This window comes from Aquila chrysaetos, chromosome 9, assembly GCF_900496995.4.
Source record: "Aquila chrysaetos chrysaetos chromosome 9, bAquChr1.4, whole genome shotgun sequence".
NCBI classification, from domain to species: domain Eukaryota; kingdom Metazoa; phylum Chordata; class Aves; order Accipitriformes; family Accipitridae; genus Aquila; species Aquila chrysaetos.
The window spans coordinates 44,302,662-44,446,840 of NC_044012.1; the positions used below are offsets into that span (position 1 = coordinate 44,302,662).

At 44.4% G+C, this 144,179-nt stretch overlaps 1 long non-coding RNA gene across 1 annotated transcript; it reads left to right on the top strand.

Annotated features, from left to right (window-relative positions):
- The first annotated feature begins 26,510 nt into the window (after window positions 1–26,510).
- Window positions 26,511–88,742, top strand: LOC115346603. Its single transcript, XR_003925178.1, has 6 exons — window positions 26,511–26,789; window positions 28,379–28,531; window positions 45,526–45,663; window positions 78,079–78,421; window positions 80,797–80,894; window positions 82,794–88,742. It is a non-coding gene; the product is annotated as an uncharacterized LOC115346603 (long non-coding RNA).
- Window positions 88,743–144,179: the final 55,437 nt, after the last annotated feature.

The following is a 144,179-nucleotide window of genomic DNA, read 5'->3' on the forward strand; positions in this document are numbered from 1 at the left end:
GCTCCATGATCATGAGTGTGCTAAGATAGCAAGGGATGGAGTTAAGCACAGAAGGCTGTTATGTGATGCTGATACTCCTGTGAGTCAGGCACAGAGAAGAGCAGATGGAGCAATGGCTCCCTATTCAGAATGCATCTGATTTGATTACCTTGGTCCTTACGTGGACAGAAAATAATTTCAAGACAATTACAGAAAGCATTTGCATCTTCTGAGTCTCAGGCTGAGAGAAATCTGATCAGTCAGTGTTTATGGGAGCCAGTTTTGGGATGCCCAGCACTGGATCAGGGATGGTGGGGGCATATGAGTTTTGCACTTTGTTCTCCCTAAATCTTGCCCCTCTTTTTGTGAACAAGTTGTAGTCATCATAGCTGGGGCCATCAGAGTCATGAGGAGAAGTATCAGTGAAATAGAGCTTCTCTGCCAGGGCTGCTGGGGGATGCAGGGTTCAGCAGCAAGTCACTTCTACCTGCTCAAGCTAATTCAGCATTGTCCCTTCAAAATGTGATCTTGTCGCTGAGCTGAGCTGTCTGAAGTCTGCTCTGCCAGATGAACATCTGTGCTCAGATCTACTATTAACAATCATGAAACTGTGGCCTCGGTAAAATTAAGGGCACTCTTGTCTCGGCTCATGAAAAAGTCAATAAGAAATAAGTCAGTGATGACAGAGTTGCAGAGTGCAGATCTCAACACGCCAACAGCAGGGCTCAGTCCAAGAGCCACTCCATACAGGAGGGTGGAAAGCAGTGCTTCCCTCTGAGTCAAATGTGCCTACCCTGAGATCTGGTCCTGCCCCAGTTCTGCACTGGTACTGGTTCTCAGGCTACATTTGACCCTATCTCACGCACCTCATACACCTGGGGGTGAAAATGTGTCCCAGAGCACCTCCATCTGATAAAGACAAAGTTGGGAAGAGAGGAGATGTTTGGTCTGTCTCTACCATTTTATGGGAAAAGCCAGAGCCAGGCGTTATTACCAAAACACCGCCCATACACTATAACTGTAGGATGAGAGAGCATTAAGCCACTGATCTGCAGCATATGGATGTTGTTGAAAAGACCAGAGAAAGCAGTATTTTTTTTCTTTTACCTAGGTATTGTTTTGTCATCAGGAGGTGAACCCCCAAAGAAAGCTCTCCCTCACTAGGCCTGTGCCATGGGGCAAGAGTCCTCCCAGGCATACCCCACACTCCTGGTCCCCCCCTGAGCCTGTCTGGGCTATTCAATGCACCACAGCTCCCTCCCTGCCTGTGCACTTGAGTTTTCTCCCCTCCAGTGAGGTCGTGGCCTGGACTCATTGCTGGGCATCAGACTGTGGGGGGGACTGTAGTGGATACACACCCCTGAGTATAGATTCAACCTTAACTGCTTGTCAGTGATCTCCCACCCATCACTACTCTCACCCTCACACTAGCTGTGAATGATCAGCTGTGCCACACATTTGTGTTCATGCAGACAAGGGCCAAGTTATGGGCAAAGCAAGGCTTGTCCTTGTTCTGGTATTTGCCAAGCAGACTGTCTACACAATGCCTCTTCTCTGAGAAGCTGTAAGAGATAGAAAAGCATAGGCAAGGAGAGCAGACAGTGCTTGGGAGCAGCCAAGACCACCTGCCTTTTTCTGTGTCTGCCCCACATCCTTCCCCTCTCTGCCTTCAGCCCTTTTCCAGCACTCAGGGAGTCAGAGAGTCTGCCTGCAAATGCCAGAGCGGACAGTTCAAAACCCCTTCTTTTTGCTGGGCTGGGGCTGCATGGTGGACTCCAGGCTTGATCTGGGCCATAAGTCAATTTTGCCCACATAGCATATTTAAGCACCTACTAGCCAGCTGTGTAAGAAGGAGAATCGCACCACAGCTGGAGCCAGACATGAGACCTATGATGCCCACCCACTCCCTGCATATCTCCTTCATGCACATGTGGTCCAAGCTGGAGCAGCCAGAACTGGAGAAATCATGCAACCCACCTGAACTCTAACATACCCGGACAAAATTAGACTGAAGCAGAGTCAAATTCATTCTGAACACAGCTCTTACATACATGGACTCCAGTAGAAACTGAGAAGACCTGACATATCCCACAGCTCATATGGACATATTGCTCACCGGTCTCCAGGTAAAGCATTCAAATAAATGCCTTTAGGAAAATAAGTCTAGCAAAGGTACTGCAAGTTAGATTTGGTACTTGAGGGACTTTGCGGGCTGCAGATAGCTGCTCTGTTGAGATGTGCAGGGCATTAGAAGGCAATTTGCACAGCAGCCATCCTGCAACCCAGATCTGCACTGTGCTGTTCAAACTGCCCCTCAAGGAATGTCTTATCCTCTCACTTTCTTGTCCCTGTTACCAGAGATGTGGCTCCTACATGGCTCTTCCACTAGCCACAGGGACTGAAGGATGATCTGTGATCTCCCTGTCCTCAGAAAAATGCAAATGCAGAATTGATGTTTGCGGAGTCAGTGGGGAGCAGGTGCCGGGCAGAGTCAGAAATCTCCTTCAACTTCCAGCTCTCACAGGCTCTCACTCAGCTCAGCCTGTTTTTCCTTACAGCTTGCCAGTCATCTTCTCTCTTTGTTAAAGAATAAGCTGTGAAGCTTTAAATTTTGTTCATAGATGACAGAACGTGCATCCATACGATTTGGTTGAAAAGACTTTTACATGGAAACCAGTAGAAGCTGGTGCCACAGACAGGCTGGTATTCTCTCCAGCATCATTTCAAAAGCAAATTGAGCCTACATACACCTGGGTGGGAGCCTACATATGCCTTGGTGCTCGAGCAGCATTTGCAGACCAGGAAAAGAAAGCAGCTGGCAGTCAGAGTGGAAATGCTTGTTCACATTTCTTGGCAGTTTTTCCTGAAGGTCCAGTTTAGGGACATAAATGGAGCAATTGCAGTTGTTAAAATCATCAGCACACAGGAATTCTGACCCTGCAAGTGTTCTCATTGCTATGTTGGGATTGGGACCTGCCACACTACAAGGGAGCTGGATTTACAGTAAATCACCTCCCTGGCAGCCAGTGAGTGAGGAATGTCCAACCTCTCACCAGGAATACTCCGTGATCCACCCCATGATGTGCTCACTGATCCCAGGCTGTTGCTTTCTGTGCCCCCTCACTGACTCTCATCTCCCTGAACGTTTCTGCTTGTCCTGTTGTCCAGCCCTGCTAGTATTGATGACACACAAGTGACAAAATAAAACAGAAATTATTAATTTCAAGCTCTGCTGGTAGTAAGGAAAAGAAAATCAATGCTTGGCAAATGGAATAAGGAGAAACTGGAAGAAAAGAAATGCTCTCTCCTAGCTTCAGTAGCTTGTCTGTGACAAAGGCAGAGGACTGTAAAATCAGGCCTTGACAGTGTTGCTGTTTCAGCCGCTGTACGTTAAAGCTGGCTTTTTGCATATTAATAGAAAAATAAGCTACCTGTTTGTTTAAACAGTCTTGTTGACATTCACTACAGGAATGGGAGAGCATTGGGCTGCATGCAGCGGGGAGAGGAGCGTGCTGCTCCAGCACGACTTGCACCTCTTTTTGTTTGGAGCCAGGTGTAAAAGCCCTGCAGGTGCACGACAGCAGACCCGGGGCCAGCGGGGCTTTTTGCTTGTGTGCTCCCTTGGGTGTGCACCAAAGAGGCCTCCAGCTAATCTCCAGGGAGACTGACCACCTCCAGCCCACAGGCAGGAGGAGCGAGTGCTGCACAGCAAAACTAAGGGGGAAGAGAAAGCACCCGGAATACAAAGTGCTCCAATTAAAGCCAGGACTCAGTCGTGTACTGCAATATTTGTAGGAGCTCATCAAATTTACAAGCACCAACTGCCTAAGAGGGTGCTGGGAGTTAGACACAGAGGTTCAGAGTCAAATTTCAAGAGCACAGCTCCTATCTGGAGACCCAAATAAGGGGCAGATGTTTGAAAGGGCTTTGGTCTTGTAGCTGTCATTGTAGCAGCGTAACAGGATTTTTTAAAAGGCTAAGGGTCCAGGGCTACAGAGGGCACAAAGAGTGATCAAGGGCTGCAGAAACTCTCCCTGAAAGGGGCTGGAAAAGATTAGGAACTACTCATATGGTGAGCAGATGAATAACAAAGGGTGTTTTAACTGCCTGTAAAAGAGACAGGTACAGATAAGTCCTCTCTGCCTCGTGACATAGGCAGAAGCATATTTTTCAATTGAACTGAGAGATGGCAAATCCAGAATTGATGAAATGACATTTTCTTTTGCACAGTGAGATGGGATTCAGCTCCACCAGCTAGAGACATCTAAAACACAGATATCTGCACCTGAACTGGCTATTTGAGGCTTCTCTTTAAGACAGTAGGGGGAAATAGGCACTTTCAGGGAGCAATTCATCTGACCAAATATCCATTTGCAGAAGAGGTATCTCACACCTCATGCTCTGCTGACTGTATCGACTAGATCTCCACTGATAATAAGACCAACTAGGAAGACCAGCACAGATTAGACACCTGCCTAGTCAGAGAGTTTTTTCTTGGAATATTAAACTGTGGAACTCATTTCCACAGGAGGTTATGGAAGGCAAAAGATAAACTGCGTTCAAAACCAAGACTGGAATAAGTATAAAAAACAAGAATAGCCACAGTTATCGCAGATGGTGTTAAGAGCATTTTGGAACAGATATAAAACTGCTTGCTTCAAGGCTTAAATCCATTTTAAACTCTTAGGATTAGGATTAAGATCTTCACATGGGTCATTTTATTTCATATCTACCTGCTGGGTGATCAGAGGTAGGCTACTGAGCTGGATGGACCATGAATCTACTTTAGACTGTCAATTTTTACCTGCACACAGTCTCCCAAGATTTCTTGAAAATCTAGTAGCTTGTACTGAATTGTAAGTAGTGTGAAATTGGAAGTTTAATGGAATAGTCCAGATTAGAATAGAGTACAGCAGGATAGAGTAGAATAGGACAGAATAGAACTAGAAAATCAAAACAAATGCATGTGTAAAGAAAAAAAAAAGCATATCCAAAAGGAAGCTTTGAATATAAGCCCTGAGTGCATGGCATGGCAAATGTTCAGGCAGGTAGGTTGTTGACTCTCTTGGTCTCACAGTTGTTTTCGGCAAACAAGCAGAGTTACTGTGGGATCAAATTATAGGCTAGACTGTGCAACCTGTCTGCAGGCCAGTGAGCAGTTTTATGAATAGTCCTAATGGACTCAGCATAACTAGTTAGCATGAAATACACTCCACAGCACATCAATCTGAGTCAGAGGACTGCTGCTTTTGAGACAAGAGAAGATGCAGAACAGAAAAGAGGGTGGTATTGAGACAAGAGCTGCCATTACTATGGCAGATTCAGCGGGAACTGGGGTAAGCTACTGTGAAGTTCAGAGCTTATGAACAAACTGGCTTGGTTTTATGAGCTATAACTGTGGTGACTTGTTTAAAAAAAAAAAAAGAGAGAGGAGCACCCCTGTGATGAGGACAGCAACAGCCAATTTCACAGTATGCACCAGGTGCTACTGCCTGCTAAAGAAGTCGAAAGATCAGCTAAAATGGTGGGTACAGAACAGAGCAAGCTCTGGCCACTGGATGATGCTGAGGAACAGCTAAAGACATATCACTTAATCACTAATTCAAAACTGCACCATTACAAATGGTAATGACATTACCAAATGGACATACCAAATGTGTTGCACTCACTCTGAGCAGATCAGATATGAACTTCGGCCTAGCAGCTCTATGCTATGGTTACCCCAAACCAGTCTGATTTTGTCCAGTAGTTGGTTCTTGCTGTGAAAAGTTTATTCCTCTATAACAACTCGCCTGTGACCAGTTCTTCTGTTCTTCACTCGATAGTGGGTTTTGGTATAACCTAGGAATACTTAATCTGAGAACGTCTCCATCTGAAAAAGCACTATGCAAAAAGCTTTATACAAATCTTCTAGCATTACTCCACTCCTCCTAGTTCCTCTGTATACGCTTTCTGCTTGTTCTTCTGGTTAGGAGCCATATTTTTACTTTGTGTTTGTATATCACCTATAGGAACAGTTTTGGCCCACGCCATAGGCTCCCAGTACTACCGAAGGTCTATGGACTGAATTAATTGTCCATGTTTAAAAGCATTCTGTCAGTATTCTCGAGTGAGGGTGTTTGTGGACAGGTTTTGCTGTAGCTATTCTTATCTTCTTAAACATGCATGGAATTAACACAGAGAGAACAAGCGACAGAGACATTGGCTACAGCCCAAGGAGATGAGGTTGCAGTCCTCCATCATTCAGCAAGTCAGGTGGCTGGCCAGAGCCCAAGGTAAGATAAGAGAGACTGGAAATAAGAGGTGGCCCATCAGGGCAGTAAGTGTTATCTTGCAATGTAGCACCAGAGACACATACAGAAGGTAGATAGGAAAGTATTGCTGCAAAGACTGCAGGAATATGCTGGGCTGTTTGCAGCAGCTGAGCTGCTCATCACAGCAGTGTAGAGCAGGACATAGCAAAAAGCAGACTGCTGTGAATTCCCATTGTCCAAATGCTACTTGTGTGCGGGTGGAAGATGGGTAGCGTATTCCACCTATATTAACACCAAAGAGGCGGGTACCCAGAAGCACTCAATGACACTTTCAGACAGGCTTTTGCTACCAATACATCTCCACTCATGAAGTGTAAGTCTTATAAGTGAAATTAGACTTGGCTGCATGAGTTATAGCAGTCATAAAGTATGGACCAGGCATGTGGAATCTTGTGCCTAAACTGTAGCAATTACACATATAATCAGAAAAGCACGATACAAGGACAGCTCAGGACACAAGACATAAATAAGAGAGCTGTGGCAGGCACTGCTTTTGGGTTATTTGATACAGGGCTTGGAGGATGAACCTCCATGGTTCAAGCCAGAACACAGTGAGGACATTTGTGGGGTTCTATACCACTGATCAGCAGAAAATCCAAATGCTACAAAAAATAAACTTCTTATAAAAGTAAGAATGCATAGCCAGCCTTAGCCTGATCCCTGGGGGTTAGAGATAAGTGAACACAGATGTAAAGACAATAGAAATAACCCAAAAGTCTAAGGTCTGACTAAGATTTTTAAATGAGGTAGTGTCTAAAAATATGATATGGTAGAAAGTTCAGGTGCCATCTGTTTTTACTGGCTACGAAAAACTTTATCCTGCAGCAGTAATCAGGATAATGATAGATCATGTAGTACTACAAGTAAAAGAAATACACAGTTGGATATAAGTAGAAAAACATGGCAGTAAGTCATTGTAATGCATGTCTTGAAATGCAGTGTAACTGGGCTTGCCAGCCTGACCAGGTCCTACCAGCTGAGGAATAATGCTCGGAACACCAGGATGTATTTAAGGGAAAAGCTAGAAGCACTGAGCACTTCTTCCACTTCAGAGAAGTGTTTTAATAACAGGGAGTGGAGTTAGCTGAAGAAGGGAATGCGGGAGAATGAATAGGTGTGTAGCAGAGATCCAGCAATGAAGGCTTGGCCACATCCAGAATTGGGGAGCAAGTCTATGACAGCAAATTCTACCTTGTAGGTAGCCGCTGTTAGTCTCCTCTAGGCACAAAGATTGCCACGCAGCCATCTGCCTGTCGTAGGGATGCTGTCTGCCACTTTACCTTGGGCTGCATCTCAAGGAACGCAAGTACACAGCTTCCAAATGTGACTATGGTAATAGCTGGGCCCTAAGCTTTGCCTGTGAAGTACTAGAAAAAAGAAAGAGACTTCACTCCTGGAAGTCTCTTTCCACAGGGCAGGCCAGCTTTTAGTTTCTCCAGTAGTTACTGCATTCATTATTAATATACTTTGCATACTTTAAAGGCCTCTATGCACAGGACTGACAAGCAGTAGGGCTTCTCCTGGCTGTTAACAGCCATCTGGGCTGTCTCGTTTCTGTGCCAGTATGTTCTGTTTTGAAGACCAACATCGGTCTCCAAAGCAACCTGGTGCATGGTATGGAAGATGCCTATGGTGCCTAGGCTGGATCTGTTCTGCTCTAGCTTTTCTTGACAGCAGCTCTTGTAAGATGCTAATATGTTGCATTACACATGCACCTTCCTGACAACTAATAGCTTAATACCCAGTACAATGTCTACCTTACAGAGCAATAGAGGAACAGCTGTTCTGCCTTTGTGCAGGGAGCTGAATATCGCTTTAATGCATTCATATTTAGCTTAGGGTCCCCAGAGGGCTGCCAATTTATCTCTGCTCCTAGGCTTCCTATTTGGTGCTGATATTGTGTGTCAGAGAGCAGAAGGGAAGGATTTGCTGCACCTTATCTCCATTCAGATGATAGTGACGCTCCCTGATAACTTGCTAATCCACCGAGATAAGAACACTGCAAGCAGATTTTGCAGCCTTTAGGATGAAATGTGTGCAGGGATTTACGTTATTCTTGCAAATGCTAAAATCATACATTTTGCTGTGTGAGCCACAAACTTTATGTCACTATGCCAATTAGCTCCCAGGATCAGGCTTATTTCAAACAGCATTAACCAGATGAGCAGACAATGTATTGTAATAAAGAGAAAAATAAGATCAGATGAACAAGACTTTTAATGCAACATTTCTTATAGCACTGCACACCATTACGAGAGAAACAGAAGATATGTTTTGTTGTTTTTTTATTTTTCCTAATAGACTTGTTATTTTGGTTGGAATTTGGTGGTGGTGGTGATGAGTATGAAGAGGAGAACAAAGAGAGGCTGGCCCTGGAAAAACCTCCAGCTTCTTGCGGAATAAGCGTCTGTCACAGATGTTGCACATGAATAATCCCTGAGAAGCGATAGCTCTGGACATAAGGATTTCATCCTCAAAAGGCTTTCAGGGCTGCAGTAGTTATCAGGGCTGAACAATACCTGGGTAGAAAGAGCCAAAGCTGGGCCTTGGGCATAATGTCCCCTCTGCCCCTACATCCAGGCATCCTCTGGCTCATTGATGCTTTGCGTCACATCCTCGAAGGGGGTCTTACACCTTATCTGTTACAGCCATACCTACTCTTCGGGTTACTTTTATGCAGTTGGGTTTTTTTTTATTTGTTTGTTTGTGGTTTTTTGTTTGGTTTGGGTTGGGTTTTTTTTAATGCTAGTTCCTTGGTTGTAGTGGCCTAGGCTGTCTTTACTGACTTGGACTTTCACTGTGCTACAGTTCCATATTTTAGTTCCCATGAATTGTCCATTCACCAAGACACTTCATTTCCTTGCCTGACAAACACACCTCAGAGCTGCCTCTTTCCCACCTGAAACAGCACTGGAAGGTTCTTGATGCAGCTAAACCCACTCAGCACCTGTAGAGAGTTTCAGGGTTTGGGCTGGGATGAAGAACAACTATGTTAACTCTGCTTTCTCCTTACAGTCCTCTAGGTGACTTTATAGCACCTGTAATATGGTTTAAAAGTAACACAAGAAGGTTAAATATGTCAAAGGCCTTACTAACCTAGACTTGCAGGCAGACACAGCATTGCAGGCTGCTGTACCCAAAGGGAAAAGTCCAACAAAGTCAATGACGGAGCAACAAAGTGCTTTGAGAAGCCAGGCAGCAGGTCTTCATGGTAGCAGCTCCCCTAAAGAGTTACTCTGAAATCCAGTGCTGGTGTAGCTGTGCTCCCAGTTAAGTTGTCAGAGCCCAGAAACATCATCTTCCTCCAAAGGAAGTTTCTCTGTTTTGTATCTAAAAGAAGGGGCAGAACCTTTCAAAATGTTCTCAAAATCCCTCTGTGTTTTTCATTCACTGAAAAATTGCTGGCTTTATTCCATTTTGCATTCTAGAAACTCTGCCCGGGGATGTTTGAAAAGGTGGCTTCTAGCAAAGATCCCCGTGTAATCAGAAACACCGTGATCAGCTGGCTGAAATAGAAAGGGAGAGACAAATTGCATTAAAAGCAGAGTCCAATAAGAGGATAGAGAGCTTTGAGAATTAGTTATTTGACTCTTTTTGACCTAAATCTCTAGTTTAATAAAGCAAAGTCCTTCCACATGGTGCTCATTAAAGTCCTTGAACAGAAGGTTTTTGCAGCCTGAGCAGGGGCTCAGCAGAGGACATGGCTTACTAAGTCTAGCAGCCAGCAAAAAGAAGGGTGGTTGAACCACAGCCTAATCCTGCCCACCTTATTTTGCACACACACAGCCCGGACACACTGCTCAGCACAGTGTAACGATCGTTCAGTTGCTGTCACCTTCACACGCATAGGGGAACAGGTAAAAGTGGAGACCTGGCTGAGACCAGGCATTCATTTTCCAGAGAGGATGAAGCAGGGCAGGACTTCTGGATCATTGTAGGTGCATAACAAAAAGGAAGGGGCTACTGAGGTGGAGGGTTTGAGTGTAACACCCTCCTGCAGCCTGCCTTACCCTCCTCTTGGGGAGCCAGTCCTTGTTTGCAATTGTCTAAATGATGGCAAGACAATTGCCTTCATGCAATTGCCTGAATGTGGACACCCATGCTAGGAATCTGTGTAGGAGTAAAGAATTGCAGGTTCCCACCAACCAGTGCCGATGGATGCGACAGGCTGGCTGCCCAGGCTTTGCACAGCCACTCCCTGCACAAGCAGCTCCTCCATGGAGCCAGAGACAAGGACTGTGGGGAAGGGAGGGCTGCAATGAGCCCAGAATTGCAGCTGAGACAAGGTGAGAGAGATGGACATAAAGCCAGTGGGGATGTCTGGCATCACAGATTTGATGCTACCAGCTGTAGTGGAAGGAGACCCTGCCAGAGGCTTGTGGCTTTCAGCCTCCTAGGACCATATGTCCTCAAACTGGGGTCTCTGCTGCATTTCTCTCCTTGGCAGAGAGAGAGTTCACCTGAGTACCCTCTGCCTGAGTGAAAAAAAGACCAGCTTCCCTGGAAATGAAGAGACTCTTCACTGCTGCGAGCTAATCCAAATCCTCTCAGGCAGGCCCTTGCAGCAGGGAAGATTTCTGTGCTCCAGGATCTTTGGGATCTGCGTCCCTGTTCATCCCCGATGTGGGCTGACAGTGATAAAGCATATGTGCTGTTTGCAAAAGCCTGGGCATGCTCCTCCTCCAGTGCTTTGCTGAAGCTCTCCGACTGCAGGGCTGGGTTTATCTATCAGAGTTTTTATTTTCCTTTCCCACCACTCAACTCTGGAGTCCTGGTTCACTGAAACAGACTGCAGTGATTTCAGAGGGATCAGACTTTCATGAGCACTCTGAATATCAAGATGAATCTGCATTCCCAGCAATGAGGAACCTGTGGATGCCAATTTAAAGAGAGGGTCTAATTCCAGCCAGCCATGTGCTAGTTAATGCATCTACGCCACCGTTATGCACTGCAGCACACTGAACTTGAGCCATGGAAATGCAGTGCCATAATGGGACTGGATTCTTCCATGAATTGTCCCTCCACCCCCGTCCCAAACCCCCAAAGTGTGGGAGTCTCCAGGAAAAGTGTAGACTGGACAATTATACCCTATTTAGCAACTTGAAGCAAAACAAATAATTCCTAGTGAGTACAGAACAGCACACAGCTTGGAAGTGAGACCACAGGGACCCAGAAATCCCTACCATAGGTCTCCCTACTTCCCAGCTCTACCACTTTCTTCAACATTTCTATCCAACCTGTGGCAAAGTCAATCCCCTGCCAATGACAGTGCTTGTGTGATTTCTGACCCAGTTTCCAACACCCAGCAAATTCTCAGACACTTTCAAACCTGATGATAGAAATAACTCTATTTTCCTGATTTCTTCAGGAAACAGCTGCAAAGTCCCCATGAGCTAACCTCTGACTTGCACACCGAAGCATTAGCTTGGCTGCTCCAGGCTTTGAGGGGTTCTGGCAGCTTTAATTTACTCTGTGTTCAGGGTGAGGGGAGGGCTAGCTTTAGCCTTATAAATAAAGAGAAAATCCAGACTCTGTTGAATTAAAGGCTAAGCACCAGCTTCTATAATCACTCTGTATAGTCCCTGGGATCTTCCCTCATTTAGAGAGTGATTTTTCACTTTAACTTACTGCACAAGCCTGCTTTCAATTAATCCTCCTCTGCCCAAGTCCTTTCGGCATATGGCCTGAGAGGTTCTTGGCATGGAGCGGGTAACTCTGAGACCTCCTAATCCAACATTTGCCAGCTGATAAGTCCCTATGCTCTTTTGAGCGGCCCAGTAATAACTTTAATCACCCCAAACTGTTCCCGCTTCCTTGCGTGATGCTTTGCTCCTTCCAGCACGGAAGGCTGATTTAATGCCTGATGCTGCTGTGGGAGGCAGGATTTGGAGCTGGCTGCGAGAGGACAGCTGGAGGACTGCACTATCACTGGCCAGGACATTGGAGCACAAGTTCCCCGGGGGAAGGAAAGTGCCTAGTGTGTAGTACTGCCCTGCTGAGTGAGCAGACCAAAACAGCCCACTGGCTATTTGCAGGATGCAAAGCGGTAGCTGTGCTTAATAGTAAACAGCAGAACACCTCAGGTTACATCTGCCTGTGGAGCCCAGGATGGGTATGATGAAGTCCAAAAATATGGGATGTCATTCTGGGCTTCAGCTCATCAGTGCAATATGGCCCAGATTCAGGATTCCCAAGCCATAACATGTTCAAAAAGAGCCTATGATTTGGGGCCTGAAGAATTATGGGCATCACAGTGTCAGCATCCAGCCTGAAGGAACATGTAATACTGCAGATTCAGAGCTCTGCCTCCCAGAATATGCTGGTTAGAGGCTTTCATCCTCAGGAGTGGCACAGAGATTTCTTCAACATGGCAGCACCACAGGCTTCAGTGGAGAATCTGGTTTTGCAAAATAGTTAAAGTTGGACTTTCCTTGGGTAGTGTGAGCCTCTTTCTGTCTTGTGCTATGTAGAGAATTCAACTGAAGGGTTATATGCTCCCTTCTGGTTTTTTAAGTACCAGCATTGCACTTCTCCAGGCTACCTTGTCTTGTTTGCTTGTTTACAAGGTGCAGCTGAAATTTCCCCTAGCTATTAAACAGGGGAATTCACTCTCCTCTTCTGTTTGCTCAGTAGCCGAGTCCTCTCAGGAAGCAGAAGAATAGAAAAGATTTATCCAGGGTACATGAATGATCATGGCAAAGAGCCATTCCAGGGAGGCACTATCCCTTGGATGGGAGGAAAATAAAGCATACATGGGTATGAAAGTCTATGAGGCCTGGAGGAGCTGACAAAGAACAGCAGGCATCATCTTCAGAGCAGGGAGTGGGACACAGTGCTAGTGACCATGTGTTAAGGTCGGGATGAGCAGAGCATTTTGCAGCATGCCTGTTTTCTGAGTGCAGCATAGAGAAAGGGTTGGAAGATCCTGACATTTTCCAGCTTCTGCTTTTTATGAGAATTTCATTTAAATGCTATAAAATCACATGCACCACTTAGGATCCATCCAGGAGGGTTTGGAAGACAAAAGAAGATTATCTTCCTTGGATACCATTTGAAATGCATCCTGCTCAGTGAGGAAGCTGCCATTTCCAGTGAATATATAAACCCAGTCAATCTCTTTGTAAAAGAGATAGACATGTCGTTATCTTACCTGACATTTTACAGAATCACAGAATACTACACTGTGAACCTCCTACAAGGACTGTGGACACTCCCACTCTGATGTGCTAGTACTAACTGGACTCATCTGCTTCAGTTTCTGAAATGACTTAAACCATAGCCCAATAGCGGTATGTAACTAAATCGCCTCCTTCACTGGTTTCCAGTTCTGCTGTCTCTTGCTAGCAGTGTGTCCCAGGGGCCTGGTGAAAGAGGGATTGATTGGGCTTATTTTGTAAAAATGAAAAGCAGGCTTCTTTAGCCCCACAAGTTACAGTGAATTTTCAAGGAGGTTCCAACTCGCTGTATTGGAAACCTCTTTGTCTCCCTGCCTGGCAGGTCAGATTAATAATGCAGCTTCTTATTACTTAATGTCAGGGATGCTGCCTCAGCAGTGCATAGCCTACCAGGTGCTGGGAAGTCACATGCCTGGAGGGGAAATGCTGGAGTGGACACAGATAGCCTTACTGAAGTCCTGTCTCCAACAGCTCAATTAGATTAAACAAGTAAATCAAAAGGCTGCAGGAGATCGATGCCCCTGACAGATGAAGGCCTTTCAGGAGAAGTGGCACTTGTTCTGAACACGATCCATCATTGCTGCTGGGAAGGGACCCCAGAGGTGCCATGGGAGCTGTCTGCCCTCCTGCGCAGAGGCAGAGCTCTGTGCTACCATGAGCCAGTCCAGCAAAGGGCAGCAGGTTTTGCACGTACAGCACAGAGCGGTGAGGATGAATCACAGCTAAGGGCCTGACTCTGGCTCTTCTGACACACCTGATTCCCTGAGGCTTCTTTCCCCAGTGCTTAGTTATGGCCAGAGGAGGGTCTTTGCTGTTACGGCCAGCCTTGCTTTTTTCAACGTAGCACACTTCCCTGGCTGCAACAGGCCATTCATGTCACAAGAGTGATAGGGAGGATGAAAAATAAGGAAGTGGGGCTCATATGGCTTCAATCAAGGGCTGAGTGGTGGCAACCACATTGGGATTGAGGCTGTGTTCTGGGGCCCTCTGCCCTGCCCTGCCCTGCCCTGAGGCTGCTGCCCAGCAGGGAGATTCATATGTCCTGCATGGAAGCAAATGAGCAACTGCTGCCTTGTCCAAAGGCCTCACACTGGCAGATCCTCCACCTCTGTGCGAGCAGGATCCACCACCTTAGGTGGTTTGTCTCTGCTGGCAAGGTCTGGGTGAGGAAGTGCTGCTACGAGTCCAGGCAGATGGGCCAGGAAGGAGGGCTGGGGTGGCACAGGGAAGGAGAGCTGCAAGGCAGGCTCCTACACCAAACCAGGCTGGGAGGAATGAGGTGTCCAAGGGGACAGATGCTGTCAGCTCTCGGACAGAATGAGAACGTCCCCCATTTTCGAGGCAGCTTCTGGTGGGCCTGCAGCGAAACCTCTTTCCAAATTGAAGACATGGTCATATTTTCTGGCTCCTAGGGCTGTTCTTCAGTCTGATAATGTTTCCAGCTGATAATACAGTCCAGCTCAGCTCTCACCTTCTAAAAGAAAGTATTTCCCTGCATGACCATTCTTCTTGCCCTTGGATAATCACACAAAAGGGCTGCAGTGCAGTAGGAACTGGAAGAGGTATTGGCTAAGGGTGGGGGTCAGACTGTGATCTGCTAGATTCCAACGCTTATGGAAAAAAAAAGCCAGTGATTCACTGTGCTCTCAACATCCATCTTTCTGTATGTCTCCCCAGCCCCACTAAGCTGCTCCTCTGATTCTTTTGGATCCACCGTGGGTGTCAACTAATTCAGTTACTGTTGGTGTCTGGAAGGATGCAAAGAAGGAAGGAAGGTGCAGGTGCAACCTGTATGTTGAGTAAAAACAGTTACTTTGTGCAGGAGCCTTTGGAACGGTTATACAGTACAATTCCATGAACAGTGCGAGGCTTGCCAGATTTTCCTGAAGGTAATTTTAAAAGCTCCAAAGATACTATTCTAAAATGTGATTGATTTGTTGGTTGGGTTATCCCTTGAGGATGTTCAGTGGAAGAGAGGTAAGAAGCTTGATGTTGAAAAATTTAGTGTGTCTGTGTGATAGGAACCCATGTCAACCAGACCTTTCAGCTGGATCTGTCTGAACTATCTCCTTCAAGCAAGCATGCCCCAAACACCAAAAGGCTTGTAAACTTGAGAGCAAAGAAAAAAAAACCCTCAAAGTGGAACAATGAGCATTTTTAAACCAGAGAACTCCAGTGAGACAGAACAGAAGTGAAAGTACTTTTAACAAATCTCCGTCCTCCCCTCTGTTTTCTTTCTTTCAGGCTTGCTCTCACTCCAGAAACCTTTTAAGTTTCCTGGATGCAAACAAACTCCACGTAGCATTGTCTGGTCCCAGGAAAAGTCTTTTGCTTTCCATCATATCTGAGGCTGTGTGCCTGCTGCCTGTTCTCAGGGCTTCTTTTGCCTGGATGGACCAGCTGATCTTTCTTTTTATTCTGTTAAACTGCCCAAACCCTTCTGAACACGTTATTTTCCAACACTGAAAACAACCTGTGGTGAATTCCACAGACAATTTACAGACTGCATGGAGACATTCTTTCTTTCTGCTAGTTTTGAGCCTGCCATCTGATGGAGGATACTTCTTGGAAGAAATGACAAACTACTGTCACCTCTCTTCCAAGCTGGAGATTCATGGTCTATTCACCTCTTTATTACACAGATGTTATTTCATACCTTTCATCACCTCCGCTGCCCTCTTCTGTGCTTTCTTGCCAGTTTTGTAACAGTCTTGCTGAGATGGGGAAATCAGGATTGCAGACAATATTCAAGAAATGAATACACCATGGATTTATACAGTAGCATGAGGTTGTTCTCTGTACTGTTCCATTTGTTTCTGACTATTTCTTAGCAGGATTTCCTTCCTTTTGATTATCAACAGGGGAAAATCCCTATCTTTAATCCACCTCTCACTGGATTCTTCTCCTGAAGCATTCTTCAGTGACTGTCACCAGGAGGAAGCCCTACCCTGGGAGTCTTGCTCTTCTTCTCTGCTCAGGGCAATGCAATAATTAGCCAAGGGTATTGTATCCATTTATTTATTAGTGCCATGTTGACTTGAGAAAGATTCGTATGATGATTTATATGATATATGTCTAAAATACTAAGGGTAATCAAACACAAGGCTGTTGAATATCTGTGATACTAAACTGCCTTCTCTTCTGGCTTATTTCCCAACCTTCCTGTCCTACTGTATTCCCTGCAGAGACCCACATGAGTTAACAATATAAGGAATCTTTACAATTATCATAGTGTAATTATCTGTAGCAAAGATACATTTTGAGATGGAGGAGAGATGACTAGTTAGTGCCACAAATCTATAGTAATTAGAATTAAATTCTGAGAGTATTGGATTCCCCTCAGTGGCCAGCTCATTGATCTCCTCCCTGTGTAATTTTAAGTATTTTTTATTGTTAACTTTCTTTTGTAAGGTTGTTTTTTTTTTAAATTTCACTTACTTAGAAAATTTAATCACCTCCCTACACTGAAGAGTGTTTATGGGCCTAAACCACTGCAACTAGCAGTTCAAAACCTGCATTTTCTGTTAAGGCTTTTTCCTCTCTTTACTGGCCATCTAGGACCAATTTAAACAACTCATGATCACAAGCATTTTTCATGAACTTAAAGAAGTTACTAGATTTTGTGCTAATTTTCTGTACTGTAGGAATGGATTGAGTGCTCACATGGTATAAACTGGTTTTCATCGAGCCTTGCCTATTAACACTGTCTGATGACTTGTCCAATCTGTCATACACCGGAGTCTGTTCTGACCTTTTGCTGTTGTCTGACAATGAACAGATAGGGATCTGAATCCACATGATTCATATCCACATATCTGAATTTGGGAGAATATGGATCCAGACATCAGTTTTTAAATAATGAATTGCTTGTGCTGAGGATGTAGATCCAAGAAACTGGATAATGTAGTCATTGGTTAGAATCCAGAAGCAGCCTGGAAATGCAGTCTGTTGTGAACACTGTATGTACTCTTTGAGAAAGGGACCAATACTTCAAAGATTCTTTTTCTTTCTGTTAGAATAAATCTCAATAATGCACTTCCAGCTGCAGTAAAGAAGCAGTATTTTAAACTAAAGTAAGGCATCCCCTGGAACATTTAGATTCTTTTGGGTAGATTATCTTGATGAATTTACTTGTGGGTTCATGCATCTCAATAGCACCCACAGAAAGCATCAGACTTTGTGAAATTGCATTAAATTAGCAGTTAAGTGTTTGGAGGCTTAGTTTCTTAATATTGTTTAGCCAACCATATCATGCAGATTGTGAAAAGTGCTTTAATCTGCAACATACAGGACTTCCCGAGGGATTAGCAGCAGCCCTGATATGTTAATATTGCAAAAATGGATGATCCAATTAAGCTCTGCTAAACCATGGCAGAATGTAAGGTCCATATGTTGGCTTATCCTTATGGTTTGTGTATTAGTCTGAAATTGCTAGGCAGCCTGTGCTGTTCACTGGATTGTGAGGCTTCATCACGGCTGGTAGAAAGAGAAAAACCTCTTTGCCTTACTGATGGTGGTTTTTTTTGTCCCCTTGCAGTGTATTGTCACTCACAGGGCAGTATTCCAAAAAAAGAAGCATCTTCCATCGATACTGTGACCAACTCATTTTTTTTGCTGCAGCCCAGTGAAGCAAAAGGTTTCTCTCTATGCTTCTGAGTCCAAACACTATCCCTAAAGAGCAGGTAAGTACGGAGAATTATTTTCACCAGCAGGTAGAAAAGGTCCTTGATAACCTCACTACAAAGTATCACAGACCTATATATATCTGTACTCTCACCTGAGCTTAGTGCAAAGGACTGACCTGCTAGCAGACAGGGAATATGGCTGATACAACAGCCCATGTCTGCGATGGGTCCTTACGGAATTACTGAACTGGCTTGTATTTATGTCTCCACTCAGGCCCATGGCAAATTTGGTTCTGCGAGCTCTTCAATAACAAATTTGTTTTTTCAGTGTGCTACTTGCACTGCCTTGTCATCTCTGCATAGGGCAGACTCTGCTAAAAAACATTTTGCAAATGAGTTCCCTGCCCACCCTAAACAGTGTTTATGTGTTGCTTACATAGGAGATGTCACTCCTGGGCTCCAGCAGCAACCTCTTCTTGAATAACTGCTGCTCTGGGTTGAGGTGGGAAAAGCAGAGTCCTTCAGGCTTCTCCCAGGGCAACCCTGTTCTCTGCTATAAGCCATGCCCTGCTGTCTACCTTTGCAGACTCTGTTGTTGAGATTTTCTGCTGGATGACTGCTCACAGCAGCTCCTCCAATTTGATAGTTATTCTGAACAGAGACCAGGAGCTGACAGAAGCCACAAAGGATTTCCTGCAGGAGATCTTTTCCTAGTCAAGAGTCACTAGACAAGTCCATGAGCATCTTTATCAAAGTCCGTTCTGTCTTCAGTGGAAGTTGGACCAGACATGTCCAAAGAACCCTTCCAGCCTGCATCAGTCTCTAAGTCTAAGACCAGGACTTGTAGAGGCCACCTTGTCCCTTCCTCCCTTGGAGCTGTATTCCTGGCACTGCTGGCTGACAATGGCCATCCATTTTGCGAGGTCATCAAATCAGACGAAGGTTTGCCACTGCTGTTTGTGATGCTGGGTCAGGCAAACACAGAAAAACTTCAAGTTATGATGTCTAAATGATGCTCTGCTTTTGCCTGATGCATGCAGCATACCAGCAGTCACAAGTGTGCTATCCATCTGCCTGTGGAAAGATAAGGTTTTCTTGTTTAACATTCCAGGACTCCTCCACACTGGTCTGTCTTGTCCCACTGAGACTGTGCTGCTGTTACTTTGTGATATTTTTGTTCTTTTTTTAAGGACATCTCTATTACTCTCAAATTGTAAATTAGGAACAGAAGATAGTAGTTACATCCATTGTTACTAATTTCCTGTGGTACAGAGAATAACATATCACACCTGGTGCAGAGAAATAGCTCAGGTTTTTCCCTCTTGCAGGTATAGAGATATACGCTGACATTTTTGGGGGTACTTCTAAAGGCTTCTCATTTTTTCAGTTCTCTTTTGATTGTACTACAGTATCTTTCCCCTTGTATTCCTAGTTGTTATTATCCCTTATTGATTATTTCTTTTGGGGAAACTGGGGCAGTATTAGCATACTTTAGCTATCTAATTATCTCTAAAAAACTTTGCCCTCAGGTTTGTTCAACTGGCTTGAATACAATTTTATTGCTTTGCCAGTTAGGATTAAGAAAAGACACTTCTCTTACTTCTTTCTTGCCCTTGGAATTCCCAGCTAAGTGTAAAGTTCATACAGGAAGTCAGGATATTATCTTCTTTCCTAATAGTTTAAGTCATTTTGCATTTACAGGGGTTCAGAAGTTCACTAAGTAAGATGATGCCTCTCTGCTTATTATGAAAGCCTCTAGTTAGATAAAGATATTGGAAAAAAATGTAAAGTATTATAGATACCCTCCTCCCTTATCAGTTTTTTAATGTTCATGTGCTTAAATTAAAATTCTAAAATACATATACATTTTAATTGTAAGCTCTTTGCTAATGGGGCAGCTTATCCCAAGAGCTGGAATGATGTCCTGAGGGCATTTAAAAATGGCAACTAGTGAGGAATGGGGCCATTTTCTTAATACACAGACGTTAATCATTTACACTCAGTACTGCAGAACAGGGTAGCAAACATTACTGGATTTCAAGTGCAATTGTGTCTTTGTCCTCCTGGGAGGTAAGACATTTCAACGGATGAACAGGATCTCCCAGCAGTAAGGGCTGCATTCCTTGGCCTTGATATGATATTTGTGAATCTCTCCTTTTACTTTCTTTGCTTTTCTGACAAGTGCTCAAAATAAAACATTTCATTTGGGACTGTATGAAATATTTCATGCTGAATGGAACAACGTTTTTTGGTTTAGCAAGAAAAATAATATTCCAGTATGATCCAAGCAAAGCCTTTTTTCCACTTGATTTTTCAATTTTGCTGTCAAACTGAAAAATCAGCTATTCCCCCAGACCAATAACAGGGAGCTCTGTTCTCCTGTACAGAACAGCAGTGTCCTGATGCTGAACAGAAGAGTATTTCCTGGCAGCATCATTTGTTGTAAGTCTTAAAAGATACTCTGATCACAAAGAAGAAAGTGGAGCAGAGACTCCAGCCTTTCCTCACCAGTAGCGCAGCTGAGCAATTTCAAGAGGCAGCAGCAGGAGGCCAGCTCCTTTCCCCGCCTCAGGATCTTCACAACATCCTGAAGAAAAGTAATTTTATTCCTGTTTTTAGCTCATATGCTTTTAAAACAAATGACTTTCCCCTTCAGCAACCCTGGAGAAGGTGTTTTCAACATGAAAAGGGGAAAGGAGCATTCACCGAACCACTGTGGGTGTCATGTGGACCATCTGAGAGGTCTGGTCCCATCTAGCAGAGACTCCTAGGAAGAAAAAAAGACTAGTGACAAAGGAAACCTTTCTTCAGCTCAGAAGCATCTGGGGGTCTGGTTCCCAGGCCCTTTGGTGCAAGAGAAAGCATCTGGCCCTGGTTATTAGTAGTTACTTTGGCAAACCCCATAGTGAGCAGCTGAGATCCTGCTGTCTCTGTGTTACTCTTTGCCCTGCACTTGAAGGTACGGTGGTACTGCAATGCCAGCTGTGGTGTGCAAAACTGTAGACTTCATCTAACAGGTGAGAAAAGAACTCCAGCATAGATACAGCCAGCCACTCCAGCAAAAATATCCTGGAAGAGTTAACTTTGTTTTGGGGAAACTGCAAGTGGAGAAAATCAATTCCATTTTGTGCACCTGTTTCAAATTCTGGTTTTGCTGTGTTTCAAAACACAAAAAAAGCAAGCAAATTAAAAACCTAACAGAAACTAAAATTTTCCCCAAGACATAATGGTGAGAACCATTCTGCAGTGGGCTGGGCAGCAGGCTGACAGGGACCAGTGGAGCCAGAAATCCTTGGTGTTCCTGCCCACTGCAGCACCCTGGATGAGCCTGGGAGGCTGCTCTCCCATGACTTCCAGGCACCCATTCTCCTACCAGCCTGCAGAAAAGGAGTTTGGATGCCTTGGTATTCCAGCAGCCTACTGAGAAGCAGAAGAGAAACAAGGAGATGCTCTGAAACCTGTGGGAGTCCCACTGGTGTTTCCTCTAATTGGAATAATTTGCAGGGAATATTTTAACTCCACCAAATTTACAAATTCTGATGAAAAAAATTTGGCTGGTTGGCCTGTTTCCAGTTCATCTTAGGTCTCAGCTGTATTCCCATAAGTATTATCTGGCTGTTCTAAACGGTGTCTTTACTTGTCTGGTTGCCTGAGGTAGGTGTTCCTACATAGACTAGATTACACACCTCTTCACATCTACCTCAGGCAAGACTCTACCAACAGATTTTTTACGACAAGGTTTTGGAGAAAGAAGAAATATATATTCCTTCCTACTAGAAGAATCTAAAGGACACTGGTTATGCTTTTCTCTTGTCTCTGACCTCTCTGAAGAAATATATATGTACTGGGTCCTAGGACAGAAGCATGGGCAAGCTGCTATAACATTATACATCTCCTCGTAGGACTCGCAGTATCTTTAAGCTAACCAAATGCCAGATGACTTCAGTGAGGATGATTGATTGACTATGAACAGCTCACCATGGACTCCCTTTAAAGTGAGCGGAGAGGGATCAGTACCTACATGGAACAACTCATCGAGTCTTACAGGTGCTAACATCAGGATGAAGTGACTAGTTCTCAGGCTCCACTGATGTGTTTTTTCAGCTCAGATTTAGATGTCTCCACTGAAGCCTTCATCACTCAGATGAAGCCCCCAAATTTTCTCTCTGACCTTTGAGTCTGTTCATGAGCCCTTGTGACTACCTCCCTTTCTTTTACGCCTTTTGCAGAAGTGTTATATTCTATACAGTCTTGTACTTCTCTTTTCTTCTAAAAGAGCTAACGTTATGCTAAGACTGCTACAGGATGTTAAGTGATAACAAGCCACTGGAGAGAGAGTGAATGACTGATGAGCAAGCAAAGCTCTGTAGGTTTCTAGAAATAATGATAGAAGAACCAGGAGCAGGGCTTTAAAAGACGGGAGCTCATCCAACAATGTGGAGCTACAGATTTAGAACAAGAAATGCAAAACCTGGAAAAAAAGCTGAAAGTCCTTTTAGGAGCATTGATGGGATTATTTACCCATAAAAAAGTTTTGCTAAAATATTAGCCAAAGAGGTCTTTTAGAAGTTATCTCCTACAGATAAACTGTAGACACAAGATGCTAATAAGGTTCAGAGGAAAGCAAAAGCAAGCCTGAGAAACTCGACAGAGAGGTATTAACTGAGCATAGAGTAATTCAGTACCCTGTGATAAGGATGAAACATGAAGAGCCAGACTGGCATGAAAGTATGATCTAATTTGTAACTGTTGTGACCACTATTAGAAGAGTCACAACAACTCTGTGCTGGTTTAAGGGATGTGGGTCTGTGTCTGCCTCTTGTCATGGCCACATATCTCTGTCAGTGTTTTGCCATGGGCACGTGTGCTTTAACACCCTTTCAGAGTAATCATGTTAAGCCATGCCTCAGACAAGATACTTGCCTGAGTCAGGCTGCCAGACTAAGCATTTATGCACGTATCTACTGCCTCCTTTTAAAGGCACTGAAACAATATGAACTTTTTAAATAAACAAGCCAATGAAGCTTGAAGGTAATGAAGCACCACTAACCCTGAAGAAAAACTGGGGTGACCTGGAAATCAGCAGTTTTAGTGGAAGGCAGTGCCTTTATAACCAAATCTGGAGCTTACTTGACTCTAGAAAATCACAGTTTACACAAGCTCTGTGTTCCTCTACAACACAAAACCCACTGAAAATCAGAACAGAAGGGATTTGGGCGGTCATTCGATCCGTCTCCGTGACAAAGGCAGGAGCAACCTGTGTGACTCCCATTGTTGTTACCCATCCTGCTCTGAAAATTCCACGGAGATAAAGGAGGCACACATTCCCTGGGAAAATCTCCTTCATTTCTTTACTAGCTTGCCTGCTAGAGAGCTCTCCAATGTTTAACCACACTGCTCTGTGCTGCACTTCAAGCCCACATTGAACAAGGACAAAAATATTCCTTCCCTTTCTTTAACTGTCCTTTGTACATCTGAAGGCAACTATCATGTCTGCTCTCAGTTATCTGTTCTCAAGACTAAAGGGACCCCAGTTCCTCCAGCCTTTGACTAAATCATAGAAAAACATCAAATTTAGGTAAGGTTGATCAGGGCACTTCTCACACAGTGAGAAACACATATTTCCAGACCTCCAGCCTTCTCGTTCTTGCTTCTGCACTGTTCCCAATAATTCCACACTGTTCTTGGAACAATGCTCCTAACAGCAGTGCTCAGAACAGAGACTACTGCTGCAGCTGAGGTCTTACAGGAAGCAAGTGGACCACAGCATGTATTGCATGTGTCTTATAAATTATATTTGTCCTTCTGTAGAGCTCAGGCATGCTACAGGGTGCCTATCTTGGTGATGAGGTTACAACATTAGTCCCTGCCTTCCAGTTCTTTTGCTTCTGTATCTGCCTCCAGCCACTCATTCCCATTTTTTTAGCAATTGTTTTTTTCCTTAACTTTTTAAGTGTGCATATGTCCTTCCTGATAGCCATACTGTTATTCCCCGTTTCTCCAATTTGTCAAGAACATTTTGAATTTTAAGCCTTTCTACCAAAATGTTTCTAGCCCTTTTCATCTTATGTGCAAACATAATAATCACACATTTCATTCCATTATTTAAGCTAGTAATAAAAATATTGACTACTATCAGACCCAGGGCAGCTGCCCACAAAATCTCATCTGCATCATTGTTCCAGACTAATAGTGAACTGTTGATAACTGCCCCGAGTGCAGCTTTTAAACTTCTTAGCAGAGCTTTCATCTAGCCTGTGTTTGCTCAACTTTCTGATGAGAATGTCACATAAGCCTGTAACAGAAGTCTTCCCAAAATCAAGATATATGACCTTTACCACTTCTCCCTTCTCTGCAGAGCCTGTTACTCTGTCATAGATGGAAATTGCATTAGTTTGACATAATTTGTTCCTTACAAATCTGTTGGCTGTTGTTATCTCCTTGTCATCTTCTGGGTTTTCAAAAATTGCATGCTTTTGTATTTGGACTTGCATTTCTCTAGGACCAGATAACTCTACAATTCTCTGGTTCATCTTTCTTCCTTGTTTAAAAACAGGTACTGCGTCTGCCATTTTTCATCCTTCTGAAAACTGCCCCATCTTACTTTCAAAGAAAACCACAAAACTATATTGAGATTATAGACCTCTGAGAACTGGCTGAAGCAGAGTGAATTTTGTTAGGCCGGGATTATTTGAAAGCATTTATGAAAAATCTAATGCCTCTGTTAGATAATTAACTTTACTGTAAGTGATCACAATTAATCCTTTTGCTAACAGGAGCTTTCTCTCCCTATTGCCTAGTAAACTGGTGCTTTCCAAGGTCCAACTCTTATTTCTGAAGTGCTTGCAATATGTCTCCTGACTCCTTATCTCCCTTACTAGTAGCATTTCATTTGGGTCTTGATCTCTCTGGTTTTGTCTGTGGTAATCTGTTCTGTTCTGTGACATTCTCCTCAGCAATATGACCTACTTTTCACCTTTTTTTCTTGGTTTTGCTGCTACTGATTTAGCCAAGCTGGTCATTCCTAGTTCTTCTCTGGCATTTCTTCTTAGGGATAAATTGAACTTACACCCTTGCTATCAGTTGACTTAAGAAGCTATTAGTCCTCCTGAACTTCCTATTCTGTTCAGCTGCTTTTATTATGAACACTAATCAGCTCTCTGAGGTTCTTGAAGTCTGTTTCCTTAAAACTCAGAGTCTTTAGTTTGCTTTCTTCCTTCCTTGCATTTCTAACAATCATTAACTACTGTCATTTCTTGATCACACTTTTAGCCAAGTTCTCTCCCGCTTTCCTTATTAGCGAGGATCAAACGCTACCACAGTGTTCTTCTAGTGGCTTTTTCTACATCTCTACGCATTTATTTCTTTCACATTACAAGAACCTCTGGAAAATTTATACCTTGCTGCATACTGTTCCCAGGAATTAGCAGGGTATTTTAAGACCCCTGAAATCACCAGCTTCAGTGCTTTGGGGGTTTCTATGTGGTGCCTGCAGTGTGGAGGGGCACAGAACTTTGTACCCCTGATCTTCTGATAGGAGAGTATATAGGTGTAATGTAAGGTATCACAAAGGTGTCACACTTGCTTTTGCACTTATCATTACTGGAGGCTTTTAGTCTTCCTGTGCTTTTCTACCTTCTGGGCTTCCTATACAGCCTTGTGGCAGCACTAACTCTTTTTCCCATCTGTGTGACTTTCAAAGCAAGTGACTTTCCAAAATTAAATCGTATTTTTGTGCATGACTTCAGATTCCAAATTTGTTCTGTTTACTCCCTGTACCTTTGGAACCAACATAAAGCATCTAAGATGTTTATCTGGTTGACACTGCCTCCTGCTTGCTCCATTTCGGACCTTTGCCCAGGTTTCCATCATTTATGCTTATCTGTGGAATTCTTACAGGTTACCTCGATTTTAGATTAAAGCTTCTCATTAGCAAGCTGCTAATTGAAGATGCACTTTCTCCTCTCTGTGAAGTGCTCTTGCTTTCTTTCCCAGAGACCAAAACCGCCCCCTCGCCCCTCTGGCGGGATCTGCCTGTTCACCTCAGGGACAGAGATTGCACCTGACCCTTGCAGGCACAGCCCACCGGATCAGCACCAGAGGATTCACCTGCGGACAGCAGAACAGGGAGCACGGGAGTTACACAAAGGGTTCCCGGGAGGGCTAGCTCGCCAGGAAGCCGCAGGCCAGCCCCCAACGAGCCGCAGCTGAGGCTCGCCTCACCCGCCGCCATGACACCCTCTTCACCCGCAGCGTGCCCCACCCAACAGCCCAGAACCTTCCCCCGCAGGCACAGCATCAGCCAATCAGCTGCCGCCAATCAGAGCTGCGCATGCGCTACCCAATCCCAGCGCTGCTCTCAGGAGGAGGCGGAGGCCCGGGGAGGCTGTGGCGGGAAGGTCGGTCTTGCTGTCTCGCCGCTGGCCGGGGCGGCAGCGAGCTGGGGGCGGGGGGAGCCGATTCCAGCCCCTGCCTGGCGTTTCCCGGATCCCTCCGATTCCCGTGGGTCGGTAAGGGGATAGGAAAACCCTGATGCTTCCCAGCCAGCGTCGTCTCGAAGAGCACGGTCTCCCGCTGCCGTCGTGGCTGCCTGCGGTGGGACGTGCTGAGGGATGAAAGCCCGCCTGGGCGTCTCATACCAAGGCGGGACCTGAGTGAATTTGCCGCTGCTGGGAGCCGCCCGAGACGCCGACCAGGTACTTGCCGAAGCCGGTTTGCCTCTTCAGGGTGGGAGGTGTCTCCTCCAGGATCCGCCCGGGAATCCCCTCAGGTACCTGCTGTGCTGAAAGCGGCACCAGTCTGAGGTAGCAGCTGGCAGTCCTTCTCTGTAGAGACCCCAGACATCATGCTTCCTTCAGGAGGAAGCTCCAGCTGCATTTAGCCACCTGGGACTCCCCCCTGGCAGAAACCAAAAGCGGTTTGCCTCTGGTGGGAAGAAGTCCCTGTGCCAGGTGGTTGTCTGGGTCTCCTCCAGGCTAGCAGCACAAATCGACTTGCCTCATCTGGGGGGGAGCTGGCATCCCAGTTGTACACCAGGAACTCCTCAGAGGTAGTTCCACAAGTTGTTTTGCATCCTCGGGGATGAAGTGTTCACCCTCTGCGTCTGCAAAGTACTTACACCAGTTCGCAGCCTGGTTTCTCACTGTAGAGATGTAGACTCCAATGAAGAGTCACTGCCCAGGGTTTTTTTGCTTCTGATTGCAGGTAGCTGACTAGGGTGCTTAGGAGCCAGCTGCCTGAGCTGTTTTTTTGTTGGCATAAAGGTAGCTCCATTTCTGAGGGGCTGTCCAGAACGCTGCCAAAGGGACCCCCAAGTAGATTTGTGTCTGCATGAAATTCCTCCTATGAAGCTGCTGAGGGTTTCTCCCAGGTAGAAACTCAGCATAGCTTTCCTCCCCTGGAGCGTAGATCCCATTGCAGGAAACAGCCCACTTGACCTCCCAGGCAGTTGCCAGAGTTTTTTAGATGGAACTGCATTCCCAGGTAGGAGCCTGAGACTCCTAAAAGGTACCTACCCAAAAGCTTTATCCCAGAGACAATCTGTGATGTTTGACAACTGCTGGTAGGCTCTCAGAGGCATAAATACTTGAAGAGACCTTGTATCCTGAGTCTGTCTTTCCAGCCTGGGCCCACAGTGAACTATGCAGGGGTGCTGCCATGCCCACTAGTCTCTCTTGGATAAATCTCAGTCTGTCCCTTTGTCACCTGCTCCCTTGGCTGGGGCGCTGCAGAGATGGAAGACGTTGCCCAGTGGGCACATCTAGTGGAGCTGTTTGTAATTCTTCTGCATGTCTTTGCCCAGGGGTTCCTGAGAAGCTGTGCTGCTACGGTATGCAGCTGCCCAGGGTGCAGTTGTAGGTTTTTTTGAAGAAGGGTGAGGCACTTCCCTTGAGGATTGGCTTTGAAAGGCAATATTCTGGAGGTTGTTGTGCCCTTGTTGTTGACCAGTCTTGCTTGGGCCTCTTTGGTAGAGGCTTTCCATGCCAATGTGTCTAGTCATTTTGTGCTTTTCAAGAGCACTTCCTTGCTGATTGCCCCACTGGGGAGTGATGTGCTTCCAGCTGCCCAGGGAAAGCAGAGTCCACCGTTCTTCTAGAGAGGGCAACGATCCCCTAATGTCTGTTTCAAAGAGATCTCTTATTTCTCTGGTGATTCCCCACGTCACTGGAAATTAGACTGCAGATTCACAGCACAGGCATCTGCAGTATAATTACAGGGATAAGTCTGGTGTTAGGAGTCTGCAATGGGTGTAACACTGTAGTGACACAATGTTTTCTGCTTTCAGGAAAATGTCTGAGGTCAGATCTTGGTGCTGGTGGCATGTGGCGGTGACCTAGACGGCAGCAAGTACCCTGTGTGCAGCACACTGATCAAAATAGCCCTCATCGCTTGAAGCTCAGCTGTGCTGGTGGACGTTTGCCACTTGAAGTGAAGCTATGTAAGTTAGCTATAAATGAGGTCAGGGGACTAAAAGCAGTCTAGGTTTTGGACCACCAGGTAGGTAGGCCAGTCAAATACCTTGGAAGTTTTTAAGGCTATTATGGGAAACATTAGATATAAGCCATGTGGATTTTCTTGGTGATTGTCTTCTGAAAGATAACAAACAACCTAACAGATGCAATTTTTAAAGCTTAGAGAACAGCAGTTTCATTGTCTGGAAACAGCTCCTTTTCTGACTCTCAAACATGTTATTTTTACGCCTAAGCCACCCTGTCTGCATATGTATCTGGAAACGATGTCCACAACTTATATGTGCCACAGAGCACCTGGAGCACTGAGGCTGTTGCACACCCCCACCCCAATACCACACAAAGTGTTGGCAAGCTTCACTAGTGTCTTATAGATACGCCTGATGCCAGAACATTTTTATTACTCCATATACTTCTATTCCAAAATATCAAATAAATCACTACAAGGTCAATTAATTTTATTCTATTAACAGAAATGTGTGCCCTGTCTTAGAGATAAAACATTTCTCTCTTGCATCTGAGGTCCTACCCTTTTTTCTGCTGTCAAGTACTCTTATGCATATATCATGGAAGTTAAGAAAACTAGTAGCTAGGTCTCTCAAGAGCCTAATTGCTTTTTATTCCTAATCCTTCACAAGCTTTATTGCTAAAAGCCTTAATTAAACAAGAAATACCTTAACATGTTTAGCACAGTGCTACATGAGGGAGCTCTACAGAAGCTAATTTACTCTTCTGAGAAACCAAGCAGCTTCTGGTACCTGTGTTAGCTCAGCGGTTTTACACTGCACTGGACTGTGTAATATAGACATTACGTGTAAACATGTGCAAGGGTAGTGGAAACAACTGAAGGTCCCTGTTAAAACAAGTGTGAACTTACAAGTGCAGTGTAGATGTATGTTTGGGGGATGACAATGGCTTTGTAAAAGAGAACCTCCCTCTTGAGAGCAGAAACTCTCACAAATTTCTGGGGATGTTATTGTCTTTCACTAACAAAGGGTGAGCTTTTGTCCTTCAAGCGGAGCTGTTAGAAGATGAGAAACATGGGCTCTGTTCTTGAGCCTTCCACTTCTCTCGGGGTCGCATCCATCTGATGTGTCTTACTTTCCCCATCTGTAAAACAGAGCTGAGGATGCTGCATTTTGCTTCTGCAGCACTGAGAGAGAGATGGAGTGGTTAAGAGCTGCCCTTATTCTAACAAATAGGAAATACCCACTTTGTAGAGCTGGAGCGTTGGAGATGGCCAAAAACAAAGGATGGAAACGTAGTCATAGTGTGCTTGTGCTCCTAGGAAACTGAGGAATCTTGCAGATGGTTGTGATGGATGTGGCTCATGTGCTCAAGGTTTTGTTGATCAAAATTCAGGTCAGGAAATAATTTTCCTCTGTGACTGATGGGGAACCTTGTTAATTTTTGTTTGCCTATTTGTTTGGCTTTCTGCATCTGGGATTAAGATGTTGGACATACCTTTGGCCTCCCCTTTCTTTTCCTAGTGGACACAACCGCTTTGTGGTCTTCGAGTTTCTCTTCTTGGGTGTGTTACATGGTGTTGTGAATTGCGTGCTCCCTGGATATCTATTATGTGATACCCTGAAATTGTAGCTCTGGCAGTCTTGGTTGTTTTCCTGCCCTACCTTTCTCACAGATTTTTTTTTTTTTTTTTTTGTTTGTGTGTGGATGATGCACCATACATATGAAATGAAGGAAGCCTGAAATTCAGGCCTCTGAGCATCTCCAAACACAAAAAGATGAGCAGACCTGAGGATGCTTGTTATTCCTCTCTGGCCTTCCCTTGCTCATCACCATGGGACAGCTTAGACTCCAGTCTAACAACTTGCTTTGCTTAAAACGGTTTTTGCCAGACTTCAAGAAAAGTGGTCACAGTTCATGGACTTGCTTTGAGTTTGGGCTCCAATGCCTGCTATTCAGAAGGCTTTCAAACATTTCTGAAGTTGTGCCATGTCCCTTCAGAGTCTGACAGCTGTATTAATGTAATTATCCCCACCAGGTCGACTGTAACTAGCAGCCAGAGCTTGATTGGGTTAGTTAGCAGCTCAAGCAGAGTGAAAGGCCAGAGCTCTGAAATCAATTAATGGCAGTCAAGATCAAATTGAAAAGTAATATTATTGCCTTCTCCTTCTGGGGAGTCAGGGCTGTGCAAGGTGGGGTCTGCATGTCATACACAATTACTTCAAGGCTGAGAGCTGCAAGTCAACTCATTAATTTTTCTCCTCGCTTTGCTGAAAAGATCCAGACACTTTTGCAGTTGGGATTGGCTCAGAGCACACAGCTTACAAAATTAAAGGAAGCAGAACTGCAGTATTTTGGATGCTTCTCTGATGCCAGTAATAGTGCAGTAGGATGCAGTAAGCATCAGTGAATGCTGCTCATGTTTGGCTGCTGTGCTCACCTGTACTTTTGCATCATGAGAAAGCAGCACAAAAGATAATATTTCAGTGACCAAAGAGATGTTTTTTACATGAGTGTGCAAGCAGCTCTGTGACTTCTTTACAGGCCACAAGCACCATGTGCGTGACATGGGACTGTGCAGTTACCTTACTGTAATTCCAGGTATAAATCAGGGTGGCAGGCAGAGACTATGGCCAAACAGTAATGCAAAAAACTCCACAAAACCCCAACCAAATTTTCAAATGTGACTGCAGACTTGCATGCCTCAGCACTCAGACAGAGACCTTGTTACCTTGACAGAGACAATGTTTGTCAGAAGCCAACCCATATCTCTACAAAACAGGCAGTTTTGCATGTTCCCTGTTTAACTGCAGTCACTTCTGAAATCATAAGTCACTCTTGAAAACTGGAGCCAAGAAAGCCAAATAGCTTTTTTGAAGTTTAGGGCAAGCTTTAGCCATTTCAATGCATGAAACTGAGTGAATGGAGCCTATATGAACAATAGATGTGAAAAACACAGCCACCTTCTCTACTCTTGGAATGTAAGGAAAGAGGTGGCAAATCCTTCAGATGTGTCCATTAGTGAAAATTATTCCACAAATTCATCACCTCCTCTAATTCCTATTTATCAGCCACCAGCAGTTTTCCAAACCACTTGCCATTCTGAGCTACATCAGTGAGCTGTGGCTGGTCAGATAAGCTGGCTGGTGGTGGCTTTCTCCCTGACCGGATGGCTGCACAAGCACTTCCAGCATAGATACCCCTATTTGATGCAGTTGAATATACAGCCTCATGAATATTTAAGTGGGTGATTTGAAAATTCACTTTTGTGTGCACTTGGGTGCTCATCTGAATGTTCTTAAAAAGCAAACAGCAAAGGGGACCCAGCACACTCCACAGCACTGGTATTTCCTGCAGAAATTAGAGACTCAGAAATAATTTCACTTGTCCTTTTAGCACAAGGACGCCAGGTGACAGCATCCTGGGGCTGTCATATCCCAGAGCTTTGTGCAGCTGTTTCTCTGCCCAGTGCTGCCCTCCTGGCCATCTCCTTGTGGGCTCATTCTCATGGCAACACATTCTACATTGTAAGGAATGAAAACCCACCAGGACTTGCCTGGAAGATGCAGTTCTTGGAGCGTTTGCTGACTGCCCAATACTTGCTCTACTTACTGCACATACGTTCACTTGAACCACAAAAACCCTTGTGCTTCCAGAATTCCCAGACTAAGGGGAGATTTCACCTGTATGTGTGTGTATTAGTATAAGTGAGCTGCTGTGCCAGCCAGAAAGGGGCTGTGTTTTTCTAGACTGCTTTCCTGTGTTACTCAGGGAGGGCAAATTAAGACATAGGCTTAGTTCCAGTGTTCAGCCAAAGTGGAGAGCATGCAAATAATCACTGTTCTAATTAGTCTAATAACTTCAGAGATAGCAGAGTTTTCCCCAGGAACTTTTGCTCAGTCGCTTGGCAAAGTAAATGTGTGCCTAATTCAGGTCTCCGTGGCAGATCAGCTGAGCAAGTACATCCCTAGGAGATGTTGGGAAAGCCGAGGGGAAGCGGGATGGCCTCCCATCTGAGCACACCCAGTACCATGAGGGGCTCATGTGGAGGCTTGTACCCTCTCTGCTGCTTGGCATGAAAAAGCACTGTCTTTTGGGGTCCAATAGAAATTAAAGCCATGTGGTCAAGACCATTTAACTCTCCCCTCTCCAGCAAGGGTGTAAAGGGGATTTAAAGAAAGAGAACTTACTTGCGTAGATAAGGAAGAAACACTAAAATATCAGCATGCTTGATGAATCAGCAGTGGATAACACTGTGCTGCACTTGCACCGATCTTCCAACCCTGCTCCCATATCTGTGTGTGCTTTCCAAGGTGACTGGTCCCTCCCCTCCTACCCTGGTTGTGCTCTGCTAGCTCTATATAGGGCTCTGGAGAGTTTGGTCCTTGGTTTCTGCTGCACCTTAAAAGGTGTTCCATTTCCAGAAGCTTTCCAACCTATCACTTCTAAAGGGACAGCCTGATTCTGCGCCCATCATCAGGCACCACAGGGCTGGGTCCAGACTCCTGCTCACAGCAGCCTTAACACAACCAGCTTTCGCAGCTGCAATACTGTCGTGAATCCAGTGCTACTGGCTGTCCAGCACAGCTTGTCCTTACAGTGGTCCACATTTGCAGAGGCACTCGGGGAACATAAAACTATTGCTTTGTGTTTACTGCAAGAGAAAAAACACTTAGCATGACATCTCTTTCCTTTCTCCCTTGCTTGGAGGCCCTGCTGCCTTGAGGGGTTCTTTATCTCATACATGTCAAACACAGCTCTTTTGCCACTCGGGACTGCAAGCGTGGGGCACTGACTTTTAGCAGTATTTCATCAAAAGGTGACACTCCGCAATGCCTCTTACATCACATACAAATGATTCCCATCTGCCCTCCATCAGGTAGCACTATAGTCCCTCCTCTGTCCACCTGGGCTGTCAGAAAGTCACATTTTTTGAGCTGCAGATCTGCCTGGTTTCACCACAGCTCTGCAGTCATGGGCAGATCCTGATTTTGCTTCCTCCTTCCTACTCCAGGGGCATGGGCAGCATGTGGAGGGACTGTCAGTCTAAGCTGACCAAAGAGCTCTGGGAAATGGAGAAATGGTTTTATGAGAAAGAAGGAAATAGAGAAGTTGTTTCTCCCTTGAGAAATTTGGGCTAGATCCGTTTTTCCACTCTGCCACTTGTTTTGACAAGATATATTTTCAACACATGCCACATTGGGTTTGGGTTTTTCTTTTTTTTCCTTCCTCCCTTTCATGAAGAATATGAAGTGTGATTTTTGCCCTTTTTCCCCCTTTTCTACTTTGTAACTTTACAAATGTTTCCAATTCATGAAAGTGACACTGTGACAAATTCACTTTTCTTTTTCAGCTCTGTCACTTTTCCAAAGTTAAGAAAGTTTCAAGAAGCTGCAAGTGGAAAAAGGGGGAAAATGAAAGGAAAGGGCAAAGAAAAAATTACTGATTTTTCTTGCATTCATGTGTAAAACCAAGAAAATATAAGCTTCCCGTCCCTTTACAGCTCGATGTTTGAGATTGGTGGGACAAAAGCCCCTCTGAACAAGCTGTCTGGGACTGCTGAGGTTATGTTTTGCCTTGGCCAGGTCCCATAGCCTCTATCACCACTTGCTGCCACTGTGCTCAGATCAGGGATCAGCGTACAGCTGCCACTGGGGCTTAGCAGGGAAGCAGCAACTAAGAGCTGGAAGACAGAAAGGAGCATCTTCTCATCAGCTTGCAGTTGGCCCTGACTCGGTGAGCAAACAGTCAGCAGGGGCCAATCAGCAACTCTACATTTATTTCTCCTGCACCATCAAATGTTTCCATTATTCTGCCCCAATGCGAAATCAGCCAAGTCACCTGAAATCACTGATGACTGGAGCAGATTAGGAACATGCACAGGGTCAGGAACTGCCAAGATGCAGTTTAAAAAGCTCCTTATCACCTCTCAGCTCACTCTTTTTTTGCAGGCAGTCCAAGCAGCATAGGGGAGGCAGAATGAGCTTGCCTGGAGATGCTGAGTCTCCACTGGTTTTATGTTTCTGGGTGGCTTCCAAGATGTACCGGAGGGGCTCCAGCAGGAACACCTGCCAGACATCCCAGAAATTAGAGACCACAGCCCAACTGAGAGCATGGATGTACCCTGCCAAGGTATCAGTCCCTGCAGGGCTGCTTCCCTGTTTCTAGAGAGGTTTGTCTTACAGTGTTGTGCAGCCATTCTCCCTCCTGAAATGCTGCCAGTTTGGGGCTGTCACTGTGATAATTTTTTCGTCATGCAAATCGGCCCTCTTGCCTGCCTGTCTTGCCTGTCGTTCTTGTCTTTCTCTCATTTGGCTGCCTGCTGTATCTATGCACTGGAGACTCTTGCAAAGAAACCCTTCACACCCACCAATTTAATAATCCCCTTGAATATGGAGTGGATTCTGCCTGGGCAGCCTTGCAGATCTGCTTATGAATAAATTAGCTCTGCTTTGTGAGACTAAATACATCTGCACGCTCTGGAAACATTCGTAATTACATTTGAAACGTAATCATATGTTAGAGATGTGAGTGTGTTTGTTGCCATTGTGATTTATTTTTCTCTTTTTCATAAAAAAAATGGACTATTTTCTATCCTGCCTAAGTTGATGACTGGTAGTGAGAGTCTCACTGGTGTTTGGTAAGGTCATGGTGGTTCCTGGAAGACAATATCTCTTCCTCTTAACTCTGCTGAGAACAGTGTTCCCCTGGCCTTGTCCCCAGCAGAGAGCTGTGGTAGTGAGCCCTATAGCTAACAGTACAACCATGCATACACAGGCTTCCTAGGGCCTCTGCTTCCTCCATCAATCTGTGCTCTTTCCTCTGATGGCATGCACTTATGTTTTCCCTGTGCATGGTGATCAGTCCTGTATCTACTCCCTTGTACGCTGAGACCTCAGGGCCAGGGGTACTGCTTGATGCAAAATTCTTCCTGGGGTCTCCTAACAGTGGGGCAAAGCTGATGGCTCCTCTGCTGTACAGCAAGCCTGGTGAGCAGAGCCTCACCTGGCCAACCCCTCAGTCCCCGTTTGTGTCTTCTGCTTGTCCTCTGCAAAGATGAGTCTTGAACTGGCAGGAAGGGGTAGCTTCCAGTCACTTTACCTTCCTAAACGGCTCTTTGCTTTCTTCCCTGCTTGCTCTTGTTGGTTTGTGGTATCAGGGAGCAGCGTCTTATGCTGAGTCCCACTTTGGGTTGAGTTGTTTTGTTTCTGCTTCAGAGACCTGTGAATTTTCTTGAGTTCCAGGCCAGTGATCAAAGTTGTAGCAAGGATTTGGCCTTGGAGCCTTTCTAATTTGCATGAGTGTTCTAACTACTGTGCCATTAGTAATTCCACAGTACAAACTTTTCTCAGTGCAAAAATGCTATCTCAGACCTGAGAAAACAATGGCAATTTTGCTGAAGCTGATATGCCCCCCAAAAATGTTGATTTAAAGAAGTGAGCATTATCCAGTAGAGGAATGTTCCAGCAAAAAATGGATGTGCTTTAATGCAGCATGTTCACACCTTGCACATCAGACCTATTCTGTCCCTATTTCAGCTCATCAGCTACAGATGCGGTCATTACTGAGTGTCCTCCAGAACCAACTCACATATCTAGAGCCATGAGCTGACCTGCCCAAGCAGTTTCTGCTTCTGAGAGTGAACAAGTCTGCTCAGGTGCTTTCCACAGGCCAGACTTGACAGTTCATGAACTGCAAAATCTCCTCATGCTGCCTGTGATATAAAGTGCACTCGTTATATCCTTCCATGTGTGCACACAATGCTTCTACTTGGAAACCCTCTGCATGGTAACTTTCCCGGCCCTCTCAGACTTGCAGCGCAGTGCTGGAGTTGCAGTAACATGTGCTGCAGTCACTTGGGTGCACTTAGCAATTTCCTCTCTCTGTGGTGCTTCCTACTGATTTACAATCAATGCTCTTCCCAAAGGCAGCTCGTTAAATTGCTCTGCTCCAAGGAGGGGCTCGTAGATTTCCTTGCCTAGCAGAGCACAGTGTTCTCCTGAGTTTGCCAGGATTCTAGGAGCAAATGCTGCAGCCTGCCTTAATGCTGGCCTGTGGCCTTCTGCTGTGATATGTAGCTGCTACTGTTCCTCAGGTCTGTATCACTTTTGGGGTGTTGCCTCAAATAGAGTTGTCTTTACTATATGTGGGCTTTTGATCATCTTGGAAAGTGTCCTGGATGCTGAATCTTAAGAGCTCACAAACATCAGGAAAATATTTACAGAATGTGGGGCACGCATACTTGTTGGGATGTCTGTATACCCTTGCTTTAGGCATTTTGTCAACAGCTTTTAATTTCTAAGAGAGCTTAGGTGTATCAATACAGTTCCTTCACAAGTTCAGCCTACCTGCACCCAGCCTCATGCTTGGATCTAGCCACTAGTCCAGGAGTTGCTACACCTGGGGTTCATAGTTCTGGGTGGCATCTACTGTCATTACTACCCCTACAGTACCACTCTCCTCAGTGTCAGTCTTGACTGCTGAAGACCTGGACCATGACAAGACAGGCTTGGTACTTTGCCATTGGCAGGTAGAAAGTAATTACTCTCACCACATGGTTTTCTTAAGTCTTCTTCCTGTACTTCCATACTCTCCTGTAAATGATTCACTTTATTCTTGTCACCAGTTATCAGCTGCAGCCAATGCAAATTCCAGCTACAGGAGAAGACTGTATTTTCATCTTGCTCTGCGAGATTAATCTTACTGAAGAAATGGTTCCGGAATTACACCTGCTTAATAAAAAATAACTTCCTGATGCAAGAAGAACAGTCTAACACAGAAATTTTTGGCAAGGAAGGGTGTCCAGTTTTCTGTCTTACACTTTGGAACTAGTGATTTTTCTATACACCACTGCTCCAGACTTGGTGGAGCAATTAGTGTGGGGCTCCAACAGACTCTGAATCCAGACTTCATCTTGCGTCCATCTAGAACAGTCAGGAGTGAAATCATGTTGGTCCACCTACTTGATTAGAAAGCCTCACAGTTCCTGTGAGCTGCCTTTGCGTGGCGACCTGAGGATGGGACTCACCCCACTAAGTACAGATGTCTCCTAGGGAGTCACTCTGGCCAGCGGAGACATGGTAAGAGCTGCGGGCTTTGGAGCTCATCCTAAAGGAGGCATCTGAAACAGTTGGCTCGCGTCGTAAAAATGCCTGTTTCCCTCCTTGATCTCAAGGCAGTCAACAGACTAGTTTAGCTGTCTTCCTGACAGACAGTTTAAATTAGGAGAAATTAATCCCATCCTGAGCACCCACGATGCAGATCATTTCCTCTGTCTCTATTCAAGATAAAATCTCCAATAAATGCTCTTTCCATGTTGAATACTGATCACCCCAGGCTCTTCTACCCCTTGCACACAAAGCCTCTGAGCACTGGAGACCCAGCTCCTGACCTACAACATGCCTCCCGTTAGTCTGAATCACTCAGCCAAGGCATTGGACCCTGCCCATGCCATACACCTGTGTCCCAATCTGCTTTGCATGACGTGGGGTTCTTGCTCAGATCATTTGACAGGTGGTTTTGCATTGAGGGTTTTGGAGGGTTATTCAGCTGCTGGATGATTCATGCCGTTGAGTCTCTGGTAGGTGGTCTGTCCAGCCTGTCTGAACATCACAGGTGGAGATCTTTCTTCCTTTCTCCCTTTGGTTCATCACAGGCTCCCATTCTTCCTGCCAGTTGTGCTTGTGTTTATAAAGTCTTGCTCATTTTCAGATGCTAAATGCTAGATTATGATCTCAGTGTGACTCCACTGCAGGGGAGTAACTCTGACACTACTACTGTGGTGTAACAGACACCAGCCAGGATTAGACTGAGTATGTGGCCATGGAAGTAGAGCAAGCAAAGAGAATCACTGTAAGGAAAACACCACAGAAGAGGAAAAAAAAAAAAGAAAGAAAGGAATGTAATAAAGAAAGGCACCAAACCATTTTAATTTATCAAAAGCAAACATGTTTGTCCTCCTGTTTGTTGAAGCAGGTCATGAATTATGATTGGAAAACAGACAAACACAGTAACTAAAGGCACATTAGTTGTTCTTTCATTTCTATTTATGAATGTGTATTGGAAGAGAAACATGATAGGAAAAATAATGAATATGTGATATTTTTCTTTTTTAAATTAATGGTTATGTATTTCAGTGGGGATCATCTATCTTGGTCTGGCCTGCTGCGTACAGGAGCAGGGTACCTCACAGCTGACCTTCCACTGCTCCACCATAGCAGAGCTATAAAACTTGTTTCCATGGAGTGGGAAACTGAGACACAGTAATGTCAAGGGTTATATATTTGTGGTGAATGGAGTTCAGTCCAGTTGGTGGCCGGTCACAAGTGGTGTTCCCCAGGGCTCAGTTTTGGGGCCAGTTCTCTTTTATATCTTTATCAATGGTCTGGATGATGGGATCGAGTGCACCCTCAGTAAGTTTGTGGATGACACCAAGTTGGGTGGGAGTGTTGATCAGCTCCAGGGTAGGAAGGCTCTACAGAGGGATCTGGACAGGCTGGATCGATGGGCCAAGGCCAACTGTATGAGGTTCAACACGGCTCAGTGTTGGGTCCTGCACATGGGTCACAGCAGCCCTGTGCAATGCTACAGGCTTGGGGAAGAGTGGCTGGAAAACTGCCTGGCAGAAAAGGACCTGGGGGTGTTGGTTGACAGCCAGCTGAATATGAGCCGGCAGTGTGCCCAGGTGGCCAAGAAGGCCAACGACATCCCGGCCTGTATCAGAAATAGTGTGGCCAGCAGGAGCAGGGCAGTGATCGTCCCCCTGTACTCAGCACTGGTGAGGCTGCACCTTGAATAACGTGTTCAGTTTTGGGCCCCTCACTACAAGAAAGACATTGAGGTGCTGGAGCGTGTCCAGAGAAGGGCAACGAAGCTGGTGAAGGGTCTCGAGCACAAGTCTTATGAGGAGCGGCTGAGGGAACTGGGGTTGTTTAGCCTGGAGAAAAGGAGGCTGAGGGGAGACCTTATCGCGCTCTACAACTACCTGAAAGGAGGTTGTAGCCAGGTGGGGGTCGGTCTCTTGTCCCAAGTAACAAGTGATAGGACGAGAGGAAACGGCCTCAAGTTGTGCCAAGGGTGGTTTATTTTGGATATTAGGAAAAATTTATTCACTGAAAGGGTTGTCAAGCATTGGAACAGGCTGCCCAGGGAAGTGGTTGAGTCACCATTCCTGGAGGTATTTAAAAGACATGTAGATGTGTCACTTAGGGACATGGTTTAGTGGTGGACTTGGCAGTGCTAGGTTAACAGTTGGACTTGATGATCTTAAAGGTCTTTTCCAACCTAAACGGTTCTATGATTTTATGATTCCTTTTACCTCGTTTTACCCATTTAGCAACTCAGCAGCTAGGTCAGATTATTTGCTCACATCCCTTTGTGGTCTCTGGAAAAGATATGGCTCTTTAATGAGTCTTGCTTGAATCTCTTTGTCCAGGGTTATAGGAGATATTTTTGATGTGGAGAAGAAATGCACTCATGCTGCTGAATATCATGCTAATTTCCTAACCACTAAAACATCTTTCCCTACACATCACCTCAAGGATGATGAGGCCCTGCAGAGCTTTGTTTCTGTAACGGGTGACTGAGACCATGCCCCTGTGGTGGTACAGAAGGGATATGCACAGACATCCCTGAGGGGGAGATGACAGCACAATGTCGAGATGAACCAGTATGTGGATGTTTGGGGAATCTGGGATGAGGAGCAGAAAGCAAGGAGCAGCAAACTGACAATGTTGATGTCACTTCCTGGCTCAGCCATGTCGCTGAAATAGGAAGAGGTGGTGGGTAGCATCCATCCGATGGTGTTTGCTGCCTCCTCTGTGGGCCATGGATCAGTCTCTCCAGGTACATCCCAGAGCCTGACTTCACATCATCCTAGTGGAATAATAACCCTGTGGAGGCCAGCATGGTCCTTACAGCTCAGCAAGAAAGGGCAGGTGAAAATAGGTGAGATGGCAAAGTAGCTGGAGGGAGGAAGGGCAGGACACCTATGCACACCTAAGACCTCTAAAGGCTCAAGAGGAAAAACAACCACTCCTCTTTCTTTGTCCTCTTTCTTTAACACCAGCATCTCTTCATACATCTTGGATGCAGCCAATGCTGCGACATCACAGAGCTTTCCAAGTGGGATCAAGCGGCAGCCAGGAAGCAATGGATATGTGTCCAAGTATTCAGCATTGTGGGCTTGCCTGGTGACTGTAGAGGATCAGAATGGGAAGGAGGAAGGCAATGAAGAATGGGGTAAGAACTGGGAGATGAGCAAGCACGCAAAGGAGAACAAGGGAAAATGCAGAAGGGAGAGAGGAGGAGAAATGCAGAAGACAGAGAGGATACTTGCTTTTCTGACTGCACATGAGATGTGTGGGAGGATGAGTAATGTGCCATGGTATGGAAATGCAGGGGCTTAATGCAAATTTGAAGTGCAAATACAATAATGACAAAAGTTAAAGAAAAAATAGAGTTTTTCATGTAAAACTGATGTTTCTTCATAAACCTTTATTTATCTTAAAAAATGAAGAGCAATATCTGAGCCATGTAAGAGCGTTTATTACCTTGGAAGGTGAAGGCAGGAGAATGTGTAGTTCCCTGGCTGGTTATTCATATAAATTGCATTCAGATTAGTACTGAGCCCACCTAATGTGTTAGTTCTACAATCCCAAACAAGCATTAGCCTTGCACTTGTTTTAAAAATGAGCATATCCTGAAGCCCTGATGCCTACAGAACTACAGAGAAAAAAATCAGTCTTACGGCATGTCAGGCTTTGTCTACTGTTGGAAACAGGGCTATATATATATTTAAGACAAAAAGCAAGTGTATATGTGATTAAGAATTTGGGTTGTTCCGTGCTATGATTCTGGTGGCTTTCAAACCTCTATTTGTCACTGATATTGGACTAGGGTAGACAGAAAAGTTGTCCATATGTAATATAAAGAATAAGATCAATTCTCCTGTCTGACCTACGTCACTGTCTTGTCCGATTTTATGTACTCCCCAGCTAGCTCAAGTTTTTGAGCTGTCCTTCAGGTCCCAGCTAGGGATTACCTGTCTCTGCTACCATCTGTAAAACAGGTGTCTGATGCCTACTCAAAAAATTCAAACAAATCAGGGAAATAACAGCAAAAAAAAAACCAACCCCAATAATATTTTACTAAACCATTTTCAAGGTTACAAAGTCAAGCACTCAAAAATTAGGAAGCTTCAGATTTAAGGATATCTCTAAAATCTTCATTTAGTCTTCCTGTGTGTATGCATTGTAATACAGTCTTAAATATGTGATCAATTCTTCTCTTTAGACAAAATCCCTGCCTCATTCAGTGCACAGAATAGACTTGCTCGCTGAAAGAGCAACTCTTCAATATTTCATTTAGTCTCATCATTTAGTGTGTGGCTCAATGCATTATTTACTGCATACAGCACTGAATACAGAATTATTAATTTCTTACCAGGTTTTTCTCTTGTGCTTCGCCATAGAATCTTCCTTCTTTACAAAATTTAATGAATATATCTTCACAATACAGCTGAGGGGTGAATCGGTACTAATGCCTTCATTTTATCAAGGGGGAAGTGATACACACATAAGTATTGAAGTAAAAATAATCCAAAGTGTCAACTAGTGTTTGGTTTACATTTTGATTCTCTGACATGACTTTCTTGAGCACTTAGATGTTTTTAGTTATCTATGTTTCCAGAGCAAGTCATACTGATGTTTGTAGCTGTGTGGTTACTACTTTTGCCCTTGCAGAAGTACCTACCTGCACAGGCTTAATCTTACTGTAGGTGCTTATAGTCAGCAGACAGGTAGGTGATAGAGCCAGTGGGGTTTACGGCAGGATTCATTTCACCTTAAAATAGGTATCAAAACCAGATCTGATTGTCTTACCCTTAACGTGCCTGCTTCTCTCCACGTAGAATAAGGGAGCCCGAGGCAAATAGCTGACAGTTAGATGAGTAATTTTGGATTCACTGTCACAAGTGAATCCCATAATTTCATAAAATAAAACCCTGCAGCCTTATTTTTGCAGAAGCTGGAAGCTGGGTGAGTGAGCAAGACAGATGGTGGATATTTTGGGGTCATGGTGGGGGACTTTTACTGTGGAGGGCCAGACTCCTCTCCTGCTGCTGCCGCAGAGTTCCCAGACGATGCTCAGGGAGCATCCCTCAACCTGTTATTAAGCTTTTTCAGTGCCCACCTTCTATGAACGTCACCTCTTGCATTAAACATCTGCAAATCAGCTTTGTCTTGACCTGGTCTCCACAGGGTCCCTTCACAGCCAGTGTCAAGTGGATCTAGCCAATTCTACTTAAATTCTGTCTTTGGAGACCACATGCCTTTGCTCCATTTTATGTAAAGATGAGGTAGTTTGCCATATTTTGGCAATGAAACAAGTTATGTTACAGAGAGCATAGGAAATACATTCATACAGGGGCTCCTGAGACCTAATAGAGTGGCTGTTTTGAAAACGATTGGCTGTTTAGCAGTGAGAAATCCTAGGATGAGCACCTCAGCATTAAGCATCTAACTTTAGATGCGCCAGTAAGTGAGGGTAGATAAATCTCACCTCAAGGGTTATTTCCACAAAGTCGAAGTCTCTGGCTGGAGAAAATATTTTTGGCTGAAAGAAATATTTACTTCCCAAATAATTGCATTTGACTCGCTTATTATAAAGTTACATTTCTCTTTTATAGTACGATTACTGCTTATGGTGATGGAGTGTTGTTCCTCATTCTCCCCTACAAGCTGTGCTGCACAGAAGACAATGTTCTTCAGCCTCCACAAGATAGTGAAAAAAACAGAAAATTCAGTTATGTTGAACTGAATGGTGAGAAATATTTTTGGATAGTTCAACCAAATGGAAAGAAATGTTCTGCAGCAGGAATGCTGGAAAGTTTACTTCCATCAGCCACATCCAAAACGTTTCTGTGTGTGGGGTTCATGTGATTCTGCAATATTTCATTCAAAATTCCCCTTTAAAACTCGGATCCCAAATGAGACAAAACAGAAGTTGAAATACTAGGATTTCCCATTGGGCAGAAACTGCAGATGCTGCCAGAGGAATAGGCAGTGGCAGACTTTAAGCAGCACGGCCCTGGCTCCCTGCAGCAGCGGCAAACCTGTCACTGCCCTCGAAGAACAAAAAAAAGATCTGGGGAAAAAAGCAACAGTGTGGGAAAGAAACAACAGAGCGATCATCTTGTTAAAGCTCATGCATGTGCTCAAGAGGACTGTGACAATGTTATATAGAATAATACTCCAGTTCTGGCATTTTCTAAGTGCTGTATGCTTGAATGAGCTATGTTGGTATTCCTTGAAGATAACATTTTGATATAAAATGCATAGCTTTTGGCTTGAAAGAACCATTAAGGTATTTAGTCTGATTTTATGTACTGAGAGATTTTCTTAGAGTTAGCTGTGGAATGAGCCTGATAACTTGTGTTTAACCAAAGCATTATCCAGAACAGAATCCAGATTTTATTTGATGAGGTGAGGTCTGTACTTCTGGCCCATCAGGAGACTCTCCCAATTGTTAATACTTTTGTTTCTAATTTGAATTTGTGCAACTTTACCTTCCAGCTGATGGTCACTTCCTCTGGTACTTTGCAGAGCATATTTTAATTTCCTTCCTTCAGAGGCTGTTTACACACCATATAGCAAGTCATTTCTCAGTCTTGTCTATTTTTTTTGATAGTCAGAATGTATTGAATTCCTTCAGTGTTTCATAAAAACTCATTTTCCAGCCTTCAAATAATTGTATTGCTGTTCACTGTACTATCTTCAATTTTTCACTTGACTAAATGCACTATTCCAACATTAGTGCCACCATTGCCTTGTAAGATGTAAAATAACTAACTAATCCCTTGTTTATCTATCTGAAGATCACACACAAGTCTTTTTATCATTGCACTGGGTAGGTCACAGTGAAATCTTGTATATTGAGTGGGAAAGAGGTAATTTTTGTGTTGAGTGCTTGTACAGCAGGTAGCACAGAGGGTTATACTCCTCAGCAAGGGTTTCTGCGTAACCTCACAAAACTGCACCCATTGCTGATGTAGTAATAGTGATGCTAATGGGCCACTCTGATGGTTTGTCATGATGTTGTACAGAAGGTTGTCACAGGTGCCTGACTTCTCTTCACGCTTGCCAAAATTTTTGATGTATCTTTTTGAACCGGTTCATACTTCATCGTGCTGAGGTACTTAATGATAAAATAAGACAAACCTACCTCTGGGACACTCTAGGGCTGGTTTGGAGGCAGCAATTGCCAGAAATGTCCAGTCTCAACAGGAGAATACTGGCCAAGATTACCAGTATCACTTGCAGGGCTTTAATATGCAATTTGTATTGCATATTAATCTCTTGATTTAGAAATTCTTCCTCATTAAGAATTCTTGTGGGAATTAAAAGGGATAAAATGATCAGCAGATACTAATATGTCTTTAATGATCACATAACTTGGAACAAGAGCTTCCATTGATCTGCTCTTTGTTACTGACAGGGAGTTGGCTGAAACCAGAGTTTGACTCAAAGGGCCAATTCCTGTTGTCTCAGCAACTGTGTATTGGTTGAGAAGGGTCCTTGGCATGCTCCGATCACATACTCCTTCACAGACCATGCAACATTGCCCAGTACTCCAAAGCAAGGAAACAAAAGCCACAGCTAGCTTGGACTCCAGGAAGAGATCAGGGCAGATGAGAGGACTGGCTAATGTTCTAGGTCCCCTCTGTAGCTGGGAGATTCTTGTGAGCTATTTTCCTATGGTCCTTAGGTGTGGACTACAACCTACAGATCAGGAGAAGGGGGAAAAAAGCAACCCAAGAGTGGCCAGAGTTAAAATTTCAGGGAAGATTCCAACAAGCTTCATGGCAAAGATTTTTACCCTGAACCTGAGAGCAAGAAATGCTGAACTTTGAAATAAAAGTTGTTAATGCTGCTCTAAGTGCAATCTTAGAGCAGGTTTACTGCCAAACTTACTTGCTTGCATGTGTCTCTCTGCCCAGCCTCCAGTGTGTCAGAGGAAGTGAGAAGGAAAGGATATACTCTCAGGAGCCAGGTTATGAATCAAGAGAAGATTACTCCTTCCTGAACTTGGCAGGCAACCAAAGGAAGTTCTGAAGCAGAGGATTCAAACAATAAAGGTTAGTCCATCATAGCTGGTGGAGATCATTTCTTTGGTGTGATGTAGCCATTTATTCTCTATGGACTCCAAGCTGCTATGGGTAATTTTGCCTTAAAGGAGATGAGAGCATCGTAAATAGATTTGACTCAAATGTCTTGATCTAAAGCTTTTTCTACTCCATATTATGGAAAGCATTAAAGACAGTTTACAAGGTGTTGTTGAACTAGTATCCACTTGGAGGATTTGTCTCCAAGCAGATTCTTATGTCAAGCAACTTGTCTGTAAAGGACCTGCTGGAAATCCTCAAATCTTTGCTGTTACATGACTGTTGCAGAAAAGTGTGATCAGTAAGGCTGTTGCAAGGCATTTTCCTCAGTGTTTTGCCATATATTTATGTGGCAGACACCTCCTTCCCCTACGTTTAAACTCCTCAGCTTGTTGGATAACAGGTATTGTGTCAAAAACCTGGACCCACAAAAGAGAGCAAAAAGGTAACAGTGTGTACTGGGTACAAATACTTGGTTCACTGCAGACTTGATTTTGACAGTGACAACAGGTAAACCTGCTCTGAAGGGCATCGTTTGCTGCTGATAATCACCTACTACAAGGACATGAGTATTTCAGAATGGTCTGACAGTGAGTGATTTCTTTCCTAGTGGGGGTTCGATGGATGCAAAGAAACAGGTGTAACAGTGGAGCAAGCCTCTGCTTACCTGCAGCTCTAGAACTACTGAGACAATGGTGGTTGTCGTGGTTTGAGCTCAGCCAGCAACAAAGCACCACGAGGCCGCTTGCCTGTTCCTCCCCCTCTGTGGTGGGATGTGGAGGAGAAAAAATAAAGAAAAGCTCGTGGGTCGAGACAAGGACAGGGAGGGATCACTTGCCACTTATGGTCACGGGCATAAAACAGACTCAACTTGGAGAAAACCCAAAATCAATTTAATATATTACTAAACAAATCAAAAAAAAGGATAATGAGAAGTAAAACCAAATGTTAAAACACCTTCCCCCACCCCTCCTTCCTTCCCAGCTCAACTCTGCTCCCAGTTTCTCTCCCTCCTCCCCGCCAGTGGCGCAGGGGGACGGGGAATGGGGGTTGGGGTCAGTTCATCACACCTTGTCTCTGCCGCTCCTTCCTTCTCAGGAAGGACTCCTCAGTCTTCTCCTGCTCCAGCGTGGGGTCCCCCCCACAGGACACAGTTTTCCATGAACTTCTTGGGCATGGGTCCTTCCCACGGGCTGCAGTCCTTCAGGCACAGACTGCTCCAGCGTGGGCTTTCCCATGGAGTCCATCTTCGGGGGCATCCACCTCCTCCGGGATGGGTCTTCCATGGGTGGCAGGTGAGCATCTCCTCCACCATTCACCTCCATGGGCTGCAGGGGGACAGCCTGCCATCTCACCATGGGCTGCAGGGGCATCCCCTCCTCTGATGCATCTCCTCCCCCTCCTTCTTCACTGACCTTGGTATCTGCACAGGGGTTTCTCTCACATTCCAATCTCCTGCCCTGCTGCAGGTTCCCGCTGCAGGTTTCCCCTTCTTAAATCTGTTCTCCCAGAGGTGCTACTGCCATCGCTGATGGACATGGACTTGGCCTTGGCCAGCGGCAGGTCCGACTTGGAGCCGGGGAAGCTTCTAGCAGCTTCTCACAGGAGCCGGCCCTGCAGCCCCCTCCGCCGCAACCAAACCCCTGACACACAAACCCAAAACAGTGGTACCTTAGTATTTCACAGCCCTCAGTGGAGCATGAACCTGCCCAATCTCATTTTGAACAAAAGTAGGCCTTCCTTCATGCACAACTACCTGTGGCAAATTTCACAGAGTACCTCTTGTTGTGGTTTAACCCCAGCTGGTAACTCAGTCCCACACAGCCAATCACTCACTCTCTCCCAGTGGGATGGGGCAGAGAATTGGAAGAGTAAAAGTGAGAAAACTCGTGGGTTGAGATAAAGACAGTTTAACAGGGAAAGCAAAAGCCCTGTGCGCAAGCAAAGCAAAACAAAGAACTTATTCCCCACTTCCCATTGGCAGGCAGGTGCTCAGCCATCTCCAGGAAAGCAGGGCTCCAGCACACCTAATGGTTACTTGGGAAAACAAACACTATCACTCCGAATGTCTCCCCAGTTTATATACTGGGCATGATGTAATACAGTATGGAATGCCCCTTTGGCTCCTTTGGGTCAGCTGTCCTGGCTGTGTCCCCTCCCAGTTTCTTGTGCACTCCCAGCCACCGCTGGCAGGGCAGTATGAAAAGCTGAAAAGTCCTTGACTTAGTATAGACACTGCTTAGCAACAACTAAAACGTCAGTGTGTTATCAACATTCTTCTCATTCTAAATCCAAAACACAGCACTATACCAGCTACTAAGAAAGTAAATTTATTCCAGCCAAAACCAGGACATGTCTGTATTATATGGAGAACCTCCTTCCTTCTGTTTGTTTTTAACCTGCCATCCGATAGCTGAGTGTAACTGGCTATGGAAGACAAAATGAACAATTATTACAATTATTACAGTTATTACAATTATTCCTTACTTGGCCATTCCCTTCATCTCATGCTCTTGTAGTTTTCTAACCCACCTCTTCCTTCCCCTTCCCCCAGCCAGGTATCTTTCTTTCAGGATGAAGACTCATAGTGTATGTGGCTGTTCATTGAACAGAAATCCCTTTCACACATCTGTGAATCAATTTCATCACATATGCTGCCCTTTTCTGTTTTTTTTCAAGTTCTGGTGTATCCTTTTTGAGTTGGGGATCAGAACGGCACAAAGTGGTCAGCAGGTGCTTGCATCGTGGATATGCTTGCTGACACACTGTCTTTTGTTGTCATAATAATCTAACATTTTTTTCACTAATTTAATTCACTAAGCTAATTTCCGTTGCTACCACCCTTACCTGTGAATGTTGATAATTTAATTACCAACCTGTGTTTTGTATGTTTTAAACAATTATCTATTCGTATGAGGACTTTCCCTCTCATTACATGGTAGCTTAACTTTAAGATTTTTTTGGTGAAAGACTTTGTAAAATGCCTTTAGAAATGCAAATACACTATCAGCTGGATTTCCCTTATCCCCATGTCTATTGACTTCTTCAAAGAGCTACACTAGGCTGTAAAGCATGATTTCCCTTTACAGAATTGCATGGACTCTTCCCCATTATACTTTATTTATCCATGGATCCTCTTTTATATTACAATTTCTATCAATTAGCTTGCTACAGATGTGCTACCAGTCTGTAGTTTCCTGAGCCTTACATAGGATCCTCTTTAAAAAATTGAAACCACATTAGTTACCTGCAAGAGTCTTGACATTGAGACGTTTTTACGTTTCAGCTTGCACACCAGTTATTAATTCAGCAATTTCACAGTGGAGTTCCTCAGGTACTCTTGGAAGAATATCCTTTGGTCTTGGTGATTTGTTATAATGCCTTTTGATATGCTTCATGATAGACTTCAATATGAGAATGATCCTCTGATGTGTCCCCTTATAAAGAAAGAGTAGCTGTGCAGGAGCCTCCTTGACCTCTTCCATGGTAAAAACAGCTGCAAACGTATTAGTTTTTTGCTGTGCACTTATTTCTCTAAATTTTGATTATCCTTTTGCATTTCCAGTACCCTTTTTACCTCTCTATTATGTCATGCTGGCTTCTCTTGGTCTTTCTAAAGTCTTTTTGGCGAGTGATATGCATTTGCTCAGAGCCCCAGTGTGATATCTTTGGTTTCTACACCATAGACAAGGATTTTACTCTTCTGACTGTTCCTTTTATTCTCTTTTTAAGACAAGAGAGATAATAAGGAATAATTTTCATTTAGTACCCATTTTTGAAGTTAAACGTATTGCAGTGGTTTTCTTTCTTTTTCTTATTCCAACATAGGTGCTGAATATATGCTCTTTATAATGACTATTGTAGATGGCTTTCTACAGTAACATTTCAGTCAGGTACTGTGCATTTGTTTGCACTGGATGCAACCAAGTTAAGAATTAGTTTTCCTCTTGCAGTTTCTCTGACTGATTTTTCCATTTTGTGTGGCATCATGCTGTAATGTGAAATTTATCCAGTACACCTGAGTAAATAAAGCTGAGAGAGAAATTTACCAATATATGTTAGTTTATTGGTTTCTTTGAGTCTAATTCCATTCACTGTGAGGCTAGCTTGGAATACTAAGAAAATGACCTCATGCTTCTGATAGTAACACATGCTTGTAGCTATGAAAGAATTAGGGCTTTGTAGCATGTAGGAATTGCCATTGGCAAATAGGTACTTCTTTTTCATGATCCAGGAAAGCTAAGGCCAGCAGTCTTGAGCATAGAAGGCTGAACAAAGTAGGTACAAGTCCACAAGTCCTTGTCTGATTCCATTTCTGACATAAAATTCTTTTTAAATAAATCCTTTTTCCATTACACAAGCTTTACTGTTACGAAAAGAGTAGACAGGGTTACAAAAATATTTGTCAGGACAGCTCAGTTTGCTATGTATACAATACAGAATATTATGAAACAAATAAATATAATCAGCTAACAACAACCAAGACTCCTTCCATTCTCCACTTTTCTTCTCTAGTACAGTGGCAAGGCTAGTCACGTACGAACTCATATTGCCCATTTCATTTATTACTCTAGGCTGACCCATATTCTGCTTCACAAGCTTTCCAAATTTTTTTCACCTTAAAATAATTTAAGTTTCTTGCTCCTACTGCACTGTTCAGAAAGTCATTCCAGGATATAATTCCATAATAGTTTTGTTTAGTTTTTTTCTGCCTTTCAGTCTAAATTTATTCATGACCACTTCGATCTTATTCTGGCATTATTCTCTGACTTACATATTCCTTTTTGATTCTTGTTATTTACTCACCTGGTGTATTTTAAAGAACCATCGTATTGACTCTGAGACATTGTTTTGCTAGGTTAAATAGGTCTGGGAGCTTCTGAAGTCATTGCAGCCAGAGCCAAAATGGCAGTGTCTAAGAGCCACTGTGATTTTCTTCTGCTGTTTGTTAAAGAAGTGGTATCAAAGCACTGAACTTCATATCGGAGTCACATGACTAATAGTTTAAATAACAACAAATCTATACCAGTTCTTCATTATCCTTGAGTATCCTCCAGTTATGCATTAGAGAAATGTGACCCACAATTGCTAACCCTTTGTTTTATCATTCTATCAAAAAGGACTTGATGTTACTTAATTGATTTGTTTTCTTGTGAAAATCAAGTGTCATTACCTTTAATGTAATTTATAGTGATAGATGGCAGACAGTCCCACTTACAGTCAGTATCCTAACACAGTAATTTAACCATTAGGTGCTATACGGACATAAAAGATGGTGTTGCTTCTGTCTTGGGAGTTTGCACAGTGATACATCCTCTGTCTTACTGCAGGGTGACCCCCAGCCCCCTTCCCTACTATGGCTGAAGGATCTTAAACCTGAGATACAGCTCTGCTGTTCTTGTACCTGAGACCAAATAATTCATTTCGCTGTAAGTCAGTCTAACATTTCATTTATTGCTCTAAAGCTTCTAGGGAGCTGAGTGCATCTCTGAGTGCTCAGGAATTCTTTGTGTCCTGGGAGATATCGTTTCAAATGAATGCCTTCGCAAGGCTCAGAATGAGTTCAACCTGCAGTCTAGCATGAACTGTGGTTACATTTCAAGCTCAAAGCATCACACAAATTAAGCAGGAAAATGGGATTTTGATACCACTAGCAAAAAGAGGATCCCTAAATTCCTAATTTGAAGTCTTACTGGCCTTCTTTTCTATTCCTACCATCTCTCCCCTCCTCTCCTTCCCCTACCCCCCTGCCAGCCCCTCCTCCCCTTCCTTACACAGTAGTCTGAATGGGATGCCGTCCATCGGGCAGAATTATTTATGAGAGTTCTGCAAATGTAGATGTACTGTTTCCAGCTAATAGAACTCAAATCACTTGCACTGCACCATTAGAGAGGAAACCTACCCGAGTAAATTATATACAGGCCATAAATGGAAGCAGTTGTAGTGTTTTTATGACTCTATAAAACTCTGAAAGTTTATTGCTATTGAACAAACATGTAATCTGATTCTTAAAGCTGAATATTAGAAACCAATAGGGTCCAAAACCTGCATTTACCTTCAGACCTATTGCCATGCTGGTCATGCCATGGAAATTGTTTTTCAGTGGCAGGTTTTGAGAACCATTAATAAATCCAGGACTACTTTCTAGAAGATGTCCCAGCTGGCCCAAACATAGGGCAATATCAAAATTCAGTGGAGCAAAGAAGTGACTTCAGTTTAATATTCTCTGTGTTTATAAAGAGGTCCTATGAGGACTTCAGTAAAGAGCTGAAAAGCAAAGATGTTTTGGACTTCTTAAATTCAGTGTTCTGCAGCCTGCTGCCTGTGAAGAAATGAAAGTATAAAGTTTTTTCTATTTCGTGATGAACATGCTGATAAAATAGTGCATAAACAAACAAACCCAGGCCAAGACGGAATATTTAAAGTTGGGGTTGTTGACCTGATTTACAAGTATTTGTAAGCCATTGGCAGTACAACTGATTTTTCTAAGGGTTGGTGAGATTCATCTGAACAAGAATGTATGCACAGCTGTGCACTGAGCTGAGCTATGCCCTGCGGGGATTAGTGGGACATCACTTCTGTGGAGGCAGGACAGTGTCTGTGATCAAAGCTCTGATTCATGATTTCTTTTCTTCATGCCTCTGCCCCTTATTGTTATTTTTACTTGCACCATTTCCGTTTGAAGACAGCCTGGCCTTTCAGTGGGGTGAGTGAGCATGGAAATGTTTGAACTGCTCAAGGTCTATGTTCTTTCTCTCTTTTTCAGCAATATGCAGGGCCTGTGACACTTTGGTTTTGTTCTCATGGCCTACAGTTTTCTGCCAGCAATGCTATCTCTGGGAGCAGAGGGAGCATGGACAGCTCCCAGGGAGCATCTCTGAAGGGTTAGAGGAGGACCTCTGGGCTGCAGAGAGCCAAGGACTCTCTGTCCCCATCTGACAGACCCTTTCTTTGTGACTGGGAGATTTTACTCCCATGGCCCCCCCATTGCTCTGGAACCAGCGTACCTTGGGTTTGCAGCTTGTTTTGGCAGGACAAAGGCACATCAAGCCAGGGAATGAGAATTTTTTTCCATAGAAATTATCTCAAACCCTCGGTAGGGGAGGATGGAGAAAAGAAGGGGTAGGGACAGCCCTCTGGTTAGAGTACCTGCGCTTCTCTAGTGTCTAGGATGGAGGAGGGATTGGAACATCTAAGCCCTTCACTTCCTTAGTTACTTTGCTCAGTTATGAAGGGCAGGGTTGGCTTGAATTTGGTCTTCTGATCACAGGCTTGTTCTGGAGCCCTTCCAACAGCAGCCTGGATGAGTGGTGAATATTCAGCAAAGCTGAAGGCCTGCTGTGATGTGGCCCTTTACTCGAAGTGTGCTGGAGTGATGGTTGGAGTGCACCAGGTGATATGCAAGGGCCTGGAGTGGGAAGATGCAGAGGGTTGTGGTGTAGCTGTTGCACCCCCATGTGCTACAAATGAAGTGCAGCGAACCCCCTTGAGGCTCGAGACTATAGGTGGCTCTAGTAACATCAGTCTAGACATAGCTAAAATTAAGTGTCATTTTTTCTGTTTCCTTTGGAGAAAGGGAAGTGCTTTTCCTGGTTACATGCTCAGATGGATAATATGTAGAGGAAACTTCAAGTATTTCTGAGATATTTTTATAAATGGAGGGGGGGGAGGTCCTTGCATTCAGTAAGAGCAACAACAGACTCATGAAGGCCACTTAGCTGTGTCTGTTATTAGATGTGTCTTGGAGAACCTTCCAAGCACCCTGCAGAGCCAGGACTGTGGCTGGACACTTGCATCAGCATCTGGAGGGTTAAGAATCTCTCCCAAGATGATAAATCTCCAACTCACCAGTAGTGACAACAATCCATAATAATTTAGTAGTAACGACAGCAACAGTAAGTAAAATACTGTGATGCTGATGGTAAAAGAGAATCGAGAACAAGAAAGCCTGTATTTTTAGCTAAGGGAAATATGATGATTATCAATGACCAGTGATCAACACTTCACTATTAGCTGAGTTGCAAAATCATTTCAAGTTTAGCTGTCACCAATAATTAGCCTCAAATATATCATTGAAGAGAAAGTCAAATGAATGAATAAGAAAATGGAAAATTTGTTCCAGCAAGGCATCCGTTTTCTTCAGTCAGCAATGTGCTCCCTCACCCCCTATAACCGTGTGCGAACCATGTAAATGTGATTCAAACTGCATGTCCAGTTGGAGGTGGGCAGCAGCTGGCGGAGCTGGGTGCTGCAGTCACTCTGCACATGGCCGGTTCTACCTTACAGCTCCTAGTCAGACTTTTGGAGTCTGTAGATAATTTCCTTACTGAAGAACCAGTTTAATTTTAGGAACGTGGGGCTTTTTTTATGTTACCAGCACGTTATGAAATGCACGTGGTAGCAGCTGTTAAGCCTAATGAAACCCACAGCAGGGAAGAAAACAAAGTATCACCTACGAAAAGAACAAGCAGGGACCATGGACAGATGTAAGTGGCTGAGAATGTTGGATTTCCAGACAATATAGCCCTTTTTTATCATTTCACTGTAGGGAAGATGAGAGAGGACTGGGATGACTGAGGCCATGTGACTCGTAATTACAAGAGAGATTTTTTAGAGAAGCAGATCTTTCCCTAAGGAAATACCTCCAAATAGCAAGGACAGATGAACTGTCCTTGCACAGGATTGACAGCAAGGAGAGCATGGCAACCCAGGGTCCCTCTGTACACCCACTAGAGCAGAACGATGATAAAGGCTGAGACTAAAAGGATGCAGGAAGCAAAGTCACAGATGGATCAGGGAAAATGCAAGCATTATAATTCAGTTACTTTTGCGTGGAAAGCAATAAATATAAAAGGTAGAAAGAACAGTGTTTGTTCTCTTGAAAGTAGGACAAGTGGAAGGGAGAGCTGTAGATGGTCTGGATGTGGAGCTGTCCACAGCCTTTGTAAAGAATGAAACCCATCAATGCAGGCAGGGACTGAAGGTGTCCAGAAATGTCCAGCGAAGAATCCACAGTGTGAATTCAGCTGATCCAGGCTGTCAAGCTGCCTGCAGTAGAGAAGGCATCTGCCAGACATTTGCTTTCTAATTTTTAAAATTAGAATGGTAACTCTGTTACCACTGGGTTGCTGAACACATGGAAATACAAACTCGGTAATATTGATATGCAGCAATGTTAGACTGGAGAAAGGCAGCCTTCTTCAAGGACAGTCTGAACACCACTGGGGATAACTGGACCATTGAGAAGGAAGCTATGAAACAGAAGGTGTTATCACCTAGGGAGGGTGGGAGTTGGTACTCACATCAGGCCATGGAGGAGCAGGGTAATGCGGCACTGCAGTACTGTGGCATTTCTCACATAAATGGGGAGGGACAACAGTGTTGTTGGGATTTGGGCAGCATGCAGATGGACTCTAAAGCTATATTCTGCAGGTGGATGTTAGAAACAGGCTTTGATGCAGCCTACGAGACAGCTGGAATGCACCGCTCCATTAGCACTGTGGAAGAGGGACAGGTGAGTCTTCGATTAGAGTCCTTATCATGCCTGTGGAAATTGTGCAGAGTGGGCAGCAGCCAAACAGCAGTGAGAAAATGTCAGGTGAACTGAGGGTCTGCATCAACCACAAGTACTGAACCTTTAAGAAACATGCTCTTCATTTGCTGTGCTGGGGGACCTATGTCTAGGTAAAGAAAGACCACGGACTGTCTTCTTGAGAGCATGTTCAGAAACAGTGGGAAGGATGAGTTGTCCTGTCAGCTGAGGGTTTGTCCATGTATACCAGGGCTACCTATAGAGGTGACCAGCATTTGGTTCTGAAGGAGCTCCCTTACCACCACAGCCAGGTACCACAGTGATTCTTAGTCACCTGGGCTGTCAGTGGTGAGATTCCTGTGCTGGAGAAGAAAATGTCAAGGAAAGGGGTCACCAACTCCTAAAATCAGCAGTGGGAGTGAGATAATGCAATGGCTGCAGGTAAGGTGAAGCAGGAGAGAACTGGGGCCCCTTATGTTGAATGCCTGATGGCTGGAAGGAGCTCTTTCTGAAAGACAGAGCACCCTGATGTTATTTGTAGGCCAGTAGAGAAGGGTAACTTCTTCCACTGATAGACAAAAGATCCATTAACATCTACAACGGTCTTACAAGGTCATGTGAAAACATACACACCAATATAACCACAGTCCCTCCTTTCCTTCCTATCCTGATTTTTTCATCCATGTAGACCTGTAGAGCTGAATGGACTTCTGATAGCAAGTATGATTTCAAAACACACGCTTTTTCCCAAGCCTGAAATGTTTCAAATATGAGCTGCAGGCAGATATCCCCTGAAATCTCTCTGAATTTCCAGAACAGGAAGACACCAGGACTCCAGGGTCAGCCACTTCAGGGCAGCCAGCCATGGAGAATACCTGAGGGCCAGGGACTCCGTGTGCCTGCCAGGGACATAGAAAATCATGAGTTTTAACCAAGGCTTTGCAAGGACTATCAGTCCTGGAGACCTGCACAGGCTCTGCCATGGATGACATTTCTTCTTCTGTGGGGGCTGATTGTTTTTCTGCTGAAAAGCTTGATCAGCCAGTTTTGTGCAACAAACTCCTTAAGAAAAAAAAAAAGTGCACTTCCCTTGATCCTGTGCTCTTGTGGAATGACTGCTTGTTCTTATACTGAGGCAACTAATTTAACTCATTAATTCTGTACAGGGGCAAACTCTGTGTGGCATTGGGATGAGGAGAGAATCTTCCCTTATATGATACTCTTACCAGAAGAATTGAATTGAGTGGTGGTGGTCAGGTTTTGAGATTCCCGAACTCCACAGAGGCTGTGCAGGGTGACAGAGAAAACAAAGACACTGCAGGTACAGACAGGTTAGTACAGAAAACATGTCTTGAATCGGGATCTGGGACTCTCTGGGAAGCTCTAGAGTAATGATATGGGATGATATATGTGAACAAACTTGTTCTACCAGGAAAGCAGTCTGCCTGTCTCTGGGGTGGTTGATTAAGTTCTCAGTTGTAAATATTTACCCTACTTCTATGCATTTAAGGTTTTAAATCAAAATAGCTATGACACAAATGGGCTGCATTTGGCCTGGAAACTGAAACCAAGTATGGAGATAACAGCATGTGGAGGTGTGTAATACAGATGCTGGCAGCAGTGTTGGTGCATGCATTAGCCCCGTGAGGTCATGGCTGCAGTAGCAGAAGACGGGGTCTGTGCGTGTCAAACTGGCAGAGTAGGCTGGAGTGAGATGGATCCCTCCCGTGTGAGATTCCCACAGGCAGATGGGGAGAAGGGAAAGACCGCAGATACACCTGCAAGAGTCCTGCAGGCTGATCCCGTTAGTGATGCATGAGTATTTGTGTGCATGGAGACAAGCGTGGCAGGAAGATGTCTCTGGATGTTGGTAGCCATAGGCTGGCTGCCTGGAGAGGAGTGGGACTGTCCCAGGGTGGTCTCATAGACTGGCAGCACTGTGGAAGGAAGGGCCACTGGGTAGGAGGTACTTTGAAACCAGGAATGGGCATGACCATGCCATATCAAATTTCTCCTCACAACTGGGAGGGTGATGTACCACTCGCTTTCCCTTCGCTATTCTCTCTGCATACTTGTCTGAAAGAGGTGATGGTGCAAGATAACCTGCAGTGTCCTGCATTTTTGTACCTTGAGGAGACAGCCATGCCAGTCTATCCTATGCTATGACAGTCTCAGGGGATTGGGGATGGCACCTCATGGCACCACTTTTGCTTTGCTGATGATGCAGTTCCTACGCTGATCTTTGGCTCTCTTAGCAAAGAGCTCCAGGACAGAGGGCTAGAAAGTGATGAGGAGAATCATGGTGACTTTCTGTAGGATATACGCAGCTGGACAATGGGTCAGGGGAGTTCCCAAATTGCCATCATGTACTCCAAAGGACTGGGACTGTTAAACATGGTGTTCACCTCCTGGAAGGCAGCAGGTAGTACTTGCTGGGGCAAGAGTGAAATCCTTCTGTAAAATTGAAATGGTGTCTTATAGGGGACTTTGCCATGGTCTCACTGAAAATCAGAGGGTCCTGATGCCAAGTTCCACTGAGAATGAGTTGTAGGCTTGCCAGGTATTTCAGTACTTTGGCTGGTTGCTGTTGTAGCCAGAATATCTCTTTCTTGAATACAGGATTCATGTCAAGTCTCGATGAAGAGCTATCTTGGTATCGATGGGCTTTGTGTTAGCACTTGTGTTAGAGGAAGAGATTAATAAGCATGGCAGTCATTAAAGGAGCCTCTCTGTTGATTGTCTGTAGCTCAAAACTCCACTGGCAATGACTGAATGGGGCAGTGATCCTTGACAGAAAAGGAAAGGTAGCTTCCTTTCCTTGTGTCTCATTTTCCTCCTGTGGTTTTACCTGTTTACAGGGAGTCACTGGCAGTGAATTAACTTTGTGACGTTGATTTTTTTAAACAGAAAAGTTATACGCAAAGCTGCCAGGCCAGGAAGTAGCGTTGTCATGCATTTCCTGATAACCTTTGGGGGACCTTGGGGATCAATAACATCCCAATCTTAAAGCTCCCAGGAGAAGGTCAAACCATCGTCTCCTGAAGCAACAACCCACAAGTATTGGTTTCACTCCAGGTTGCCTGCAAGAAGCTTTCAGCCCTGCTAGCCCTAAGGGCTGTTTCTTCTCCAGAACAGCCTTGGGCCCCTTGTGGACTTGCATTCCCTTGGATGTCCTTGGCCCGCAATAGCTGGGCACAATGGAGGGGATGGTAGAGGACTGGAGCAGATTTTCCTCCGTCCCTTACAGGAGCTGGACATAAAGCCATGACTGTAAGGGTGGAGGATGTAGAGCACATCAGGACCTGAACACTGGGAGGTGGTGAAGGAGCTCAGTGTGTGTCCATGCCATGTAAGCTAGGCTCCAGTTGCTGAGGAAACTACCAGAGCAGAGAGCACTACACAGATGTTATTTTAGCTTCTGTGAGGTATATGATTTACCTGCCAAAACTTCTGCTTTAAAAGTGAGCAGTGCATCATGTCATTGGAGCACTTCTTACATGGTTTAGCAATCAGCTAACTAACAAAATAGTCGTCAGCAGGGAATAATCATGTAATGATGCTCTTTCTAGGGGGTCCTGTTCCTTACCAGTTGGTCGTATTCAACACTGATTTGGGAAAAGAGAATTCATTGTTAAGAAATTTAGAATTAACACAAAGGTTGGAATAATAGTATATAAAGCACAAATATAAAGACAAGGGAGGCCTAGCACACTTCTTAGAAGAGGTACTAAAATATGGTGCACACAGTCACTAGGATCCAGGATCATCAAGATGGCTTTACTGAGGAGGTCTTTCCATCTGCCACCTAGCCCCAACAGTGGAAGAAGGGGAGGTGTCTCACTGTGACAGTCTGTGGCCCATTGCTGTGCCTGCTAGGGGAGTCAGAGCCCCTAGGAAGTTTGCTTTCCAGCTCCTGGCGCTCTGTGTTTCCAACCTGAGAGCTCCCAGCTCCTCAGGGTCCCAAACTCACCCCAAATTGCAGATATGGAAAGATTTTTTTTGTCTGAACCATTTCCAGAGGAACAGTATTCTGCTCATAGGAGTTATCCATCATGTCTCAGCACCAGCCAAGCTAGACGAACCAAATTTATCGTAGTGAGGAATTCAGTTCTTGATTACAAAATTGGAAACACAGTGGGAGTCCTCTGATGCGGTGCTGGTGCCCTAAAGTGTAGGCAGGCTGGCTCAGTTAGGTCTCTGGGCTTCTTTACTGCCCAGAGTAAAGCTGTACTCTCTACTGTCTGCAGAGCGAGAAGAGACCCTCCAGAAAGCATCCCACCCAACCTTAGGCACCAATCTTAAGGTAGGATGGGCTGCTGTGGAAACATTTCTCTCTCCACTGACTATACAGAGGGAATCTGGACAGCTCAAATGAGACATGTAGCTTTTCGATAGTGAAAATGAATCCAGTTCAAATGGTGAAATCAATCTCACTCAAAACTAAGGAGGTGAAATGGAGTGTGAGTTTGTTCACCCATGGCTGCTGCAGCAGATGATTTAGATGGGGATGAGGTGATCCCTGAGCCCTGGCCTCCTGCAAGGCTCTGTCTTTCCCTGTGCCTCTGGTTGAGATGGAGTCATTCTCCTTTCAGCTTTCTCCCTATTTATTGTATTCCCAGTATTTTATCAAATAGGACTTTAATACTGCATGTTCCTCCACCCTCTGCTCTCTAGGTTATAGGGCTTCCTCCTCTTTCCTTGTTTCATGGAGCTCAGTTATGAAACATGAATATGGCAAATGATTGTTATCCTCTTCCTGGTCCTTTGTGGATTTGATGCTTTTGCTCTGTTACACCATTAGTTCACTCCCTTTTGCATTAACCAGCCTTTCCTGACACTCAAAACACTTCCATGTTTTGAGCCATTAACATGGCTGTTAAACTTTGTAAAAGTCACACAGCATAAAAAGCATAAACTGCTCATTAGCTCTTTCACAGAAGGTTACACATGAAATAATATTAATTTTAGGGGTATCACACCAGATCCGACAGGCTGAGAGGTGATGCTGCTGCAGCTCTATGCTCCAGCTCCAACCTGAACAGCTGGGCTCCAACTGCTCCCAGTAGGCACATGCACATAAACACACATGTATAGCACACATATACATATATGTACACAAACATATATACAAACATATATACATATGCCGCTGGATCCAAGTCTCACCAGTTGCTGGCACCTGGATATATGAGACCCTGAGGCCACAGCTGCACTCCAGTTGCTGGTACACCTCCTACCCCCTCAAAATAAAGTCTGTCACCCAGGAAGATAGTTAGAAACAGCATTTAATACAGAGACAGGCCAGACTGTGCTGATCTGGTGCAGGACATGGCCAGACAAGTGTACAGACCAGCCACCCATTTACACATGACCAGCCCTTTTTATCCACTTATTCCTCTATTTTACCAGACTTGTTCCTCCCCAAATCACTTAGATACCTCCTTTACCCACCTTTGGTTCCTCCGTAAACACCCCATAATAAGTTGTCTGCCCAAATGCTCTTCCCCTGCATACCGTGATGTGTCCCACACCCCCAGGCAACAACCCCCTCTGTCCCAAAGGTGCTCTGGCATTGACTCATCATGGTGGGTTTCACACCTGGACCACAGGGCCAAAGCTGTCCTGGCACAGCCCTGGGAGGCCCCAGAGATGGTGTCTCTTCCCCTGGGTCCATAATTTGGGTTCCTGTCTGCCTTTGTCCCCCTGTGCTCCTCTGGGCTTGTGGAGGTGAGCCTTTGATGGGCTGGTGTCTCTTGCGATGGCCTGGGAGCAGCTGTGGCAGGATGTTATTTGGGCTCCCCCCACCCCTTTGTCTCTCTGTGCCCCTTTGTGGGGGTGCAGATAAGTTTTTATCGCCTAAGCCAACAATTAACACAAAGTATAATCTTGGCATCAAAGTACATTTTCCCTTCCACCCTCAGCTACCTTCTGTCAGTTTTGGAGCCCCTGGCATTCCAGATACATTTTCTTTTTTTTAGTGATACTCTTTTTAGATGGTACAGCCCCCTTTACCCTGCTGTAAAAGTTTAATTTTTTTTCCCGTTGCTCCTTACAGAATCATGCATCCATTCTGCCTGAGTCTCTCATCGGATACCTTAAAACAAGTTTTGTGTTGTTTGTGACCTGCTTAACCTTTAATTCCTCCTTTAAAATCCTTTTACCTTGTTTCTAGCTCAGATACAGTTGTGAAAGATGGTGGGGAAGGTGGAGAGTGGGCCCTCCCTGCCCTTTGAATTCACCTTCCTCTTCTGCAGAAGGAATGTGGAGGTTCAGCTGATCTGGTAGGGCTTCTTATGGGAGTCATTATTGTTGCTCAGCTAGAAATGATGACGAAGCTGAAGCAATTCATGTGTAAGGAGGCAATCTATTTTTATACAGAAATATCTATTACTATGTGCTTAAACTAACCCCTTTCATTTATGTTCTCTTAAGTGAAGAAGATCAGTACTAGGAGAAAGAGATGGGCAGAAACACCGGAAAGTTTGAGGTCTGAAAGGGCAAGTCTTGTTCTTGGTGGAGATTTCTGAAATGAGTCTGTGCAGAGCAGGGTCTAGGAAATGAAGCAGGGCTGATAAAAGCAGCTTGGTGCAGCTGTTTGGCTCTGGTACATGAGTACCAGAAGCAAATCTGAAAGGCTTCAAGACTGCTCAGCCTCCTGCAGTTCATCCCAGCGAGGGCACTCTGAAAGTGTCTCCCCAGCGTTCACGTCTGGAGGGCACCCATGGGGAAGGGCCCAGGGTCAGTGGGGCACAGTCAGGAGCGTGTCCCACCTCTAGCAATGCTCCTGTCCATTGCCTGGGGGCTTTTTTCGCTGACGGAGGATCCAGCAGCCAGAATCCTGCCCTGTCCGTATGTCTGCCACCAGCAGGCTGGTCCTCTACAGCTACAGGGCTGGGGAGGTGCCTGCCTCTGACCCTTAAATACTCAGCTGCTCTCCCCCTTTGCCCACACTTGTCCTCTCCTTTTTACTTGTACTAATTTTTTACCTTTGCCTACTTCTTACTTGACCTTGCTTCTTCCTTTTATTTCTGCAATAGCTGATGTTAAATGTTAGTCATTCCAAGTGACAAACAATTACTGGCCCATATCCAAGAAATTGCTGCTTATTTAAAATCTCAGGGTGAAACAGTGCCAAGGAAATCATACAGTGATCTGATCCCATCTTTAACAATTCCACAACCTGATACATTCCCACAAAGTTATCACTACCTCTTTCCACATCATTTGGCTGAAATGTAAGCAGTCCAGCATATAATAATGTAACCACCTGAATTATGTGTTTAATAGGAAGCATGCAGCCAGGAGACAAAAAACAAGCATTGAATCTATAAATTATTAAATTTAAAAAGGGAACGAGACATCTTTGGCCAGAAATAAGCAAAATGCCTTCTTACAAGCTTTCTGCTGAAATCTCCTGGTGTGCTCACAACTCACTGACACCCTGCCTTGAATTGTTGCTTCAATTCCTGTTTTGGTTGTCACTACTCTCAATTATTTTAAAAAAGGACCTAAAATAGATTTATATTTCTTAGATTTTATTAGACAGTAAAAAAGAGAAGTCTGAGCTGCAGCAGTTAAATAATTTATGACCTTTGCTAGAGGGGCAAGAAGACCTAAAATAAAAATAAAATACATGTATTGGAAAGAAAGGTTTTGGATCTTATTGTTTTTCCTGCCCACTGGTTTTGCTGGATGCAATTTTAAGATATATATTCAATAGAGAAGTTTTTTCCCCATCACACAGCTCCTTATTATCATCAAATTCTAACCACCAATTCATAAAAGACCCATCTCGATGGAGTTGATCTCTGCTTCGATTTCATGGTGATAAAGCAAAGCTAGGAAGCAGGTGGTGGGTGTACTTTCTCGCATGAAGAGGTATTTATTGTAGGTAGTGTACTTAAGCATTAAGCAATGATGTTTCTTTTTCATGCAGCTTTGAAAATCAATATGTTCCCCTACAGTTCCTCCAATACTATCATTAGCTGTCCCTCAAAAAGGTACTGTTAAACAACCTTTATGCATTGCTTTGCTTTAGCAGGCCTGAATCTGTCTTGTATGCCCTAGTCTCTTACTGCTGATCCACAGAGGATTTCAGTGAGGCACTGAATTGTTTTGGACATCTGCAAGAGGCTCATCGCTGCTGTAGGTGTCAGGGGAACTCTTCAACCTGGCCTAACATTCCTCCAGGGGCTGAATTGCCAAATATAATACAAGTTTAGCACCTGACTGATACTATTAAGATCTGAAGATATTTTCTTCTTGGTCCCCAGAAATGCTAATGTCAACCTCCAGCCCAGAGATAGATACCCACACTGGAGTTCTGTTCCTGCTGTAGTTGTGAAGACACAAATACAACTAAGAGGACATAGATCTACCTGGTGACTTCCTCTGGCAGACAACGGTGGACAGCACCGTATCAAATAAATGTCCATAATAAGCAAATGTTCAGTAGTATGCTACAAAACTATATCTTTCCTGTCCATAGGGCTTAGCGTATGATTTAATTTGCGAGCAGGAATCATTTATTCCTCCTAAATACATGTACTGTCTCTCATTCTTGTTAACACCTCTCCTTTTCTATCTCCCCTTGATAAGTTCTCAGTCTTTGACATATCTTATAGCAATGAGTTCCACAGTTAATTATCTATTGTGGAAACCAATTACAATAAAGCAAACAAAAACCACAGTCCCTGCTTCTGCCTGGTGTTCTTCATTAGTCTTCAATCTGATGTGTGTCAATAAAACATAATTTTGTACAAGCTGGAGTCAAGATTCTGAGTACACCCAATTGTCCTCCAGTTTGCTTAATGTGATGTTCCCCAGATTTCATCTCCTTCTAGACAAGTCATGAAAATCTTGTTGCTGTTTTCCAAGTTTCTAATCTTTATGTTAGCTGTTCCTACAGCCTCCTCTATTCTTACCCTATCTTTTATAAGTTCACTTTCAAGCAGAGTTCAAGAGAAGGTCGCCTTGCTTGTAGATGCATTGTCATTGTTAAAGTATTATTTTCTTTTGTTGGTTTTTTTGGCCACAACTTCCTATGACACTAAAAAAATTGCACAGATCATAGGATACAAGACTTAAAGGAGCCTCAGGAGATCATTTAATATACCACTTGGATCAACCCTTAATAGACGTTTTAATATGGTTCTCTCCTGTAGTTGTGCCAATATAATTGTCCCTAGCCTGTTCCTGTACTTCTCTGTCTTGATGGGCAGTGGGTTTTTTCTTATTATACTGCTGAAATATTTTTTATGCAAAATCAGCTGTTCATTTTTTGCTCTTTCACCCTATACAAGATGGAAAGCAAGTTGCTATTGCTCTCCGTGAAACTATTTTTATGTTGTGGGGGACTGGTATGTCTTCCCTTGCTTCCCCTCTTTTCTAGAAGGGAAAATTTACCGATTCCGCTGGTTTACTGATTCTTCCACATGGGACCTGTTTTTCTGGTTTCCCTCCAAGCTACCAGCATGATTATTAAAGTCCATTGACAGGAAAAGCCACAGCACTAAGCTGATGACCTCCCATCTCTTAATGCCTCCTGCTGCTACATTCCACAATCAGGTTTTGGTTGCTGGCTGCTGTTCACCTGCTTATTTTTTGCAAAGGCATCACACCACCAGTTCATACCGAGTTTGTGGTAGACACTAATTCTGAGCTTAGGTTGTGCTGTATTGTTGCTAATGTGCTATTCCCCATATTGTATTTGTACATCTGATTTCTCCTTCATCAAAATGTGTGTGCGTGAAACTTGGCTTCGGCAATGGAGTTTCTGCTTCCATGTTCCTGGCAGCTCATTTGTTTCTCCCTACTGCAGATTGCTTCCTCCACAGATACGACTGCTTGTGAGGCTGTGCTGTGAACCAGAGCAGAGAACTGAACCAGGTTAGATATAATACTTGATAAATAGGGAAGAGGTATTTTTATTCTGAGTTGTCTCAGGGAGCTGTTTTGCAAAGCAGCCCCACAAACAGTTGATCATCACACCTAAAAGGGCAACAAACTTATACTAAGGCAGAAATGAGCAGATTGGAGGTGGGGAGAGAGAGAGAGAAAATTCTAAAACCAGATTTGATGGCAAGGGTAACCTCACCTGCCTAAATCCCAGACTAAGCTGTTTGCATTTGTCTCTGTTGAATTTGATTGCATTTATTTTGGGTCATGCCTCCAGTTCATCAAGATCATGTTCAGTTCTGATCCCATCCTCCAGAATACTTTGAAATCTTCCCAGTGTTTGTGTCTCAGAAACCCCCTGGTCCAATTCCTGTCTGTTATCTCCCTTCTGAACTACTGAGAGAGGCGGTGAGTGAACTTTGAGGAAAGCTAAGAACACACCAGAGGTCACAGCATTAAAAAGAGTTGTGCAATTGATATTTTTATACTGTAAAATGTTTGGCATATTTACAAAACTCACAAGGTGTTAAGGTTACCAATCATCTGCCAAAGCAGACAGGGAACACTTTATACTGAAATGTAAGGGCTTCCTGCCAACAACATGGGTAGAGGTGCTACCCCGATGTGACAGAGATGCCCCCAGAAGATGTAGGACACAAGGCGTGAGGCAACTCCATCACTGGAGGTCTGGAAAAAACTTGTCAGGTGTGGCTCTTCCTACTTTTGGGAGGGACGCACACACAACTCCTCCAGCTCCTTCACAGGCCTGTTTTTCTAGGAAATACATTTGCTTAAGAGTAGAGGAAGAAAATTTGATGGAGTGTCTAAGGAGGGGAAAGAGAGAGTGTTATCATGGGGATGGGCCAGTTGGAGACTATTGCCATGTAGCAGTACCCTACAGTGTTAAACTCCACCCTTCACTGTAAGTGAGCTACATGGGAAAAATACCAGACATTTCCCTTGTAGCTCGATACAAATTCAATTGTGTTTTGTGTTTTATTTCACTAGTCATCTTTTATGTTTCCAAATTTGGTAAATATTCCTCTGAACCTTCCCTGATGTTAGATATGTTTACTGTGTTAGAAGCCTATCAGACTGGTGACACTGCTACTGCTGAAACAGTAGCCTGGAGTACTGCAAAAGGCACAGACACTGCAAAGAGATGGCTGCGAGGAAGGGGTCAGAGAGCTGCAGGGTGAGGAGGTGTATTTTGCCAATCTGTAGAAGGTCAGTACAAGGTCTGGGTTGATAATTGCCAGGTTTGGGCAGGGCATGAGCACAAATCAACTCTGTTTCCAATGAGCAGCTATCAGGGGTCCATCTCACCTGTCAAGACAACTTCCTGACTTGCCAGAATATGTTGTGCAAATTTTACTGCATTCTACTGTAAAAGCTATAAAAGAAAACACTGACTAGCATGCAGCACAGGACAGTGCCATGCTTGAAAAAGCTTCCAAAGTGGGCTGTGAACCACCTAGGGCTAGTGCTCAAGTAATGTTTTCAGGGCTGTTTATCCACCATGGTAGTTTCCTGCAGACTGTATTTCCCAAGCACACTTGCAAGACTGCCATGTGGGACTATGTCATAAGCCTTCATAGAGCCAAGATATATCACATCTACCACTTTCCCTATCCACTAGACCAGTTATCCTGCCAAGGAGAGAAAATTAGATTGTTTTGACATGAATTTTGTCAAATCCATGTGGGCTCTTATCATATTACCTTATTATCCCCCAGGTGCTTATAAACTGCTGCTTAACTGCTTGTTCCAGTATTTTTCCAGGTACTGAGGTTAGACTGACCTGTCTGTATTTCCCCAGGTTCCTCAATTACTCCTTTTTAATGGCAGGTGTTATACTTACTCCTTCCTAGTCTTTTAGGATGTCACTCTTCTTCCCTGTGCTCTCACAGGTAAAGGCAAATGACTCTGTGACTGCTGAGGATATTCCCTTCAGCACTCTGGAATGGACTCCTGTTTTCTTTCATCCTCTCTTAAAATTAATCGCATTAATAATTGGTAAAAAAAACCCAAACATTTTATTTTTAAGTGAGGGATGCACTGAATACTTAAGCTTTCTCCATATCATCTATTATTTACTCTGTGTGGAATTATCCAAGGATTTATTTCATTTTCCTCATTTTTAAATATTTATTTTCTTGCTACTTTTTTGTCCCTTACTAATTATAATTCATTCTCTTCTCTCGCATACTGACCTTCTGCTAATACATTTTCACATTTAGTTTCCACTTGTGATATGTTTCCTTTTTTGTTTGCAAGTCACTGAAAATTACCCAATGCAGCCACAAGTTTCTTGTATTACAATTACTTTTTTTTTCTCCTGCATTAGGGCTGTTTCTCAGTCCCTTTTTTGTAAGTACCTGGTCTCCTTCATTCCTTTTTTGCTTGTACTCTTTTCCCATGAAATCTTATTTGCCAGATTTCTTGAGTTTACTTCCTTGGAGTTTCCATTCTCAAGTGTCTTTTAAAGGGTTAAGCATGATATTAATACATTGACTCTCTGTGGTGAGATCCTAATCAACCAGAATCTAAAATGTCATATGTGAATGTTACTTGAAGACAGCTTAGAATGACAAAATGTTTGTAAGGAGTAACATACACTGTGATGGAAGTAAAGAGCTTTGCAAACTCTCCCTTACTTTGTGCCTTGCAGGTGGGTCCTTCCTACAGCCCTGCTGTAGGAAGAGAAACTTCTTCAACTGCAGTAATCACAGTTCCCACTGGGTCCCTGTGAGAAGTCTCCTTTTCACCAGCTTTGAGGTGCCGTACATTTGGTCCTGCGGGCTGGGACGTGCCCTACCTGCCTTCCTCACCCTGTGTTTCCGCAGGCTCCTCTGGGCTCCCTGGGAAAGGGTACCGACCGCTCCTCCTCCCTGCCTGCACAGCCAGCGCAAAGCAGGCAGCTGCTTTCTTGCCTGCTGCTCATCCATAGCCATAAGCATAGCATCCAGTACCCAGCGGGAATGAATCATCCTCTCAACCACCCCATGTTGCAAGTGTGTGCAAGGCAAACTGCAGAATTCTTCTGAGATTACAAGCATGCTAGCAAGACTCAATTGCCAATTGTTTTTATTAGGCTTTTTTATTTAAAAACTATTAATATATTCCCCATTTATAAACTGGATGCAGTGTGACCAACACAAAGAGCACTGGGCTAGAAGTGACCGAATATTGCATCTGTTTTTACTCCAACTCTGGAATGCTTGGAGGACTTGGGAAACTGCCTTCCTCTTCCCTGTTCTTTCTTTGCCAAGTGCTTTGTGATCTGCACATGAGCAGAACATGACTATACAAAGCCTATCCCCTTCCTAAAAGTGATAGCCTTTCTGGCTACTGGGGAACTGTTTCTTTTCAACTATCTGTGGTAATGGCTTCAGCAAACCCCTCAATCTTTGGTCATTGCATATAGTACTGGTGTATCAATAGACTTGTCCTACATCTGCTTGGACTGGCTTCCTGCTTGCCAAAGTGCTACCTGGGCTCCAGATCTTCATGGGCTCAATTATTTTGTGCCATCAGCCGATTTTTGGTGGTAAATTCCAGTCACCCAGCAAAGCTATTCATTATCTAATACCTACTTAAAGTGAAGAAAACAAAATCCTGTCTCAAATGGCAGAAGCATCATGATAAATGATCTCTAGTCCTGCCTTCTCAGAGGCTCTTCCTTCTGTATGTGTGGCTTGCTTAGGAAATGGTAGAAGCAGGTGGATCCTTCCAACATCATGCTTCAGTATTTGCTCTGAGAGTTTTGAGCTCCTGCACACATTGGTGCCCTTTTTAAGCCTGATCAAGAGCACTTTTCATGGGGACAACATCTCTATTTAATCACAGACACAACCTCACTTGGCAGTCTGAGAGTGTGCAGAATGTGCTGCCACTGGAGAAACCACAGGGTAGACAATGAAATCTGGTGAGTACTCGTGACTAGATGTGGAGAAGCATCAAATCTCAGAATGTAATTCAACTCCCCAGAATAAGGGTTTCTCTGCTCCTTCCCTAATTTGAGACCCAGCAGCCTAAACACACCTTCTCTCACACCCAATTTATGCCCAAATCTATGATGAAGAGGAGTGTGCCTTGAAGAGCAGCACTGTAACTTTGTATTTCTGCTTGTTTTCCTGATATCCTGGACCTGATACTCTGGGCCTATTTTCTGATAGTAGTAAAGGGATCAAAAGAAGGTACAAACTGTGTTGTTAAGCAAATTGCAGCCTGTCACTCTCTCAGCAGCTTATAGTTCCTCACAGATACACTTTGAAAATCAAATCTTCATCTTGTTTTCATGGGGGTAAATTGTTGGCATAAAAGCAGGAAGAAAACACACTGAAAGCCTCTGAGGTTGAATGTGCCATACTTCAGTGGGATCTACACTCCCTGGGGAAAGAAATCTGTGCAAAGCAAAGCAAGGGAAAATCCTGAAAGGATATCTGCCAGAATCAAAACAGGCAACTTCCCGTAGAAAATACGTTCCCTCCATGAAAAAGTGGGTTTGATCTCTGGCTGCAGCTCTTCTTAAATTGGATATGAATATCCCTAGACATTTTATAGGATATAGGATTATACAGGATTAAAAGCAAACCAAACCCCAAACATGATATGATTCTGGGGTAAAGGAAGAGTAGTTGCGTGGGAAGTGTAGCCTACCTTTGTTCAGAGTTTATATGAAAGCAGAAGGTGCAGCATCCATGCTTAATAAATGTGAGTAACGAAGGTAGAACAGTTCAATAATCTGTGAATATTTCATAAAATTATTCCTTGAAAAATATTTGTAAGTGCAAAGTTTGTTATGTGAATTTGTATGCTAGTTAATTATCTGGCCAGACAAAGAACTGACATTTCAAGACTATCCATCTAGAAACTATTAGTGCGGATCATGATGAACAGATAGGCAGGAGCAGGGAAAGGAAAAAGGGGGGACGTGGAAAATACTAATTCTGAAAAGACTCAGGAGTCTGATGGAAACATACTGAATGTGAATGTCCAATGCAATACAAAGGTAACATCTACCCAGGATCTGGATTTTGTTCTGAAGATATGTTTCTATCTCAGCAAGTAATTGGAGAAATAGTTGCCGAAAGGTATACTTTATCTTCTGCACAGGCTGCCTGCATGGCTTACATCCTGGAGCTATTTTTGTACAGGCATCTTTCAATGACCTCTAGGCTCAAACTTTACAACTTTATGTCCATACCTAATAATTTTTCTTGGTTATGCACATCCAGACAGTAAACGATATTCTAGTGTTAAAAATCAGCTTTCCTCTCATTTTTATCTCTGGAATAAATAACTGTTAAGTCAGTCTAGTAGCCCTTTAAAGTAGTAGAAGAGATCAAATATGTACAAAATAGTTTAATACAACAAGCCCTCCTGAAAGGAGAAAAAAAAAAGCATGCAACTCTTGCTGGTGATGGATTCAGTTTCTGTGAAATGATATGATTTACAATTATTTTCACTCACTACCTGCTGCAGTCTCAGACGTTTGCTTTGTGTTTGAATGGTTTTCCTGGAGACAAGGCATGAGCACAGGATGCTTTTGCTCAGACCAGTAGCCACTGCAGATGCAAAAGAGGATAAAAAGAGGGGAAGAATAGGGATACCTCTCCGATATGTCCTTGTAGGCTCTAGTGATTTGCAGCACAGGGGCCTTATGGGAGAGGATGGTATCCTTGCATCTAATGGTTTTGAATAGCTTTTTCATCCATGGCTTTGCTTATTTCTTTGAAGGTTCACATTGAATTTTAGCCTCTGCAGCATTCAGTGATGGAGAGTCCATAGCTTATCTTCTGATGCGTTTGAGTCTGCCACCAGTACGCCAGCCTGATGCCCCTTGTTTCCCATACTGCAGTGAAGAGCTATCTGTTTATCCTCTCCAGTCCACTCCCCAAACTGTTTTTTTTTCCCCCTTATGTATTTTTTTTCTGAATGAAACAATCTATTGTGCTCCTTATTCCAGACTTCTGATCATACATGTTACCTTTTCCAACACTACACTAGCCTTTCTGAGGGGATGACTTAGTGTTCAGGGTGCAGATACACTAGGGATTTATACAGTGGCATGACTCGGTTTTCAGTTTTGCCCTCTTCAGTTTTGCCCTAAGAAACCAATTCTTTTCTTAGTACATTCCAGCATCAATTTCCTTTCTCTCTGATTGAGTTGGTATTTCCATAGGACTATCTATTATAAAACCCTAAATCTCTTTTGATCCACTGACTTCAAGAACTCTTTCCTGAGCAGTAATAGCTAGCTCAAAACCTATCATTATGGATGTAAATGTAGGGCTCTTTTCCTTATGTTGCGTAGTTCTGTTTACCTATGCCAAATTTCAGCTGTCATTTGCTCATCTATTCAGTGTTGGCAGATTTATCCGCGATGTTTTGCACTCAGCCCTCTTTTCAATCCTGAATCACTTAATGTCGTCAGCACTATCATCTCACCGTTCATGGTCCTTTCAGATCATTTACAAGTATCCTGAGCCACTGCTGACCTCCCTCCACTGATACGTTATTTTCCCATCTTTTAAGCAGCTATCTATTGATGTCAGGACCAGCCATTTTCTCCCAAGGTGGCTGCATTTCTTCAGCTATCTCTGGTGAGGATCCCTCCTGGAAGGGCTGTGGAAATCCAAGGAGGGTGTTAGTAGGTCTTTGTCACTTCCACACTTGTATTTTTCAAAAAAAGTCCTATTGAATTGGCAAGGCATAGTTTTTTCTTTGCTGTTTCTCCCACATACCATAATTACCTGTATGCCCATTTATCCCATTCTTTAAAGTAGTTTCAGCCACACCCACTGGTGTGTGCTTCTCAGAACTTCGAAGGAGCACTTTTTTCAAAAGTTGGATCATATTTACTGCTTTCCAGTTCTCTGGTACTGAGGCAGTTTTAAAGGGGGAAATTATACATTACTGTTGATTGCCCAGCTCTTTCAGCCATGATTTCCTCTAGAAGTCTTGGGTTGCAAAAGTATTTAATCCTAGGCTTTAGATGTCAGTAAGTTAGCTCTGAGCTCTGATCTAAAAATCTGAGCCTAAGCTAGTCTTGCCAGATGCCCTGTAAAACCAGTGGAAACATGACATCCATCTAGGTCACAGTCTGTTTTTCTCTATTGATTACATAGGGAACCTGCAGTGACTGGTGTAGTCTTGGACAACTGACCTTTACATGTCTTAAGTTACAGCAGGTGAATCCCACCCACAGGATTCCGGTTTCCTCCAAGAAGCCAGTCACTGCTGTGACAATCAGCAAGTCTTACACTAAACTCTCTGTTTCATACATCTGGAGACCACTCATATTTCAAGGGTGCTGCAGCATAATTTGGTTTCCCCATAGAAAGAAAGAATATTGCTCTTTGACTTTCCTATATCTGACATTGTTCTTTGGCACCCTATTCTACAGGACTCTAATTCCTGGATTCAGATTTGTTTAAATTATAATCTTATATAAAGTACTGAGTCTTCCTAATTTAATTTGTGCTCCTATTGTCTGTCATTAAGATGGCAAGTATACAATATGTAGCAAATATTAGTTTTACATAGGAGGCTTAGTGGTTTAGCATTTGTAATGCAGTGTTTTTGTCAGGTATAAGGCAGCCTACAGCAACCTTTAATTGAAACTATTTCTTTTAGTGTGCCTATATGCCCACCATTAGGGTTTGGATTTGGTTGTGGGTGGGGTTTTTTCTTTTCTTTCTTTAAAAAAGGACTAATCCTACCTGTGTATGTTCTTTGTCTTTTAGACAGGTGTGAGGTTTGGTTTGTTGTTTGGGTTTTTTTCATTTATTATTTCTATACTTTCATTTACTTCTGTTTTCTCTTTATTTCTAGGGAATCTTGTTCTCCTATATCAAGATCTAGTGCTTGCATTGTTTTCCAACAAGGGAAGGGAAAAAAAAACCCAAGCATTATCTTCTTCAGGTAGCTCACAGACACCTGTGTTAGGAATGATATATGGTCTGAATGTTATGAGCCTGTGTTTAATAGACAAGTTTTTCTCTTAAACCTATGGCTGGAACTTGGATATCACATTAATTTGCACACCTGGGTCTAGCCATGCTGAAGGTGACATGAGAGTCACTGTATGCAGCTGCCTTTTGGTACTTTCAAGAAATATATTTTTTCTTACTGTACACAATATCTATACTTAGTTCTTTTTCAGCTACTCACCACCTGATAACCAGCTTTCTCTTTTTCAGTTAAGTGTACACTTCTAAACAAATCTTGTGCTTTTGATCTTGCAAAATGAAAAGTAGTTCATCTTCACTTTTGTAGCTCACTTGACTGATAAAAACCAAACTTCTGTGAGTCTCTCCCAGTTGTCTCTTCCGTTCTCAACGCTCCAGCCCTTGATCTACTGAGCTGCTCCCTCTCTCCTCGCAGCACCACTTCTTCCACTCTTCTCCTTCAGGATGTAGTCACCTATTTCAGCATTACATCCACTTGGTGCTGTGTAGTGTTCCTGGGCAGTGATTAATGAGCACTCTGAGTTTGAGCTTATAATTAGGGTGAACAACTTGTAACCTAATGAGTATTATTGAAAAGATGTAGGGAGGGGAGGATCTGCTCAGCTCACGAACCAAGTTGCTACATCAGCTTATTCAAAGTGGACATTTCCAAGACACTGAAAAGACTGCTTATTTTTATAGCTTCCCTCCCATGCTGCTCACCTCTTCACATTTACCTGCAAGGTACACTGGGGGCAAGGGGTAACAGGAGGAGGTACCAGATTTTGGCTGAGGTCTGCTCCAGTCTCATGCCTTGGGACCCGATGGAGGGAGTAATATGGCACATTGATACGAATGTCTTATTTGTCCTCAGTCCCTCATACACACAGGTGTCTGACCCAACACAGTAGTGTCAGTTTTAATGCTGGTAGAGAGCTCTCTTTGATTATGATGAACAGTAAAACTTCCCCTGGCCTTTCTGGGTAGTTGTTGGTGCTCTGACACACAAATAGTTAAGACAACAGTGGTATTTATAGGCTTGATTGAGCATAATGTTACAGGAAGATCATCTGATAAATTAATATTGTGTGTATTTATTGTGGTAGTTTAAAAAGCCACTCAAGGGTTCCTCCCTGTCACACACAGGCCTGGCATAGTCCTCGTAGCCACCTACCTCCTGGCCACCAGTGAGCATGTGGGAGTTGAGAGAAAGGAACCATGGACGGGACATCCCTGAATGCCAAACACCAACCTTTGCTAGGTCACCTAAAGGAGGTTAAGAATTGCTTGTCACTGTGGCAAAATGTAATAGCTGGCAGTTGAATATAGGACAATGCAATTATGTGCCCCAATTTTAATGAATTAATATTGAGCCAGGGTATCCGCTAGGTGAAGTGCTGCATGGTTTTCAAAGGGAGGATCGAACTTTGGTAATGATTTTTCTGCCATGATTATGTGGGATATGGTTAAATGACACAAAAGAGAAACTTTCTGGCTTCAGGCTTTAGCTGTTCTTTACCTGGAAAGGGGCTGTGGAGGATCTTCTCTAGAGAGAACTTTCCACCAAGAGTCCTGCATTTGACCCTAGGCCTGATGGACTCAGTCTGGTCCTCCTTTCCTTTGAGGTGCTCTGAAGCGTGTGTTAGCAAGGAATGAACACACTGGTACTCGTTGCCCTCTAAGACAATGTTTGAGCTAATTGATGTTTAAGGAATTATTTCCGTTTGAGCCACGGAATTAATTTTTGGTTAAGACTACTGAATAAATGGACACAGAAGAGCCTGCATTGTATTAACAAGATTCTAAATGAAGGAACCAATTCATTTCATTATTGATAACAAAGTCATCTTCCCCAGAATAGCAAATGAGGTAAGATTGGCACTTTGAGATAAGGCCCTGACTATTGTCTGTGGAATCTATTACATTCTATTATTTCTCCCAGATAAAACTTTAAATCACCCTTCGTAAATGCAGGCATTTGGTAGTTATTCCTTCCACAGAACAATTTTATGTTATTTTTCTAACTTTTCCATTCTTATTTACTTTTATATTTTGTTTTAATTAATAAAGTACAGAATGTTGAAAAAGTCTGAAGCTAAATTCTTTTAGCTAAGCATTGAGCTCTAAGAAACTGTTGGAAAAACTTAAAGTAATGAGTAAATTATTAAATAGCACCAAGCCAATTCATAATTCATCATTCTTGGTATTTATACCAATGGCTGCTGGTGAGGAAGGAGGTGGAAGAGGATGGTATTGGTCAGCCAATTGGGAAAGCAAAGCAAGGTCTCTGCAGGACTAGGGAGGTGGGAGGAGTAGGTGGATCAGGCAGGAGAGCTGGCATGTGCTTTGGGATGACTGCAGCTGCTCTGCTCCTGGAAGATTTAGAGGAAGGTCAGCCTCACTGGGAGAGAGAAAAATGCAGCGTTGATAAAGTTACAGCTGCAGCAAACAGAAATTAAATTAGAGAGAGTCAAGAACAGAGTTTATGGGAAGGAATTGGAATGAAGAGAAAATCCAGGAAAAACAGTAAAGCTGAGGCAAGGGGAAAGGAGTGAAGAGAAGATACCCCAGGAAGACTTGGCAACTGTAACTTCCACTACTTCAGTAGGGAGCATCAGGAAGCTGGAAGACCAGTGGTGAACTCTACTGGAAGTGCACCAGGGGGAAAGAGCAGACACTTGGAGGGTGGAGAACTGAAGAGCAGTGGCAGAGGGCTTGGGTTTTGAGGCAGTGTTTTGGGTTTGTGTGGCAGGGTTTTGGTTGCAGGGGAGGGGGCTGCAGGGCCGGCTCCTGTGAGAAGCTGCTAGAAGCTTCCCTGTCTCCAAGCTGGACCTGCTGCTGGCTCAGGCCGACCCAATCAGTGACAGTGGTAACACCTGTGGGAGAGCAGATTTAAGAGGGGAAACCTGCAGTGAGTAGGGGATTGGAATGTGAGAGGAGCCCCTCTGCGGGTACCGAGGTCAGTGAAGGAGGAGGGGGAGGAGGTGTGCTGGAGGAGGGGATGCCCCCGCAGCCCGTGGTGAGGTGGCAGGCTGTCCCCCCCAGCCATGGGGGGGAGCGGGGGAGCAGATGCCCACCTGCAGCCCGGGGAGAGAGGAGCCAGTGCTGGAGCAGAGTGATGCCCCCCAAGATGGCCGTGACTCCATGGGAAAGCCCGCGCTGGAGCAATCTGTGCCTGAAGGACTGCAGCCTGTGGGAAGGACCCACGCTGGAGAAGTTCATGAAGAACTACAGCCCATGGGAAGGACCCATGCCGGAGAAGTTCATGGAGAACTGTCTCCCATGGGAGGGACCCCATGGTGGAGCAGGGGAAGAGTGAGGAGTCCTGCCCCTGAGGAGGAAGGAGCGGCAGAGACAAGGTGTGAGGAATTGACCCCAAACCCCATTCCCCGTCCCTCTACGCCACTGGCGGGGAGGAGAGTGAGTAATCGGGAGTGGAGTTGAGCTGGGAAGGAAGGAGGGGTAGGGGGAAGGTGTTTTAACATTTGGTTTTATTTCTCATTATCCTTTTTTTTATTTGATTGGTAGTAAGTTAAATTGATTTTGTTTTTTCCCTGAGCTGAGTCTGTTTTTCGCCTGTGACCATAAGTGGTGAGTGATCCCTCCCTGTCCTTGTCTTGACCCATGAGCTTTTCTTTATATTTTTTCCTCCCCATCCCACCGCAGAGCGGGAGGAGTGGGCGAGTGGCCTCGTGGTGCTTTGTTGCCAGCTGGGCTTGAACCATGACAGTCAGGATAGGGTGTAATGCACAGCAGGGATGGGCTGAATCTAGCTCCATGTAATGTTGTATGAACCATCTTCCTAATGGTAGTGCTCCTGCCAGCATTGCCCTTTTAAAGCACCCTGAACAAAACCTGTGTAGGTTGAATGACAGCAGCCTATCCTGTCTAGTAACAGCTCCTTCAAATGTCACAGCAGAAAGGTCTTCCTACTATGGGGGAAACTCAGAGCTGAACTGGATTACTGTGTCGTATGAATGCCCCAAGCTGCTTGTGAGTCTCCTTCATAACTTGCATAAGCTTTAGCTTGCAACAAACCTCGTATGAACGCAGCTGTCCAGCTGAATGCCTCCTAGAAGGACTTCTCTAGCTTACTACATTAATGCCAGTATATCAATATTTGTGTCCATCCCACTAATGGAACAGAGGCATGCGATCCCTGGTGCCCTTTCCGTCCATGAGATCCTTCCTTGTTCACCCGTGCTTCAGGAGGACAGATTGCGTATGGTGTTGCTTCTTATGTGCTGCCAGCCAGGAGTTCCAAGGGACTCAATTAAATGGTGATTTATATAAAAGTGCATAAAGATCTCTTCAGAGTGCAGACAGCTCCTTAGCAAGTTTGTTTTCAATTAGCAGCCGTTTAATAAAGTTTTTCTCATTGACAAATCCCCTTTTTGCTTAACCCACTCCTCCATGAAATTGTACGACCCACTTCAACCCATTTAGCCCTTGATCTAATACAAGCACTTTTAGCTCTTTCTGCAAATAATTAATCCAATTTGGATTAGAGGGATTATAGATGGTCTTAGTCCTCACTTGATAACCCTTCATTCTTACTCAGTACTTTCAATTTTACCCAGTATTATGAGATGCAGGAGGCAAATCAGGAATGTCTCATTGTAAATGCTCGTATATCATGATATAGTATGAGAATTGCTGCTCTTGTTGCAGAATCGGGGACAGTGAGAAGTTCTGCTTCTTGTGTAAATGGGCTGACATTTATTACAAAAAATTGTGCACACCAAAGGAGCAAATGGTTGAATTTTATGTTCAGAGGCTGCAGCATAAAAAAAAAAAAAAAAAAAAAAAAAAGAAAAAAGAAGAGATGTGTGAACTTTAAGGAAAGCTTTATGGGTCACATTATCAAAAGTTACATTTCAGAAGAGCTGAATGGATGTTTCAAAGCTCTGATCCCAAATATGCACTTTAACTCTGAACTACTGCTTCTCTTAAATCATAACCTATTTAATAACATGTGTGTAACTTCCTTCTCCTACCTCCCAGGGCCTGGATAACTTGCGCAAACATCCATACCGCTGATGAACTGTGCAAGAGGAGTGTTCGCTATTTGTGTTTCGCTTTCACACCACCTACCTCGGTAGTTAACTGGTCCCCATTACTTCCCACCCAGTGATTCACATCAGCAAGTACTGGCGTCCCCTGCCTGCCTTGCAGCAGCATCTGTGGTGCAGTGGGCAATGTGAGGAACAGAGTCTGTGGGGATTTTGGCAAAAGGGAGCAGTGCAGATGAGAGGGAGCACCAGGACTCGCTCTGGTAGCTGAGCTCCCTGTGGATGTTCCCTGACTAACTTGCCAATATCTGCATAAACAGAGAAGGAGCAAAGAGGTGAGTGAGCAAGGTCTTCCACTGCCCTGCCCTTCCTGCTCCTTAGCTGAACTCAGATGACTATCTTTCTCGTGTATTTGCCAGGGAATTTCATATGACAGTAACTTTGGATCTCACAGCCCACAAAAACTAAATTACAAATTAGTAATTTGCAGCACTCCTCAGCAAACCATGGTCCAAGAATGGTTTATTCAGATCTTTGAGAAAGACCTACAGTGGTATACCAAGTGGTCTGATCTAGGAACCAGATGATACTACAGAAGGTGTAACTCATAAAAAGCCTTATTCTTGCAAATACACTGGAGTGAGGTGGGTAAAACACAGTCCTGCCTGCATTCCTGCACACATCTGGAGTACTGTTTTAGAAATATGCTCCTGCACTACCAAGCTGAGAATGTCAGAAAATTGTCCAAGAAAATATAAAACCACTGGAAATTGGATTGACATGCTGGAGTTAAACTTGGTAAATTTATTTTATTTTTCATTTCTGGAGAATTGAAGCTCTGCTCTAAATCAATTAGAACAAGCCCCAGGCAAATCTGAAGGTTGATTAATGAAGGACCAGCTTCATCTGCTTGGATCACTGTTGTTGATTGGAAATGGCTGGGAAGTTTGTTTCCAGAGCAGGAGCAGGGCAAATGTACTGCTGTGGCTTCATCGTTACCTTTTCCTGACAAATGGAAGTGAGTCATGCTGGATGTCATTTCTATTCCAGTGGTGAAGCTGTGAAGGTTTGCACTGCATAAGCACACACACAAACAAGTGAACTTCTGCCTACACCAAACATCCATCTATTGCTCCACAAGCTTTGAAAAAATTACACACTTGAATGGTTGTTTTTCCATTCACACTTAGCATGGGTGCTGTGCAGACCGGACACCTTGCATCGCTGGTGACACAGGCATTAAAAAGCACAGAAAACTTGCACGTTCTTGTCCAAACAGTTCTGTTTCCTCTTCTGAAAGTGTTGCTATTGATTGCTTTACCTCCTTCATTTATTCAGTATAATCCATATTGATAAGCCAGTTTCAAACCTGTCTATTACCAAATGCTAACAGGGGCACTGCAGTGTGATCTGAGTGTGGTTGCCCAGGGTATAAATTAACCAGATGGCAGGACCTTCTGCAATTCTAGGATGGTGGAAATGAGACCTGTCAGCTAGCAGATGGGTCACTGAAGGCAGTCCCCTTCCATGCTTACTGCTGCTTTAGCCTGGCAGAACAAAACTTTGAAGAGAGTGAAGTTACCATTGTGGAGGAGTCGCCAAAGACCCATTACCTTACTTGTCCCTTCACAGCCCAGCATATTTTATTCCTACATTTACTCTGAGCTCTACATGGCCATAAATCATGCAATACATTTGGAGTACCATATTGCTGTAGTCCCTGATGAATTAATTTGTACTGGCATCACTACCACATTCAAAACATTATTAAACTCTACTTCAGCAGAATCTGTGATGTCAGGGTAGCCAACACCAGATATACCTTAGCAAATTGTCCTCATCACAGAGTCAAATCACATCTAGTGCTAGAAATTAAAACATTCCAAGGCTTTATTGTCTATGTACCCAATTAACAAAAATGTAATGCCTTCAAATGTGTCAGTGGTAAATAATCACAGGCATCACTCTGCTACACCAAGTTGCAAGGCTCCCCCAGAAGAGAACTTTTCATGAAATGTTTCCTGTCTACTTTTTGCAATTTCCAGAGAGCTTGATTCCTATCAACAGGCTTTAACTTGACCAGAAAGGAGTGTACTTGTCCATGGATCCTGCAGGGTGTCTGCAGAATAACACCTTTGCAAATGACTAGGTTTGGCTGAAAATCAGAAGGGTTGTAGAGATGCTCAAAGGAAAGCTGTAATTTTTATTTTTTTAGCCATGAGAAAACAAAGCATTCAGCCTGAGAAAAGGATGAACAATATTTTTATGTAAGACAAAACAGTTAACTTACAAGTAATTTAAAAAAAAAGTTTAAAGAGTTAACCACCTTAACCCATACCTATCCCTAGAATCCCAGCCAAAAAGAACTTCTTATTTTGCTATAGTTCTAGCAGAATATTCTTTTTACACATTTTTCCAGTGGGAAATGGCTTTGCAACCAATAGCAAAAGCAGAAGTGTGTTTCATTTTCTTCCATTTGCTTTTCCTTTCTTCTACCTTTAAGAACTTATCTTCTCCAGGGGTAAGGGGGGAGGGGAACAGAGTAAAAATCCCTCCTTTTTCAAGCAGCTGAACCAATATTTTAAATAACATGTACAGAAAACACATTTCTGATGAATACTAATATGTCAATAAATTCAGTCCAGTGAAACTGAGAAAATTGGAGCTGTTTTCATACTAATCTTTGTACTTTTTGCTTTTCCTTTTTAAGCTCTTAGCCTTCTGCCCGGGCCTGGCTGACAGGAACAAGAGCTGGGAGCAATTTTAGGGCCCTGCGGTATGAGCCCCAACCCGAAGACCTGGCCAGAGGTAACAAAACGGTCTGACACTCAGGTAGGCAGTGTAGGGACCGGGTGGTGGTTATCAGCTGGAGCTACAGGCAGTGCTTCACGGAGGGGAGCAAAGGCAGATGACGGGAAGACAAGCAGGGCTTTCATACAAGAACCAAACACCCCTCCCTGCTAGAATATGCTGTTTTGGAAGTGGGGATCGAGCAGGACCTCGGGAGGAGGAGATGCCTCTTTTGCACTGGCAGCCACCAGACCTGCTGAGGACGTGATGGGGCGGGGGGACGCGGGGGGCGTCTGAGCTCCCCACGTGAACAGCAGTGACCCAGGGACAGCTGGGGACCGGGGTGCGGACTGCACACAGTGACCACCGTCCAAGGTGGCAGAAGCAGCAGCTCTTCTAGGGTCCTACAACCTGCCTGGAGCTGGTGTGGACACCTGGAAATAGGTGCTGGGGGCAAGCCTGAAAGGGCACAGTGGCAGGAGACAAATCTATTTATAGCCCCTTTTTACTCTTACTCTGCCTCATTTTGTCTCTGCTTTAAGATGCCTTTTCCGGTTTCTATCCCGATGAAACCTGCCTTTATTTCTAAACTCCCCTCACTCCTTTTTAGGGGGTGTCTTTGATAAGAAAAGGTGAAACAGGAACTTTCCCCATACAAGAAAGAACAGTGTGTGTAATCTGGATGTATTTCAGGACTTTCCTTCACCTTCTGCACCCCAGCAAAGCCTTCTTGCTGGGGAATCCCTCCCCATCAAGCTCTATGGGGGTGCTGCTTCCACACCAGTGGAAATGTGGGGCAGAAAAGTGCTTTTGGCAGACCATATCTGAAGTGTTCTGACCAGTAGATCATATTTTCTGCCTCCCAAAAGAGGAGCAGCTTCTGAATTTTTTTCAGGAGACATAAGTAGATCTGCTGGGAATGAGATAACCCAGATGGCCCATTTTTTATCCTGGTGTGACTGCTCCTATGCAAGGTATCTTTGCTTTCCCTGTCTGTATGTCTCAGAGCCTGCCAATTCCTGTCTGCAGGGCACTTCGCTTTACATCAGTCACCACATCAGAATATCCTATCCTTATTCCTTACCCTGTCAATCACCAGCTACTGCCCCTGGAGGTCTAAGCTGAGAGGTTGGGTATTTCTGGTGAAAACTGTGTCAGACATCAGCCCAGAACTGAATCTGGCAATGCCTAATGGGCTGTGTCTTCTCTGCCCTAGTTTTCTATCGCTTTCAAAAGAAGGAAGAGTTGATGAGGAAGTGCAGGGTTGTTTCTGGCTGGCTCAGAAGAAGCATTTCCTTTCCTGTGTCTTTCTTCTACTGAAAGATGGAAGAGGGAAACAAGAAAGCCCATTAGTCCCTCTTGCTCCCAGCCCCAGGATAGTCCCTGTGGACTCCCCCAGCCTTTACACTTTGATGCCTGCAGCCATGCACTTGCTGCAGCCTGACACCCTCCAGCTCCATGGCATGCTGGTACGGCCATCCCATTACTCCTGCACACCACATGGGACTGCTCTTCCACCCACACTCAAATCCCTCTGACACAACTGTGCCGCACCACTCTCACAACTCTACGTCTGCTCTTATGTGTATCTGAACTGGTGCTGCACTGGTCTGTCCCCATCTAACTACACCTGAGCAGTCCTTGCGACTCCATGCATGACGGCTCCTGTAGATGTATGCCCACATCGTACGTGCCTGTGCATCTCCCCACACTGACCACTGATGTTTGCACAATGCAAGACTCGATTTGCCAGTATGACACTATGTTTATCAAGGCAAGAAACCAGAAGATAAAAGACTTCCCAGCAACAGCTTGGGATTCTTCTGAGGTTACTTCTGGAGCAAGTTTTTCCTCCCTCCCTCCTTGCAACATCCAGTCAATATTTGAGTTGTTAATAAAAACCTATTTTCTTTTCAGCTTCCCTGACTCTGCTCCACTCAAGAACAACATGTGCCTTGTGTTTCCTAGCTTTGCTTATCAGATCTCCAGCCAAAATGAATGGCCAAATCTCTTACAAACAGAGAAATTAAATGAAAACAACACCAGTGCCAAGTTCTTTGCAAACAGAGAAGTGAAATGAAAAACGCCAGTCGCTGTAGGTTCACCCAGCACATTGAATTATTATCTGTCATGGCCTGTTCTTACATTTGTCCTTTCCCTGTGGTTGATAAATAAGACTTCCCACAAGTTCTGAAGCTGTATCAGGAGTTGCGTAGCAGATAATGTTAATAAATCTTAGGGGCTATCTCTCTGACTTGCCTGGCAGCCTAATAGCTCAAAAGTCTTGCAGTTTCTAATGTCTTGCTTTTTTTAAACGTGTAACTTTGAAATCTTTCTTTCCTTGACCACAGGCCCAAAGGCCAGGTTGATATGGACGTGACTGCAAGTCCTGATTTTCAAGGCAAGACCTCTGGGCTGATGCACCATAATTTTTTGCCCAGAGTTTGTGCCTTCATCTGGAACGTAGGTGCCATTCCAGTGTCGGTGCAATTTGGAAGCAGGGTGCTTCATGGCCTGTGCAGCCCCGGGGTTTGGTACAGCTCAATGCAGCAGTCAAAGAGCAATCCTCTTTGTCAGCAGATGCACTCACTGCTGCCAAGAAACAAAAATCCTGTCTCTTATGAAGGCCAGGCCTTGGAGGCACCATCTCTGGCTTGCTCCACTCTGCCCTCCTGCCTCCTTTGCAAGCAGTAGAGAAATGGTCTCCTCCAGCCAGGGTCAAAGGGTGAGTTGCATGAATTACCTTACAGAGATGTCCGTCTCTCCCTGTTGAAGGGGCCCAAGGGTGGTGAAATAAGACTTGGACATCTAGACACTTGAGATGAAATGAAGTCCAGACATGGGACAAAAAAAAAAAAAAAAAGAAGAAAATACAATCCTAGGTCATGCTTAACAAGATTCTTCCTAGGCCACTTTGAATTTTTTGCTTGGAAGCAGACCCCTGTGAGACAGGGCTTAGGTGCCCAGGTGCTGGGATGAAGAGCATCTTTCTTTGTTCAGTAGTTTCCAGTCGACCAGCTCCTCAGTTCACCTGACATTTTCTCATTGCAGCTTGGCTGCTGCTCACTCTGCGCAATTTCCACAGGAGAGGACTTTAGCTGAAAACTCGCCAGTTCCTCCTCCACCAGTCCTCATGGAGCAACATGCTCCAGCTGTCTCATAGGCTGCATCAGGGTCTGTTTCTACCTTCTTCTTGTCTGCTGGGCACCCATCTGCAAAATTCTGCCTTACATTTTGTTTGCATGCTGCCAGGTCCCTTCTGTGTTATGTTTCTAACGTCCCAGTGTTGCCCTGTGAGCACTGGCCACCAATACCTTTCTGCTCAAGGCTGGGTTTTCCCTTGTTGAAAGACCTCTTGAGCAACAGCACATCATGTTTTGTGGCTTCTTGGTGGAAAAACTACTTTATGCACAGATTCAGGTTTTAGAAATGTGCTTGAAATAATTCATATTTCTCCCATCTGCCGGTGTTGTGGGAATTATATCCCAGCTGGTTCTGCAGCTCAGTGCGTAAGGGACTAGTCATCAGCTTAATAGCAAAGCTGAGAAATGCATGGTTGGCAGATGCATTCTGAAGACTATCTCTCTGAGTCTGCTGAACTCACTTGGAAAATCTCTTCCAACAGAAACCCAGATGCCTATACTGCTGCTGGTGTGGCTGTGTCATCTGGAAACTAAGTGGCATCAAATAGGATGGGCATTTTTGTTCCTTTTGTAATGCTTTTTGCAATATCTACTGTGGCCTCAGATGTCTGCAGAGAGAGTTTGTCTGTGACTGTCTCCTGTGCTTTGACAGTCTGTGCCTTTGTCACAGTCCTGCACTGGAGGACACTGGAGGACACCCAGGCAAACCACTCCTTTCTTGCCACAGTCTGATTTGTTTCCTAGGGCAGTTCAGCTGTCTGTGCAATCAGGCATATTTACCTGGAGATAGATTTGCTTCTCCAAACCACTTATACCTTAAAGGTGAAATTACATGCCCGACAAATATCTTGTCTTTAAATAGGGAAACTTTTCCGCTTCCAATGTTACATGTGGATGCCAGAGTTTTGCAGTCCCCTATTTCTGCTTTTTTGTTTTGAATTGAAAATGGTATCCATCTCCTGTCTCCTCCTGGCTGGAGCTACATTGTTCATCAGACATATTTATTAGCTTGTCTGGTGGCTTTGCTATTATTTCTCACTGAGTTTTCTCACTTCCTCTAGTTTTTGTTCCTTGACAAAATAACAAAAGCCTTACTTTTGCTGTCTCATTTTTATCCCTTCTCAGCTTCTCCTTATCACACTCTTCTCTTGTTTCTATTATGAACACACTACAGCAAGGTCTTCTGTCTGCAAATCCAGTATTTGTGCTCTGAGTCTGTCTGTACAGCATGTCTGGGGTCTTTCTAGGTGTGGCTTCATTTTCCTCTCATTTCTTAAAGTTGGTCTCGCTAGACTCTGGTGCCCATGTTCATGTGCTGCTGCTTGCTAAGTGTATGAATGGACTCCATATTTTAAATACTGAATCTGTGCATTAAGTACTTCTGAAAACAGTCCAGTTCAGTTAGCAGCCCAGCTCTGGGTAAAACTCTATCCTTAGAGATATCCTCTATCCATTAATTGCTCTTTTCCTTCATCCACATTTTTTTTAAGCTTGCTGCAGCGGGGATTACTGTTAGCAGGGAAGAAAACTGCAGGACTCTACCTAATCTCCAGATTGTGGGTAACCCTCCACTGAATGCCAGGAGCAGCCCCAAGGAACAGGACAGGCTGAGCAATTGGACTGTCTTTGCCCATGTGTCAGGCAGCCTGTGCAGCTGGGGTCTTGGTGTCATTTCCTGACTCCACACTGCAAGCTGAATGTCTTCGGCTGGGCTGAAGATGGCACCAGTTGCCATCTTGTGTCTGGTTCAATATAGCAAGACACCCATGCTCATGCATGCACACATTCGCATTTATAACCAAAATGTTCAGGTTCCAGACTCTTTTGGTGGTATTTTCCCTTATTCTAAAGTAAGGGCGACAATCACATCTTGTTCTTTTTTTTTTTTTTATGGGAAGCATGACACAGTTTCACCCCTAAAATAGTGTGTTCTGTATTCCCACATGCATCAAGTATAGCTGATGGAGAAATCTGGAAGAGCTGGAGATCCCTATTCTTTAATTAAATAGTCATATCAATGGGCACATAGGAAGACATTGAGTATTCCTATGATATAAGTAGTAATCTCCCCTCAGAGGCAGCAGTGATGTTCCTGCTCTCCTGATTCATGGCAGCTGATTCTGAAACCACCAGATTAGTGTGAATGGTGACACATCCAGCCAGCCACAGGGGCACATCTAACATGGGAAACAAGCCATCCTCCGTCCCGTTGGTCAGGGACTGAGGGGGCTGGTGGTAAATGGGAACTCCCCAGTGGGCTCTGTGAGGGTGATCGAAGGCCTCCTAGCTTTGCAATGTCTGCATGAGCTCACATGGGGGAATGGTTTTGCCCCTATTCGGGCACTAAAGTTAGATAGCTCTGTCCACAAAACTCATTTGGTTTCCTGTACACAAAAGCAGAAGGTGTTTTATACCATTCTCAGCCAGCCTGCCTAGAGGAGCCTGTTTTCTTCCATGGACTTTAAATAGAGCCTCAGGCAACTGGTTCAGACACGCTGTCTTGCTCTTAAGTCCATGAATGTAGCAGGCATGTGTCCGCCCAGGATCTTCTCTGCACCCTTCACACCCTGTCATGATCTCAGTGTGCTCCTCGTCCCAGAGATGGCAGTCAGCTACCAGTCTTGTTTCTGCTTGTTTCTGCGAGTAAGCATGGGGATGGATGCTGCTTTCTGATCTGCCTTCCATGCACATACTTCTTGGGCATCACAGTGCAGTGGCATTTTGTAATAATCAAAACCGTGCATGTCCTAGATCCATATTACAGCTTCCTAGTGATTTATTCGAGCAGCATAAAGCTTTTATTACTCACATGCTTTGTAACAGAGAGTCCTTTCCATTATTATGTTTTTTTGCTTTGGAGCACATGAAAACATGTTAAGGACTCAATAGACATTGAGAAAACCAGCCTTTTTTGAAACACTTCAATTTTAAATAAAGATGCATGGCAGCAGACTGGTGCCAGAACAACAAAGATGACAGAGAATAGCAAAACAACAAGACTGTAAGGCTGCTCACAGTGTGTGTACTTGTAATTAAGTCGCCCTTTGTGGTCACTTTATAATAGTCTCAGAGTCCCAGGAGTACTGGAGGAATTTTCAGTTCTCCTTAGCTTGGAGATGGAATGACCAGAGGCACCTCCACCACCTTCATCATCTCTGAAAGGGGAGCTACCCTTGCGAGCTGGGTGGGTGATTGACTGGGAGACCAGAATCTGTCGTTTGGCTTGGGTTGGTGAATCAAATGAGATGGCAATAGGCCATCAAAGGATACTGCCCTTCCGTAGGTTTTCTCATGAAGGCTGTGGTGCTCAAGCTCAGGGATTTACAGGGTTCCTCTTTTGTAATACTGATGTTAGAATTGTTCTCATATCAAATAAATCATTGTTAAATACAGCCACAGTCCAGGCTGCCATGAAATATTCACCTTTGTTTATTCTGAATTTCTGACCTTTAATTTGATCAACCTTTTTTTTTTTTTTTTTTTTTACATTTCACTAGTATGTGGTATCACATACCTGGGATGCAGGCAAGTTCCCCACGTAGCTTGAGCAGAGGGGAGAGAATCCTTGAATCCTGTATACCTTTGCTTCCCCTGGGAATAGGGGCTGTGAGCTGCAGGACGTTGCTCCCCTAAGCCTCAAGCAGAGCCACTGATTACCTGCAAGGGCCAGTGGAGAGGAGGCTGCTGCCCTCACAGAGCACCTTTGTGGGGCCAAGGCTGCTGTCCGTGGAAATGGAGGGGTGGGAGAGCCACTGGTTTCGTCCCTGGTGTGCTGCAGCATTTCTCTGAGGAACATCTCAAAGGTCTTCTACCACCTCCTCCTGGAGCGCACGTGGAGCAGTGTTTCACCCTTCACGTGTAGCCTCTGCTACCCCTGGCCCCAGGTCAGCCTCATCCCCAGTGAACACAGAGCATGTGTGAACGTACACCTCGGCTTCCTTTCCTTTCCTCTCCAGCCCTTCTGTTTCTTGGTGGGTGCTTCTCCCCTCCCTCTGGTGAAGCCCATTAGTAGGCCTGGGCTGGCTCCCTCCTTCAGCTCCTTGGGATCTTCCTTTTCTCCTCTTAATTTAACCCTACTCAACATTTTTAGTGAGCTTCTGTGCATGCAGCAGCTCCTGGATCCACCAGTCCCTCAATGCTGGGGAAGGTGTCGACATTTCCCATCTCTCCTTCCTCTGAACAAGCCTCCCCCTTCCCTCCCACCGCTCCGCTTTTCCCCTCCTTCCAAGGGATCCTCCTGGGCAGCCACCTCCGTACCGGGCAGGAGCCGGGGAAGGGGGAGCATTGCCAAGGCGGCGGTGTGCCCCCGGGCTTTCCCCGCGTCCATCGCTCCTGTGGCTGGGGAACGGGCACAGCCTGGCTGCAGTCTCCGCTCTTGGAGGACCTCATTAAAGGAAGGTGAAAGATGCTGACAAATACAGTGGGCCCTAAAGCCCACAACAGCCTCCTTGCTTTCAGGTTGTTGCGAAGAAGACAACTTATCCCAGAAGCTGCGAATACCAGGGGGAATGTGTAAATAAACAACCGAGAAAACATCCTTTTCCTGCTTGGCTCTACATATTTCTGGTGCTGGGTGAGAGGAACAAAGATGTCTTATGGGTGAGGGAGACACAGCATTTGCTACACAGGAAAGCTCTTGCAAAATAAATTAAGGCATGAATATAAAAGAGCTGTAGTATTCCTCTCTGATTCACTGAAGGGGGGGGGGGGGGTAACAGGGACTCTGCAGGAGAAATGTGTATCTCCCTGATAGGAAGACGGCTCCTGGTCTCTCAAAAGCAGAGCAGAAATCAAGAGCCCTTGACAGTCTTCCCAGTGGAGCGAGCTGGGGTATTTTGTGCTGCAAACGCGCGGCTGAAAAGGAGATGCTGGGAGCCAAAGCGGGCAAGCGAAAGAGGTGCGGTGACAAAGCAGCAGCAAAACTTCAAGCAGGTGTCAGCTGAAATGACAGAACGTGGGAAAGGACTCCAGAAGGTACGAGAACAGAACAAAGGCACCCTAAATAGAAGAGTGAGGGCTGCAAAAAAGGCAGCGCCTGGGTCTGTAAGCTGCTGTGGACCAGAGAGGCTCACAGCGATCCGGGGGGAGCTGTGGACGGGCTTCGATTCCTCCAGGGAGGAAAGCCAGAGCTGTGGGAACACACACACTGCTGCATTTGGGAAAGGTGTTTAGGATGAGAAAATAGTGCAGGGAGGTCATTATTAATGACTGCTAATCAGTGAGGTTCATTGGATGAAGCCATATTGGCAGTCTGGCATCTGGTTTTAGAGCAGAATGGGAATAATCAGAGTAAGAAGAAAAGATGAAACAAAGGCATTTGTGGCTGCACTAAGAACAGCATTTTGTGAGGAAATGTATCAGGACCAACTGGTTTCTAAACAGCCTGGGAGGGATTTTTTTGTCCTGATTGGGCACCACAGGATAAAAAGTAGTTTATTTCCTTTCCTTTGGTACCACAGGCACTGAAATAGGTTAACCATAGCTCTAGATGCATGGCTTGATATCACAACAGGGCACATCTAAGGTCATTTCAGTGTCCTGTACACAGATTCATTCTAGCATGTAGAAATTGGACTTTTCTCTTAGAATAGAGATAGACATTTCCAGGGGACAACTGAGCTCACCTAGTTTAGGAAATGGGGTACACTTACATCCAGGGATAATGAATTCTGTGAAACAGCCCCATGGCTATTCCACGTAATCTGTAATTTGCCTGTAGTCACTTCTCACGATTGGACGTACATTTCCCCTTGATCAGTGATTGCTAATGGCATGCAGTGCTTATGTGTAAGGCCGTGCTCAACTTAAACAATGATGGATGGTGGATATAAAGGTGATGGATGAAGTATGTTAATTATACAATTACAGAGAAAAGTGGAAAAGGGTGCTGGTAAAAAATAAGTAAAATTACTTTGCAAGCTGATACCAACTTCTGGAGCAGAGGTGGAAAACAAAATAGGACAAGACAGGGCTCTGTCCTCAGCAGGACTCTCCTGAAAGCTTGCCCAAGCTAACTCCAGCATGGTTGGGTTGGGTAGAGGATGGCAGAGCTGTATATTTGCATTTTACGGCCAGGGCTACAAGATCATTTTTATACATGTGTTCCCTGGGTTAATCCTGCTGAGGGTGGAAGCTCAGACAGGGTAGTTGCTCTGAGCACCTTCTGTGGAGGCAGAACGGGAGCTTTCGTTTAAGCTCTTCTGTTCATTAAAATGTAAGCGTATAACATCACTCAAACAGCCATTTCCAGCAGGTCTTGTACCCAGAAATAACCCTAGGAGCTTGAGAGCCCAGAGAGACTGGCAAGGAGTCCCCCTGGGATCCAGTATCTGCTTGCATTGGTGTGCATTGTATTCAGCTCACGTCTGAAATTGTTGTCAAGGTTGCGAGTGCCCCAGTTTCTGTAATCAAAGCCTTTCCGAGATTTGCATCCTGAAACGCAGATGCTGAGAAAAAGCAGATTACATAATAGCCAGCTTTGTTTATTTGCTTAAACTTCAGCTTGTATTACATTCGAGAACAAACAGAAAAACTGTCCTTTTTTTTTTTTTTTCCGAAATAGTCAGAGGGCAGCATGCAAAAGCCGGTGCATTCCCTGTTGCAACCCCCCTGCCTTGCCCATGCAGCATAACCGCTCCGAAGGTCGCTGCTCAGGGGCAGGTGAAGAGGAGCTGGGAGCAGCCTGGCCCAGGTGGGGTCTCCCACCCTTGTACAGAGTCTGCCAGAGAGATTACATGTGAATTAGTGTCATCAGACAGCCTCGCAGCTCAGGGCTTTGCCAGGGAAATGCAATTGAAAATTCACATGCTAATCCAGAGGGCTCATCCAAAGAATACATTTACATTTCTCTACTACCTTTTATCCCAGAGGATCCCCTTAGAGCATAGTGTGATGTTTCCGTATACAAAGGGCTTTTATTCCCTACTGGCTTCCACTGTACGAGGAGGGGGGGGGCGGCGGGGAGAAACAACCCACCAAAAGGTTTCACTCACACACACAAAATCTTCTGGAAGAAAGCACAACATGGACATGGAAAAGCAGTGCCTGTGACCCCTGCAGAGGGGGTGAGCTGTTGCCTGTGCACAGGTATATTCCCTTTGCTAAGAGGGAGGGAAGCTGAACAGGGTCTTCAGGCAATTGCCCCCCTCCTATGGATCCCTCTGCCAGGGGGAAAAGAAACAAAACTGCTCTCTGCATTGAAAGGGCACCGGGAGTGGGATTATGCGGGAGTGGGGTTATGCGGGAGTGGGGTTATGCAGGAGCGGAATTATGCAGGTGGCTCCTCTGAAGGGCAATTTCACAGAGAAGTGTTTGGAAACAAGGTGACTCCAGGATGTGATTTTTTGGTAAAGCTTTAGGGTTAAATGTCCCCCAGGAATGATCACTTGCAAGGCTCTTTTAGGAGAAAGGGAACACCTTTATTCAGTTATCAGAGTCCTCTCAGAAGAGATGGGCTGAAAGGGTGCAAAGGGGGGGGTGGTGTTTTGGCAGGGCACCTCTGGTTGTCCTGGCATTGTGTCTGGGCTACGCTGGCTAATTTGCAGTTGTCACTTGCTGGATTGATCGTTCCTGGAGTCCAGGCTCCTCGCACTTGTCTGGTTTCACTTCTGCTCCTTGCAAGACATTTTTGCTACGTGGGTGCCCCTTTTTACATGACTGGCAGGTAATTAACTGATTATTTCTAGTACCCTCCTAAGTGTCAACGCTTCCTATCTGGATTGTACAATAGAAGTGAGAGGAGCACTGCAAGAGTGGGAAGTGCTAAATCAGGGACTTGGGGCACAAAGGTTTGCCCAAAGGGACACAGATATTTTGTGGCAAAGCAAGGAAATGAATTCCCAGATAAGGACCAAGCCAGTGGGCTATTCTTCCAAGCCAGAAAAAAAAGAAGAGTGACTTTTTGCAATGTGGTTAGTGACTCAAAATACTCCTGGCATTCAACTGGAGGCCTGACAACAGAACAGCATTATCCCAATGATGTTGGGGCTGAAATGCCCTTTTTTGCCAATGCTCATTAAATAGATCTGCATATGCATAAGGAAAAAAGGCTTGGAGGAACAGTCCTGCTCCAAACAGGAAGACCAGTAAATATAGTGGAGGCAGGGGACTAAATAGGAACCATCTAATATTAAGAAAGGCAAGATAAAGGTAAATACTAGAGAAAGTTTTGGTGTTGAGATTTGTGAGGCTGGGAGCCTCCTGCATGGGAAAATGCCTAGAAGCTGCATCGCTTGGGACCATGCAATCCAGCCTGAGTTTGTCATGGGAAACCTTCTGACAGAAATGCGAATAACCTTCCAATGAAAGGTGCAAAGGTAAGAAGCCTGCGTGGGTTTTAAGATTTTTTTTTTTTGATGGGAGCATCTTTTGGCTCCCATAAGGGAGAACTGGCTTTGATAAGCCAGGAGGGTTTTTCACGCCACATCTGTGGAACAGGGGAGGATAACCCCCGCAGAGCAGCTGTGTCATGTTGTCCTTCCATGGGATCCAGCGGTTTCCCCAAGGGTTCCCTGTCCCCCTGCACCTGGGGTTGCCAGGACAAGACCCAAAACTCTTTTCTCCGTGTTCTCCCATACAGCAGCGCGTGCTCCTCCCCTCCCAGTGTGAAGCGCATGGCCGAGGCTGGCAGAGAAAATCCCTGCATATACCGGCTGCGGTGTGTCCCTCCAAACCCACGAGTCTATCGGAAGAGCAGAGGTGGCCGTGAAGGGCAGATAAGCTTTACTTGTGTCTGAGGGAAGCGGTGAGGGGTCCTGGACAGGGGGTTACGTGCAACCAGCTCTGCTGCGAGTACAGCAAGGGCAGCTGCGGTGCCTACTCCAAGAAAGCCTTCAGATCAAAGCAGACAAGCCCCGTAACCTGACCTTTATCCCGAGCTCAGCAGCACTGATCGATATATTTCAGAAGAGCTGAGGTAGTTGAAAGGAAAGGGCGCCGGGAAGATTGACTGGGTTTAATGAGATGTGTGTCCTTTCCCCACGCCGCGACGTGTGCAAGGAAGCTCTGCCATTTGTTTTTGAGGGCAGGCAGGTCTGTGCCCGGGCAGCGCCTGTTGGTGCCGGGGAATTCACTGCACCTGGAGAGGTTTAGCCTTTGCTACTTGCTACTCATTTGAGGCTTTACTAAACTGAGCGGAAAGGAAAAAGTTCGGTGTTAGGTGACAGTGTTTCACCGATCAAGGGAGAAACTTGTGGTTTTATCCAGGACTGGGAGATCAGTCCAAGCAGACAGGCAGGGTGAACCTGCTGCTTGTACGGGAGAAGCATATCCGAGAGGCGAGAGGGACTTTGTGACCGCAGACATGTTTTTTGTTGCAGATGCATTACCTGGCTCCTGGCACACACCCCCAGTACGCACACACACACGTCTCTCTGCCCCATCCACATCTCCTCTCCCAGCCCTGCACAGATGCACCTGCAAATTCTCAGTGCACTAACTCCTGGCCCCAACCTGTTTTGCTCTAATACCTGTGCATACGCTGGGTTTCCTTGTTACTCAAACCAAGGGGGTATTTTGTGTTAAAATTGTGCAAGCAGCTTTCTTGGCTTATATAGATCTACTAACTGTCCCTCTTCTTAATTTAATAACTCCAGTTTTTACTGGCTTTACCTCCTTTGGGCACATGTACTCAGAAGTACCCTCACAGCTCCTTTAAAGTGCTTGCCTAGAAATACTATCCCGCATCCAAGCGTGCCACATCCTGCTGCTGATGGGAGAAAAGGCTCCAATACTTTGCAAGAGGAGGAAAAATAAATCCATTTTCTTTCTTCTTCTTCTTATCTCTGCAAAAGTTTGGCTTCAGCTGAGTGGCCCCAATGCCGTGGCAAAGCAGGGGCTAGAGAGGGGAGCAGGGGCAGCGTGTACCCACTGCTGCCCGTGGACCCTGTGTGAGGTGTGATGGGGTGCTGTCGTGGCTTTATGTTGCTGCAGGTGAGTGCTTTTAAACTGTATTATGTCAGATGTGAGTCAGTGGTAATTCTGCTAGGATGGGACTGCCTTTCACCGACTTTCCCTGACTGTTTTCCTAGTAAGATCCTAACAAAAGGCTTTCCTGAGACACTCTGCACATGCTCAGTTACAGCATCCACTACAGTCCCAGCTCGTATTTTCTGTATTTATGGATAACAGCACTTGGCAGAGATAAAACGAGATGGTATTTTTCCCAAAGAGACTGCTCAAGTGTTGCCAGCATCTAGAATTCAGAGAGAAGAATCCCAGATTCATTTCAAGATTTATTTTTTTTAATAACACTTTTAAGTTTCATTTTCCTTGCCTGCTATTTTCTGTACCTTTAAGATATACCAGGGTCACAATTTAAGTTTTTTTCCCCAAGCAAATTCCAAAACATATTCTCTTGGGAGCTTCCCCCTCCCTACTTTCTTTTTCTGCCTTGATGGAAGCCACAAACATGAACCCAGGACTTGGGTCTTGTGGAAAGAAAAGGCAAAACATCACATAAGTTATATCATGAGCTGGAAGAATATGAAAAATTAAACCAACAGCAAACTACAGCAATAGTAAGGATGACACACAAGCAAATAAGCAGTAAAAGCATTCCAAATTAATGTCCTGTTAGCTGTCAGCCATACTGTGCTGCTCCATCAGGGATACAGGGTTTCATTTTCCCATATACTGAACCAGCAACAATTCCCTCTGTGCACCACTCTAGGATTTGATTAGGTTATCTCGGCCCAGAGACAGAGAGATCTTTTATTAAAAAAAAAAAAAAATAAAAGAAAGAAAGAAAAAAGAATCCTCTATTAGAGACCTAAGAGAAGTGCTCATCAGTCATGCCCAACAGATTCCTGAGTCCTGCCTGATTTATTTTCCCCCTCTTTGTGTCTGGATGCGGTGCTGGTCCCTGATGCTTTCCCCGTAGGGCAGTCTCCTGTCGCCGGCCGCCCCATTTCTCCACTCATCCCCAAGCCGTGAGCAATTCCCCATCTGACCCATGCTGGGGCTCTGCCCTTGGCCACGCCAGCCTCCTTCAGCATCAGGCACGCAGACAACATCCTTCTGAATGCTGTTGCTCAGATCAGTTTCTAAAAACCAAAGGCAGACACTGGGTAGGAATAACTTAACTTCAGATGTCTACAGTACAGAGGTCTTCATCCGAGCTCATCATTTAGGCTCCTATAAGGAGTTAGGGAGAGAAAAAGATGCTGCTGAAGCCATTCATCTGAGTTGTCCTGGAGATCTAATCAAGCCCTAGAAAATGACTATTTGTCTCTATCAGCACTTAAGAATCTGGTATTTATTTCCTACTACACCTTTTAGCAGCAGCTGGTGGAACTGGGCTTGCTCCAGATTACTCTGATAAACATGCAGAAACATCTCAGACATGGCCAACTGATAAGTAATGAACAATAATGCCAGAGCTGTAATACTCCTACTAAATTAAGGAAATCCGTAAGGATCCTGTTACCCAATGCAATAGCTCCTGGAAGAAATGCTGATCATTGTGTTGGTGTTCAGGATGATCTCAGTGTGGAAATCAGGGGAGAAAGGCATCAAAGAGGTTGATGAGAGCTGCCATAGGAGAACAGATGCATACTGCTAAGAAAAGGGGTCGCACTGCCCTGCTTTTTGGAGTTGGAAATGGCTCCTGAGCATCCACAGGGAAGGGGAAGCTGGACCTGGGTGGAGAAGGATGTCTGGAGCACACTATCTCAGAGGACCAGGTGCCTACACTGGTGTTGTAATAATCATTCCTACATTTAGTATCTCCAGTGTGAGTAGCTTCATAAGCAAAGGCATGTAAAGATAAACTGTGTACTTGCAGTAAAATATGCACAGAGGCGCATATATATCTCTCTCCATGGTGCAGTCCTGCTCATGTGAAAGAACTCCCTTTACCAGTAACTAATTTCCCTTTCTGTTGGAAAAAAAAAAAAAAAAGAACTTAGCCTAGGGAGGCAATAGTTCTTGAAAGAAAAAGCTCTTTAAGGAAAGACTGCTCTGATGTCCAACGAATCCTTCATTTGAAATTTGCATGGCCAAGAACCTGGCTCTGGCCTTAGGCTTTCCCTGTAAGGCACAAAAGCAATTTCCATATAATGGGAAAACTTTGTGAAGTGCAGGAAAGCTGGTGGAGTGGATGTTGTGCAGCCTGGGAGGTTGTGAGAAGATGTGGTTAATTCACCAGGCTGCAGCTTTCTTATACAGGAGAGGAGCTACAGGACAGTCGCATCCTGTAAAAGCAGCTCACCCCACCAAATTTGGTGGAGTGACTCCAGATTCATACCAAGGCACACAAGAGCAGGTTTTAGCTTCGGATCAATGGTTCTAGAGTACTTCCAAATTCAGCTGCTTCATCTGGCCAAGAGCTTTAAATTTTATGTTATAATAGTTACATTTCAGCGATAAGCCATTAGAACCTTAGCCAAAACCTTGTTAAACTGCCATGACCCCCCAAAGATATAAATTCCCCTTTCCATGATTCATGAAACATATTAAGAGTCCCTTAAATATCTCTTCCACAAATCTATTCCCTTCAGCGCCGCAGGTTGCCCGGTTCACGCTGATGTATTGCTCCGTGGGACAGATTCTGTGCTTCCCGCACCATCCCGTCGCTTACTGCAGCGTGTAACGTTTTTAGTAAGTTGTATTTCTAGCCATGCAGGTTTCCAAGAGCAGGAACTGAGGCAGAGCTCTGCTATTTCCGAGCCTTCTCCTCGCCAAGAAACATTGTCTGCCTGACTGTCTCAGAGACCCATGAATTGGACAGCCTGAAGACTCCAGCCATTAAATCTGCCCCATTCAACAGCACAGCAGGGCAGCTGATGCTGCTGCTGTTTTATCGTCCACCCCAGGCAAATAAACGGACCCAGACATCCTGACCCATCTGTTAATCTGGCTTTATCTTCAGTACTCAAACACCTCCCCCTCTCATATGCATATGTATAGATATGTATGCCTACTTTAAACAAGATCACTACTCCTACTCTGATCATGCAAATTCTTCAGTACCTTTTATTCAGAACAGAAAGAAGTTTTTACCCCTTCCCCCAGCCTGAAGAGACCACTTTGCCTCTTGCCTCCTTCTCCCACCATCTACCCATTTCAACCCCTCCTGCTAACCTGGACCCCTATTTAAATCCTTCACCTGGGACTCATGATTTCCAGCATACTGTTTCCTTACAGAGCAATGTGTCTGATTTCCCAGCTCTTAAAGAGCCCTGAGAAATTGAGCCAGAGGCACTCTCAACATCCAGTAAATCTGTACCTTTTTATGGGAAAAACAATGGTCCTGGACCGGTTGCGTGTTGTGAATGGCATAGGCTAAAATGTGAGTTTTCAGCAGGCTGGACTGAGTTTGTTTATTGCATAGCTTGCAGCTATTTAATCGGGGCACAACTGAGCCCAAGAGTTGATGAGCTCCAAGGAGTTGGTACTTAAAAGCTTCAAATGCCAGCCTGGTTAGCAGTCACATTATTACCGCAAGAGTGGGCTGCGGCGCACGGCGGGGTGAGCCGGGAGCCAAGGGTGTGCAAGGCAGGCAGGGGCAATGGCCTCACTGGCGAGCGATGCACTCCCACAGCACCCGAGCAAGCGGAGCAGGACAGGTCCAGCGACAGTAACCAGGGTCAGCCGAAAGCCCAGCGATGGCCAGAAAAGTCTGCAGTGCCACGACAGGTCCGTGGTCAACACAGGAACTCAGGTCAGCAGGGCAAGGTCAGGATCGGCGAGCACAGGCGTGCCTACAACATCGCCTCGATGCAGCTCCGGGGCCACGGAGGGGAGGCCACCAACAAGGCTTCTCCCAGGTCTTGTCCCGTGTTACACCAAGTCAGAGCTGACCTTCAGCAAGGGCAGCCGAGCCCCCGGGGAGGAGGCGAAGCGGCTGTAAGAGCCAGTTGGTGCGCTCCGGACCCCGGCAGTAATTCTGCTCGGGTGAAAGGAGCTTCCCTCTCACATCTCGGTCAGGATATCTCCGATCTTCACATCTCCATCAAGGGCTTGTTCAGAAAGGTTATTATATACAATTGATTCCTTGCCAACATCAAACCTTTAAGTATCAGGATATTACAGACAATGCACTTCGTCTGGCCAGTTGCAAGTAGGCGACCCCCACGAGCCTCTGGGCTCCCTTGTTACACCCCAGTATGAAAACCTGACTATACTGGTTAATCTCAAATGAGTTTTTACCTTGTCGTTTGATGACAGAGACAGGGCACTACATTCTAACCTTACCTTTAAGGATTTGAACTTCCCATAGCCTTAGGTGTACCCTAAATACTTGGTCGGAGTGCTCTGACTCTAACTCAGCAGGTTAGCAGGTAGAACCATCATCCAAATATAGTCGAGGACACCTCCTTCAGGGTGCCTGAGATGGTGCAGACCACAGTGCCTTCAAGAAATACAGCCTTAAACCTTGTGTCTTGTTCATTCGTATGTCTTTAAAAGGTTGTCAGGTTTCATATAGTCAAAGAGAAGACCCAAAATTGTTGTAAGCTGTGGGGTGTGTCAAAGAAACTTGCCCTGGGTATGCAAAAGCAACTCTTCCAAGCAGTACTTCCAGGTTTTAGGAAAATGTCACAATCCATCTGATGAGTTGTCTACAGCTGAAAATGCATCTGCAAACTTTTAATGAGCTGCTTAGGTTTCATTTGCTTTGCTGAGGATAGATTTTCCCCAAATGTCAGTTCTGGGTCTATCCTTTTGCCCTTTCTGAAGTCCTAAAAAGAGCTGAAATAGTAGGATCTAGCTACAGAAGAGATCCCAGGGATTGCTGTGACCTGGGTGGGGTTTAGTTTTAGCTGTGATAACAGTTGTCTAGGCATCAAAGTGACTGTTGCATAGCTCATGGGAATGCCATATATGCTAATGCTTCCAGCAATATCATATATATAAAAACCATAACAAATCCAGGTAGTCAGTGCTTAAGGGACCGGAGTCCTTCACGTCAAGTGGGACCGTTTTGCACCTTTCAAATTTTAGCAGTGATTCAATGATGAGGAAGCAGAGTGTGATGAGATGTCTATTAAAATAACCCACGCTGGAGAAGAAAGAAGCCCTGCCATGAATATCAGACTCATCCCAGCAAGGGCTCCGGCCACTGCCGCTGTGTCACCGTCCCTCCGTTGGCCTCGGGGAAGGCTGAAGCTGCCAACCCAGAGGGATGCAGTGAGGGTGAGCACAACAGCAGAGAAAAGGGGCATATATCATGAAGTTTATATACAGTGATTTTGACCGTATTATTAATGAGGCTATTCTGTAATAATTAGATGATTTGGACTATTAGGCTGTCAAAACATTAATTATACTGACAGTGTATTCTTAGCTCCATATGTGTTGCGTGCTCCCTTTTGCCTACAACAGGGCTTTGAGTGTAGCATCCATCGCAAAAGATTTGTAAGTTTTAAATTTCTTCTTGCTTTTATCACCTACTAGATCATGCTCTGACTTTTGGTCCGTTCTTCCTGCCAGCAATGCTGGCAGGAAAGAGTACCCTCCATATAGTAATTTAAAGGGTGAAAAGCCCATAAGTGATTCTGAGACCAATAGATGACTGCAGAGTTTTGCAAATAAAAATTATGGCAGCAGCTTGTTCCAGTTTGACTTTCTTAGCCATAGATGCCAATGTGAGCCTTCCATTATATGAATGAACTATGAGCTCTGACCTTTCAATAATCCCTTTGGGATTCTGACGCAAGAGAATATCTTCAGGCTTCTGTAGCTGACGCAGTCAGATGGATAGGTACCAGAGGAAAGAGGACTGGAAGATCCTCAGGGATAGTCCCTAATGTTACAGACAGGAGGCAAAATAATGTTTGCCATGTTGTGAAATACCTGACCAAAATTGGGGTTATTTCTTGTCCTTTTTTTTCCGACCTGGAGGATGTCAAGTTGTCTAATCATGCGCCAGCTGTAAGACCAAGCTTGGGATTGAAAAACTTAATGCAGAGTTTCCAGACCCTGGTTACTGTACTTTTGGACCGCATTCATCGTGAGATCTCTCGACCAGTTATATGTTGTACTTGCAGCCCATACACGAGAACCCGTACATTCCCTGGTGCAAAGACCTGGTTTCTCACTCTTCCAGAACAGATCCAGCAGCTACTACCCTCCCAGGGAATGCTTTTCTAGCAGATCCTTATACTGAAGTGATGTATGAAAATGGTACCTTGCAACTTATTTCTTACAAAAAGCCCATTTACATGCTTCATAAACCCCACAACTCTGCAAAAAGTACCCAAAGCAGTGATGTACAGCTGGGCCTTCAGACATCACCACATCTGCTCAGAGAAGAATTAGCAAGACCTCAACAAACTGAAGATGATTACCAGTGCATAAGACAGTCTCCCAGGAAATACATCACTTTTATGTACAAGTTACTGAGACACTTCAGAGGAGCTTATTACAATAAAAAAGGAAGCTCCCACCCCTCCAACCGCACATCTCTCTCTCACTCACACAGCCCTGTGCTGGAGTCCACGAAGAAAAATGGTGGTCTGAGGCAGATGTAGATGGCTGTAAACAGTTACAGCCTACACCAAGAGAAGATTATGCCACAAAATTATTTTTCCCTGAGTCTTTCTCCGTATGTTTCAAACAAAGCCTCCCCTCTGACTGAGAGCAAACTTTCTGTAGACCAAGAAGTAGCAAGTGGGACCAAGTTTGTTAATGCAGTAAATGTAAAAATACGTGAAATCTGTCAGTATCTCTCCACAATTCCTATCAGCCATGCACGCAAAGCGGATCAAACCCCAAAGATCCTACATATGCCAGTGCCAAAAGTGATATGCATTATCTAGCATACCAGATGCTCTCCCATAAGCTGTTAGGCTAAGGTCAACTAGTACCCACCAGAATGAACTCACACAAACAATCTATAAAGCCTAGGTAAAAACAGTTATTACTGAGAGAACATTTTTTTTCACAAAATGACTACTTCATCCTTGACCTCTCTGTCCCAGTCTTCAGAAGAGACTGAAACCTTCACAAGGAGAATGTAGGAACTAAAATTTCATAACTCCACTGGTGATTGAAAATCAGGGACGCAGTGGAGACACTGCATTTTCAGCTTGTTCCTATTGACCCTTTCCTGTAATACAAATGCCAATGACTCTTTTCTCTCTCTGCTCTGCAGAGGCTAATAGCCTGTGACATTTTTCCCCGCCGACCTCCTTCTCACTCCGGAGGGGTTACCTACCCTTTCATCTCAGCACTTTCAAAACTTTTTCCTGCCGCAGACCCCTGTGGCAACTGATGTCCTGAACTCCTTGCATTTCCCGCCTGTGTTCGAATGCCCACTCCACCCTCATCTCCATGCTCTCCGCACATACCGGCATCGACTCCCTCCCACCCTCTGCACAACCTGCCTTGCACCATGATTACCTTCTAAATTAAGCACTGAATCCCTGCCACGGAATGCTTAATTTTTCTCCCAGCTGAAGTCCTTGCTGTTCATTGCATACCTGCGTACCTGCTGGGCTTAGCTGGCACGTGCCTTTGATGTCACCCTTAACGGTCGCGGTGCCTTTTGCACAAATTTATCAGAAACCTTTGTGAGAGGCTTTTTTCCTTCCTCTTTGTACCTCAATTTATCCTGTAACCAAGTTGTTTGCTCCCTCCCCATCTCTGTATAAAATGCTTTATTCTCAGGAAAAATGAGATTGTGTCTTTATACACTGCTGCCCAAGCACCATTGTGTGAACTTGTGAAAATATTTACATTCAAGCCAACATGGAACTATTTTTTTTTTGGGGGGGGGGGGGGGAGTGGCACTAGCTGTTTTTTTTTTTTCTCCTGGAAAATAATCCATTTCATTGAATGTTTTGTCAGTGCCATTTCTCAGGCCAACCATGAAATTTCTTCTTGAACTGAAAGAAAAAAAGGTCAACTTTCAGCTAGCCGCTGTTCAGGGTCCTCACTGGACCTCTGGGAATACTAGTTCAATTTTTCACAGTTCCTGTCACAGAGGTAGGATTTTTAGCTGCATTTCTTCCACTCCATGTACATGTGCTGCAATCCACTCGCTCAGCCAGTCTCCCTTGTCTGGGTAATGATATTTATTCCAGCTGAGCAATTCCAGGAGGAGAAAATGATGGACTTAAATTGAGGTCATATTTTGCAGATCCCTGTGTCCTAAATTTTCCGGAATGACAGAAATCCATTTCAGCCGGTATACCGTGTTGTTTATCACCATTAACAAAACTTAGTGATAGAAAGGCTAAATTAGTGCAGAGGAAAATGCCCAGAGATAACAGCCAAGATCTCTGTCAAAATCATGTGTGGTGAATGGGAGGTGAGTGACACTGACGGTGAATAACCGAAGTTGGTGTGTTAGAGATGAAGCCACACAAAATTGTGGGAGTGGGCTACTTTGCTGCGGTGGCAGTACCCCAATGCCATCTGTCCCTGGTTTATACACTACGCCCCTTTTAGCAGAAAAGCAGTGTCTGATAGAAATCCCTGGTAAGAAGGTTGTTTCCATGCCTAGGAAGAGCAAACCTGCTCGGCGAGAGAGACCTGTCCAGCCTGGTGTGTGCCTGGCAGAAGGGGAGATAGCGGCAGGACCATACTGGAGCTTGCAGCTCAGCCCAGACTGCTAAGGACGGCGAGCAGCCGCCTGTGAGGACTTGCGTCTGGCAGCAATGAACTTCGTGGGGTTTGGAGGGGACTGGGCAGAGTTTGCCGCAACTCACGGCGTCACTGAGTTGTCTAAAAATCTGGCAGGGTGCAGATAAAATGGGTTGTACCAGGCTTCTCCGTCAAACCCTTTCGCGGTCCTGAACATGACAGTGCAGCAAGGAGGAGGCACAACGTGTCTAGTGGAGCCAGGAGGATGAGTGTGCAGGACAAGGGAGGTGCGCTAAGCCTTGCTAAACCCTCTTCTTGTCCAGGGGCTGTTTTTTGAAATGAGTGAACCGCATTCCTGGAGGGGCTGATTTTCAGGTGAGTATTGCCTTCTGGATTGTGACTGCTGACACGTTATCCCTGATTTGGGTAGCGGAGCTCCAGTATGGCAGATGAGATGCACACCCATGCCTGGTGGGTACCTGTAGGTCGTGGGAGGTTGCTCCTCGGCTTGCCACGGGACTATTTGGCAGTTTGATTCAGGGTGTCCTTTTACTTATCGACTGTCTAGGGACTGTAAGCTGCTCCTTTGGCACCTTTCATTCCTCTGTACTTTAGGGGTTGTGATACCTTAAATGACCTGCCCAAAGCCCCAGATCATTTAGCAAGAAGGCAACAACCTGAACTGGGTTCCCAGCAGAGCACCTTGTCTGCTGTGGGTCCACATGCCCTAGACATCGTAAGCGTCCCAGCATGTACCCAGTCTCTGAGCTGGCGTGGAAGAGTTTTGCCTTTGCTAACAAAGTCTCCTGCCCTCCTGAACAGAGCGGTTGCATGCCGAAAGCCTCTTGGGAATGGTCCCTGGACCATTCCTACTCCCAAACCGTGCCTGCAGTTGGTTTGTACCAATGCTGTTTGGCCCACATCAAAACCATGGCAGGGAGCATAGCTCCGTGTGCCCCATGCCATCTTTCTTGAAGAGCAGAAATATGCAAAGGACAAAAGCCGTCACCCAAACAATTAGTTCACTGGTTTAGTTTTCCCAGATTTCTTGCAGGGGTTTATTATTTACCCCTAAAATGTGAGACTGGTCCTTACGGTTAGCAGGAAGAATGGTTACTAGGTCTCAAACCTTATCTGCTCGAGTAAAGTTCAAGCCGAGCAAGCAGAGCCAAAGCCCCGCTCAGATCTCCTTTAAATGAGAATCTTGGTCTTGCGTGGTCTCTACAGATGGAGACAATATGAAAATATTCACAACAGTAGACAACTCCAAGCAGCGTTTCCCTGAAATACATCCTGGACTTCTGTTTTTTTAAGTAGAGCAGATCCCCAGTAGGAAACTGGATTAAATTGGGCCATGATAGAAATTAACCTCTTTTGGACAAGAAGAGCCATTACTATGGCAGAGTATGACATTAGGTCACGTTCAAATTGTCACGATTGCATTTCAAAATATTCAAACATGACAGGCATTTGCATAAATACGAGATGTTAATATCTAAATAAATTAGGGTAAGAAACCCAGAGACAGCTTTTCAGGCCACTTCAGCACAAATGTGCAGGCTTAATTTGTGTGCATAGTTATCCCAATTCCATGTCCAATGTACCTAATTAGCCATTTGCAAGGACAATTACTCAATTTGCATGCGTGGCCATGAATATTATACAGGCACTTTGCACCTGTATTTACACATTTTGGGCTGGATTTTTAAGGAGCTTACCCCTCAGCTACCAATTTTGAGTTACCTACATAAGCTGACCAATTTTGTGGAGAAAATGGATCACTCCTGTAAAACTCCTGTAGTGCCATGGACCTTGTCCCTAAACTTTTCCACTCTGCACTGCAGAGAAGCAGCTGTCTATGATATAAGGTTATGGCAAATGTCACCAGATGGCACTCTTACATTGATTCTTCCTCATTCTTTTTTTGTTTATTTTGGTTTTATGTGTGAGCAAATGTTCAGTATTGAAAAGACATACTCTGTAGTGGAATTCATTTTGTAGGTTTGGTTTAGAGGCAATTGGTATTGGAGGCTGTTTTGGGTGGTGGAAGGGTTTGTGGGAAATTCAGAAGATGTTCTTCAGGAGCTGACCACGGTTGTTGAGGTGTAATCCTGAAAGAAGTGGCCATATGGGCCCCAAAATTTCTTTGTATGAGTTTCTGTGTTCATGCAATAACATACTGGTAGCACTCAGAATATAAATAAAACCTTAGATTACTGATCTCTCCGTGAGAGATGGCCCACGCGGGGTCACTTTGGGGACATGTGACACTGGTGACAAAATAGGCTAATTGTTTTAGAAGGGGGAGTAAAATTGTCACTAACATTCATCCAGCGTTACAAACAAAAGACAGAAAGACTGAAAAAGTAATTTTATATCCTAGTGTACGCAAATACTAATATGGGGGCAAAATGCAGAAGGTTTTCTCTCTGGTGTGTCAATGAGTTAAATATTAGCCCCAAATTCTCATGATGGTACTTCACCCAAGAAAGTTTGGGTGTGGTTTTTTTTTGTCTCAAAAGGGAATAGTTAGACAAAGATGCGATTCATCTCAGATATCTGCCAGGAGGACCTCTAAAACATCAAAAGAAGATTGCTCTGAAATAAAATATGCCTTAGAGAAGGTGAAACAATAGATCAAAAAATATTACTCATAACATTCAACAGAATGTATCCAACATGCTGCTAGGAGTTAAAAATGAATCCCCACAAGAGAAGGTAAATCCCCCTGTTTGTTTTCTTCTGATTGCTTCTAGACTCTTATTGCTTGAAGCCAGCAAAATCTATACTCCCCACTCTGGGATATTGATTCAATAAAATATAGGACATCCTCACCATAGAGAAACATGTGAGATTGAAAGATAACAAAAATAGGTAACTGTCTCTTAGTTAGGCATCATTTATGATTACAAAATTCTAATGTGGCTTCTGTGGGAGCAGTAGCTCAGTGGCCTCTCAGGCGTACTGTAGGCAAGGAATCGTCTTGGCATGGAGAACTTAATTTTTTTCCTTTTCAGGCTTTTTATTACTGTTGCTTGTTCCTTCCAGTTAGGCTGGCTGCTGGAACCATATCCATCTTTGACCTTCAAACACCTGTACCTGCTTATTCCTGAATATAAAAATATTCTTCAGTGGACATTCTCGTTCTGTTTCACATTGTCCCTGTTGAAATCTGTGAGCTGAAAATACACAGTAATTCCGATTATGCAGATCGTTAGTGCTATTACTATTAACTTAGTACATTCCTTTTGCAACACCAGTGTCACAACAGCACTTGTGCATCTCCCCTTCCACCAGTGAGAGAAGGTGTCTTGCCATGCACCTCAGCTCCAGCCCTGACCTTCTAAAAGTCTGTAAAAAGACGGGGAAGGTTGTAGGAAACAGTGATTCGAAGACTGAAGAAAATGCCTTACACAGAGTGATTTCAGAGCTCAATCTGTTTGGCTCATTAGGAGGAGGACAGGGAGGTGATGTGATTATGGAAGACAGATGACCTTGGGGTTTTTTTTTTCCCCATCTAGTAAGGAAAGACATCACCGAGAGAGCTAGTTCAAGTACAGACAGTGGGGACTCTGCTGGCAAAGGATTTAGCATGGGCTATAAAAGCCTAGCAGGAGGCATATGCTGCAATGAAACCCGCACACTCTGGCGTACAGCTGCAGGCGTCTCATGAACACCACTCAGACGCGGTCACAGGGGCAGGAGCCGTGCAAAGGTAATGAAAGATTTGGTGATTCTAGGTACGAGAAGCTGGTCCCCGGCAATGAATGCACCGGGGACCCAGGGGAGACGGGATACTGTGCCCAGATGGTCAGTCTAGGTCAGTCTGTCACCTGGAGCTTCTGGTGGTTTGGGCTCAGCTCCTCAGAAGAAGAATCCCTCATGCCTACCCCCAACTGGTGGGCTCAGGAGCCCTTCCAGGTTCAGATGTGTGACCTGGGGACACCCCCATCTCATAACAGGGTGACAGCTTTGGAGTGAACCATCCTTTCTCCTCTTCCTCGCCTGCCTTCAAACAGCAAGAAAAGGCTAGGGTGGTCCAGTGAGGTTCACAATTTGGACGTTCAGACCACCAATGTGTGAGAGTTGCAGGATGCGCTCTGACTACTCAGCGTGGATACAACCTTAAGACCTGATGTACAAAACTAAGAGGGACACACTGTTCTTTTCCTGCTTACACAAAATGGCCAGTTTTCTCTCCTTTTGGCTGCATGGGGCGATTTGTTGCGTTTTTCACTACTAATGCATGCAGGCACACACCAAACAGTCAGCTATTGTTCTGCTGTCAGGCTGGACGTGTGCTTGGAAGTGAAGTCTTTTCAGGCTTGTTATAGATTCAGACATCTCTTCATCTGGATGTTGCCTGCGGTCTTGGAAATAATCATGTCTTTCAGTAAGAACATAATTCTTAGGTGAATAAAAATCACTCAGCACTTTAATGAGACCATTACATTTAGTTTCAACTGTCTTACCCTCTTCCACAAGGTCTTTCAGTAGGAGAAACAGCTTTGATCCACCTCCTAATAGAAACATGTCATATGCCTTGAGTTATGGATTCATTTCACTGGGTACTCTCACTCCCACCAAACTCTGCAGCTTCACCCACACTCTGCCCCTGGTTCTCCTGAAGGAGGTCTGTGCCTCTCCTCTCCCTTTGCCTGACCCCACTCCTGGGACATCCCCTTCTGATGAAGCTGTGGTCCCTGAAGGACCGTGGAGGAAGAGGCCCATTAAAACAGCACCCTTTCTGCACTGAAATAATTATGTTCCTAAAAAAGAGACTGATTTAAATTACACTGGCAAAGAAGGAGCCTTCTTAACAGCTTTCCCCAAAGGGATGCACCGCAGAAGGACTGTAGCAACTTGCTGGAGGTGCTCCAACAGTAGAGCCACTGAGGCAGGAATATGCCTGGAGGGAAGATGCTGCAGCTTGTAAGCACCGATTAACCCTTTGTGGATACAACTTCTTTTTCACAGCTGCAAATGATTCCTGATAATCAGATTATTTTTCATGCATAAATTTAATCCTATTACTTCTAATTATGCCCCAGTGTGCAACGCTAAACAAATCCCATCTTTTTGTTACATATACCCTCCAAGAAACTTACCATGTTCCAACTCAAGTCATTATGCATAAGTATCTCTTTTAATCATTCCTTGCATTCAGCCCCTCCAGACCTCAATTATTTCTGCTCTGTCTTAATGTGTTGCAATGATTTTGCTACTGAATGGACTACAACCACTTCACTGGGTGTTACAGACCCTAAATAGATAACCAGAGGTCATTAAAGGTTTTTCAGGTAACCATTTTACAGATGATATTTTTATTTTTTTTAATGTGGCCAAATTGCAACATACCCAACAGGTCCTTTTCTTTGGAATGTGGCAGATTTTAATCATAACGCAGCAAGCTTCAATGTGATAATTATTGGCAAAATTATTTTTGCTGTTCTTTTCAGCACTTTGTCACTAAAACCAGTCCATTTCCATAATTGCTAGTTTTTTATTATAAAAGTCACATTTTTCTGCTGAAGACTTTGGCAGTAGCTGATCATTTTAAGGTTCCTTGCACAACAAAGCTCCTTAGGAGAATAAACAAGCAAGGGAGCAAGCAGTTTCAAGCCATTTTTCCTGAAAAGTATAATGGGGATGATTCCCTTGTGTAAGGCATCGGTACCCGCCCTTTAGCAGAGGATTTCAGCTTTGCTCCTACAGTGATGATGAAGTTCTACCGATCTGGGAGACACCAAATGCTGTCAGCTCTCAGAGTACAGTGATGCAATTCTCTGTCTGCCATCCATCCGTATCTTAAGGTGACAATTATGAAGCATGAGGGCAACAGAAATGCTCACAGACAGGGAGACCCTAAAGCTGGAAGTGAGTGAGGAGAGGAACAAGAGCCCGGGCGAGATGTGTGTGCACAGAGCACAGGCACGAGACCGCTGAGGAGGCCTGTTTCGCCAGCTAACATTTTTGGTGAAAAATCCCAAGTCCTACAGGGTTTCACGTTTCATAACAGAGCACTTGTTTTTTTACTGCAAAGTGCCTCAAGAGCACTCAGAAACTCCTTGTCTCTTGCCCACGACAGCGCTTGTCTCAGCCCCTAAAAGAAACATGCTGCAAAGCGCTGGCATTGCCAGGTGTACCCGCCACTGGTGCCGTCTACCACGTGTGTCACCACCACCACGCATGACACAATAAGATGCCACCAGCATCACGTGTGAACTGTGGAGCAGCTGGAAGCCATTTCTGACAGCAGTTCCCAGTGACGTGATGTGACACGATCAGCACGTGCCCAAGGAAAGAGCAGGCGAGGACCGTGGCACATGTGTGCTCAGCAGAAAAAGCAATGGAGAAGTAGCTGTGGAAGTCTCCAGTCCTCCACATCAGCCTCCCTCTGTCACCCAGAGGTAATTACCTAGTATCAGGAATTTACCCCAGTAAAGGAAAAAGAGGCAAAAAATAGCCCCCGATTAGTGGTCTGTGTTTGGGATCTGCCATTGCAGGGGGGTTTTGTGTCCGTCAGATGTGGTAGGCTGAACAGCAGACCAGCTCGTGTCCTCCATCACCTCCACAACCCTCTGGGATTCTCCCGAGCAAGTTGCTCCACTTCTCAGTGCCCGGAAGCCTTTGACATCACATTCACAGCCCAAACGTGGGTTATTTATGGGTGGGATTTACAAGGCATTTACGTGCACAGGGTCATAGCAGATTGCACCCTGCACCTATATTTGCTGCCCAACACTTGAATTGCAGAATGCAATTTTTCTGGGAAGCTTTGCTGGTCCCTGATTTGCACTGGTATATGTCTTTAGCAATGGCATTTCTCTAACCATCTGAGAGCCAAACTTCCACTTGGACTGGCCGTCTGGTGTTTCTGCAGCAGTTAGGGCGCACACGTCTTCATGTAGCCTTCTGGTAATGCCTAGACGTAACATTTTCTCCCTTATTTTATGTTGAGCTCTCTCAGGCTCTCTCTGTCAATTGTTTGTCAGATGTAGAAGCGTAGAAAGGTTGGTTGGAAAGGACCATTGGGGGACCCCATTCCAGCTTCTTACTCTAAACAGGACTACTTCCAAACAGCAGGTCAACCTTCAAGATCTGAGATGCTTCCACCCACTGGAGCACTCTCCCAGTGCTGGGCCAGCCTCCTGGGAAAGAAGGTTTTCCAAATGTCCAGACTGAAGATCCCAGTCTGTGGCTGTTGCCCCTCTTTTTTCATCATCTGCCACTACTGGGTATAGGTCTGCTGCATCATCTTTGTAAATGCTTTTCAAGTATTTGCAGGCAGCAGGAACAGCAATGCAATGTAGACCAGAGGTATTTTGAATTTCTCTCCAGAATTACCTCTTTCCAGGTTAGCTGAGGACTCAGCATGTGGCTCACTCAGCTGGAACTGGGAATCAGAGACAGAAACTCCTGGTCTACCTCATTCAGAGGCCTTCTTGGTGAAAAAGGTGATAATTCCTAGATCACAGTAGTTGCATTTGCTTCAGATATTTCCACAACGTCTATCAGCAGAGACCGAAGCAGCGGATTGTCACATCCCCAAGGTCTTGTCCTCTGAACATGGCACAATCTGTTGCCAAAATTATCTTCTTCCCTAGGGATTCCTTTGTGTTCAAAGATTTCTCTTGATGCTGTATTTCTTCAGAAAAAAAGGCTTTAAAGTCTCATTTTGATGTGTTTGAATCTAAATTAGATTCATTTCATTTTGAGATGGGCTCAGTGGAAGAGTCTATTAAAAAATTAGGAGCAAAGAAAACATCTGAATTGCAACTGCAGCATGAAAGCGTGAAGGCTCTTGTCAAAACCTTGATATAAAGGACAATGCTGTGCTTCATTGTCAAAGGGAGATAATTGAAAATAGCATTGAGTCATGTCATCACAGAACTCCAGAGCTGAGAGAAAGTTCAGAAGGGGTTGATTTTTGTAGCAAATTATTTTCATTGTTGGAAAAACTGCTTGAACAGAAATTTGATCTTCCTTTAGAAATACTAAAAGCTTTAGAATACTATAAAAACCCACTCCACAAATTGATATTTCAGAGGCTTCCTTTCTCTTTTACATTTCTCTCTGAGTAGAGTAGACAAAATTTGGTCTTATTAGGAAAAATCCATGTATTCAGGAAAAAAAATAATACATATTTGTTGATACTGCTACAGCAACAATGTAGTTGTTGAAATGCTTCCCTTTGAATAAATCTGTCATCATTCTATATGCCTCTTTCTTATTTATCATCACTGGAAAGAATGACAACAATGTCAGATCATATTTAGTTATATGGCTAATAAAAAATTGCCTGTGATAACCACCCCCAGATGGTAGGGTGGTCTAATCATCCCTACCCTAATAATCCCTACCCTGCCAGTCTCTGGAGAAGCAGCAGTGCCTGTGATGGTCCCTTCTCACAGCCCATGGCTGGGAAGCAACCATGAGCATCATTTGCTCCTTTTTCCTGAATTGCCCAAGAAGATGGGAGAAGATGGGATGTTTTAAGCAGAACATCAACAGCCAACTGGAAGAGATTTGAGATCTACCCAAAGGTGGTAAAAGCAATCTCCTCCAGCTCAGCAGCTGATGTGGTTGGACACTCGTGTCTGAGCTCGTCACCGTCAGCCTCTTGTGCAATCGGAGCAAAGAAACAGGCACCTCCAGAGAGCAGTTCAAGCTGCCTTGTGTCCACTGATGGGTCCCCACTGACCACAAAGGGACCCTGATAGGCAGATGCTAAGCAGGGGTGAAGGGGTCAGACACCTTGTCCTCCACCACACGTTCTGTTGCTTCACCCTGAAATACAGTCCCCTGCTGCAGGTGCAGTCTCTTTGCCCCTGTACGTGTAGGGAACCCACCTGGTAGCTGACGTAAAACCAGTGTTCCTCATCCTCCTTCCCAGTTACGAGCCTTCTTAGAGAAGAACTGGGAGAAAGCATTCTAAATCTGATTCCTCTCCAGCGTGAAAAATTCCCCAGAAAAACTTTTTTTTTTTTAAACTGATACAGTTTCCTGAGAAATAATGAAAAAAATTAAAACTGCATCCTTCTCATCTGTATGAAAAGTTTATTTTGATAGTATTATTACTTATTAGTAATTACTAATAAGTTTATTACTAATATTACTTAATAGTAATTACTTAGTATTGTTATTTATTTTGATGGTATTATTATAAGAGGGAGTGAAAAATCTTTTTCCTATTTTAAAAAATATATTTTTTTCTGCTTTAATATAGTACCACCTTTTCCACTTCAAAACTTTTCCTAGTTCAAAACCAATTATGAGGCAGTTCATCCATCTGTTATGTTCTTGTTCTCACCTGTCCTCACTTTTTCTGTAATTTCTAAGTGAAGAACACACAGAAAAAAAGAAGTATTTTATTTCTTTTTCTATTTTCCAAAGGATAACTCCCAGTTTCTAGGTTCTTGTTTTCTGGAGGTAAAGCGGAACCAAAGCCCAAGATGGAATCAAGTAGAATTTCCTTTTAGTCCTAGTCTTCAGGTTTCCCTTAAAAAAAAAAAAAAAAAAAAAAAAAAAAATCACAAAAACAACATATCCTTCCCATTTTTAAAACGAAATCCCAGCATGTTTTGTCTAAAAAAAAAGTTTATTTCCTATTTTTCTGCCTCCTCTTAATGATAAGCAGCCAGCCACAGCAAAACCCGACACGGCAGCCCTACCGCACTCCTCCAGCAAAGCCGCCCTCGTTGCCCGCTGCCCAGCGTCCTGCCTGTCCTGCCTGCCTCCCCTCCCGCCGTGGTTCCTCCTGCCCCGACAGCAAGCAGACTCACCTGGAGTGAAGCGCTCCCGCCATCGATCCACTTGGCAGTCGTGGGTCTGCTCTGAGCCCCGCGCACTCGGGTTCCGTACCGATTTCTTCCAGGTGCGCGCAGTCCTTGACTCGCGGCGAGTGCTGCCGAGTGGAGCACTCCAGTAACAAAGCTCCAGGAAAACATTTCTACCAGCCTCTTTTTTGCATCTTTATTGGCCTGTGGGACATGTGTTTTACTTTAAATAAATTCTGCTTTGAATAATTAAATTAGAAATTATCTTTAGCACACAACTCATTCCTGGAGCTCCCCAGTCCTTCCAGAAAACAGGTATCTCCTGCATGTAGGGGAGGATCTTGCCACACACAATCCAAGCTGTCTTTAGATTGCATTTTCCACAAAGCCCCAAGCCCTTGCTGTGTAGTTGGAATCTCTTAATTCAAAGTTCAGGACAGGGCTGAGTCTCCTGCCTGTGCCTTGTGTGCAGCCCCAAAGATCTTCAGAGAGCTGAGCCCACATCATCAACCTGACCCACGTTTGAGGGCTCCTCAGGAAAAGCTCTGACACACGAACACAGACTCTTTGCAGTATTTTTTTGGAAAAAGTGCAGTTAGACACTGAGGGTCAGCTCAGCACAGCGGGAGCAGCACAGCCCTAGGTGTGGAGCATCTTCCCTCCAGCCTTTCTGCTCCGTCGGTGTGCCCACTTGCTTCTTACTGCACCCAAGACCAGCTGCAGGAACACTGGTTTAACTTCCCCCTTTTTCCTGATCATGCTAGAATTTACAGATAGTTGGTTGACATTAAAATGAAGATTTCAACTACAATTTTCGTAAGTTTTCTTAGTGTAACAGGAGCAGAAACTGCAATGCAGACAGCCCTCAGATGGATCCACAGACCTGCTACACATCAGGCACAGGAATACAAATGTCCCTGGCATCCTTCAGGTGCCTGGTTATGCCAACCTAGAACCCGGCTCATGTGCAAATTGTGTTTGCACTGACTGCTAAGGCACACAAAACCATTCCGAGGGGTGGTAAACTGCTTTTCAAGACAAGTTTAAGAGCATGAACAGTAATAGCAGGCTAGGAAAAGTGAACATTTTTAGAGCAGAAACTCAGCTATAGAGAGGCTCTAAATGAACTGGCACACAATCACAGGTTTGGTAAAGACTCATCTGTAAAAACACTGCCTTTGAAAGTGCCAGTCAAAAGCCCGAGAAGCGGATGGTTTCCTCCGCCCTAAATGTCAAGGCTTAACTGGTTATGAGCAGTGGGCAATGCGGGAGGCTCCCTGGCACGACGGTGAGTCTGTACCGTCTTCCAGGTCCAGCCTGTTCCATCCTTCTTGCAGAGTCAAGATGGTTGAAGTTGCTGGTTGCCTGCCTCCACCTCACCTCCTTTCGGGAAAATGCTGTTTATATACTTTACAAATTTTGCTCTTCTTCGTCCCTCTGCAGAACAGGGCTTCCCAGGATGTTTAGCAGCATTTCATCCTCTTACCTACAGAAGATCCCCTGCATGGGGATGTAGGAGACCAGTGATCACAAAAATCCCTTGTTCCATATAAAAAATACAGATTTGTACAGGAAGAAAAAAAAATTAAAAGAAAATACTTAGACATTCATACAAATCTGCAAACAACACCTGATTCAATATCACCAGAAAGACGTACCGATTCCAGTGAGTTTTGAATCAGGTCCCGTTGTTAGTCTAGGCATTCAGCATCATATTGTGGAGATATGAATCAGTCCGATTAAATCCAAAGGAAAGCATCGAGAATGATCAAAGGTCTAGGGATCACAACCTGTGAGGGAAGACTGAAGAGATGGGGACATCTAGTCCTAAAAAGAAGCTTGAGGCTGGACTTTATGATGGTCTTCAAACACAGTAATGTTAGGAAACAAAGTGTAATTCATATATCTGTGAAGGAAGGAACAATTTTATTGTTAGAAAAAGTTTTCCATATCCTAACAAGAGTTTAATAACTTGACCGGGGAGATGATATTTCCACCATTGATGTTTTTAAGGTACAGCTTGGACAACTATGCGTCACAAATCACTTAAGCAGAACTCACCCAGCCTTGGGGAGCAGGATGGCTCAGGGACCTCTTCTGCTCCCTTTGTGCTTGATTTTCCCTAGATTGGTGCTTCATGGGAAGTGAAAACAGACAGCCATCAGTGAGTGTGTTAGGGCAACACGGACCGCATGTGCTTCACTAGTGGCAGGAGATTGACCCAGGAGTGACTGCTGTGGCTGGACTCTCTAGCAAACAGTAAAGCTGTGTGTGCAAAGCACGTCCCATGGTTTGATGTCCAGCCTGATGACCCCAACACAAGCATTTATATCACGTTTGCAACCATGAATTCTTCACAGCAGTCAGGGCTGGATGGAGATCTGGAGATGACACAGTGGTAGTGACTTGGAGGGCTGCCCTACCAACAGAAATATGGTGAAAAGTGGCAGCATTTTGTAATACAGACAGATAATGGATGAACTTTCAGTGAGTGATTAGACTAATACTCAGGCTGGAAAATTAGCATGCATCCTTAAGGCTGAATGTTGTGAAACAAAACTGAACTGTCAAACAATTCTGAATCATGAACACATTTGTAAAACTCATGGTACTCTTAGAGAGATGATTGGAGAAGATCTAGAGGGGCAAATTCATTGAGTAAACAATATTTTGGGAAGCACTAAATCTGGATGAGTCCCCAGATGGTCTGATCTCTGTTGATCCAAATGGGGACAATCTAGGCACAGCACTTGTCTGGAAGAACAAGATGTACTCCCACAGACTCAGAGAGAGAGTCCCCCTTTCAAGAGCAGAAGAGCATCCAGGAGACTCAGACCAAGCAATCATCTTCAGGAAGAAGGCTTGTGTTTCCAAAATAATGATAAGGTTGCTACTCACCACTGGCAGAGATAGCATTTTTACTGGAGAAGGAGACAAAGACCAGGACTTGGGAGAGCCAGAGTGTAAGATAATGATCAGTGAAATAAGAAACTGCCTGGAATCTTTGTGGATCTTTGCTAATCAGCAGATTTGCACGTAAATGTATTGCCCCATGCAGTCTGTGACCTCAGGCCTTTCTCCAGCTGATGTTTATCAGAATGCCATGCCTCGTCTGAGCTTTTGTTGGCATGGGATCTCCTTAAAATGAGAACAAAACAAGAGAGGCAACCTCTAGGGGCTGGAGCATGACTGGTGGGAAGGGATGCTACTCTTTGGCAGGCTATTATGCAGGCAGTGATGACAGTAAAGATGATTCTGCTTTTATTAATTTTAAACCCCACCATTTTTCCATGAGATGCTGTGATTCATGCTTTGCTTACCTAGCTCTGGTCACGTCCCAGCCCAGGGTGATGACTCAGTGCTGTCCCCAGAGCCACAGAGACAAAGCTTGGTACCTAACTGAGCTGGGCAGCTCATCCACATGGCTCATGGAGAAGAGAAACTTCAGAAATCCTGTAAGAGATGCAACGGCAGTTTCTCTCCTGTTCCCGCTGAGCACACACCATGCTCTGTCTGCAGAGGAGCCACGGCCAGCAGGGAGGTCAATGGTCTCCTTTTTCTTCAGCTGATCACTTTGCCATAGGTCTCCCCTGGAAGAGGAGTCAGTGCATCACCTGTAGCACAGGCACCAGGAGGAACCACCTTCCCGCTCCACCAGCACGGGCAGAGCTGTCCCTGCCATGACCCCGGAGCCGTAGGAGCTGTGCTGCAGTTGCGACCCTCCTCTTGCTCTTCACCTAACGCAATGAGAGAACAGCTGTGTTTTCATGCCATCTCTTGGGGCTCTTCCATATCTCGCCGAATATTGTCGCAGAGAGACACATTAGTTTGTTTACAGCATTCTGTTTACCGAATATGTTCTCTATTTAGGTTTTTTATTATGATATTTTATTTTTATTGCTCTCTGCATGATCTGTTTGTTTGCATTAACTTGATTCTAAGGTTTCATAATCTGATTATGGGGAGCAAGGCTCAGAAGGAAGTTATAAAACACGCACACCGTAGCAATATACCTGCATTACTGAGCACCAGCTGTGTTTGCTCCTTGAGCCTCAGCCTCTTTCTTTCCTAGGGTCTTTCATTGAGAGTAAAAATAGCTGATGAACCTGTGGACAGCTGGACACTAAAAAGGGGCATAAAGGTAATGCATGCAGGACTAACAAGTCTGAGGACTTGTTCCTCATCTTTCAAGGTGCTCCATAGCCGTGCCCAGTGACCCAGGACCTGCCTGTCCGTGAGTGGGCTGGGATAATGGGTCTGTGGGTCTAAGTGGGCCAGAGTGGAGCAGGTGGAAACGGCTCTGCCTGGCTGTGAGTGACAGAGATGCTCCTGTCTGTTTCTGTTTGGGAAGTAAATCAGTTTTGTGCTCTGCAAGATCGTAATGCTCTCTGTAAGAGACAGCACACTTTCTTGGGTTGCCATACTGGTTTCACCTCTGCTCAGTTATACGGGGTCAATATGCACTTGTCCCATGGTCTTGTCTTTGTGTTGTGCATAATGTGAAGGTAAGAGGTTTCTTTCTTTTCAGTAGAGCCATAGAATCACTTTATGTCTCCTATTTTCTTGTAGGAGGAGGCTTTGATGTCTAATGCAGCTTCTGGTTCAGAAAATTACATCATCATGGATGACTATGATCCCTACTTGTTCTGCTTTTTGTACTTTTTCTTTAAGTGTTTGCTTAGGAAAATAAGGTTCTGGAGTGGGTGATCTTAGGTCATCTCAGTGGTTATCTACCACTCATGTGAGTGCCAACATGTGCACTAAGCTCTGGCAAGAAGGAGCCGTCAGAGAGAAAGGCATTTGCATCTTTCATTAGTGCATTACTTTTACCTTCAGCAACTTTTCTTTGCCTAATTGGATACAAGCAGGTAAAGAGCTCAATAATTCTCTTTTTCACTCATGCCAGCAACTGGCAAATTGCAGAAAAGATTAGTCTGTAGCCAGATGTTAGCCAGGAAATAAATTTGCCCTTGAGCAAGGGGACTTCTAGCCATTATGTTCAACACTGAACATGCATCAGAATGATGCATGAAGTAATATCATTAGGTCTTTTTCCGGCAATTTTCTCAGAAAAAGTCAAGGGAGGGGCTGACCGAGAGCTCAAATATCCCAAGGCTTTTTATTACAAATAACAAGACTTGCAAATTTCCACATGAACCTTGTGAAATTAGCTGTCTCGGGGCCAACTGATTCAGGGCTTCATCCTCCATCTGTTGAAGAATTTCAAAGGGATGTAGATGCCTAAAGAAGCAGATATATGATGAAGTTTCTATAACCTCAGAAGCCTCTGTAGCCCAGAAGACTGCCTAGCAGTGTTTGGTAGCAACAGAACTTCCTGAGTGACGGAAGTGGGTTTTTTACAATTTTCTGAGCAACAAGAGCTTGTGTTAGAGTGTCTGCTCTGCAGCCCAGTAAATACCTGTCTTGCAGACATAAGACTTACTCTCACCAGGAAGGCCCAGAGTGGAAGCCGCAATTCATTTTGGATGAAGAAAGCTCTCCAAAATGATGTGGTTCAGCAAGATAAAGAGTTATAGCACTCTGGATTGCTCCAGCCTGGACAGATGGACGTTACAATAATGCTGCACCTTCCTGCTGATACACAGATTGGATTAAGCACAGTGCTGACCTGTAGGCATGCTGGTAAGTAGAGGAATGTTACGGCTAGTCCCTCTTAAATCTGCCGTCTTTGCCCAAGAGTTGCTGAAATGGCTGTGCAATGAGAGACCCTGCATCTAATGAAAAAATGAAGAGAAATGGAGGTGGTTAAACAGTGGAGCAGGGGCCCAGAGGAGCTGTGGAAATCTCCATCCTTGCAGATATTACAACATTGACTGGGCAAGACCCTGAGCCATGTAATGTAACTTTGAAGATGACTCTGCCCTGAGTGGAGGGTCAGACCAGGCAACCTCCAGAGCTCCCTTCCAACATGAATTACTCTGTGATTTTTATGAAAAGGAAAAAGCAGGCCATTCAGCAAGGTGTCCTGCTACAGCACCAGAGGCAGAAGTCTTGCTGCATTTTTCATAAGATTACCAACCTGCTTCTGTGGAGTTTGAGAAAAAGACCTACAAAGCACCATGAAAAGAGAGAAGTGCTGCTGCTGCCTGCCGGAGGAGGAGGGAGCTGATCAAGGCAGCCAGCCTTGGAGTCCAGCGCAGAAAATCATTCCTTTCCTGTTCATCCAACAGGGCAAAAGGACTGTCCATGTAGCTCAACTCTGCACATCCCTCTGAACCAGTCTTGGATGTCCTGTCTCCATTCTCATTTTCCTTTTGATTGTTTAAATCTCTGTTAATTGCAGAGACATCTGCTTTCAGCAGAGGATGAACAAACAAGTTTCAAAGCCAGCTTGCCTGGTGCCAGCAGCAGCTGCTGGTCAAATAAGAGATCCCAAGTTCATCTCTCTGTGCTTCTCTATTGGAGAAATATTATTAGGCATTCCCTCCTTACCAAGCACTGGATGCTGATGCCAAATCAGTTGTTTGATCTTGGGTATGAATGTCAGCCTCTAAATATGAACTTCTTCAGCACCTCAAAAAGCAGTGCTCTGGCTTTCTTAGCTCGTGTATCACATCCTTTTCTCCCCGGTACTGAGACAGTAAATGGGGAACTCAGCTGGACTTTAAGTCTTGTTGGAATATCCTGTCCAAGTCTGCAAAAAGAGGCAGTGGCCAAACCCCAAATTTTTCTTTCTTTGCTAGCAGAGACTATGGAATTGTTGCAAAGAAAATCTTTCTGTTAAAAATCGTTTCCCGAAAAAATATTTTTGAGGGAATTTTAAATACTATCCAAATTGTATATTTTTAGAATTTTATCAGTCTTTTTTATTCCAGCTTGCTGTCTTGTAACAAAACAACAATTTTTGCCTATACACATCTTACTTTCAAGCAGAAAATAGGATTTTTCACAATTTTGTGCAATAATCATGGTAAGATTGATGTAAAAATAAGGTGGCAGGTGTGATGAGCACAGCAATGAGGTCTGTTTTGAACCCTGCAAAATGGAAACAGAGTTATCATTTCATATTTCTTGGATGAAATGTTTTTGATATTTATCAGGCAAGTGAGGGCAGGTAGATCCAGAGAAGCCTGTGCGTCATGTGGAATGCTGAAGATGAAAATTAAGGCTGCTAATTTTTGGTTTCCTCTACTTGGTGGTGTGCACCACAATGCAGATGAGCTGTGAGTGCTGCTGGGTGGGTGAGTGGTGCCACAGGCAGCCCTGGGGACACACTAGCTTCTCTAGAAGCAGAACCAGTAGCAGGGAAACATCAACAAGAACATCCTCAGCAGGTCACAAGTGGTGTTCCCCAGGGCTCAGTTTTGGGGCCAGTTCTCTTTTATATCTTTATCAATGGTCTGGATGAGAGGATTGATGCTTCTTAAAATTGGCGGCTCTGAAGAAACTATGAGAGAAAGCCTGGATCCAGGAATGGCTGTGGACAGGCTGCAAAAGGAGCTGTTGATAAGGGGCCATAAATACAACGTTGGCCCTATGCCACCAGACCAATCGTATCATGTGGGTGCTGGGTCTCAAAAGTGACCACAACCTTGATAACCCCTTTCCACTCCCCATGAGGATCTTGACTTTCTCAGGTTTCCATATTTGAGGCCCTTCTCTGAAATATTTCCCCTGCTCACCCTTCCCCTCTGCTCTCCACACTGCTCTCCGTTGTCTTCATCTGCAGGGAGTTTTTAAAATGAAGCGAAGGTTAACGCTGTTTCTGGACAACTCTGTTCTTTCCACCCTCTGGGTAGCAATGGCAGACAGAGGAGGGAGGCACTGCAGGTGAGGGTCTCTGCTGTGCATGAGGGTCTAGTGTAAAAAGAGCTCTGTCCTGTGTTATCTGTGCCAAGAGCTGAATCTGGCCCAGAACTGGCACACCTTGGGCTATAGTTGTGCTTTCCGATGGTTCCTTCTATGCTGCAATGGGATCACGCACCACAGATTTGCATCCCAAAATTACATCTTACTGCACACTGAAACTATTCAGACAGACGATATTTGAGTATTAGCAGCCCTCCTACTTCTGCCTCCACTGTAATTGCTACTAAGTCTTCCTGATAGTCTTTTAAATGAGGAAGAGATCAAATACATACAAATGCTTATGATGTATTGTAAAATAACAAGCCCTTAGGAAACATTAGCCTTCAGCACTGAATGTGGGTTCAGCTGATGTGGAATTGTGCTGTTTGCAAGCACTTTTACTCACTTTTTGTGGCCTTTTTGGAGGGGAGTAGGAGAGGAGGGGGAAGGGGTTGAGCATTTTTGGAAAGCACTTTAATCCACAGCCACAACTGTTCCCAGTTTTGGGCCCTGCTGAGACTGTTCCGGCCAGTTCCTTAGGTCAGGAGTGCCTGGTGACCAGCTTTGCTTCTTGGCCCACCCATGTTATCTGTTTTCAGTGTTAAGTAATAAGCTCTCTGGCCTTATGTGCTGCAACTCTCTTGAATATAATTTAAAACACTCCTATAACTATAACCCCCCCCCCCCCAAAAAAAAAACCCAACAAACCAAACAAAACTAGCTAAAATTTAGAGTTTCATTAACTTTGCTTTTTTAAAGAACAGGGGACACCAGACCCTTTGGGACCGTCTCTGTCTAGTTATTGAACCTCAAGGCATGCGCAGGAGAAACCTACAGGTAAAGCAACTGTCTTCATCGTGTTAAACATGGCCTAAGATAAAGCTTCGAAAGCCCTTAAGATGCCAACTCTCCTGGCTGCAGCACAGGGCAGAGCCTATCAGGCTGATTTTAATCTTAAGAAACAAAATATTCCAGACAGTAAAAAGAAAAGACCCCAGTTCCTCTCCTGGAGCTCCTCCTAGTTCTGAGTATCCAGAAGAAAAACACACACAGCAGGGACTATAATTAGAAAGGAGCATTACAAGAAAAGGAGTGAAAATGGCTCTGTCAGCCTCAGTTCTGTTTAGGCTGCATCTACTTTCTTCATAATGTGCTTTGTCAGAAATACTACACTGGGCTTATAATGGCTGTGGAGTCTAATACTGATAGCAACACCAATGCCTTCCCCTGGAGCCACACTGAAATTAGAGGTTTCAGTGTTATCTGTAATAGGAAAACTAGCTTCCATTATCTGGGAACTGTCCTGTAATGGAGCAAGCCCCATCACCAGCAGGGAAACCAAAAGACACTCAATTCTAGTTTTTTGATGAAACAGTAAAATTCCTCTTCTGTACACTTGGATTCATTAAACAGGGCACTTTTCAAAAGTGCCACTCCGTCTATTTTCAAAAATGCATGCAGTGAAACTCACTTTTTCCTTCTTCTCTGACAGAAGAATGAAAAAACTTCCTAGCTTTTATGCCTAGCCTGGAGAATTTCCTGAGGAAAAGCTGGATAGCATGAGTCACGGCGTTGTGTCCTAATGAGGCATCAGGTAGGATGGATGTGGACATTCCATGCTGCAAGTGGCCACCAGTCATGTGGCATTACTATGGATATTATTCTCACTACAGACAGCAGGCGAGAATCACTGACTTACAGCCAGGCACACAATCTCCTTCTGCAGCCACTACATTTTTTTCCCCCACTTTGCAGATGTCTTATGGCTCGTAAATTCCTTTTGCATATTTCAGATATTTGGGGAAATTTCCTGAAAGCTGTGGTGGCTAACTGAACCCTGGCAGCAATGTTTTCTAATGGTTGAAGCAGTTGTCTAGACAGTCTGCTGAGTTAGGCTTGAATTTTTTTACAAAAATCTTCATATCTGCTGCTGCTGCAGTGGATCTTGTTGTTTACAATGTTTTGTTCCTTCCTTACCTGCAGATATATTTCACTTAATGAAGACAATCACTGTCTTTACATCATAACATTGTAACACCAGGTTTGTTTTGTGATGCTTTGTCTGTGATTGCTTTTCGGACCCGCTGAGAGTGTCTTTGTTGTTTTATGGATTATATATCTTGGGTATATTTCTCCATATTTTCATTACTGTTTCTATTGCATTCATAGAGCAAGGCTTCTTCCTCCAACTCTCCAAGAACGTCTTTACATTCCCATGGGTGGTGCTTAATGAAAGACTTTGTAGCTTAATTTAGTGCCAACAGTATTTGTCTTAAGGTTTTGAAGGTAGCAAGATCAAATCCAGAAGGAGTTCTATTTTTATTAAAAAATAACTCTGGTTTCTTATTCTCTGCATGTCAGATGGATCACAACAGTAGCACTTAATTATCTTCACCTACCCCTCTACTCTCTTCTTAGCATTATTTAAATTGCTCGTGTTCAAGATGCAAAACTTAAACTTCAGCAGGTGCTTGATCTTTCAACCCTTATTTATATGAGAAGCTGAAATCAGTGTCACTGGAATTTGTTTGACAGTGGGTTTCACTTTCTCTGCATCTAATCATCTCCCCGATGGTGCAGTGGCAGCGCTGAGGATTTGCACCCCCCCCGCTTTTCACTGATGATGTACAGAGTAATATCTGAGGAGCAAAATATTTAGCCCACTGAATGCCTTTGGGTTTCACTGAAAGCGAAGGGCTGTGATACATGAGTGCTGGGAGAGGATGGTCCTTGCTGTCCCTTCACTCGAGGATGCACGTTTCTGGCCGGACAGTCCAAAGTCAGAGCAGCGGAGGAAGTTTTCACCTGCACCCACTTTTGGCACACGCCGTGCATCCTGCTGCTTCGAGAGGAGGCGATTTTTCAGCTGAGTCTGTGTTTTGCCTCCTTCCGAGGTTTCACTTCTGTAGTTACAGGCTTGTACATCCTTGCAAGGAGAATAATACATAACCACGGGTGCTTATTGACTGGGGCACTATTGAGTTACAAATAGACTCGCCTGTGCCTCGGACGGGAGTAGGGGAATGAATTATTGATAAGGGCTGTGGTGTAATGAAGGAGGGTGGAGATGGCCCCTCTGACTCACACACCGGCTTTCCTGCTGCAGCTAAAACACATCAAAGGGATGCACGGAGAAGCTGCTGCTCTCACGCCAGTGCCAATGGCAGCGATACATCTGCAGAGGCAGAAGAAAGCACGGGGCTTAATTACCAGACACACATTCCCAGAGTCATTAAAGGGGGATGAGGTTAATCTTCTGGTTCCTCTGAGCTCAACACAGCCTGCCGGGGTCTCGCCCAGATCTCTGCGCTTTTCCAGTGAAAGCAGAAATTTTCATGAAATGCCAGGGCTGGTGATGGGAGATGAACTTTGCCTCCAAGTGCTCCCTAAACAGCAATCAGGGCTTAAAAGAATTACTGACCTGAAGGAAGGAGAGATGATTTGTGAGTGATCAGGAAAATCAATGAGCCGCAAATAATTTCAGACCCAGTGTCCTCTGCAGATGACTCATGGACCGGCTCTGACACCCCAGAACGAGGAGGACCCCTCTTCTGGATGTGTCCCTGAAGATTTCCAGGTGCAAACCTGACCTACAACACAGTGGTATGAGGGGTGCATTGATTTATTGGAGTGAGGTACATAAGTACACAAGACTCGGATGGAGCAAGGGTTGAAGAATTAGTCCTCTATGAAAAGGATTTTTTGCAAAGTGTTGGTTGTGAATTTCAGACCCAGCCCTTAGCTTTTTCTCCTGTCTTGACTGTAAGGTGCATAAATTATCCAGTTGTTTCTGACTGAGCCAGTGGGCATTCAAACTTCGTCTGGCTTTGCAGGAATATTTTGCAACCTCGCGATTAAAAAACCCCATCAGTTCCCTTCCCATTAGAGCTTGTGTAACTCTTTGCAGGGTAGAGTGTAACCAACTGTTTTGCACCACCTGTTTTCAGCTCATGGGTGTCCAAACGTCAAGATGCAGAAAGATATTCTCATGGCGTATACAGAAATACATAAATAATTGAAGTGTTTTTATTACAGCAGGAAGCATCTTGTGTGATTCCTGAAATACTGTCATTTCATCTTCCAGAGACCAAGAAATAACAGGAAAAAAATCAGCTCCAAATTCTAATCCAGTCAAAGTTCTTGTAGCTTGTTTCCATAGGAAAGATTCGGTTAAAATTTGTCCCCTTCGGTTATTTTTTTTCTATGACTTCCCTTCCACTGACGGCAACTTTCTTTGCTCAGATACCTCTCAAATAGCCTTGATGCCTTTGGAAGATTTTAAAGTGAAGATGTAGGGTTAATTCCACCTAAATTTAAATATGTTCTGATATAAAATGTAATCTCCTATCATCAGCAGCTCTCATAAATGCTACTTTGCTAAAATGCCCAGTTTCCAAGCTGTGCTTTGATATACAGTTTATCCATTCACCACTCATTTTTGATTGGTAGTAAAGGCTTTTAGTAAGGATGACAGAAATGTTTTATCCACCATCATAAACATGGTTTTATTAAAAAGAAAAAAAAAATGGAAAGGGTAGGAATGAGAAAAATGCAGGTCCCCAGTCCTCTTTTCATAACTTATTGGGAAAGACTTTATAGCTGAATCAGCTGCTGACTTGCCATGTTTTTATCTAGGAGGATGCAAATTTAAGTGTTTCTGGGCTGTAACTGCGGTGCGTGCAGGCTCTGGGGTACCCACAATTACCGTCTGAAGGCTTAGTACTGTGGGAGAGAAATAGGCAGTTTATTGCATTCGTCCTACCAGCCGGGATATTTACAGAGAATGCGAGAGCAGTTCTGCTGCCTTTTACCCCAGCCTTCTTTGTAATGCACAACGTTTGTCTTCTTGGATTTCTCTCTCAAAGATCCCCCAGGTATTTCATTTTTTTAAGCTCTACTGTGAATGAGCTCTTTCAGGACCTACGCTAAATTAAGTGAGGTCTTGCAGCAAGAGATCCTGGTCCTTTGGATTACTGTGGACCCTTCCAAGAAGCCAAGGGACGGGGAACTATTACACTTATTTGAGGACCAGTCACTGCCAGTGAAACCTCCAGATTCTGCCGAGCTTTTTCCAACATTCCCTACATCAAGTCTTGGTGCAAACCTTTCCAGAGGGACTCACGTTGGGATGTGCCCAGGGGAATATTGGGTAGTGTCCACCAAAGGAATATGTTCAGATTGGCTCTTCACTGGGTGAGATTGGACCTGCTTGTGTCTCATTGTAAACCTTGACGCCGTCCACTGCCCGTCAGTGTGTGGTCCTTAGCCAGCTCATTGAAGTCTGCTGCAACTCCTAACAATTCTCGGGAGACCCTGGAGAAGCTGAGAGACCTGCCTACCACGGTGACGTTCATCCAAATTCTCAACATCCCAACAGCCACGACAATGTCCATCCTTCACGATGCAACAGCCAAGCGACCATTCACAAGAAAGCAGCTCACCTTCCCAGAACAACCCTTCCCTGGGGTCTCTTCCCATTTGAAGGAAGGGAGCTGGATAGTTTATTTTATGACTGCAGGTATCTGGACTGAATCCTACCAACTGCTTTAGCACAGGCCCCGGCCCATCTGTCAGAGAGTCGGTGTGGTGAATCTTGACATTGTGCTGTGCTGTACCTTGCATATTGATCCAGATCTAGCACATCTCTCGATCTGGTGGGGAGATAAATGTGTGGCAGCTCCTGCACTGCTAAGTACTGAATTTGGTACAGTGCCACCAGGCCTCTGGAGACCCTGCAAGTCTCCAGAGAAGAGAAACATAACATTGCTTGAGAGATGGATTCGTCAGCAAAAGAGAATGGTGATGTTTATTGACATCAATTGAATAAATAAACAAGACAATAAATTTGGAATTGCTGCTGAAATTACTTGGAAGTGCTGTATATTGAATTTTACCTATTTTATTGTTTGTGGAATGGGCTGCTGTTTTATGTATCATCATCTTTTTGATATACTGATTTTGTATGATTTCATCATGCATCCTGGGAAAAAAAGAGGAAAAAAAAAATTACGACCAGGCCTTAGATGCACAGATGAACTAAACCAAACTTCCAGAGATAAAAATGAAATTATTCTAACCCAGTGTGACAAAGTGAAGTGGAGGTCATCCTGGGAAGCAATGCTGGTACTTGTAAGATGAAATGTTTCTGTAGCTTCCACGGCACAACTTTCCCCCTGACTTTCTGAGCACGGTAAGTTAAGAACTAGGAAGAATGATTGTTATAAATCTTCTGGACTCCTCGTTCTCTAACAGACCCCCTCATGTGATGGGAGAAGTGGTCCAGGAAGGTGGCTGATCTGGAGTTTCTTCTCAATATATTTGATTTTGCAAAACCAAGACTTGATTAAATCCTGCCCAGAGATCTTGGCTTTCATGTGAATTTTGAAAGATTCTTTACTTTTACCCCATTTGTAATAATTTTGATTTTTTTTCCTCTTTATGATCCCAGGGAGTTTGGAACTGGTTTACATGAGCTCTCAGGAAGTGAGCTTGCTTCAGCATAGTGTCCATATTCACTTGTATCTGAGAGGTTTTGTGAGAAGAATTGTAACTCTTTGGTATTGGCTACCTATTATTCTTCTCAATTTTTTTGACTGAAAGTTTCAACAAGGGGCACTGTGGGACCAAGGTGGCCAGCTGTGATTCCCTCGGGCATAAAAATCACAGTTACTGTAAAAGCAGCATGGCTGTGGTTTTTTTGCTTTCCCTTTTCTCAGAAACACCCTTTGCCATCTGTCTGGGGCTGGCCGGTTTAATCTGATTTGCGTGGCACCCTCCCACCGGAGCAGATGAACGACCTCCCTGCCCCAACCTCCCAGGACACAGCAGGGAGAAATGTGAGCACTGCTGAGCTGGGCAAAAACAAGGTCCAGAGCCACGGGACTGAGGGGAAAAGATTGTTTTGGCAAGACCAGGTTATGTGCATTGAGGGGTGATCAGCATGAGCACATGAGAAATCTTGGTCCATGAGGACTGTGTCAGACACCTTTGACTTTGGTAGTGTCAATATTTTGATTCAGGCACTTCTGAATTGCCCCAAACCTTCAGTATGCCATTATCAGAGAGGAAGGACTAGGAGACATGCTGGAGAGCCCTTTGGGCAAGATGGGCTCCCAAAGCCAAATGTGCTAGGCTGGCTGTGGGGTCCTTGTCGTGGGAAGAAGGAATTAACTCTGGGACCTGTCAGAAGGCATTCTCAGCAAGAACAAGATACTCTCCCCTGCTTTCAAGCAGTCATGCCTGAAAAGATTCGGGCTAAAAAAAGTAAGCATTCTATGTTCAGCTGCCAGTTGGACCCTGAGGTTTGCCTTAAATCAGCTCATTGTTCTTCCTGCTTTTCCTAAATGCAGCGGTGCTGGTCCCAGCAGAAGTGTATGTGCTGGTCGTTTAAGGATGTAATAGCCCTGGACTCACCTTGGAGAGCTCTGTGGCTCCCACACCTCTGTTCCACCCCTTGTGGGGAAATATATTAAGGAATTTAATATTATTTGGAAAGCTGATCACAGGAATATGTTTCTCATCCCCTGGGCACCATTGCAGTCACATAGTGACATTAGCTTTCCTGTCCACAGGCCCCTGCCAAGTGCTTGCCTCTCCCACTGCTCCAGCATATTTTAAACTCTTTTCAGTTTTATGGTTTCCTTTTTATTTATATCTCCCTGTGATACTCAGCTCCTTCTTCCCTAGCATCTGCAGTCGTACAAAAAAGCTGGAGAACACCAGTTCCCAGAGGTACCTCCAAAGTTTGAGTAGCTTCTTCCCTGCCACAAGCTTGTCAATAAGGAGCTTGATGGGGCCTCTACCTCCCAGTCAGGGGTGGGATCCGATTTCCCAGGTTATCAGCATGACACAAGAACAGATTTGTTTTCAAGCCTCTTTATTAAAATTCTGCCTCGCACAGTGGAGCTGAATGTTCTCTATTTCAAAAGTTACCTTGTAGTTTGTGTTTGAATAAAAAATGGCATTAGAGACTGGAAGCCTTTTTGGTATTTTTGGTCTTCCAGCTTTAAGGAGAATATAGGGAATTTCCATTTCAAGGGTTTGGAAGACTAAAAGTCCCACCAAGCACGCATATTATTGACTAAAGCAGGACGCTCTGAAAAATAATATACTCCAAAGTACACACATCTCCCTCTGCATAGGTGAGAGAATAAACAACACATGACTATTAATCATACTGCTTAATGCATTACTGGATAGTACCCTAACACGGTTGTGCTGATCATAGTGTAAGAACCCATTTAGAAGAAAAATTAATAAACCTGAGAATGTAAATTCAGATCTCCAACACTATTTAACAGGAGTGAGTGCTACTTTCATAGCACAGTGCAAGAAGCTGAGCCTTACTGTGGGCAGAGCAGCTTTCCGTGCCATACTGGAGGTTGCCAGTAGACGTTTCCAGACTTTGTTTTTGAAGGGTTACGGATAAAATAGAAAGGGCATTCAGAAGCTGGAAGAAAACCTTCACCCATGTGAAGATTGTGCTTAGTTATTTGAAGTTGGTGAACAGCACACTCCCTCCAATATATCACACGATCAGCAAATGCATTCAGTAGTCAAAGCAGTGAACATTTGCTTTGGTAGATATGGCCTTTTTGTGTGTGTGTGTGTGTGTGTGATAAAAGCCTCACCTTTTAGCCTTGTTTTCTGAGGAAATGAGTTTTATGTGAGTGGGATGTCTGTTCACTTCTCTGTCTCTTAGCTCCTTTTCCTGATTATTGGAGAATGCATGAGGCAATTGAGCAAATTGAAGTAGAGGTTTCAACAACAAGCAGCTCAAGGAAAACCCAGAGCAGTTTTTTCCATAAACACAGTTAAAATTCAGCCCTTACCTGTTTCCACAGGGAGTAGCCTGCTTAAAACACAAAGCCACAGCCTGTGTGTTGGTTCAGGCAAACAGACACAAGAGGAAAATGGAGGGCTGAAAATACAGGAAAATAACAGGAATCCAGGAGAATTCCAGATGGAAGAGATGGGGGGATGTGGGTCACAAATTCGAAGGTAATAAGATGATAAAGTGTTCTAAACCAGAATGGCGGAAATAAAAAAAACCAACAACTTAATTAAATTGCTAAGTATACTTGTGTTTCAGTTTGGATCTTGAAAAGCCAAGAAATAAATGTGTTAATTTGGAGACTGAAATGAGAAGAAGTAAATAAATCCCAGAAGATAAAAAGCCAAAACACAGATTTAGATAAAGCTCTATTTTTGAGAAATATATTTTGCAGTAGATATAAAGTGCAAGACTCTCTTACAGTGCAACATGTATACACAGGCTCAGAGGTATTTACATTAGCAGGTTTGGGAAGATTTCTGGAAAAAGCAAGTTTTAGGAATTTTCACTGTCCTGTCCACACCTGTTAGACTTCTTATGGTATAAACTTCTGAATGATAGTGTTCACTGCCAGGATGTTTCCCAGAAAATTACTTTTCTATGAGAAAACCCTAAACACATGCAGAAAACATAATTAAATTGTGTCAGTCTTTCTTATGGGTGTTCTAAGACTAAAAATTATGTCTGCAACCTCAACAACACTTTCACTAGGGTCACAGCTATATAACCAGTCCCAACAAAGGTCTTGGTTTCTGCCTGCCGTAATAAAGTTACAGTAGCACAAGACCACTTAAAACTATAACTGCATAATTTCAGATATGGGATCAATCTGATCTTTTCACTGTTTGGACAGCACAAACTGCTGAAATTAATTAATTAATTGAATGATTAGTTTTAAATTCTTTGCTCAGCTCTGCTTGTGGCCTTGAAAGAACAAGGTACAATCAGCACCGTTCCTAATTAATGACACCTTTCCCGACACTCCAGATCAGCAGTTAAAGTTTAGGGGGTTCATTGCTTTTGCGCAGCTATCGCATGGCTGGGAAATGAGGTTGCCTTGTGCCAGTGCTTCCAGGAGTTAAGTGTCCTTGAAAAGGCACCTTTGCTGATGCTGAAGCCTTGGAAAGGCCCTGGGAAGGATTTTGCAGCAGCAGCCTTAAAGGCAGAAATGATAATTCTGTGTGCAACTAATACAAGTGAGGTCAGTCCAAGGAAAATTATTCAGCAGTCTTTTCCAGTGCTGTTGGGATGGATAAATTACACGGGCACCTGAAGTCTGTTGGTAAAAAAAAGCAACAGGCTTTCATTGCAACTGCAATGAGTGCTTAGCATCTGTCTCCACCTTCCAGCTATTTAGGACTTGCAAATTAGGCAACCTGGCAATGTTGTGGTGACTCCCCTTGGCAGATATATTCTGAAACTACTTTGAGCACTACATTTATCAGTTGATGAGTGAAAGAAGGCAGGGAAGGGGCCAACTATATTCTGCTAAAAGAACATAAGGCTACATCAGCGGACACGTGGGTTTAATCTCTCCTTGACCTGATGGGATCCAAAGAAGATGGAGATGGGGCTACACTTCAGTCCCACCAGACCGAAGTCAGGCCTCAGTCCAGAAAAGTACAATAAGCATCATTGTGCTGGAGAAAGAATGAAGAAGCAGACCTGGTTGATGGGAAGCCTCTAGGAATTGGGGCACTCCTGAGTTGTGCTCCTGACTCTCTTTTTGTATCTTATCCAACAACCTTTCAGTGTATCATGTACAATACAAGACTTCGCTTCCCAGAAGACCCATTTTAATTGGTTATACGAGTGCTCCGCAGACTGCAGCCATGCTGTCCCAGGTCAGAGCTCCCCTGCCAACAGCTCTTCTGCTGCCCTTCGTGACCGTGTGCCTCCTAGTAGCTTGGTCTTGTGCGTTGCTGTAGCCCCTCTGCCTTTATCTGCAGGTCTGGCACTGATTTTACAGTGAGGGGAACTGCACCTTTAATTGCTTCCACAACAGTGGCTCTAAAAATGTGCTCTGTGCCACCGCTTTCATTTTGGTTTGACGCTTTTCTCAGATTGCCAGCACCTTGAATCCTCACCTCTGCTGCTTCTTCCTTGCCCTTTCCCACCCTTTCCTTTTAGACCTGGACTACCACCTCCTCATATCTCCCAGTCCCTGCTCCTGCCTCCTCAGGCTGCCAGAGATAACTCATCATCTCCTTCCCTGGACCCTTCTCCTGCCTCCGTATCTCCCAACCTTCTGACATTACGTCCTCAAGCTCCCTTGGCAGCCTCAGGCTGGATGCCTCACTGAGAAGGTCATGTCTGCCAGGGGACATCAGAAAAGCTACTCTGAACATGTGTGTCAGGAAGGGGAATCGGGTGCTCGGAGTAGTTGAGTTCCTGAGTGGCAGACAGATTTGGAGATACCTTTCTAGTGTTGCCACAAGTTGATGTCAAAGCTACAATGAGAAAATGTGCCCGCTCGTATCAAGTTCAGTTTGCTGACAAGAGGGAGCAGCGGGGCTGGGTCTTCTCACCGTACTGATCTCTGGCTCATAGGGGATAATGAGGAGACAGACCTTTGCTCTCACTCTGTGAGGCCACCCCAGTCTCCAACATAAGGCATAGTTTTTGGTTCTTTGCAGTGTACCTTGGATTCAAATTTTCCCTTTCAATCTGCATAGCCCCGGTCCAAGGGCTGCCTGAAGGGAGTGATAAAATAGTTACGTACTTTCTGAAAAATGTTGGAACGTCTCCTTGATCTGTATTCAGTGAAGTTAAACTACAGAGGGGCTTCAGAGACCAGTAGTTGCCAGCCAGAATGGAGTTCACCTCATCTACTTTGCCCTGCAAAAGTCAGGTATCTAGTCTGAGATAGTCACCCAAGCTCCCTCTGCAATCAGTGGAGACACAGAGATGAAATCATTTACCCCTAGAAGCGCCCATCTAACCCAGTAACAGCACACAACTAGCTTAGATCAGACATTAACACCCCCTCATCCAACATTTAATTCGATAGAAAACTGCAATCACAGTGGCTGCAGGGCTAGAATCTGGTATCAGCTTCACTAGGGACTTGCAGACGCGTGGAGGGATTGACAAGGCAGATTGAAAAATATGAAATTATCTGCAGTCCCGGGAGCATCCACTGCACAAAATGACACTGTGGGTATGCATAGGGCAGAGCAATGCAACTACTAGTGATGGCCCAGAAGCCCCTCATGTGCTCATGCACATGAGGTTGTAGAGACACACAAGATATGGCAATAAGGACACAGAGTCATCTATGTTGCTTGAGAAGATCTCAGGCAGACACTGACCAAGCAGAATTATATGGCCAAGAATCAGAAGAAGTCACATCCAGATGGGAAAGGGGATCTCACAAACCTGTGTGATAGGGGCGAAGGGTCTCAGTGTTGATGGAAATTTGTGTTTGGCAGTATTGGGCTGTGCTAATGTCAGCTGTTAATGGTACATCTGGCAGGAGAGACCTCTCCAAGGAACAAACTGGAAATGACGGTTACATCGTGCAAGGCTCACGTTGCATGTTCTGGCCAGTTAAAGTTTCAAGGACTTGGCTCTGAGTGCTTCCTGAAAAACCACAGCCTCTCACCTCTGCAGCACCTCTGCAAAGAGCCCATAAATCATCCTTCCCGCCACCGTGCGGTCTGCTCCCCTCCTCTTGCATCTCCTTAACTTGGTGACACAGCTTCTCACATAGTCCTGGCAGGCAAGGACATGGCCCCTGCCTGCCCCAGCCTCAGCCAGGGGCACCAGGCTCTCCTGCAGCCTGGTGCCTGCCAAACTGCCTCCCAACAGAGGTGAGCATCATTGTCACCGCATGGTCCCATTACCCGCGCTCCCTGCGGAGCACAGCCAGCAGTACGGCTTTATAAAGTCTGTTTGGGTAATAGGCTGCCAGTGTCCGCTTGGATCAGTCAAAGCAGAGGGCCTTTCTTAATCTTTTTAAGAAAAAAAAAGATGTTAATGAGCTTAATTGTTTCCCTGAAACAACAGAGTGATTATCCCGCTCAGAGATAAGGAAGGGAAGGGAATGTAGGTGTGGATTCAGCACTTCTAGAGCAAGACTCCTGAGGATTGCCCAGCCTCCTAAAAAGCTTGAGCTGGATTTTATAATGAGATTTTGCAGAAACATGTCACTGATTTCTCCTTTCTTTTTTTTCTGTGCAGAGTTTAGACTGAATGACAGCAGGATAGAAAAGCTCCCAGCCACAGATCGCTTTCTGTGTTATGTTATTCAATAATAATCAAAGTGCTCACCCATTTAAAATCAAATCCCTCCAAATGAAACAGTCCTGCCTGACATGTTGGATACAGCCCTGGGTGCATACACAGAAATGGAACAGATTTCCCACCTGAAAAAGCTTTTTTATATTAGTATGAAGTTCAAGTCATTTGTCTTATACTGTGTGAAGTTTATAAACAGACACAGTTGGAAGAAGCTTAATGTGAGGAGGAAAATATTTTAGACTATAAAGATCAAGTTTGGGGAGATTTTAGGACCAGTTATTCTGTTCCCAAACTCAAAATTCAGTGCCACTGGTATTTGTATAGACTCAACGAGAAGGCTTTCTCATCCCCACTGCTAATCATGTTGTTGCAATAAAATTTCAAATGCTATTTCCTCCGGCTGCTCTTGCAAACCATGATGCTGGTCTGGCATACATCAGCACAGATGTTTTGGCAGGAAAAGGTGTTAATGAATTGAAATTGTTGCTAATATTAAAATTAGCTGTTTTCATTTCAACTTCCTACAACCCCCAGGAACAAAATCAATCCCTATTTGCCAGCTGAAGGGCAGACTTCCAAAAATGAAGAAGCGCTCATTTTCAGCTCCTACAAGGGTTCTGCAAACAACAGAGAAGGGAAGAAATGTAATCCCATTGCTTGTTACAGCTTTCCTAAGGCAGCAAGTATTGGGGAGGCTCTGGAAATCTGAATAGTTTTCCATAACAGATGCAAAGGACATTGCTCTGCAAGGGGAAATTGGACAGGCTCTGACACAATGACTTGGTGGTCTCCTATTTATTGAAAGCATTTCCTACTACAGTTGCTAATGGGAAATGAACTCATAAATCTACCCTAATCAGCAGCCTACTCTTAGTAGGAGTGGGACATCTCTTCCTTACAGAGATCAGCTGAGATCCTCACCTGTGACCATTACTGATGGCTCCAAGGAGCAGAGCTTGAATGTTAGAAAGCAATTACTGCTGGCAAGATGATGCAGTTGCTGATGTCAGCTGGGAAAACAAGCCCAGCTGGGAAAACAAGCCCAGCTGGGGGTAATTGGGACATCAACCGTTCTGGGTCATTCTCTGTGGCCACCACCCTCCTCAGAGTCTTTAAAGCAGGAGATGCTCTACAGAAAAGAGCTACTGAGGATGAAGGGAAAGAAAATGAGCTGCAGCAGAATTAGAGGTATTTACTCTGAGATCTATGATACTATGTGGTAGGTATGGGGATAAAATACTGCTGTGCTCAGAGGGGCAAAAGGTCCCCTTTGTTTTCTTTTTTGAGGAGCTCTGGGCTAGATTTCTCCAACATCACAGCACAGGCTGTGTCACCGTACTGTCACAGAAGGGCCCAGGATTAGGCACGAGAACAGTCTGACATGCACTGGGTTGTATATAATCGCCAGCATTATTTGTCCACAGAGGCAGCTGGCAGGGAAGCATGTGGGGGAAGCTGATAGTGGGGGAGTCAGGCAGTGCCTGCCCACCCACATGCAGCAACTCTAGGCAGCGATGTTATAATCCTGCCCCAGATGTTCTAGGTCTCTCCTGCTATCAAAGATACAGAGTCAAGGAGCAGTATTTGAAGCGTTGCTGGTGGTGTGACCAACTGGAACAGGAGTCACTATTAATTCCCTAGCTTGAAGACAGTGCTTGGAGAGGTGGAGAGAGCAGCTGGCTCTTCCTACCATGTATTAGTCCTGGTAGGCTGCACTCCACAGCAGCCAGCCAGGAGGTAGCCAGCCTCTGGGGAAAATGCTTCGTTCATTACCCCTCAACATTTTCTGTTTCTCAGCTGTGTTGCTTGTTGCTGTCTCTAGCGAGCTTTTCTCCATCAGGGATTCCTCAACCCTTCAAAGGCTGTGTGCAGTGAAGCAGGTGTAAGATGGATCTTGAAAAGCTTTGCAGTAAGGTAAAGAGTTTCAATTTTGCAGTTATAATTAGTAAACATGTCTCCTGAGATGAGATCTGATGTCTCATTGTGCTGGGGGGACCACAATGTGTAGCTTGAACATGGTGGTTTAGAGATGCCTAGAGGTGATGCATATATGCTCTGGTGGATTTTGACATAGGTCAGTGTGCAATCCATGTCCAACAAAACCATTGATGCTAGCACCCTGTGGAGCTCAGGTTTTTGTCCCTTAACCAGAGATTATGTAGGTGTGAAGATGTCTGATTCAGACATTTGCTTAATGCTGCAGTGTCCTCTGGATTGGCAGCAAAGGAGGAGCCTCCTGTGCTTTAGATTTACTGCCTATTAAGATCACACAACATTTATAGCAGGAGCAGGAAAACAAAGGACTAAATAGTGAAACAGGACTAAACACTCGACACATTTGCACGAGGAAGTGCAACTTTAACTGAGGAGTAATTTGGAAGAAAACCACTACAACCAACACAGTTGAAAGAATAAAATGGCATGTGGCTGGAGCAGAGACCTCAGTGGCCCAGAACAAGCTTGGATGAGATTCTTAGTCCAGGGAGAGACCTTCTGCCTAGCTGTTTGTCTTCCTGACACTGGGAATAGAGGAGATTTGCAGCCAATTTTCCAAAGGTGTTGTCCCATCATTTCCAGAATGTGATTTGAACCATCTGAGTAACTTGCACAAGAACAGAAAAATAAGCAACAGGAGCAGGTCTTGACCCTGAGGCTTTGGTCCTCTCGGAGAGATCAGACCATGAAAAGGCAGGACTTGTGCTGGCAGGAATCCGTGCCCAGCCATGCAACCAAGAGAGACAGGGCTGCAGGCTACTGTAACTTGGTAGCCATCAGTTGCTATGTCTATATGCCAGATGGCATGATGATATCTTCTAGCCCCTTCCTCACTGGTTCCTGATAACCACCGCAACACATGGTGGGCGTTAAAGGATCATGTTTCCTGTTCACGAGATGTTACAACAGTAAAGAAAGGAAACGTTCAAGGTCAGGTTGGATGGGGCTCTGAGCAACCTGATCGAGTTGAAGATGTCCCTGCTCACTGCAGGGGAGTTGGACAAGATGACCTTTAAAGGTCCCTTCAAACCCAAACCATTCTATGATTTTTTTTTTTTTTTTTTTTTTTTTTTTTTTTGTCCTCTCTGCCTGCATTCTTGCCCTCCTCTGCCACATGTATTGCTTTGGCCATTGCAGCCCCAATTCTTAGAGGTTTCTGATCTCTGGGACTTTGGTCTTTTGGACAGCAGCATTTTGTCATCAGCAGTGTAGGCAATGATCATTCCGTAGCTGCTTCTGTCTTATATGAAACTAAAATAGTTCTGACCTGGACTTAAAAGAAATGTCACATACCTCAGGCCAACATGGAAAATTGATCCTTGTGATGACAATTGAACGGTCATGGAGATGTACTTTTGCCAGTTGGAAACGTCATCTTCCCTCCAGTTCGTGTTCTCACACACACTCATAGGGCTGTGTTGCATGTGCCACGCGGACTGCTTCTCCCTTTCTCGGTGACTTCCCTGAACCCATCTTCCAATTCGTTGTCTTGCCTTATTAAGAACTACGCTAGGACTATGTGTTCTCATCTCTGTGCGACACCTCCAACACTTCTAAGCCTTGTTCAGGCCTCACTGATAAGCTTTTGGGCTCCTGTCTCACCTTTTCTAACCTCGTAATATAAGGGTTGTGATGTTCTTCATCATTGCATCAGCCACAGTTTTGTCTTCCCATGACCGTCCTTTCAGTCATCCTGTTGCCAGGATGCAGCAGAGCTGCCAACACAGAAATGCCTAGAGAGAAGGCGGTTGCTTTGCTTCTAATCCAAGCAGAGGTGTGTGTCCCAGGGAGAGGATGTTGATACACATGACAATGCCCTGCAGAGCATCCCCATTCACACTTTAGCAGAGAAGCATTTTAATTAATTGTCAACAGTTTTTTAATATATAGATTTAGCAGCTCTGCCTGAGTAAATGCTGTTTGAGAGATTAAATTCTGTTTGGATTAATGGCCTCTGACAGCTTTTCCTCCTTTGCAAACAAAGTGGGTTTGAAGTGTAATAAAACAGAGCGTGGGATGCATTGAACATGGAGAGCTGTTCAAGCTGGCAGCCAAGTGAAACATCACCAGCCTCCATCCAGAGGAGCCCACAGACAAACACACCTTCCAGGCACAAAGGTTTTTATCAGATGTGGCTTCAGGCTCTCCAAATGCCTCAGCCCCCCCATACAGGTGCTTGTGACAATGCACAGCAGTCGTGTGTGTGGAGTTTTTCAATGTAGGGCTCTGCAAACTGTGGGGCTGACATCTGAGCATCGGCACGAGGCAGACACTGAGCAGCTTTGTTCGTTCTCCTTGTGTCATGGTTGAGAGGAGATTAATCCACAATATGGTCACATAAACAGGTGAGATCTACTTCCCAGGAAAGGTCAAAGTAGAAATGATGCTGATCCTAGGCCTATAAAGGACTTTGAGGAAGATGCGGTTGGTTTTTCCCCATGCTTATAGCCAGCTCCCAGCTTCCCTACCTCTCACAGTGAAAATGAAGTTGCTGTTACTCTATCATCATTCAGAATTGCAGGATATCTTGACCCTCCTGCTCATGGGATTTGAGACTTGCAATGCATGAAAAAATCAAGAAGAAATCCAGGAGAACTGGTAGGAGCAAACACACTTTAACTGAACAGTTACTCAGATCATACTTTTAATGAACTTGTTGAATTTCTAATTGTTTTAAAGTATAGACCTGAGAACTCTTAAATGTGTATATGTTTTATTCATGAAAATGGAACTTAAAGACATTAAAGAACATGGTTTGTATGACAGTTTTATGAACTTTAAATGAATGATTTTAACAAAGGATTCAAAATGTATTAGAAAGTAATTATCAAATAACTTGTTAATGATATCCAAGAGCGATATAGTATGACAGACCATTGCTCTGAACTCTAAGCCCTCGTGTGAGTATTTTGGTGCTAGGAAGGAGCAAACTGCAGCTTCAAAGGCAATGAAAATTTTCATTAGAAATAACATTCAATAACTAACAATAATCAGGATTAATGGCACTGTCAATGATGATTCAACCAAAAGGAATTTTTGAAGTTAAAAGTGTACCAAAAATCATTTGAAGCAAAAGTTGCTTTCCCAAATCACATTATTTCATAGCAAAATCATTTCCTTTGACATACACAGACCTTCTCTGTCTGTCTGAACATGGATTGCCCTTTAATACAGAATGGGATGGAATGATTAGAGATAAGGTATACATTTTCAACAGTAACTCAATGAAGCATGTGGTGGATCAATGGGAGTCTTTAAACTTAAATTGTGTGTCTCCTTTCTAAAGGTCTGCTTTAAATCAAACCCAAGTTGAGATACAAAACACAGGGTAGAAACTGTACTAAAAACTGGTATAAAACTGAAATTGCTATCCTTCAGGAAATTTCAAGATTGCAAAATTATATTTTACCCTAAGTTGAGTTACAAAGCAGGTTAGAAAAATCCCCTAAATATTTCATTTTGACACTACCTAAACATTTTGTTTTGGCTGCGTTTTCAAAACTTACTTTATATATATATATATCAACTCTCTTATCCATAGGCAGATTATCCATGTTATGTATTACCTGTGCTGTTAGCATTAGGTTGGCCACAGCGCTTCCAGGCACAGCTCTCTTCCAAATCGTTCTGTTTTCCTGCACCATGGACATTACCCATCTTCATTCAGGACAGTTTGTGTTTCTCTGCTGCTGTGTCTAGCCCAACATCACATCTCAGAGCCAGGGGAGCCCATGAAGGATATAGGAGGTTCCCCAGGACCAAGAGAAAGAAGCAGTGACTGGTATTTCTGAAGTCTCTGGGAAGGGTTATTGGTGCAGATGTGGTGCACTGCAAAAATATAGATACCGTGGTTAAGGCAATTTGTGACTGGGGAGCCACAGGTTGTGGGGAACATGCAAATACACTGATTTGACTCTGCAGTGTGGGTCCCATGTGTCTAAGTAGTTCTGCACCAAGTCCAAGTTCTGGTGTCATCCTTGCACTTCATTATCCAAGGTGTCCTGATTCTCCATGTCCTGGGAAATGGAGAGCTGGATATGTACAGCAGCTTGTTTTATACTAGCCAAATAATAAGGGCTATAAATAATAAATCAATATGGCTAAAGCCAGCATAAATAGTCTTTTTTTCAGTGTGTTCTTGGCAAATGTTCTCAACTTCACAGCAGAGCCCAAAGGGAGATACCCACTGCTGGTAAGGATTTGTACGATTTAGGAAGTCAAGAGCCTTTTGTGTATCAAGCAATTATCTGAATAGAAGGAACTGTTTTAATTATTTGCTTATTTTTCCGGGAGTGCCAAACAAACGTTCTTGCTGTAATGAACGCAATGAACCAGTTTGACTCTTCTGAACCCGAAGGTGTTTAATCTACAAAGCACCAAACAGGGCCTCAGTCTGCCTTTATTTGGAGCCGTGAACATGTGAAATAGAAGCTCTCTGCTTTGAATTAGAAAGGTGGATGTGCCACATCTTGCTGCTGCAGAAGACAGTTCTCTTCCACTCCCAGTAATACCTCTGGGGAGGCATCCTTAATTCTTTCACCTAAGGAAGCAGTTTTCTTATCACAGAACTACATCGAATTATTCTGGCACAATATACCTGTGGTAGGCCATGATATATGTAATTTCATTTGCCATTCACTTAACTGTTTTGTATTTTCCATTCAACCTTTATCATATAGCTTTTATTAACACTCAGGTCACAATAACAAGCCAGAGGCACTTTTTTTCTGCTTCAGATATAGGTATGACACTTGTTACTCTGCAGTCATACCCAGTCACCCCAGACCCGATAAATCTACTGAATGCATTTGCTACAAGAAGTGTGGCTTGGCATGTTAAGTCATTCCAAATTCTGGATGGAGTTTACTGAGTCCCCTTCTCTGAAGTTTATTATCTTAGTTATTCTGATACTTGCTCGCACCTTAATTGTGACCTCTTCTCACACCCATGACTTTGATCCCTTTGGCCAGCCCATGGTGAGTAATTACTACATCATCTGAACACCAAGTACTTGTTTCATTTTGCATGCTGCCTGAACCTGCCCTTAATCTCAACTCTACCTCTCCATTATCACAGCTACAGATCTTTCCCTGTTCTTATTTTATTTGAACGGCAGGAGAAACTTTACCTCTTTACCCTTAGTACCCTTTGTAAAGTCCAACCCTGAGTGACGCTTCGTGATTTTCATCATATTCCTGCATTTCCTGATGCCAGGAAACGATTCCCTGTTCCTCAAAACCCACTTCAATATACTAAACTTTGCTGAACTATTAATTACTTATTAATTGGATGTTGCATTCAATAAACATGCCATAGCTTCTCACGATCTAAGATTTAGCTCTTTAATAAGCACATCCAGGAGTCTAAACTCTGCTGTTATTAAGCCCTTCAGAGACGTAGCAAATTATAACTTCAGCTCTTCTTTCTCAAAGATATCCTTTAATGCTGGAAATTTTAAACAGAAAAAAACATAAAAGCAATTGTGAAGAAATTGATCACAAATATAGGTAGTTTAGCAAACAAAAAGTTTGTAACCGGAGGAGTAATGGCAGCTTTCCAAAAACCAGGGACTGGGCTCAGGGACTGGGAATCTCTTCTAATCCATTTGATCTCTTAAGGAACTAAATGTTAACAAGATAATATGAAGAACATCACCAAGGAAATATTATCACATTCACAAGGAACTCAGAAGACCTTAGATCAAGGCATGACCCGGCCAAATCATCCAGGTCCGTGTTCTGGATGTCATGATTTCTGTGTAGTTTGCTTTCCCGTGTTCAGCTGTGGGCAACAGCAACAGCTTAGGCCAAGAGATGGTGGAAGGATTAACGTCTGTAAGATAGCCCAGTGTGGTAGTATAGATGTGCTAAGAAAAGCATGTGAACTCCAAAAGCTGTTAAGTCTGTCACATCAGCTTCCCCTCGCAACCATGGAGAGAGCAGCAGGAGGAGGAAGGAGCCCGCCTGAAGACCATGTAACAAACTCCACGGGCACTCTGCACAGGGATAAATATAAAGTCTAGGCAGTTTTGTTACTGATTCCAGGAGAGCTGGCATGCCTGCCCAGCGGAGGAGTTACGGGTTGGTTAGTGGAGCAAGATAAAGGAAAATAAGATTAGGCTGGATGTTGGGAGGACTTGAGTGATGCAGGTAGAGAGATAGCACCTCGGGATGCCCCTGCGATCCGTTGCGTGGGCTCCCAGCAGTCTTTACGATGATTTCCTTGTCCACGTACAGCGTGGGGCCGTCACTTCACCTCTCCGCCCCGCTCAAGGCCCGACGCGCGTGTTTGGAGAGGGCAGTGAGCCGCGTGTCCTGCTGCCTGCGAGAGGGGTCGGACGCGGGAGACCTGGGAACGCCCGGGGAGCGGGAGCATCCTCCTGCCCCTCCGGCAGATGGACCGCAGCGGTGGCCGGGGAGCTTTGCTGCTCTCAGCTGCCTGCACCGAGCCGTGCTGACGCCCAGGGCGTCCTCCACCGCCTGCCCCAACGGAACATCTCCGCGGCCTTTGCGCTTCGCGGCAGGGAGCTCGCCGAGATCCATGGTTCCCCCTCGGGAGGACTGAAACGAATCCTCTAGACAGACATCCAGGTGTGATTTAAGGACCAATAGACTCTTCAACACAGCAAAAATACATTACTCGCTGTGGAGATGCTGAAGTGCTATCACGCTAAGAGAACCAAATTGCTATACCTGTTAGTGTACAACTGTTTTCCTCAGATAATGGGTTTTATCTTCAGCAAATTTGATGGTTTGTTATAAAATAATGTTAAGCACAATGAAATAATAAGCAGCTGGCATGTTTTCTCGTTAAAAAAAAAAAGCCATTAAAGTTGTAAACATCAAAACAGCAAAGCACTGCTATTGAAGGAAATGGGTGATAAAACAGTTATTTTTTTCCAATAAATATTTTGTAGGTGATGTAGTTGGAATGTATCAATTATTTATCTCCCTATATGGTTGAGATGTGCACTTTAATAAAATGTAGAAAGGTTTTTAATTTTTCTGAACAATAAATGCAATTGATTTTGTGACTAGCATGAAGAATAGATTGACTCTAATGTCTTTTTCTTGTAGTATTTTGTATCGTTTTATGCGGAAATCTTGAGTTTAATAGATTTAAAAAAAATATTCCACTAAAATGGTCAGAGAGAAGGATAAATCTCATTAACTCAAAATTCTTCATTTTCCATATGCAAATATGTAAGGATTATCATTATCTTTTCTTTCATCTGAATCACAGTGCTTGTCATGTTTATTTGTTCTGTATTTTCATAAACATTTAGAATTATTAATAATTTAGAAAAGATGTTTAATTTTGGTGTAATGAATTCATGCGGGCAAAACAAATGTGCAGGGTAAGTAGTCAGTATGTCTAGTAGCTATTAAACATACTTTACTCTTTCTGTTCATATCCACTTGAAATATGCGAACCTGGCTTAAGCCGGCAAGAACAGTCTCTCACCTTAACACCTTATTTTAGCGTAAATCCAGGGTAGCTCCCGTAGCCAGGGGAGTTAGCTCTAATTTATATCTGTGCATTTCAGCAGCAGGCACGGTTCCAGACATCGCATGGAAATTGCTCCTTACTTACAGCACACTGAGCAGCGCGGCTTCTCTGTGGGCTGTCACGTAAGCGTGTCTGATACGCTCAGTTCATAGCAGGGGTTGTGCTCCGTCAGGCGCAGGCTCCTTTACCCGAGCCGCCTATCACCAGTCGCAGCCAACAGCAGAAGACTACAGGAACGGGGCAGCCGTATAATGAACATTCCCCAGGAAAAAATCTCTCCTGGCATAGGGAGTTCCTACCTGTTTATAGTCTTAACTGGCTTTTCTTCCAGGAGTTTGCCGGATCTCTTCTGGACCAGTGGAGGCTTCAGCACTGGTGCTCTGCGTCTTCATCCTGAGACACGGGGACATGTGCAGATGACATATTGCTTCAGTTAGCTTTCATTAAAGCTTGGATACGTGCAATTTAGGTTTGCACATGGTCTGTCCTGATGCTTGACATTTTGAGCTTATGTTACAAAAGACTCTACACAAATTACAGAATTAAGACATGATTAAAATTTTAGCTCTGAAATTGCCAGCTCTGTATATTTCAGATTTAAATTGAAATTTTGCTTGTCACTATCAATGGCAAATGACAGCTTGGCCTGAAATACCGGATCAGAATTCCCTCTTTTTTCTCTGCATATAAATTTGATACCAGGTTTGAGCTTCAGGATTCGGTCCCTCTTGTTACAGCAGTGCTTGAACGTCAATGGCAGTACATGACAGCTTTTCTAAGACTCTTGTCTAGCTGTTTCTTTTACTATTACAGTCAAAACTTCTGTTCCTCTTTCACATGCTGACTTCTAGATGCAGAAAAGCTGTAATGCATACCCACAGAAATTTGACCTCATGTGGTCCTCCCTGCCGTGGCCAACATTCCCAGCCGCGCTGCTCCCAACCTGCCTCTACGTTCCTGGTGAACTTCAGTGCTTGGGATGAGGCTGAAGCATCTCCCCTCCACCCCAGTTCCCTGACTTTCTCCAGCTGACAGCAAGGCTTTCAAGTGTTAGGATGAATGTTCATCTCTCCTTCCTTATAATGGCTAAGTTCTGCTCCTGTTCTGGTGCTGCATTCAAGCTACCTTCAGGGCTCAAGCCCTGCAGGATTTCTCAAAAATATTCCAATACACTTGAATCCACAAGAGATCTCCTGTATAATTATTGAGTCTGGCCGAAGATATTTGTGACATCCAAAATTTCACGGTTATGTACAATTCTTTATTAGCTTAAAAGTTGTCATAATAGCTTGTTACATACTGTTCATTACTCTCTTCTCTAAAATCTGTTATCTGCTATGGGTACATAAACCACCTTCCCCTTCTTGAACAATTATATTACTCAACTGACCTATGAGCAAGTCATTCTGCATCTGAAATCTGTTTAATCAAACACCTGAGGCAAAAATCTAAATTGATTAGATAAGAG